This window comes from Diadema setosum, chromosome 13, assembly GCF_964275005.1.
Source record: "Diadema setosum chromosome 13, eeDiaSeto1, whole genome shotgun sequence".
Classification (NCBI taxonomy): Eukaryota; Metazoa; Echinodermata; class Echinoidea; order Diadematoida; family Diadematidae; genus Diadema; species Diadema setosum.
Window position 1 is genome coordinate 36,317,147 of NC_092697.1, and position 121,896 is coordinate 36,439,042.

At 38.8% G+C, this 121,896-nt stretch overlaps 4 protein-coding genes, 1 long non-coding RNA gene and 1 pseudogene across 5 annotated transcripts; 2 read left to right on the plus strand and 4 right to left on the minus strand.

The window, feature by feature from the left end:
• The first annotated feature begins 19,602 nt into the window (after positions 1-19,602).
• Positions 19,603-71,209, plus strand: LOC140236631 (MAM and LDL-receptor class A domain-containing protein 1-like). Its single transcript, XM_072316551.1, has 20 exons — positions 19,603-19,729; positions 31,936-32,067; positions 34,401-34,699; positions 35,972-36,071; positions 37,448-37,609; positions 38,820-39,013; positions 44,402-44,521; positions 46,222-46,306; positions 48,068-48,232; positions 49,363-49,628; positions 49,923-50,013; positions 51,137-51,391; positions 59,655-59,923; positions 61,995-62,094; positions 62,432-62,563; positions 64,893-65,152; positions 67,621-67,846; positions 68,647-68,939; positions 69,458-69,549; positions 70,900-71,209. The coding sequence occupies exons 1-20, from the start codon at positions 19,603-19,605 to the stop codon at positions 71,207-71,209; spliced, it is 3,678 nt and encodes a 1,225-aa protein (XP_072172652.1).
• On the plus strand, positions 51,884-53,143 carry LOC140237035 (uncharacterized; annotated as a pseudogene).
• Positions 71,210-76,959: 5,750 nt separating the features above from the next.
• LOC140237007 (uncharacterized) lies at positions 76,960-81,336 on the minus strand. The gene is made up of 4 exons (XM_072316954.1): positions 81,202-81,336; positions 79,382-79,574; positions 77,897-77,962; positions 76,960-77,290 (listed from the first exon to the last, which is right to left on the minus strand). Exons 1-4 carry the CDS (start codon positions 81,298-81,300, stop codon positions 77,265-77,267), a joined length of 384 nt encoding a protein of 127 aa, XP_072173055.1. The 5' UTR covers positions 81,301-81,336; the 3' UTR covers positions 76,960-77,264.
• A 3,648-nt stretch (positions 81,337-84,984) lies between these two features.
• LOC140237008 (uncharacterized) lies at positions 84,985-88,363 on the minus strand. The gene is made up of 4 exons (XR_011901817.1): positions 88,160-88,363; positions 87,456-87,601; positions 86,922-86,987; positions 84,985-85,109 (listed from the first exon to the last, which is right to left on the minus strand). It is a non-coding gene; the product is annotated as an uncharacterized lncRNA (long non-coding RNA).
• Positions 88,364-107,856: 19,493 nt separating this feature from the next.
• On the minus strand, positions 107,857-109,205 carry LOC140237269 (uncharacterized). Its single transcript, XM_072317213.1, has 3 exons — positions 109,061-109,205; positions 108,168-108,233; positions 107,857-107,882 (listed from the first exon to the last, which is right to left on the minus strand). The coding sequence occupies exons 1-3, from the start codon at positions 109,203-109,205 to the stop codon at positions 107,857-107,859; spliced, it is 237 nt and encodes a 78-aa protein (XP_072173314.1).
• A 3,910-nt stretch (positions 109,206-113,115) lies between these two features.
• On the minus strand, positions 113,116-114,933 carry LOC140237266 (uncharacterized). The gene is made up of 3 exons (XM_072317209.1): positions 114,786-114,933; positions 114,180-114,245; positions 113,116-113,190 (listed from the first exon to the last, which is right to left on the minus strand). The coding sequence occupies exons 1-3, from the start codon at positions 114,928-114,930 to the stop codon at positions 113,165-113,167; spliced, it is 237 nt and encodes a 78-aa protein (XP_072173310.1). The 5' UTR covers positions 114,931-114,933; the 3' UTR covers positions 113,116-113,164.
• Between the last annotated feature and the right edge of the window lie 6,963 nt (positions 114,934-121,896).

The window sequence follows — 121,896 nt, forward strand, 5'->3', positions numbered from 1 at the left end:
CTGAAGGGCTACACCTGGTCCCCGTGGTGGGCTCTTGACTCGTTTCCCTGGTCTAGTGGCTGGTGACAACCCCTGGAGATGTGGTTGTCGGCCCCGCAGCGGTAGCAATGTCGACAGCTCTCTCCACAGCCCTCCTGGAGACATTTTCTACACCCGCGTGGTCTTCGCTGGCCTTGTCCTTGCCCTTGTCCTTGTTGGCCCTGAGAGATCCTCCCCTGCACATCCCTCAGGCACGACTTCAACTCTGCAATCTCGGCTGTGAGCGCCTTCACAGCATCATTTTGTTGGACCTTCTCAGGGGTCTTGGCCTTTATTGGGTCACCTTCAGTCATGACCCCTGCAACACGGTTTGGTGAGCAGCTCCTCATCTGAAGTAGTATTATTCAAATGAGGCTTCAGATCCTGCCTCACGTTGTCATTGTGGAGTCCAGTCATAACTGCATGCAGGAACATATTTTTAACCAAAGCTTCATCTTACTTGAGCCCCTCCGCAGACTCATTTGAGGCTCTTAGGACTCGTCGGAGGTCAAGAGCCCGCATTACAAAGCTCTGCGCAGTCTTAGTTTTCCCCTGCGCAGTATTTGCTAGTTCATGGTAGAGTTCAGTAGCATCTTTTTCCTGATAGTGTGATTTGAGGATTGTCTTCAGGGTATCGAGGGTCAAATCCGGGTAATTCTCTAGGTATGAGCGGAGACGAAGCCCAGGGTTAATTGCTCTAAGAACGGCCTCTACAACCTCTCCTTCTGAATATCCGCGGTTTATAGTGGCGTTGATTTGGTGGTGCAAGCTAGAAAAACTTTCTGATGGGTGTCGCCAACTTGCCCTGATATCCTCAAGTCATTGCGGTAAGTCAGGGGGAAGCCAAGGTTTAAATCTCGTGGGGCCTGGGATCGTTGTGTCTGAACAGGTGGTGTTTGGGGTTCATTCTTGAAGAGGGACGCTGGTGGCTCATCAGGAGGGGGTGCAGAAGGCTCAGTAGAGGATGACGTGCTTGCCTCCTTGTTTTCTAAGTCCTTTAAAAGCCCTTGGAGGATGGCTGCTCCTTCCTCATCCTCTTCCAGCATCTCCACATGGTCCCTGATGGCGCGGACTAGCTTGGACCTGGTCTGCCCCTCCAAGCCGGAGATTTTCAGCTGTTCTGCGACTTTCAGCAGGACCAGGGTATCCTGCTGATATAATGCTCCGCTGACCTTGAAAAGTAACTCATCGAATTCTGCCATGGCGTCCTCTTTGTACCCCCAGTCAAAGACTCCTAGATTTGGTCTGTCTCGGAACCGCGTGAGTCTCCCTCTCAGGTCACCCGCACATTGGCAAACTTTCACAGTCACTGATCAAAAGTACAGCTTTGCTTACGTCGACATCAAGCTGTCATCCTCGTTGGTTTGTGTTGCTAAACCATGCATATAAATGCAAGGTCCTGGCAGGGGTGGACGGATACGTAGGTAAACTGAAAGAAAGGAAGAATGACATCCAGTCACAATGAATACGGGAATGAATGTGTGGAGCTCAAAATCACATCCATCGGGATGGAGTCAGTTTTCTTAGAATTTGAAGTGACTGGGTAACTCCACTCTGATTTTAGGGGTGGGTGAAATAAACTTTTGAGGGTAAATTTCCTTGTTTATACCTCTGACAGATGTGCATTATTGTTATCAAATTGTTTTCAAACAAAATTTGTAGGGGGGGGGGGGGGTAAACTTACTACGTTTGTCATATTCACTGTTTGGGATGCTCATTCTGGGTTGCCACAATACATTCCTGACCAAGACATGGTCTCCTGCCTCCAGAGTGTGCTCTCTGTCCCATTTGTTGTAACATCATCTCACAGTGACTGAGCTCTTCTCTGCTGCTGCTGATGCCAGTCCGTTGGCGTGATGAAGTCTTTGCTGCATACTTGCTGTAGCACTTGTTTCCTGGGCCTTGTAGTAGCCCACAACTGATGTCAATGGGAAATCAGGGTTCACGATCGAACAATAGATATTATGGGGACAGACATGCAGAACTGTGTTTGGTACAGTTATAGGCATTCTTGTGTTCTCCAACCCGGTGATGAATGACTCAAGGAGACAAGTGTTGTGAACGGATAGTCAGTGCAGAATGCAAGTGTTTATTTCAAAGTGTCGGTATGGTTTATATACAATTGTTACATCGTCAGTATGAGATGAGTGGGTAGGTGGCAGGGGAAATGGAATGACCATATGACCGGTAATGACTTTTCCAGAATATGAATAGAGAGAAAGGAGTGTCAGAAATCAGAAACAAAGACACACTGCAGAAGGGATGACCGTCCAAGATCGTCTCGTCGGACGTGGCTGACTGATCTAGTCGTGGCGGGTGGGGTGAACTGTTTCACCTGTTTGGCAGACATTCCAGTGATGGTACACAAATTAATACACTTCTCGAAAGTCAGGTCTTCAACCTGAAAAAGTTTTCCTCTTAATTGCTGATTATCGATTCCACATACGATCCTGTCCTGCAGAAGGGAATCGTGCAGATTGCCAAATTCACAGTCCTTCGCCAGAGATCTCAGGGCGGTTAAGTACGTGGCAAAATGTTCATTTTGCTGCTGGTTTCTGGTATTAAACATATACCGGCTGATGGTGAGGTTTTTTTCTTGGTTCACAGTTCTGCCGAAGTTTTGCCTTCAGTGGCCCTATCTTGTCCTCCTCAGAGGAGAACACAAATGTTTCATAGATACGTTGTGCTGCTGGGCCTGCCACGTGGAGAAATGTGGCGCACTGAATCGTCCCCTGCTTCATCAATAGCTCGGTGGCCGTTTCTTACAATTCAAACGCTCTAATCCATTCCTTGTAATTTTGAGCAAGGTTCCCTTGTAACGACAGGCGTCCAAGAGGCTTTACTCCAGCCATTAATCCATAGATCGTGACGATCGCAAAGAAAGATGTGTGGATGCGACGAGTTCTGTGAGGCTAGTGAAGTTTTTAATGCCCGCTCCTTGATAGAGGGCTCTTCTGTTTACAGCAGTTACACATGTACAAGTTAGCAACATTGTGGTTATGGTACAAATACATTACAATTACATAATGGCAAAATCATAATTTGCCAAGGCAGCCAACCAGCAGTCACTTGTGGCATTTAGCTTTGCAGTTGTCATCAAGTAGGTGAGTGGGTTGCTTTCGGTGACGACAACAAACTTAGCCCGAGACAGGTAATCACATTTTTCTGCGGTAGCTCATTTTAGGGCCAAGAATTCCCACTTGTATGCTGGGTTATTGAGTTTGCTCTTCCACAATCCCCTGCTGGCATTGACAGTAACATTTAGCTTGCCATTATCTCCTTCTTGGTAGAGAGCTGCACCAAGGCCATTCCCAAAGCGTCAGTATGGAGCAGAAAAGGTTTGTTGTAGTGTACAAACCCGGGGACTGGGGTCAGTGGGGTCTTGGTGATTTTCTCAGTCAAGGTTTTGAAGGCGTACTGCAGTCAAGGATCCACGCTCGTCCAAAGGGATTAGTTGGTTTATTCTTGCTTTTGGCACTTATCTTCTTCCTTTATCCTTCTTGTGAAGCCGGTGGTCAAAGAATTTACGAACCATTTGCAGATCAAGCATGTGTTTGGACTCTAAAAAATGAAATCATTTGGAATGAATTGAGTTAGATTATGCTCTTTCTTATTCCATTATCATAATGCAGAAATTAACCGATTAAGCTTTTCAATGAGAGTTCAAATTCATACAACATTCATGTGCCCTTGCCCTCGTTCGCATTATGTGGTGAATCATTTTCCTGTCCTGTCAGAGAGTGTCAACCGCTTCGATGATTTTTGCTCTGAGACCACCAAGATCATGAGTAGGAGTGACAAGGACTTTTCGCTGGAGGAAGCCCCAGAGAAAGAAGTCACAAGGGGTGAGGTCAGGACTCCACAAAGGCCATTCGATGGGATGATTCATGACAACAACTCTGTCTTGGAAGAGCTGATGCAATCTCTTCCTCATGATCAGTTGACGGTGGGCCGGAGCCCCATCCTGGATCCACTGTAAGCGGCGAAAGGCGCCGTGTCCATCTTGTTCATACTCTGTTTCAAGTGGAGGAACTATCTCTTCATCGATCAGGTGCAAGCAGGCTTCTTCGTGTAGATTGTCGTTGAAAAAAAAAAAGCAGGACCTATCAGAGCCCTGTTGCCGCAGAAACCACACCACACAGAAACTTTCTGTTGGCTTGCATTCCTTTCATAAATGAATGCAGGTGGATCATGACGAGGTGTGTACTGGCGGACATTGTGACTGCAGACACGGCCATCCATGAAAAAGGAGTACTCGTCGCCATGCAATCTCCATGTTTTCCAGAAGTCGTTCACCATGTTCGAACGACACACAGGGTCTTCTGGCTGGAGCTGATGCCGACACAGCATCTTGTAGCGATACCATCTCATCTCTTTCCAAACACTGTGATGGAACGAAGACTTGGATATCGCCTGCCCATTCCTCCTCCTGGAAACTTGGGGGTTGTCTTCCATGGTATGTCTTACTGCTGCCACATTTTCTTCTGATCTGACAGTCTTTCTTCGACCAGATCAACCCTTGTTGAGATTGAAGCTTGTCCCTTCATGCAGATACTTCCTAGAGTTTCTCCAAGCACCCTTTGCTTTGTGGTTAGCTGCATGGTCAGGCAAGCTCATGATCGTCTGTTTATTTTTTGACCCTATTCACAACTGAACCGTCTCTGACGTTCCCTTTACCCCTCAGATAGCCTATAGCTCTCTTCTCGGAGACCGAGATATCAGACTCTTCTACCAGCTGGCGTGCAGACCGCCGCCAACTCTCAATGTCCGCTTTTCCGTTTGGGGTTGGTGTCCTACCGGAGAAGAGGCGTAGCCTACGCCTGGTTGCCGTTGAGAAAGCCAGGACATACTTCACGTTGGCTTCGGGAACCTGATTAGTGGGGTCGGGGCGTGGAGTCGATTCTTTAGTGGTTTGGGTATCTATATACTCCTTGAGGTCGTCAAGGGTCTTCCCTTGCGACTCCAAAAATTCTTGAATGAGCATAGTTATCGAAGTATCTTAATCTTGTAACGGGAATGAAAGGGATGGCTTGAATGTGAGTTTATATCAATCTATCGATAATGGTCAGCCTGAACAAAACAACATCAAATACTAACGCATAACCTCCAACAAGGTAGATGAATCATTAGATTAAAAAACGAGAAGTGAAATGGAAAGTGAAATGAAATCTGGGGACGTCAGTAGGACAGTTCATGATCGGTGAGATGAAAGCATGAGAAAGGTATTTCTCATTGAGAAAAGGGCATGTCTCTTCTCTCCTACAGCTAAATTTGCTCTCACTCTTTGAGGGCAAACCACCACTACGCAGGCAAGGACCAGGCCAGGTTTAAAACAACAACCTTGTTAAGTAACCAGATACTCCAAAGGAAGCCCTGCTGCATAAAGCGTTGCGCATTGGATTCTGTATAGGCTACTAGCATATACAGGGGACAATGGTATACTGCAAATATATAAAATGTATTTACATGTACAATACAACTTAAAAGGTGAAGATGTGGCCCTTACTAGCAGGGGCTAAAATATACTGTACGTATCTAGATACATTGTATGTACCATTGGGAACACAGCAGCAAACCTCAGAAATTTGGATAGTGCGACTTCGGCACACAAGTGTTTACTGTTCTCCCTAATTTCAGTTGCTTGTACTCTGGTGCTATGACCCTGTCAAAACCTACAAAATTACTGTCAAAATGGAAATAAGTGTACTGTACATTATTAGGACGGGAAGAAAAAAAATGACTTGTGATTGATTTGTGCAGGCCTGTGATCCCGTCCTTGGGGAAGATAAACACTGGTGACATTCATGATTTGATGATGTAGTGATGTCCAGTAATAAATACAACTTATATAATACAACTTAAGGAAAAGAGATGCTTGACATGACAAGATGGGTCGTCATCAGGCTTTACCCAAATTTCACCACTGAGAATCAAATCTTTGATGAATGACATTACATGTATCCTGTAGCAGTGGAGCAGTGTGGCAATGAATGAATGAGAGAAAGAAAATAAAGGCCACAGCGCCATCTGGTGAGATCTTTTAGCAAGCATCAGACTGATTGTCCATGTTGCCTTCACTTCGAATGTCATAAGGTTATTACCCAAGGGGTGTCTTTGACCTTAAGGGTAATTGTGTCAAAGTAGATTTTCCGGGGAGAAGTCTCTGCAAGTGTGTGCTGCCCCTCTTTCTGTAACAGGTCAGATTGATGAAGAGGCAAAAGGACTATACTCCTGTTGGAAAGAAAAGAAAGAAAGAAAGAAAGAACGAAAGAAAGAAAGAAGGAAAACAAAATGACAAATGGAGAAAAGTAAACTCTGATTTTACTCTTGAGTAAAAACGAAGAGTTTGAATGTAACAACAGTTATGTTATTTCTAAGTTTTTTCAAGTAAGGTCATAAAATGAAGAGGACAATGAAAAATGTCTAAAGATGCCACATCCGTTATATAACGAATTATTCTTGAAGATTTTTTTTTTTAGTAATCACAAATACATGTATCTTAATTATTCTCTTCGTTTTTTGTTTGTTTTTTAGCAGATCTCCAGTTGATAAGAATGGATAAAAGTGATACCTGATGTGCAATTAAACTTCTTGTACAAAGTTATCCAGCCAGAGTTGTCCTTATGTCATTGGTACAAACCTCTCTAATGGAATGGAGCTTGTTCAAGTACATAATTAGAATGAATAATTGTACACAGTAGTATAATGGACTGAACTCATCTTTACCTGTGTCAGTTGTGATTATGTATGATGTTGCTTTATTTTCTGAACCCTCCTTCTCCTTGATATGCCCTTTTCCTGCCTGAAATGTCTTTATGACTTGCTCCTTTATTACGCTTTACAAAAATATACAACAGTGGCAAAATTAGTACATGTACACCATGAACGAACAACGTTTTTGTTTAATTTTAGTTCAGTTTAATTGGGTTCAGTCATAGTGTTATCTCTCCTGCATAACTAATGTCATGTGAATTCAACTGAGCTTTAAATCAAACAATATCCAAATACATGTATGCTAACTGACTTTAGGAGTGAAAAGACATAAAATTATGAAGTACATTGTGATACACCACAGTATTGGCTTATGCCCTAAGGATGGTGGAGGGGGAGGGGGGGGGGGATGGGGGCTGCAGCAACGCACTCCTGGTTTTGGGCTGTTTCCGTCTTTTATGAGACTCTTCACGTTAGAAATATCTTAAATATCAGAATCATTCTAATGAATAAAACTGCATTGCAAGAATTTAAATAATCATACAATAATGATTATGTTTGAAAACGACATGTTCTGTATTGTTACTATTATTACTATAGTGTATAACCGTGAACATCGTAGTCATTTTCATCATCATCAAAATCATCATCGCCACCACCACCACCCCAGTCATCATTGTCTTTATCATTTACTCTTTTTTTTTTTTTTAATGAAAGGTCCTCCATGTACGTTTCTGCGCAACATTGTGTGCAAGCCATGTATCATGGTGTTTCAGTTTGTCCGGAATTATTAAAGATATTGTACAAACTGAAAATGTAGAGTAATCTGACGTATGGAATGATCGCAGTGGCATCTATGCAGTTCGGTACGGTTCGGTATTTCGCCTCTTTACAAATTGCTGGTCTAAATTTCGAAGAGAAACGGCCTGTAGGACCCCGTTTACAGTGCGAGGCTCGGCCGCGGCCGAGCCGCGGCCGAGCCCAGCCCCGCTTCAGTGTAAACGCGCAAAAGGCCAAATGCGAGGCCAAAATTGGCCTCGCATTTGGCCTCGCTCTGGAGGTGGTCTCGGCCGCGGCCGAGCCGCGGCCGAGCCTGGCCTCTTCGTGGTGTAGACGCAAACTGGGCCAAATGCGCGGCCAATTGCGCGGCCAATTTTAGTCTGGCTTCCAAACCCTCTGCCTGTATCTTTCGCTATTCAGGATATTAACCCCCTCAACGTCGAAAACTAGTATAGTTTAAGGTGGTTTTGTCCTGCAAAGGATTTTTTTTCCTTCGGCAAAGGCCTTTGCCCGAACGGCGACTTCGTCGCCACGGAATTCATTTGGCAAAGGGTCTGAAAACCAGACAATACCAAATTGCGTTTGTTTACAAGCAGAGCGCCACTACGACAAAATGTTGAAAGGTTTGAATCAAAAGCGCGGCCGAGCCCAGCAGTGTAAACGGACAAAATTGCGAGGCTCGGCCGCGCAATTGAGGTCGGGTTCGGCCGCGGCCAAGCCGCGGCCGAGCCCGGCCCCGCACTGTAAACGGGGTCTAAGACCCCGTTTACAGTGCGGGGCCGGGCTCGGCCGCGGCTCGGCCGCGGCCGAGTCCGGCCTCAATTGCGCGGCCGAGCCTCGCAATTTTGTCCGTTTACACTGCTGGGCTCGGCCGCGCTTTTGATTCAAACCTTTCAATATTTTGTCGTAGTGGCGCTCTGCTTGTAAACAAACGCAATTTGGTATTGTCTGGTTTTCAGACCCTTTGCCAAATGAATTCCGTGGCGACGAAGTCGCCGTTCGGGCAAAGGCCTTTGCCGAGAAGGAAAAAATCCTTTGCAGGACAAAACCACCTTAAACTATACTAGTTTTCGACGTTAATATCCTGAATAGCGAAAGATACAGGCAGAGGGTTTGGAAGCCAGGCTAAAATTGGCCGCGCAATTGGCCGCGCATTTGGCCCAGTTTGCGTTTACACCAAGAAGAGGCAGGGCTCGGCCGCGGCTCGGCCGCGGCCGAGACCACCTCCAGAGCGAGGCCAAATGCGAGGCCAATTTTGGCCTCGCATTTGGCCTTTTGCGCGTTTACACTGAAGCGGGGCTGGGCTCGGCCGCGGCTCGGCCGCGGCCGAGCCTCACACTGTAAACGGGGTCTAGGTTTGGATGGCCAAGGTAATTGGGGCACCCTCATATACAATGTACATGTTCCTACAGCACAACGACCATCTACCTGATACGACACGTTGTTTTTCTATTACGAGTTCTGGGTCGTCAAACTTTTATTTTTTTTTTCTCGTTTTTACATAGATTCTCTTTGTGTTCTTGATAGGCGAAATACTCGAGTGTCAAAGTAAAGAGTTTCCCGTTGCCGTAGTCATTTTCAGGTTTGATTTACAAAGGGCAGTTTTAGGGTGGAAACGCCCATCTTCCTCCGTGGAAAAACTACACTTCGCGTTCAAGTTTACTCTGATGAGAGAAGTAAATGATAATAAAAAAAACCCCAGAAATAACGGTGGTTTGACCTTTGAACTAGGCAAAATCAATGAACCCAACGAGTTTAAGTTGAATATATCGAGATCGATCAGTGAATGTTTGAGGAATATCAGACAAGTTATTCAAAGTTATGAATTTTTGAAGTTTCGGTGCTGTCATTGCTGGATAAGGAGACTACTACAGTTCATGACGTCATTTTGGACAATAACAAAATAAATTGTAGGAGAATTCCACACAAGTTCATTTTCATGAAAAGAATAATATTCTTTTTTACATAATTTTAAGTTAAGGGCAATGTTGTTCTACCTACTTCCTGAAAGAAGTAAACCAAGCGCTCTTTCATTATCCTCGAAAAGAGAAACCATGTTAAATTTTCTTTGTATTTTTAATCATAATATTTGTTAATATTGACTATAACGAAGTCATAAAGTTTCGCTGACGGCGTCGGAACTTTTAGAATTCATTCATAACTTTTTAATCAATTTATCGAATTTAATCCTTAAACTCTCACAGATGCATTCTACAGATATTATTATTTTCACTAAATCCACATTTATATTCAGCCCTGGTTTCCATAAAGGAGACTTCATCAACACAATAATAGGGAGTCACTTTGGCAGTCATCATCGCCAGCGAAATAATCAATTTATGATGCTAATTTGATATATTGTTTTCTTGGATGTAGTGATGTACTGTATGTTATGCTCGATCACTACCTCTTCATTCAGCATCTAAGTGACGTTAATGTATCAGTCTATTGGTATTTATATTTACTTCTTTACTATCTATATATCTTCCATATCTATCTATCTATCTATCTATCTATCTATCTATCTGTCTATCTATCTATCTATCTATCTATCTCCTATCTACTTATCTTTCTATTTATTTATCTACCTGTATCCATGTATCTTTGTTTGTTAAACTCTGTCTGTCTACTCATCTATAATCAATCAATCGATCAATCAATCTATCTAAGTGACGTTAATGTATCAGTCTATTGGTATTTATATTTACTTCTTTACTATCTATGTATCCTCCATATCTATCTATCTATCTATCTATCGATCTTCATTTCTATCTGTGATTCCTGTAGTGTCTGGGCATGGACTAATGCCACTGTGAGAATTGTCCTTTCGTGAACTAAGCAGACTCAGCATCACAATTTGGGTCATGGTTTGAAATCAAGACGAGAAACTAAAAACGTTTATCAGTTCCACCCATCGCTATAGAATATCCCACAAAACAGAAATCAAACCGTCTCAACAAGAACACATTGACCCCTTAATCTACATTTACGAAAGAGTTTGCTATAACTGGTGAAAGATACATCTGCAAAAAAAAAAAGAAAAAAAAAAGACGCTATACACATTCCGTCATACTCGGGTAAGCATGGAGGATATAAGGTCAACGGGCAATGTTCATTATTCCGAAGGTTCGTTTGTCCGAAAATGAAATAAGGTTGGATATTCCGAAGGTTCATTATTCCAGAACACATAAATTCTGTATAGCTAGAAATTGAATAAAACAAACAAAACCCTCCAGAAAGGTTCGTTATTCCATGTATTTGTGGCGTTATTCGGAAGGTTCGTAATTCCAAAAATGTAATAAGGTCAGTTATTCCGAAGGTTCGTTAAACCGGAAATGAAATAAGGTTCATTAATCCGAAAATGAAAAGAACGAAGTACGAATTGTATCTCGTCGGTTCAACGAACTTTCGGAATAACCGAACCTTATTTCATTTTCGGAATAAAAAATTATTATTAACCTTTGGAATAATGAACCTTGTTTCATTTTCAGATTAACGAGCCTTCGGAATAACGAACCGTTTCAACGACAGCAGTCTCGACGTGAGCGTTCGTGGCTTGATCTCCGACAGTAAACCTCCAAGTTTTAGTTAAAGTTGACCATCGTTGAATAGGAAATAATCTAGAAAAAAAGTGAAAGTTTCAGTTATTTCTTACCAGAAAAATAGAAGAAGAAATAGAAATATGAAATTTACCATGCTCTCCTGGAACAAGGCTTTTTATCACCACAAATATAAGATGAGGTGATGATTATGATGGTCACGTAATTCAGTTTGTCATTTCCTCAACCATTACTGTGCCTGCGCGTACACACAGACACAAAATCTTCTCTGAAACCAATTCCTGTTTTGATGTGAATTCTAGATTAAGAAAATACTTTTTTTTCACTTTAGCTGTTCGATGGTTACAACAGTTTAGCTGTGATGTCTTTGAAAAGGGCTGTGAATACTGAATTATGGACAAAAAGATTTATATATTTCTGTCATGTAAAAACTAATGGAAGAGTGGTGAGGGGATGCCCTCATGAACTTTTATGATATTTGGACATAATTGTTAGGCTTAATGTTGTATGATTTTAGTCTTTCGCCAAAAAAAAAAGAAAGAAAGAAAGAAAGAAAGATAATCCCATAACTTGCTCACAGTTGACAGATTTCGTGAAATTGTCACTGTTCTGGTCGTTAATTTTGATGTAATTATTTCTTACCAAAGTCAGCTTGGTAGGAGCGGAATTTCTTTGCTTCATATCACATGAGGGTTTGGGTGAAACGCCTCCTCAATGGGTACTCCAGAAATCGTGTTCTCGTCACTTCTCAATTCCACAGGGAAATTTTACGGGTCAAGTCATGTATAATAGGACCTGCATATCTAGCCTTTTTCAAAGACCCTCATGGTGTTATTATAACTGAGAGTCGTGAGAGAAGAGAGCTGTAGACTCTCGCTGGGGTTTGTCTGCAGCTAGTGGCTGACTCCTCTGACGACCTTCTGTTCACTTCTCTCTGGAAGTACTACAGCAAGGGGGTCTTTATTCAAGACTAAAACGTGTCATGAAAACACTACTGTATTTTTTGAATTGAAACCGCATTGAGTGGATCTGGATATACGATGCCATGCTAAGATCATCTCGCAGGCCTACACGAAGAAAATTAACAGAGTATTCTGGTGAATCACTTAAAAAAAGGGTTTTGATAACCCTACACACACGCAATTAATGTCTCAACGCCCCCTAGGAATACTCGTACCCTGATTCATGCTGGTGTTTTAAAATGATTTTCTGTGATTTTGCACTTGGTGAATAATGTTAGGAAATGCATTTGGACGAGGGAAGAATGTTCACAACAAGGCAACGAATTTGTTCACCATTAAGAAGCTACGCTACGCATAGTAATCGATTATACCCATACAGTTCAAGTAAGGAGGCACTTTATAGTACTTGTATAGTTCTTCCTTGGTTCAAGCAGGGAGGTGGGAAGTCCCACCTCCCTGGTTCAAGATAGTGAAAATAAAACAAGTCCGTAACTGGGGGGGGGGGGGGGGAGTTTCATGGGGTTTTCATGGGTTTATGGGGTTCCCGCGGGAACCCACCCCCCTCGACTGGTAGCAGCCCCCCCCCCCCCCAAAAAAAAAAAAAAACAAAAAAAACTTAAAAACAAAACAAAACAAAACAAAAAAAAAACAAAAAACAAACCAGTGGCGGATTCTTTTTTTTTTTTTTTGGGGGGGGGGGGGCAGGGTGTGCGCCTTTTAAGAAACCATCTTTGTTAGCCGATTGTAGTGGCACCGGAAAATGTTACAAAGTTGAAGATGTCATGCTCTCACAATTTCTTATTCATTTCACATACAGAAATGACAAAAATTTCATATTTCAGCTGTATGAATATAAGACTTGTCTTAACACCCCCCAAAACAAACACACAAACAAACAAACACAAATATTAACTATAGAAATGTCTTGGTGTGGGAACATACTTTTACATAATATTAAATTAGCTAAAAGTAACTTTTTTTTCGAATTTCATATAATTATATAACATACATAAAAAGATTGTGAGGGTATGACATCATCAACTCGCTCATTTTAATATTTATAAGGACTGGTCAAGAAATGTGAACTGTGAAAAAATCAAATATAATGTGACATTTCAAAATGTCATATCTTCCTTATTTCTCGTTCGATTTTTGTCATCTTTGTATAATTCTGTAGGGAAGATCTTTCTCTTTCTTTTGAAGTTTGTCTTTTTTTTTGGGCTGGATTTCTTTAAAAATTTAGTAACACAATCATTGGTAAAATGTTGATAAAAATCTTATAAAAACTAGGGAATTGTGAAATTATGAAGTTTGGCTTATTTTTGCAAAACAGTTTTTGAACACTTGGAAGTGAGTGAACTCATCATATATTTTTATGCAAATTATTGAATTGATGTTCACCTTCTCACGACTTGCCATTATAGTTTGTACACACCTCACAATTTTTTCAGTGATCGTACACAAAAACCGAAAGAAGATTCAAATTTTCCTGCTTATAAGGTATAAAGCGTGTATGTCACTCTTGGATGTACAACTTCACAGTAATGACCAGTCAGATCTTATTAGGATTTTAGACCGAGGCATTATTGCATTTGAACATAAAATACACATTTCAAGATTTTATGTACAAACTATGATGGCAAGTTGGGAAACGATGACATCAATTCACTCATTTGCCTACTCATACTGATTTTTCATGAATATTTTGTGTGTGTGTGTGTGTAAATAAGCGAAACGTCACAATTTCATAACTTCCCCAGTTTCTATCGACTTTGATGAAATTTTCATCTCTGTATAATAGGTACGTAGCTACTTCGTCGCCGCTGAAGGCGCATATTGTGGAATTAGATCATAGGACCATAGTTGTACCAGGGAGGTGGGGCGTTCCACCTCCCTGGTTGTACAGCGGAAGGGCCTTAGAAAAAGGTAAGTGGTTCGAAATAGGGATGAAGAAATGCGTTTAGGAGAAACTTACGTTAAAGGGAGACACAGCCACACCAGTAATACAAATAAACATTACATTTATTTACAAGCCTTATTCATGTCCATGTACAGCAAACAGTTCAGAGCACCTTATAACTGAAGTATATGCATTAAAACCAGGTGTGAGCTTGCAGGCAGATGTTAGTTTTTGCACAGAACAAGACTTGGGGGGGGGGGGGGGGGGCGCCACAGTCACAGGGGCCTGGTCTGGCACTGGTTCATTTTCTTGGGCCTGAATGGGCTCAGAAGCCTCCTGAGGGGGGGGGGGGGGGGGCGAGATTGGGCTATCGCCTGTACATTTACAAGCAGTTCCTCAAACTTTGCAGATAATTCATCGAATCTATATTCGTGAAACGCGGTCTTCCATCACGGAGCAAATTTTCGGTGCCTCCGAACTGTGAGTTGCACAGAACAAGAGTGCCGATCCAAGGCGAAACCGCCTTGGCTCGAGAGCGCATGCGCAAGCAGAAGCTCCATCAAGTGGCTGTGTCTCGCAGACTACAGAGAGACACTACAGTCAAACCTGTCTATAGCGGCCACCCAAGGGAGACAAAAAAAAATGGCCGTTATAGACAGATGGCTGTCATAGACAAGTTCTTTAACATGCTTTTCCTCTCAGAGGGAATTGTGTTAAGTTGCGGTATGCGGCAAGTGGCCGCTATAGACAGGTTTGGTTGTACTTGCTACCAGGAGGATGGGAGAAATACCACTCTCCGTGTCCCTGCCGTAACAGTCGATGAGCAACCTACAAGGTCACTACTGGTTATGCCGTCAGGTAGGATGCAAGGAAGTACCCAGACTGTTTGAACTGCCTCCCGGGAAGATAACGGTGGCCATACTGCCTGCATTCGTGGAAAACAGCAACATTTCGCATCCACCTCTGGGCCAAACGGATTAGTTCCGATAGAGCCCCACGGACTGAGAATTATTTTGCTCTCCGGTTACAGATTCTCTCAGCAGGAGGGCGCCAGTCTCCGATCAGACCTGATCGCGACCTGATCAGAGTGTGACGTATCGACTCGAACATACTCCTCTGGTCCGCCTGATTGTTCATGGCCTTGAGCTTGGGGTCATATCAAGCGCTCTGGGTCCAAAACAAAAGATGGAGAGGAACGAAAGGGATGGAAAAGCAGAGAGATGGGGGGGGGGGGGGATTGGAGAAGGAGGGGGAGGAGTCGCAGGGAGGAAGAGAGGGTGAGAGAGAGGGAGAAAAGTAGTTTTCAGGTCAACAGGGTGTGTGTGTGTGTGTGTGTGTGTTGGCGTCTGGGTGCTTGATCAGGGGCGTGTCACATTGAGGAGGGGAGACTCTCCCACCCCGATTTACGTACTTGTGCTCATGTGTGTGGATGGTGTGGATATGCGAATGATTAATCTGGCTTCCAGACCTTCTGCTTGTATTGTTTTGCTGTACGGGATATTGACGCCCTCAGCGTCGAAAATTGGAGTAGGTTTAGGTGGATTTCGCCTTTGCCAAAGGCAAAGGCGGCGACTTCGTCGCCGCGGAGTTCAGTTGGCAAAGGGTCTGGAAACCAGACTATTAAAGGGTGTGTACAGTTCTGGTCGAGGTGAAGATTTAGCTTTTAACGTTTTGTGAGGTATTCAGAAACCACTCTATGAGATGTCAAAGAGCATGCAGTTCTAAGGGGTATCAAAAGTTTATTCGATGAAAATCGGTTTTGAAATGGCTGAGATATCCAAAAACAAGGTGAAACAAAGAGATGCTAATAAAGTTGGGGCATGTCGCCTTTTATTATTAGCACTTTTTTGGATATCTCAGCCATTTGAAAACCAATTTTCATCAAATAAACGTTGAATCCTTCTTAAAATTACATGCTCTTTCATATTTCATAAGAGGCTTTTCATTATCTCACTTAGGAATGTTCAAAACATGAATCCCTACCTCAACCAGTACTGTACAGTCCCTTTAAACGAATGATGTGTGTACGGATGATGCTTGTGTAGTATATGTGCACGATTTTCATAGACACAGTAGGGGGATTTACACTTGCTTAGAAAAAATCACGAAATTGTGGTGCAAGTTCCTACACCCAAACGCCCTCGAAACATTGCCTGGCAGGTGGGAATATCTCATGCTCCTGCGTATGGTAGTCTAAATTGTGGACTATTATTACCATGGAGCTAAAGTAGCAATACAGTAGTAAAATGTAGTAGTACAGTTCCGTATCAGGGCAATTACCCCCCAAGGGCAATTACCCCCTCGGCTAAATACTGGTTAGTGGTGAGGTTAGAGTAAAGATTAGGGTTAGGTTTAGGGTTAGGAGTTTGGGTTAGGGTTAGGATTAGGTTCAGGATTAGGATTAGGGCTCGGGGAAGGGTCCGGGGTAATTGCAATTGCCCTAGACCCGTACATTTCCGTCTCAACAAAGCGCCACACACAACCATGGCGCGATTCCAATAATCTGTTTTTATTCTTCACATTATTATGGACAACAGATAATCCCAATCGCACCATCGCATCGCGGTGTGCAGTGCGTCGACGAGAAGCGCGAATGTGTTGGGCACTTTCCTTACAAGACAAGTATTTGTGTCTCGCCTCCCTGTTTTTTTTTTTTTTTTTTCTAGAACAGCTCCAGATGACTCGTGTTTGCCATTGGAGCTGAAATGACTGTGCAATGTGTAGCATAAATAACTAATAAGATGTCGAACTTAATGAAAAATGTAACTGTTTGTAAGTACATAACTAATAAAAAAAAAAGATCGTCAGAAATGAGAAAAATGTATACCATACCTGACAGCCACATAATTTTTATTATGTTATGACGCGTCTGCACTCCAGAATCGAGAAATTCGATGATACATCATACACTGTGAACAACAAGAATCCACCAGCCTGGACCATGGTTTAGAGGCAGATCCCCCCAAACACAAAAACAAACAAACAAACAAACAAACAAACAAACAAACGAAAAAACAAACAAAACGTGAATTCACCTCAAATCTGTTAAGAAAATAATATTTACAGTATTTCGTTCAAGAGTGAACAGTTTCTATACTTTTGTTTAAAGAGGAAATCCTTCCCATCTAAACTCCAAAAATAAAGAGAAAAAATGACAAAAATCGGATAAGAAATTAGGAAGATATGACATTTTGAAATTTCACATTTCTTCAGAAAACATTTCTTGACCAGTCCTCATGATCGACTATTCAAATAAGTGAGTTGATGATGTCATGCCCTCACAATTTTTCATGTACGTTATACACTCTATATGAAATTCGGCAAAATTGTTATTTTTAGATAATATAGGTAGGAGCATTTTCCCATAACAAACTATATCACAGTTAGGATTTGTTCTTTTTTTATTATCGGTGATTTTAAAGGTCCTATTTACCTTTGGGAGCAGTGATTTAAAAAATGTTAAATGTATCACATTTAATGCATATGTGTAGGTCAGAACATTGTATCACAAAACATCCTACCATATAAAATTTTCGCAATGAAGCCTAAAATATAAGGAGATACCACTATTTTCCTCAATAAACCATAACTGCAGACGGTTGAGTCTGGAAACATTTTTATTATAACTAACGTTATTGTTCACATTTTGTGTATTTAACAATACTTAACATCGATTATACTGGTTCAAATGTTCACATTGGTTGTTTCTATCCCAAACTCACATTTCAGAACTATTTTGAAGCACTAATGCTGGATTTTTGTTTCAGCTGTAAATGGTCAATTATATTTTGAATTTATACAGCTGAAATATGAGATTTTTTGTCATTCTGTATTTGAAAATAATGAATAAGAAATTGTGAAAGCATATACCGGACATTATCAACTTGCTGATCTGAATATCAAGAACTATTTTCCGAAAAATTTTGAAATGTCAGAATGTTATAACTATCTTATTTCCTATAGCATTTTGATCGTGCACTGTTCCGCAGGGAATCTTTTCTCTTTCTCATGAAACTGATAAACTTTTGGAGTGGATTTCTAGACCCTGCTCGATTTCTCCAGCTGTTTCAACTGTACCAAATTAGTACTGCTTCAACTATTCTTTCCTTGACAGAGGGCTAATAGAGGAAAAAAAAAAAAAAACTGCACAGAGGCCTAGTACCAGGGTGAAATTATGACCTCGCCACTGTCTGTTGTACGAAATATCCCCTCCCGGTACTGAGGCAGTCTCTGCAACAAGACTTGCTACCCTGCTAAAACCATGGAGCTTTTTATCTCCATGGTTTCACCAGGAATCACGATTGAGGTGGAAGTTTCTCTCTTCTACCTCCCTCATATCGCCATGATGTAGCATCATGAAACGTGTACATATATTGTGTAGCCGCCTTGTACAACTCATTCGACAGAGAGAGCAAATTTCTGATTGAACAACCAATGGGAATTCCAAATGAACCAACTGCGAAGGGGGATGGGGGTCGAATTGATTAGTAAATGTTGAGAAAAGCATATTCCCGAACAGAAATAATTTCTGGGCTTGATATATATATATATATATATATATATATATATTCATTTTATTTTTTTAAATCTACGCCTATATTTTTCCTTCATTGATGTTGGTCCGTCAATTTGTATCTGTTCCAGCACACACATTTTGTCGCAACCCATATTCATTTCAGTTCAATTCAATTAAAATTCTCTTTCATTTTTTTTTTCAATAGAACACGAATTGACAAGTTATGCAAATGAAATGACAATACATTGAAGTTGAAAATTGATAATATCATTCTTTTCAATACAATGTGCAATGCTTGTCATAAAAATTAAGTAACGGACAAGCTTAGAAACGAATATGTACATTCTAATGTCATCATATCTCGATATCTAGATTGATAGGGGAATGGAAAAGGAGTTGAAAACTTGATTGTAGTGGCAGCAGTAATTTTGATACGATTTGATCCGTTTACAACCATCCAGATTTTCCCGGAACTGGGCGTACACAACCACTTTCGTACTTCCTTGCACCAGGACCCCAAACGTGACGATTCCGTTTTTTGGCGAATCGAGCGAGGGGAGGGGCAGTAGGGGAGGGTACTGTAACTGTCTCATCCAGACCCAAATCGTAGACTTTGATCGATACGATTTCCCATCGTTCGCGTTCTTGCAAGGAGTTGGAAGAGAATACGTACTCCCGTAGTCATGGAGACAGATTAATCCCCCAAACGAAGAAACTGACATAGTTTATCTGCTGACTTCTTAACATTTTTTTTGTCACTATAGTGAATTTGTTCAAAGCCATCAAATAAAAACTTTAAGAAACATTGGTCTACGCAGTAGACTATCAAACGCACGTTAGACTATCAAAGCCAACGTAAATAAAGCTTGGCCGCCTGTCAAACCGATCCCATACGGAAACTGGCGACGAAAACCGAAGGGTACTAACCTGAAGGATTATAAACCCACTCGTGGTATTTCAAGTCTGCATGTTCAGCTTGTATAGCGGTAGAAAATACTGATGCCGAAACAACAATGGAGCTCTTTCCGTCTTTGAAGTCGAAAAGTTTTACTTGTTTAACGCTGATCGCGTTTAACTTCCTTACAACAGCAATAGGTAAGTTGTCAAGTATTGTTTGCTTCTTTCTTTCTTTCTTTCTTCCACCTCCCTGCCACCATGCAGCATCTGCAGATCCCTCCCCTCAGCCCCTCTCGCCACTCGTCCTCCAGTCATTCAGCTCCAGCCCTCTACAATGCTCTAGATGAAGACCTCATCCAGATCCAGCTAACGTGCTACAGAAACTGCCCGTGATATTCATCCTGCTCTTGTTAGAATGTCATGGAGCTTGGAGAGAAGTATAGCTGCGTAGGAAGTACAACTCCGGCGCAGCGCCTAACTCCTACTTGGGTAGTAGCACCCGTTTCTGCCCCCATTTCCATCAAACTCAAAGTAATTTTATGCAAGGCTCTCACTCTTTCTCGTCAGTCAAAAAGGTTCCGTAAGCACGTCGATGAATCTTACGACGTTGAGGTCAAGATTCTTCTTGCTGTTGTCGTTCTTGTTGTTATTGTTGTCGTTGGCTTACAATTCACTATAGATGAGCATTGGTTTCTATATCAAACAATGAATTTTCCTATTTCCCTAAGTATTGGACTGCGGATCTCTCATCTGAAAATGATGTCGCATCAGGGCAGGGTGATCGTGAAAGAGATGAATCTGAATTCAAGATAAATTTTATATTCATTATAAATATTCACATCAATTAGCATGGACTTCCGATTGATCAAGTCCACGCATGTACGTGACTATCATACCAGCATTATGGTGCATGATGTAAACATTGTATTATAATATAAAACAATTGAAACACTATTGCTATGTTTGTTGTATTCTTTTTTATATGATCCATGAGCAGGTGAAGCAAAATAATGAAAATTGTTCGAATTAAAGAGGCTTCAACGATAGATTTTCGACATACTTGACGACCTGGAAGACATTTGTCAAGATCCGATTGCTCCATTTTAGACCTCCTTTCTTACCCTCTTCCATTGGGCGTAATATCTGTGCAGTTTATAGCCGTGGTCGGTGGTGATTGTTGAACTCGTGTGTCAAAGAAATTTGTCCATGTTGCAGTGTAGTACATAATGTTTTAATGCATACGGCAGTATTAGCTCTAGCCCTACCAGACTTCTGTCTACAGCAACAGGGACGTGTGTAGTTTAGACAGAAAAATTAGTCTGTCCGGAGGAATCTTTTTAATTATGTTTTTCTTTATCGGCTCTGCGAGGAGGGGTTCCGTGATGACAGATGCAGTCTCCGCGGAACATAATCCCCGACGACCAGACACAGACCGATCTACCATAATTTGCTCGTAAGGATACACTGTACCCTGCGGTATCGGTATATATTCAGTATGACCAGGGAGGTGGGAAGACCAGGGAGGTGGGAAGACCAGGGAGGTGGAAGTTCTCTCTTCCACCTCTCTGGTATGACCGTAGTCCAGATACTGGACTCCCCACACTAACACACGCATACACAATCATGCATGCACCCACACAATGCGCCCAACCGCTGATTGCGACACTCCACCAATTGGTACTCCCGAAAAAAAAATCGTGTATTCAGGAGGGGTGATCTTGTGTAATACAGTGTACATACAGACACCATCAACGTACGTCAGTACGTCACTGCATGTCAGTGCAGGGAGATGATGCTACGAATACAGTCCAGGAAGTGGATTAGTATGACCAGGGAGTATAATATCAGGCACTCCTTGGCTTGGTATGAGACCATGGGGCTAGCTAGCTCCATTATCAGACTAATCCGTCAGAACAGTGAAATCTCCAACCTGTCTGTCTCTGGGGAGAAAACTGTCCAGGAGCCCTATGGTCGAAAACATGCAGACTAAGCGATCTTTGCTCGGCGATCGTAATCACTATCTGTACGTCAACCAAAGAGCTACCATTGCATCAACTTTGGCTGGTTGCTCGATACTCGAGAAAATAAAAAATCTCGAGTTTGGTGACTGAGACTAGATAACGATGATAAGAGACGAGGAAAAATGTACAGTATGTACTCATAACATGAAGCGCACTCGTTGTAGTCATAATTATGGTGCCGTGGTTCAAGGCTAGATGTAGATGCTTATACCTTCCCAATAGCAGATTTCTGGATCCACCCCCATGGCGACCACCTGTACTGTCACTTATTCCTGTATGTTCCTGTTCGTAAACACGTCTCTCTCCTTCCCGGTATTCACATGCGTTTCTTTTCTCATTTTTCCTTTTCCACCGTAGTATTGGGGCTTATTCCATCCTACCTTCTTTCATGTAGGCCTATAGTATTGACCAAGATAATGCACTGTTACTCGCGTGAAATGAAAGCGAAAGTTTAGCACCATGTAGATGTCCCCGTAGACTTGAGAGTAAAGTCATAAAATATTAGAAAAACTGCAATAGTTTCATGAGAACCCGGTATAACTATCTGAAAAAAGTCCAGGAATGCAAAGCTTTATTGGTGTACAGGAAAAATTTATACTAGTAGTTATAATCAAGTGGACAGATGCAAATCAGATGACTTAGCAACGTCTCTGCCCGACAAGTCTACCCTAATTGGCTTTCAATAAAAGCTCCAGTTTGTGTATTTCGTATACCTCCTCAAAAGCTGACATTTTTATTCTTCCATTTTTTTCTTCGCGTTGTGGTTACGTCTGCTCCCGGATGTAAATTCGAAATTAGATTGCAAAGACAGGCATTACATAATTGAAGTAGCATCCTGATGCTCATTTTGTCCGATTTTCACTGTATTCTAGGTCTGTTGTGTCTTACTCATCGCTTTTATTCGTAACAAAAAAAAAAAACAACAACAACAAAAAACACACATTTATCGAACTCAACGTGAACTGAAGGTAAACATTCTGAACGGGAGGTCATGATTTGCAGATCTTCCACTCTTGCAAGATCTTTTTCAATTTCGTCGGATGTTCTTATTAAATAAATCAAAAATTTTCTCTCAAAATGAGTGGTTGAGTCACATCGCCTGATCATGGAGCAGTTTGCTCCATGGTCTGATCAGGGAGGTGGAAGATTCCACCTCCCTGGTCTGATCATGGAGCTACTCTCTGTTAGTAACTCCATGGTCTGATGCAGCTACATGTACAACTATGTATGCCGAGGACATTATCAATACCAGTGCCGTATATCAAGAGAGTCTGGCCAACTCGGTTTTCGGCTTAGGTGTTTTGAAGCCTGTGATTGGTCAAAAGCTGGTCCCGTGACCTACAGGCGCCATGTCGTTACCAAAGTCAATCACGCGGGCGCGAGCAGAGCTCATACGCAGTGCCCATTGTTCATTACGCGCAGCTACGCGCTAATATTGCTTGGCTTGGGGACTTCCCCTGAATATCAGTCATGGTGCAGTGGGGATATGTCATTGCCGTAAGGTTGTCATCTTTATTTAAGTATAGAAGGTACAACACGAAAGATATTTTGATATCTTATTGCCATAAACTGACGATTAGTCATGCCTTCCTGCGCAGCATGGCGTTGCGCGAACCGACCTGGCTCTTAGTGTAATGATGCACCGCTTTCCGACAGATCCAAAACAAAGGAAAAAGCGGGAAATCAGAGTGCGACGGCTTTGTTTTCTTTGGATTCCTCGCGGTGTCTTTCAGACTATCCAAGTTTTGATTCACATTTGTATGTCTCCGCCATAACATACGAAAGTGTCGCCTGAGGCATTTGTTTTGGTCGTCCGTCCGTCCTTCCGTCTGTCCTTCATATCGCAATCAATATTGTGGACACCGTTTGAGGTAATGAAACTTGACATGTATGCTTGTGTGAGTGGACAAAGTTTTGTTTTTAGCTCATAGGGCTTATAGGACCGTGATTTTCTCGTGATTTTATTTTATTTATTTGTTGTTGTTGTTGTTTTTTTTTTTTGGGGGGGGGGTATGGGAGGGGGGTAAGGGTCAAGGATCAATGTCAGGTAAAATGTAATATTAAAATTCTACTCTCTATTGTTGAAATACTATTACCCATGCAGTTCCTAAATACCTTGGAAATTACCCAATTCACAAACTTAAAACCAAATATGGTACACATATTATTATATTGCATGCCATTATTACTACACAATGACGCGTGATAGGGAAAGATTTTGGCCATGATGGTCAAAGGTAGGTGAAAATACTAAAATGACAGAATTTTCTATATACTTTTAAAATAACCGTTGAAAGTATTGCCATGAAAATAGTAGTAAGTAAAAAGTAGTGAGAAGAAGTAAGCAAAAGTAAAAATGCTCAAATTCCTTAATACTTGCTCTCTTAAACAATAAAAGACATCCATTCATACCTAGTTCAAGGAAAGTAAACATTCGACGCATTAAATTTTGTGACAAATTTGCCATTTTTTCTGCCAATTATGTGAAACTGTCGTGTAACATTGTCAAGACGTACTCTACACCTGCTAAGAGAACAATGTAATATGGCGGAGGAATGCCGATCGCCATTAGGACATCTTTATTTGTGTGTTTTTTTTTTATTATTATTTGGTACAGATGTCACTGAGGATATCCCTCATATTATGTTATCCAGGTAAAGTACTTGTGCTTTCGTTCAACATGTCTTTTTTAGATATTATTTTTAAACAATTTTAGATCATTTTACATATACCTTAATATCGGTGACATCACTTTTTCATGTTGTACATTGTACATGTATTCCTTTTGAATTACATACTAATCGGCCTTCATGTCAGTTTCATACATATATGGGACTATGGTAATTGATGACTACAATGTATTTACGTGAAACAGTAATAACTGTGGAATTCGTCTATCCTCTGCACAGCTAGAATTGTAAATTTATATTATAATACATCATGTTGTTATGCAATATTCTTGTTCCCTGGACAACTTGCTAAATACAATATACATAGCATACAGTCTAGTGAAAGTTTGCGATACGACTTACTGTGAATTCTTCTTTTATTTTCACAGCAATAATTCATCATTTTTTATATTCAGGAATTATGTCCTTTAGACAGCTTCCCTATTATTTATACGGTATACCTGTGTGCTTGTGTCTATTTGAATGTGTAAAAATGATTGATTGTTGGCTTTGTTCAACATGGATGGAATGAAAGCATGTCCCTCCCTCAACCTACCCCCTTTCTCCCCCCCCCCCCCCTCTCTCTCTCTCTCTCTCTCTCTCTCTTTCTCTCCCTCTCTGGGCAAGAGAAAGAAAAGTCAAGCAACACCGTGCCTTTGGGACGCCTGCGCGTACACACTTAACCCTCCAAGCGCACACGCTAAAACCATAAGCGCAATGACCCTCAATTTATGACCTTCAAAATCATGAGAAATGCCTATTCCTCTCCATAAAGACCTGTATTAAAGTACGTAATATTTATCGTGATAATTATGGACATTAAAAAATTCGTATTCTAGCCTGTGAAACGCACATTAAAAGGACTGAGAGTCTTCTTTTTCGGGGAATTTGTTCTGTACCTAATGAAAACTTTCAAAATCATTTCAATTCTTATGTATTTTCTTGTTTTTGGAATTTCTTATGTATTTCTTTGTTTTTATTTTCTGCAGCATAACCATGTTTTTTTTTTTTAATTGGAAATTGTCACAGCCCACTTTTCTACCATAACTAGAATAGAATACCAATCAAAGTGATAGATAGTAAAAATGGTCAAGTTTTTATGAGTTTCACCACAAAAAGCACTGTTTTCCATAGGAAATGCACACAAAATCACAAAATATTACCATCCCCACTTTTGATTGAAATTGAGGGTCATTGTCAGAACAGAGTAATTAATTGTAACATATCTCGCAAACACGTATAGATTAATTCCAGTATATAACATTTACATCATAAAAAGCTTCTGTGTTTGTGGAAGAATAACAAGTATATCATGCCATAAAACACCTGTTGTGTGTAATTTGTAGTTAACAAATTTACAGCTATTTTTAGAAGCACTTCAAGGTCAAAGATATAACATTCATGATCAAATTGACACTAAATCTGGAAGATGAGCAGAAATAGTTTAGCACCCTATTATGGTAGAATGTCAGCTTTCATAATTCATGAAATATTGCTCTGTGAAAAGTCTTTCAAAACACGTTTACATGCAGTGCAATGAGGAAAATGGAGCGATTTATTGTTTTTTATCAAATTTTGGATTAAATTTCAAGGTCATTATTATGTATTAAAAGTGTTTTGTGGTATATATTACTAAAATATGTATAACAGACTATCCCTACTGCAAATATCACAGGGCTAGTGCTTTTCATTTTGAAAGCGTGGACATTTGAAATGTCCTCTAAACCCAATATGTGATATTACGTGGGAATTTGGCCGTTTACGACCATTTTCGGTGGGGTAAATTTGCCATTGAACATTTCGGGAGCAAAATTTCTTTGGTAACCCAAGATAATATAGGTAAATGTCTATCAATATACAAAAATTGATGCTATTCCTAGGTGGGACGAAGGGTGATCCGTGACCTTGAATTTGGCACATTTTTCATTTTTGTCAACTTTGAGGGCGCTCTCCGTAAAAACGGTGATCATGAATGCGCCGATTTTTTTTTTTCAAAATTACTGAGCAAGTCAAAGCCTTCAACAGCATAATATTTTAGAACCTAAGGTGATGAAATGTGGAAGATATTAGCTTCTAAATATGCATTAAAATTTTCAAAATTAACATTTAACACCATTTTCGGTGACCTCGTGCACGTTAACGAAAAGTCAATTTCGCGTCACAGTCAGTTTTTCTTGCAAAGACTATAAAGTTCTCTCAATTTCCAGATAATGAACACTTTTGCATAAATATCCAAGCTAAAACAGTCAATCAAAAATGCCTAATTTTCTTTTAACTAATTTTTTGGAATGCGCACCGGTTGCTATGTGAGGCTGTATCTTAGCAACCAATTGACCTTGGGGCAAAATATTTTGGGATTTTCCGTCAGACACTTTGGGGAACATTTGGTGCGATTTTTAAGAAAATCGGAGGGGGTCGGGTGACAAGCACTGGATGATTTGACATGGATTGACCCTCATGCATGCATGAAAAAGTCTCCCAAACTTTCATTCTGATTGGAAGTTAGTATATCATTCTAGACACACACAGCTTACCATAATTTGAAGTTGATCTTAGAATTTAAGATCGACTTAAATTCTTTGTGAAACACCCCCAGGTATAGCCAAGGACTGGATACAGCTGTACTAGGGAAGTTCACCTCTGACATTTTTTTTTTTTACTTGTGACATTTTACCTCTGACATTGTTACCCCTGACATTTTTACCTCTGACATTTACCTCTGACATTTCAACCTCTGTGACGTTTCTACCTCTGACATTTTTACCTCTGACTTTTTACCTCTGACATTTTGGCTCTGACATTTTTACTTGGCACCTAATTTTCACCGAGCTGTAGTCGATGGTATGAATGAACTCTTCTCCAGGCCAAACACGTTGCAGAGTGGGAGAGAGATACCTGATTTGGAAGTGGGATTTCTTTTACGTGATGGCTACATCAGGGGAAGGACAGTATGTCTTTACATGCAGACCGCATGGCGAACGTTTAGAATACTGATTCACATTTTATTCCATGTGTACGAAGTGCTCGGTGTTTTCTTGGAGACCTCTCGGTCGGCTTCAATGAAAAACTGTGTTTTTTCGTCTCTAAACTTTTGCAAGTTGTATCGATGATGAACGACGGAGAAATAGTATAGTGTTAGCAAGTACATTGTTTCGTTGAAACAAACATTCTTTTATTTTGTAGGGATAGTTTTTAGTCACCAATCCATTTTAGAGCCTTGACAATACAGCCTTCAGAGGAAGGCTATGAGTAAAACTTCAAAAACAGATGATGAAAGTTGTGATACCAATGGGCTTAAAGGGGATGGGTAGTAACTGATCAGTGGGAATCAGTGGGAGTGCTGGGGGATGATTGTTCCAATCCTTGTGGGATTCATTTCAGAGTACATTATATATCTATTGTTGCGTGAAAAGCCCGTTAACGATCGCCCCGTCACTGTACGGGCATGCTAACCAGTAACCTGGAAACATTTAACTGCACATTACTTGAATATGAGACCATTCTGAAACAAATAATTTTCACACAACAATAGATAAATAATGTACTCTTAAATGAATCCCACAAGGATTGGAACAATCACCCCCAGCATTCCCACTGATTCCCACTGATCAGTTACCAGCCATCCCCTTTAAGTTTGTGAGAGGAGTTGAATGTGACGATTAGTATAGTCGGATTGAATATCCGACTTCTTGTATTTTGAATCATCATGTACGAATGAGAGAAGGATGAAGAGTAAAAAAGAGAGTGAATTGGCACACACAGGAATACAGGATGACAAACCGATGATTCATGCTCAACGGAAATATTATTGGTGGTTCGACATGTAATGGGTGAACACTGAAAGTTGTATTTTAATTTTTATAACAATTATGACATTCATACAAGGCAGAGAAGTCGGACACATCTTGGCAAAAATGCGCTATTTCCGACGAGAGTGCCTCTTGCACGCCCACTGAATTATAATAGTGACCTGACCGTCCGAGAAACAGCTTTTAATCACATCAGAGGTCAGTCATAACGAGTACCCCTCACCCATAAAGGGGCGGGGCATCAGGGGTCATGTGACAAGATGAACTGTCAGCTGAACTAGCAACAATGAGGTCACAGCGGTACAGTGTGATAGTCGTTTTTGCCAGTGGGAGGCGTGTCCCGATGCCTGAGCGAGATGATAACTACATATTTCTTTCATAAAGATACTCCCTGTAGGCTTTGATGTGCCAAATCAACGGACGCTCAACCAATCGTCATGTTTATGTCCATTTCATTGGTGGAATAGAGGGGCAACTACCTCCTGCAGGGATGTCAGAACGAAAAAGACGCCGTGAAGATCACTGTGCACGTTCACGAAGAAACTGGACGTGAACTGTTACAGTTAGGGCTGCTGCGTCACGCAGTCATGCTTGTCAACCCGGAACTATAGCCAGCACAGAACTCATACAGGGGTTAAATACCGAGAAGTAGTGGTAACGCCCCCTTTCTCTGTGGTTATGGTTTGTGGTTCGATACCAAATTAAAGTGTCTGCACTGTTGAATGTTGTGGTCATTAATGTGTACTGTAAATACCAGTTTTAGCTGCAGGACGTCTATTTGTCCATTTCAGTTGGAGTTTGCGATATCTAAAAGTTATTATTACTGCACAAAATGTATGAAAAATGTCATTACAAAGTAGAGTGTCCGTATCCCAATTTCTTTTGAGATTCGTAAAATTGTTCAGGGTGAGACATAAATTGGCTATACCAATGACCAGACCAGAGTCACGATGTGCTCTGCGGCGACGTTATGAAAGTCGTGACTTGACATTCGCTTGCTTGTAACAGACGACAAAATGACCGTTCGTTAACAAAATTATCATTTCGTGGACGAAATGTTCATTTACTTACAAAACGTTGTCATTTCGTTACAAAATGATCATTTCATCGACGAAATGACTGATTTCGTGACGAAATATTCCATGCGACACTTGGCGCTCCACGGTTTTTGTCCATGGTTTCATTTGTACCACCTTCGTGAATTCGGGCCATTTTGGCTACAATGACCAGACCAGAGTCACGATGTGCACTGCAGCGACGTTATGAAAGTCGTGACTTGACATTCCCTTGCTTGTAACAGACTCGTTCCAGGTTGATATGACATCAAAGTTCTATTTTGTTGCATATCGCCCCTGACTGTTGTACGTTCTGCATCTGGGCATATGCCATGGTCCCATTCAAATGAGAGGGGGAGTGGCCCAATTTCTATTTGTGAAATTCTTTCATGCTGTAGTAGATGGGCATCATTACACACGTTACATTAAGTTTCAAGTTTCAAGTTTATTTCATATTTCCACTTTCTCAGTGATGGGATTACAAAATGATCGACAATAAAACAAAAGTACAAAATATATACAACCATATCTTATGTTTGAAAAAAAAAAAACACAAACAAACATTACACACAAATATAAATGGTCATTATCATCTGAGGTATTATCACAAATCAATGTCAGAAATATGATGGGGCCTACATAAAAGCAATGATGCTTGTAAAAACTGTAGGTTCCCGAATTTATAGGCGTGAAATTATACGGAGAACGGACATGTTTATCTCGACCAACTTAAATTGTACCAGTGCAAAATCAGTATCAAGAACGAACTATCGAACCACATGAATACTTTAGTATCGCTTAAACGAGACTGTACATATTTCGCCGCGTTTACAAAAAAAAAAAAGTGCTATAACGGTATCGTTAAATAACTTGGAACTGCGGACAAAGACAAAAGACTGGGGGTATTTAAAAAAAAAATGTTGCTAAGAGCCGGGTAGTGTGTATCCACTAAGTAATAGCCGTTTTAGTTTGCGTTTGAAGGTGAATAAAGGTAAGGAAGAAGTAATATCTTGAGGGAGGTCATTCCAGTATCTGGGTCTAGTAAACATAATTGTTTTCTTTGCAAAAATAGTGTGAGTACGGGGAAGGTGATAAGCGTCACTCTGACGAGTGGGGTAGCAATGAATAGAGCGATTTCTTTTGAACATGTGGATAAAAACAGATGGTAATTCATTAGTTGTTAGTTTATACATGAAAATTCCAAGATTATGATAAAATAGGTCTGGAATTTTCAGAATTCTGTTTTGATGAAAAAAACAGTTGGTATGAGCAACATATCCGGCGTGGTTTATAATTCTTATTGCACGCCTTTGAATACGAAGAAGGGAATCTAATAGTAAATTAATTGCATTTCCCCACGCCAAAATTCCATAATTAAAGTGTGGAGATATTAAAGAAGAATATATACTCTGCAAAATATAAACAGGGAACAAATGTTTAAGCTTATTTAAAATTCCAATATTTCTGGACAAAATTTTACTTACAAAATTAATATGAGTTTTCCAGGATAATTCTCGGTCAATCCAAAGCCCTAAAAACTTTGCGTTATTGACCTGCGTTAAACATATATCATTTATTTTGATCTCATGTGAAACAACATTCAAAGAATTACTGAATACCATATAATAAGTTTTTTTTTTTCTATATTCAGGGATAATTTGTTTGCATAAATCCAGGATTGCACAGACCTAAGCTCAGTATTCATCATATCAATTAATGTATTAGGGTCTCGATGAGAACAAAACAAACTTGTGTCATCAGCAGAACAAATAAATGATAAAATTGGCGATGATTTTTGAAGGTCGTTTATGTATAAGATAAATAAAAGTGGGCCCAAGAGGGAGCCCTGTGGGACTCCGCATGAAATAAGTTTTAACTGCGAATCATAGCCGTTAATGTTAACAAATTGCTTTCTATCGTAGAGCTAGAAGCTCCATGATTACATCATGATTTTTTTTTTTTTTTATCAAAGTGCTCCGTTATTCCAAAGCGACCCGTCATTCCAAAGTGGCCACCATGTGTCACGGTGGAAAGGGCGGGGCAAAGTTCAGATTGAAAGCAGAGGGGCTGCATGTAGTTTTTGTTGGCTGCTGTGAATCAAAGCAATCGTATGTGTTGTACTTTTGTCAAAGGTACCGATCCATTCCTGATTTGATCGTTGCTAGTATATTTATAATATATATATATATATATATATATATATATATATATATATATATATTATATATAATATATAACATATAATTTTTTTTTTCTGTATTGAATTCGCATTTAGCCGTTAGGTCGAACACATTATTTTATGTTTCTTACACTATTGTGTTATGCCACATTTCTCCAGCAATGTGGCAAGCATTATTGCACCTATCAAGTCGTAATGAATTGTCACGTTTGACCATGAGAAAAAAAAAAGAAGATGAAACACACACACACACACACACACACACTCACACACATACACACAACCAGGACAATACCAGCGCAGCTTTCATCAAGTATTCCCGTTCATTATTTCATCGCACATGTAAAAACACTCTGTTTTTAAACTGCAATTTGAAAATTTGAAATATTTGTTTTTATCTTCATTGTATTATTAAACAAGATTACTTGAATTAATGAAGTTCAATGTGAACAATAAGAATACAAACAAACAAAAAGAACAAAATTGAGAGAGCACCATTAAATTCATTGATTATTATGTCTCTCAGGTCTATAGGCAATGCGTCCTGCACATTGCAAATGGCTAGGAGGGCCTATTCCACTTCAAAAGGCAAGTAGCCAATTGGCAGCGTGATTACAGTCCATATACAGTATAGTCCTATTTCACGTGAAAAAACCCCCCAAAACAAACAAACAAACAAACAAACAAACAAACAAACAAACAAACAAACAAGCAAACAGACTGCAGTTTAGTTTCATGTCTGTCGTGAATGTTGTCCGATCAGTCTTGTCCCACTTATTTGCCGTGCGGTGCGATCTGCTCTAAAGCACGTATAAACTGACAGTATTTTTTTTTCTCTTTCTCATCTTGCTGTCGAAGCCGTGTTCGAGTGCGACTTCGATTCCGGCACATGCGGCTTTACTCAAGACACGACGGACGATTTGAACTTCGTGCGTCACAGCGGCTCCACCCCCACGACAGGGACAGGACCGTCGAGTGACCACACCTCCGGTGAGTTTACCCTAGTATTATTATTATTTATATTCCACATACTAAGAATCTTGCTATAGGATTGGTCAAGAGCTGATCACGTGATAAAGCGTTGTTTTGCCAATCACATCACCTGAGAAGAAAAGTTCGTTACACTCTACGATGATAGTCATTTTGTTTCGCTGATCCCTTAGTCCACACAGTCCTAACGCATGATATAACTTACAATTTTGAGTACGCGCGAAATAAAAGTGCGTTGCACTGTGGTCTATCATTTGACCTAGGTCAAGTGATAGACCACAGTGCATCAATAACAGCCCGTTTACGATCGCCCCGTCACTGTACAGGCATGCTAACCTGGAAACATTAAACTGCACATTATTTGAATATGAGACCATTCTGAAGCAATTAATAACTTTCACACAACAATAGATATATAATGTACTCTTAAATGAATCCCACAAGGATTGGAACAATCATCCCCTAGCATTCCCACTGATCCCCACTGATCAGGTACTAGCCATGTGAAATATCCCAAATACAATATTATCAATTCTTTCGTCTGAAGAGAGGTTTTCCCAGAGTACTGGAAACCTATGGATTGCTGTTTGTTGTAACCTTAGTTCGAGATGGAGACGGAAACTAGAAGTCTAACACCTGCGACAAATCCGTCATGGAGATGCGTGTTAAACTCGTTGAAATAAACCTGAAAGACTCACTGGCTATTCAGGCTCACCTCCTGGTAATAATGGTGTGCCAGTTTCTTCAGAGAACCATATTGCACTGTATTTCACTTTGTCTTTGGCCATTATTCAAATACAGCACGTTTTTCATGAAGCCACGCATAATGTGTATGTCCAATGGATGTCTAACCTCAAAATGAGGTGGGTTTTTGCAGAGGAATTCACCCGTACTAGCCACAGCGGACTAATCCGTATTATTTTCCATTCCTTAACTTGTTGCAGTGAATTTCCCCTGATTTTTTGTAGTATCTTTTGATAAAATGAGACGTACGTGCACCGAACCCGGAGGAGCTCCGCCAAAGTGGCGGTGAGTTGGCTCAGTCGGTAGCGCGTCTGCCTCACGATCACGCGGCCCGGGTTCGAACCCGAGTCTTGACTGAGCAATGTTGTGTGTAATCATACCGTCCCCTCTAGCAAGAGGCAAAACACTCTGTCCCTCGGATAGGACATAAAATGGAGGTCCCGTGTATGAGAGAGAAACAACTCATGCGCGTAAAAGATCCTGCTTCATTCATTCATCGCAAAGAGCAGGGTGTTAACCCGGTGAAGTGGTCCCACCTCACATCCAACTGGACCCCATGGAAGACCAGCTTAACGTAGCTGAATATGGGCAATCCAGCCATCTTCTCAGATGGAAAAAATGAACAAACAAACAAACAAACAAACAAACCATGAATATGCACATCACTTTCTAATTGAGATCTGGGCCCTGTTTTATGAAGAGTTAAAATTGATTATATAGTTGATTTCAACTGTAAGTCTATGGCAGCCTGTGTGGTAAGGAAATTCATAATCAATTATATCTTTTGATAAAACGGGGCCTAGGCCCTCTTTCATAAAGCTGTTCGTAAAGTTACGCATGACTTTACGAACGACTGCAATAATGAAGTACCAATATTAAGTGCCCATTTTTTCCTTATGTTTTAACAAAGTATGACTGTAGGTCAATATTTCGTCTACATTGGGCAAAAATATACTTACAAATAAAAACGTGTGTTAACATGGGAGAATAAATATTATCAACTGCAAATTTCAACTCAAGCTATTGAAATTAACACCGATTAGGAAACCCACTGAGCTTGCCATATCTAAGTCGTTCGTAAAGTCGTGCGTAACTTTACGAACAGCTTTATGAAACCCAGGAAACCCTTATGTTGAGAATATGAAAGCAAAACAACAGAGCCATGGAAATTTTCAGCGAAATCCGACAAGCCGCTGAAAGGAAGGGCCTAATATAATGCTGGTGCTATGTGAATAGATTCGTGCGACAATACTTAACTCCGTTATTGAATGTTCTGCTAACCCCGAGCATATCGACACGGTATGCATACCTTTGTACGATAGGTCAATCACAACAACCAGAAGTATAACTGTGTCATTGCGCAGATTAGCGACAACTAGTGGTACGAGCTGGTATTGGAATTGATGACGAAAATGATGATGGAACAGCATTTATACAGGACCATTTATTTGAGAAACATTCAAAGACGCTTCTCGAAATTCATTCAGCGTGACAGGTGAATTGAATACGTCGTTATGACATCCTTGAAGCTTATGTATCACAATGAACTTCCTTTCTGACTGAGGGTTTATTTTCATGCTTTCGAACAGGTAGCGGTCACTATATGTACATGGAGGCCAGCGACGCCGAGTTTGGTGAAAAAGCTCGACTTACTTCGCCCGTCTTCAACGCCACCGATGTCGATGGCGAAGACGAAGAGGTCGTCTCTGCCAGGGTGACGTTCTGGGTATACATGAATGGCGAGGAAATGGGCACCCTAAGGCTGCTGAAGAAAGACGTCTCGCAGGCAAATCCTGAGCAGCTGCAACAAGTACTAGTCATCAATGGTATCCAAGGAAACCGATGGGTTCGGAAGCAAGCCTACGTGAACTCTACGCGGAATTTCCACGTGAGTGTTTGTCTTGTTGGATTTCGCCAGTAATATCTAATACATGTATAATTATACAATCAAGCCTGTCTCCCGGACCTGTCTGTAGCGGCCACTCAAGGGAGAAGTGGCTCGTTATACCGGGTGTCCCCCAAAAAGCGGAACGGTGGATTTTCTGTACCTTGTGTTCTAGAAGTGATATATTTTTTGACATCGTTAGAAAGAGCATCTTCCGCAGAAGATAATGATACACACACACACGCATACACACACACACACACATACACACACACACCCATACACACACACACACACACACACACACACACACACACACACACACTGTTTTTTCCTGGCCCGCGCCCAATTTGAAAGCTGTATCTATTGTTGACATGGATCACCGAGCTTACACAATATTCACCGTATGGGTCGCGTGTCGCGCTCAAATTATTATCCAATAAGTCGCAAAAATCCGGCGAAATTTGAAAATTACTGCATTTACAGAAATTGCTGTAGAATAATAAAGTACTGAACCAAATTTTATGGTTTTGGTATCATTGTCTTCTGCGGAAGATGATCTTTCTAATGAAGTCAAAAAATATATCACTTTTAGAACGCAAGGTACTAAAAATCCACCGTTCCGCATTTTTCTTTTTTTTTTGGACACCCGGTATAGACAGGTGGCAGTAGACAGGTTCTTGAACATGCTTTTTCTCTCGGAGGGAATTGTTTTTAGGGGCCGTACACGGCAGGTGGCCGCAATAGACAGGTTTGACTGTGCAATGTGAAGACAATGCAACCAGCATTCTTCGAAATGCCCAGGTGACTTCGTGGTAGTTTTCTTAATCGTCTCCTTTTGCAATGTTGCAGTTTACTGCCATTTTGGTGTAATTTATATAAACTTCCCTGATAAACCATCAATGTTAGAGACGGGACGGATCTTGATTCCAAAAATGTTTGATATTTATTCAAAACTGAGGGTTCGCATACGTTGCAAAGCTTAATGTGGATGACCTGTCAGACAATGGAACATAATCAAAAGACGTTTACATTTGAGGTTCGCAATTGATAAAGATATGTGTATTATATCGTGTTGTGTAGAAATTATATTAACATATTGTATGTGTGCATAAAATGTTGTAACTGATAAGAATAGTAGGACCAATGACCTAAGCAATGGGATGTTTGATTGTCCCTTTTAAAAGCGCGTACACTATATATGAGCAGTTCATCGGTTTGATATTAATTCCATGCGTACTTTTTTTTTTCTCATTACCATTTTGCGATCATCAGATCGTTTTCGAAGCTATTCGTGGGGCAGCAACGACAAGTGATATCGCCATCGATGATGTAACCGTTGAGGATGATGTTGTCATCGAAGTAACAGTAACAGGTGAACAGAAAAATAATAATATACATATATGGACTTCGTGTATTTTGACCTTTTTTTTTAAAGGAATAGGTAGGTGTCCACATCTTATCAACCAAACGCGATCATAAGCCCTTCAATGATTGCCTTACTTCTGAAAAAAGCTTAGATTACCGTTTCTTGCCTAGCCTTTTGCAAATGCAGCTCGCTATTATTTCAGCACACGCACAAAGACAGCAATGGACTCGCACACACAGCGCGCGATTGAGTGTGTAATTTCATGTATATGAAATTCGGATTTTTTTTGTGTGTATATTTTTAGCTAATATATGTAAAAGCATGTTCCCTCAACAGGAAATATGTATCAGAGTTGACTATTTTGTTCTTTTTTATTTTGGGTGGTTTTAAGACAAGTTTTCTATCTATACAGCTGAAATATGAGACTTATTCACTTCACTTCTGTATATGAAATGAATAAGAAATTGTGAAAGCGTGTCATCGTCAGCTGGCTGATTTGAATATTCATAAGGACTGGTCGAGAAATATTTTCCGGAAAAAAAAATGTGAAAGTTCAAAATATATCTTCCTTGTCTTTTATCCGATATTTGTTATTGTTGTATCGGTCTGTAGGGATTAGTTTTCTTTTCCTTCTGAAGTTTATTTTGTTAGGTGGATTTCCTCTTGAAGCTCAAACGAGAGTCACGGCCTGGAATCATTCATCCTCTGCGTGCCAACAATAGGGAGCTTTAGATTTTAGACGCGCGGACGTTCAAAGGGAAAAAAACATGGTCTGAGCGTGCGCAGTAGCGCACGTCAAGTTACTGCGCACGCTCAGACCATGTTTTTTTCCCTTTGAACGTCCGCGCGTCTAAAATCTAAAGCTCCCTATTACTTGCCTGTTCATAAGTTTGTGTGCAGAATTTGTGCACATTTGACTCATTGGCATCAAAAGGATTCACTCATTGAGTCATGGAATAGGCCTAACTCTGCATTCCCGTTTTGTGTATAAAGGCTACCTGAAAAGGGGGGGGGGGGGGCTTCTTTATTGGCAAGCAGGTAGTGAAAAAAATGTCTTTCACATGGAACTGGTTAAATCAGAGAAACATACAGACATTGCCAATTTGAAGGTGAATTATAAGATTTATTCTTTTAGAATACAGTGTATGATGGCAGATCACTTCAGAATTAAACAATTTTAGAGACTTTTCCAAATTCTACAAGGGAAATAAACAGTGGCATGTGACCAAAATTCTGCTACCATAAAGGTTGTTTCATTTCAAATACGAACTACGAATAGTAACATAACTTTAAAAGACAGCACTAGATGTAGTGTCTGGGACTATAGGTGTCGAACCTCGTACGAAAGGTTATTAATGTTGTTTGGGTTCAAACCCTTTTAGCTCCACCGCCTTCTGAAGAGTTAAACTGCACCTTCGAAGACGCTGGCCTCTGCGGCTTCCAACAGATGAACGACGATAATTTCAACCTGGTAAAACAAGTTGCCGAGGAGAACGAAAACCCGCACAGCAGTCAGAAAGATCACACTTTAGGCACTGCAGCAGGTAGGGTCCTACATAATCTGAAGACATTATGGAAGTTATATATTTTTTGTATAATGTATGATATCCTTTATTTTCCTTTCTTGGTTCTTGGTAATTTAAATTGTAAAGTTTGAACGAAGCTCAGACGAGAAGATTACTTACTTGTTTCCTTTATTGCTCTGACTAACTATGATCTCGCGGTTCCCAAGTCTCTGCATTGGTGTTAGAACTTTTCTATACTTTCTTGTAGTGCAAATATTTTATGTATTGATTCTCTTTGAAGTATTCAGCCTTTATGATCTGCCACGTTATCAGTCACTTAATCAGTCACGACAAGTTCTGGGCAGTTTCTTTAGAAATGCCAATGGTATTTATTAAAAAACAACCTAGTATTATATCAAACCCTCGTTCCTGTATGATGATGATGATGATGATAATGATAATAATAATAATAATAATAATAATAATAATAATAATATGATAACAATAATGATGATGATGATGATAATAATAATAATGATAATAATAATAATATAATAATGATAATAGTGATAATAATAATAATAATAATAATAATAATAATAATGATAAGATCTAATTTACCCAGGGTAGCCTCTTCAGTGTTGCCACTGTTCTACCAGAGGGCCCTGCCGTTATTATTACCCTAGCGCTGCCAGGTACCCATTTATACACCTGGGTCGAGTTGGACATTGTGGGTAAAAACATTTTGTCCAAGGACATAAGCACTGGGCTGGATTCGAACTCGGGCCCTCCGATCAGGAGTCGGTAGTCTTATCCACTAGAAATTCTATGCCACAGTGCCCCCAATATCATGATTAAAAAGGCCTAGTGACGAACGCCCCCTATGTTCCTCTGAAGACTGAGTACTTTTTCTTGTTACCGTGGCGACAAATTCGATTCACTTGGTAAAGACTACAACGCCCGTCTACAAAACCCGATATTTATTTATTTGATGTTTTAGCAATTTCTGAACCATTTTTCTTAAAACAAACGTCACCTGTGTGTGAAATTAATCATTTCACATCAGTATGTTGTAATCATATTCCAGCTAACAAAGTGGTTACATATCCGAAGGGGTACCTTAGCCACAACTTTAAATAGACCAATTTCAAGAGTTCATTTTTTCATTTAATCCGTGTGTGTGTGTGTGTGTCTACTCCTTCTCCTATATGATGGATATAGCTCTTGATTTCTGACTTTTACCCTGCAGGAAAGTACGTGTCAGTTGATAGATATCGCCCATATTCTTGGTGGTCCGGCTATGCACGATCCTCTAATTCTCATCAACCCGGCGGAAAAGCGAGGGTTATCTCGCCGATGCTATCCGGCGTGGAGGAGGGTGAGGAACCCGCTTGTCTACTCTTCTGGTACCACATGCATGGCGACGATGTAGGGGAGCTTTCGGTAAGAAACACTCGCGGTTTAAGGTGTTCGAGGCCCGTTTAAGTACATCAATCACCCGCTATAGAGAATAGCACTTGTTTGATAAACTTATCGTGCTTTGAATTCATTTTGTTGCCTCCACCAAGGAAGGAGGAAATAATGTTTTCTTCAGCGTTGTTTTGTTTGTCTGTTTGCAAAATAACTTAAAGGCCCGATTTCACAAGGATGGCACAAATTTTAAACCATGGTTTATGCAAATTTCTTCTGCGTAAATACGATTGACAGATTGCGTACGTCAGCAGACACCCAGTAACAAACGTGCATTGAACCAGGTTTAAACCACTTTCGTGAATTCGGCGCAAATAAATTGTCAACGGATTTGAATGAAAATGCAGTAAGATCTGATAATGACACAATCAGATGATTACATTTTGGTTGTGATCCGGTTTTTTTTTTATAGTTTTGATGATTAAAAAAAAAAAATCTTTATGAACATAGAGTCAATGAATGTGGAAGTTCAGGCTGATCGTATCGTGAGGTTTGCATACGCGCACTAAGTGCGTGTTCTGCACGGACGCGCGGGGCGCAGTCCCGAAGTGAATAATTCTTTTGGAGGCACCGAGGCCTATATTTTCCACCAGAAACTCGAAATTAGGCAACTTGTTATATGTTTTATATTTTAGATCACACACACACACAAAAAAAAAAAGCAAAAGAAAGGGGAATGGGGAAATGAGAAGCCAGAAGTCGTGTTCTGGGTGCGATGTTGTGAAGGGGAACCCTCGTAAGCAGCGCAAGATATCGAGCTGCTTTGTGATGTTTCTGTTTTGATGAAAAATGTTATATTTCACAGAGTGACTTTACGAAGCAGTGCGCAATATCAGAATTGTTTTGACTTACTTACTGACTTAATTGCATAGGACAGTGTGTCCCTTTGCTCTCCAACGAGTGATCCTTCTCCAGTTTGGTCTTCCCTGGGCTTGATGTTCAGCCTCTTTCAGGGGAATGCTCAAGTCTCTTTCAGTTTGGTCTCTCCAGCGGGCAGGAGGGCGTCCTGGTGGTCTTTTTCTGAGAAAGTTATTCTTGAAGGCTTGGAATGCGATCCTATGTGAGGGCATACGAATTACATGCCCAAACCACTTCATCTCCTTTTGGTTACTTCATCACAGATGGTGTTGGTGAGACAAAGCTTCTGTCTAATTTCCTCATTTCTTATCTTGTCAATGAGCCTCACACCAAGGATTACTCGTAGGCATCTCATTTCAAAGGTGTCTAATCGACGCTGGTCGGCTTGGCGTAGTGTCCAAGACTCAGCACCATAGATGGCAATAGGGAGGATGAGTGCTTTGTAAATTCTTATCTGGGGATAATCTGGCTCGTCCATATGGTACTTTTCAGTTTGCCAAATGCCCAGGCCGTTAATCTGGTACGACGATTCACATCATTTGTCACTGTAGGAATGTTGCTACCCAAGAAAACAAAATCATCAACTTTGTCGATATTTACTCCATTCTAGGATATGTGACGTTTGTCTTGAGACATGACTTTGCATTTGCTTGGGTGATTTTCATACCCCATCTGCTGCAGGCCTTTTCCAGTTCGTTTGTTGAAACTCGTAGTTTCTCAAAGACAAGGTCCATCAGTGTGGTGTCATCTGCATATTGGATGTTGTTAATGCACATGTCGCCCATCCGGATTCCACTGTCTAACTTTTGGACGTCTTTCATAACAAATTCAAGAAACAAGTTGAAGAGGCTGGGGAAAGGAGACACCCTTGCCTAACTCCTGTCACAACTTGAAACCATTCTGTGATCTTTCCGTTGACAATGACAGAGCATTCTATTTGATTATACATGCTCTCAATCAAGTCTACCATTACCTTGTCTACACCAATGGAGCGCAGACATTTCCACAGGGCTTCTCTCCAGATTGTGTCAAATGCAGCCTTAAAATCTACGAAATTCCAGTGAAGTGCAACATTCCTTTCTTTGGCCTTTTCAATGATTTGCCGCACAACAAATACTGTTACAGTATTACAGTTACAGTTACAGTTGTGCCACGTGACTGCTGAAAGCCACATTGTTCTTCAGTCAAGTAGCTATCAAATTAGTGTCCTGAATTCTGCTGAGGTTCATTCTGCAGAATACTTTCCCTGGAATGGAAAGCAGGGTGATGGCTCTGTAATTGCTTGGTTTGAGTCTGTCTCCCTTCTTGAAAACTGGAGTAATGAGGCCTTTGCTCCAGTGTCTAGGAGTTTTTCCTTCTGCCCTTGCAACATTGATGATTTTGAGTAGCAGCTGCCTCATTGGAGCTCCTCCTGCTTTCAGGGTTTCCGCCGCTATTTTGTCCCATCCACATACTTTATTAATCTTGAGGGATTTAATTGCACCTTCCACTTCTGCTAATGTGAATGGTTCACAATGGTCCTCCTTGCTTGGGGGGTCTGGAATGGATTGGAACAGATTCTCGTCCCTTGGAAACTGTGTGTTCAGATGAGTGCAGAAGTATTCCTCCCAACACTTTATTACCTCTTCTGGGGACGTCTTAAGTATGCCGTCGTTGTTCTTAACTGCCGGAAGTGTTTTATCTCTGTCACCAGCAAGCTTCTTCACCCTTTTGAAGAAATCGTGGCTGCCATTTCTGGCATAGGCAGCCTCCATGTCTTCCACGTCTCTGTCAAGTAATTTCTTTTTCCAGCTTTTCACCCTGTGTTTTACATTTTTGTTTAGCTTGTGATATTTTGCATTATATCTGGATGTAGGGTTGGTTAACCCTAACTAGGCCGGGGGGGGGGGGGGGGCCTCCGAGGCCCCCCTCGACGTTTCGCGCGATGTATCGCTATCGCGAGAAGCTATCGCCGCGACGTTTCATGACTTTTTTTTTTCGAGTCTCCCGCATCTTTTGACATCAAATTTGCGATGCCCGGGTGCGCGGTTCCGAAGTTGCGCATAAATATGCACGTGCATGTCAGACCAAAAATTGCTCAAAAACGTGAATTTGTGTACAATTTCAATGCAAACTGTGTTTACAGACAAATTTCATAAAAGCACGATTATTTTGGGGTTTTATTGATTAAAATCAATTAATAACGCATTTTCTTGTTCGGAACAATATCACGGACAAATTTCATCGAAAAAACAATGAAAAACATAAAGTCGAAAAAACAAAGAAATACATAAGAAATTCAAAAAACAATAGAATACTTAGGAAATTTTTTTCTGATTGCGCAATTTTTTTCTCTTACATTTGCTAAGGACACTAAAAAGAATATTTACACAAAAAATGTGCCTGTTTTGAGCTTTATTTAGTGATTTATACCAAATTGTCTGATTTCATGCATCATTATGCATAAATTAGCATAATTTAGTGTAAATGATAATTTTTTTAAAAATTAACTTCATGGTACTTTAGATTACATCATAGGCAATACATGTGCCAATTTTCGTCGCGATCGCGCGGTCGACGGCCGAGATCCGGAGGGAGGGGGGGGGGGGGGGCCTGGGAGGCCCCCCCCCCCCCGGCTCTATCATCTACCTGAATAGCCCGGCCTAGTTAGGGTAACATAAGGAGACGAGCTTTCCTTCTCACAGGCTGTGCGGACATCCTCAGGTAGGCCTTTCACTTTTTTTGCTCTTTTACGGCCAACAACGTCTTCAGTAATCTTGTTGGTAGTGTTTTTGAATGTAGTCCACAGGCTGTCCACATCTGTATCAAGCATTTGGAGGAGTGGCTCAAAGGCCCCATCTATTCTGGCACAGAATTCTTCTGCAATAACCGGATTGCCAAATCTGTTGACGTCATAATTTCTTGGCAGAGACTTGGGTCGTCGTGCTCTACTTGGGAACAGTTTGACATAGGCGACTACTAGGTTGTGATCAGAACTTATGTCACCTGAGCAGGACGATCTGCAGTTATGAAATTTCCTCAAATTCTCCACTTGGGTGATGATGAAGTCAATTTGGCTTTTGTACCTTCTGTCTGGAGATGTCCACGTGGCTCGTCTGCATTCTTTATGCTGAAAGTATGTGTTGCAGACAGCCAGCGTGTGTAGTGAGCAAAATTCCAGAAGCTTCTCCCCTCTGTCATTGGCTTTCCCTAGACCAAAGTTGTCTAAGGTTGGGACCCGATCACTGTTATCTGAGCCAACTTTGACATTGAAGTCCCCCATAACTATCAGTGGTTTCTTCTTAGCAACTTTCTGGATATGTAGCTGAAGTGATTCATAAAAGGCATCACTATCTGCTTCACTGTATGTTGATGTTGGGGCATACACTTGGGGCATACACTTGAATGAATGATATTCAGGAATTGCTTTATGACATCACAATTGATTTGTAAGAATAATTGTGACCGTGCATCACAAAACGAACAAAAAGTCCCACCCCTTGATTTTACGTGAGGACTTAAAAAAGGTGAAATGGGTCAACCAAGTCAATCTTGATTTTTCCATATTTTCTGAAAGAGCTATCCTTCTTCTACATCATTCTCAAGTTTGGGATCATAACATGAATGGGAAAGTGTGTTTTCAGTAGTTTTTCTACAACCCATTTTTGGGGGAGAATAAAATGATCAGGTATGTCTTAGAGTCCCCTTTCATTTCTCGCAGTCCTTTACACTCTCTTCACTTTCAAGTTTAATAACTTTATAAAAAAAGATATCTCTACTGCTTTGAAAGTTGGCATTAATCATTGACAGAATATGTTAATAGAACATGCTCAATTTCAGCTTAATCTGATAATCCCTTCATTGTTGTTGCTCTGGTGGTTTACTTCCTGTGTTTTGTCCCTTTCATTGCACAGCTAGCACAGCTTGGTAAAGATTAAGCGTTTGAATAGACCCTGTACTTCAGAGCCTCTTTTCTCAGTTTACACTTTTCCAGAGTGTGTGCTTTCTTTCTAATATTTAGACAGGTTAGGGGAGTTCATTTGAATTGAGTTATACTTCATTTTAAAGCTTAGAGTCTGCTCTTTATGAATCTGCCCCTAATTAAAAATCAATGTCTGGCGACTTTTTGTTAGTTTTGTGTTGCAGGGTCACAATTGGTACATTTCACAGACTGACGGTACGAAGCAGTGCGCAATATCAAAATTGCATTGTGACGTCACAATTGTTTTGGTAGAAATTGTTATATTTCACAGAATGACTGCACAACGCAGTGCGCGATGTCAAAATTGCTTTGTGATGTGAAGCCCTTTCAGCCAATCACTAAAGGGTAATCTTTTTATTCCAGATATAATGTATATAGTAGCTAGAAGCTGATGACGTAAACAAAAGGTTTCTGCATACTTTTTACGATGGGTGAAAATGAGCTGTTTTCTGACATTTCGCTGATGAAACAATCGCATTGGTTTGGTGTATATAGAAGCACACCGATGATGATGAGCTGCGATGCCTTTTTTTCCCCCGTAGGTTTATATCAAGAACGAAACGTCGGAAGGGCTTGGCAATCCTGTCTGGTACCTCTCCGGTGAGCGTGGTCAGGTGTGGCGACCGGCTGAGATCAGAATCAACGAGCCGCAACACTTCCAGGTGAAGTACTTGGCAAGAACGACTCCATTACTCATGACATCATGACGTCGCCTGTCAAAATCATATTTTAGAGCTAACGCTGTTTCTCATTGTAGGATACAAGAAGGATCTCAATGAAACCACATCTGATAGAACGACAATCTTAAACACGCAGGCATAGCAGTATTCATAGAGTATTTTAGTAAGAAACAAAATCTCTCAAAAGTTATAGACCACCATGCAGCAAAATGTGTATGGACAGTGGAATAGGCAGCTTCAGCATGGTTTTAGACTTGACCCTGTCTTACAATGAAATTGTGTGCAAATCCAGTGCAAATAGTGGTATTTTTTTTTTTTTTGGTTAAATTGATATTAATTAGAAATTATAAATTATTCCACCTTTTAATCATTTAAGTCAATTTATTTTATTGTAGATAAGTCTAAAAAAGTGTCTGTACCAGATTTTGGCTAAAAAAAAAAAAAAAAAAAACCTCCTCCAAAATAATAAGCACAAAAGGTAAAAAAAAAAGAAAAAAAGAAACCAAGATATAGGACTCCTACCCCTTGTATTTGGCACTATAATTCTGGAACATGAGAAGGCCTCGTCACGAGGCTTCTTGACTTTCTTTTTAAAGTCTCGGGTAATTTTGAGACAAAATTTGCAACGTCCGCACTAAAAAGCCACGCCTATTTTTGTAATTGCTTGTCACCCCAATACGGGCATAATTGTGCTCATTTTCTATGGAAACCAGTGCTCTCTCATAAAACTAATAAAAGCCTGATTATTTTTACTGTTAGTTACTTTGATTAAATAATTGTATGTTGATTATGATAGAAAAGTGGTCAGTGACAATTTCAGATTAAAAAAGAAATAAAGAAAAATAGAAGTACATAGAAGTACATAAAGTATGAAAACAATATGATTCATATAAGAATTAGAATTATGCTGGGTACAGAGTCTCAGTATTTATAGTGGATGCAATAATAAATAAGAATGTTTTCAAAACTAATTACATAAAAAAATCACAATTCACGAGAATTATGGCATAGGAAAGCATGCATAAATTCTACACAGGTGAAGCTGTTAAAGGGATTGTAGAGTATTGGTTGAGGAGTGGATTTAACTGTTAACTTTTTGCGAGATGCTTAGAGCATGTTAAAGAGCATATACTTATTCAAAGAGGAATTCAAAGTTTAGTTCATGAAAATCGGTTTTGAAATGGCTGACATATCCAAAGACATTTATTAGGATCGCTTTGCTTTGGATATCAGCCATTTCAAAAACCAATTTTCATCAATTTTGTCTGCTCACGGACTGTTCAAAAACTGTTTCGTAAAAATTAGCCGTGGCTGGCGCCACGTTTTTAAAGGTTTATCATTTTTGGTGCTACTCCCAGGTTTCATCAGCTAACAAACCCCCCCCCCAAAAAAAAAAAAAAACCAAACAAACAAACAAAAAAAAAAGAAAAGAAAAGAAAAAGGGCCCCCAAGCGCCCCCCCCCCCCCCCCCCCATTGCGTCGGCCCATTTTGATCAGAAAAAAAAAAAATCTCTGTTGTACTTGTGAGATTTTAATCTTTCGTTTCAGACACTTTTTTTTTTCTTTCTTTCTTTTAATGTGTGTGTGTCCCATATTTCCATATTTTGTCTCGGTTTTTTTGTATAAACATAACGAGGAATATCTGATTATTTCCTTTCTTTTTATTTTTTATTTCTTTATAGATCGTCTTCGAGTTTACAGCAGGTCAGTTTGAAAATATGGCAATCGACGACATAAGTGTGACTCGAACCACATGCCCAGGAGAACGTAAGTCCGTTAATTATCGCTCTACTCTTTTGTCTCTGTCCATCTCTTAGTCTGGCTTTTAAGCCAGCTTACAGTACTGATTTGCTTCCAAAAATATTAACGCTCTCTAGGGAAGAAAGAAGTAGCAGGTTGAGGTGGGTAGTCGTGCAGACGCTTCCGCAAAATGCAGCAACTCCGTTGCGTCTTTGCGGAAGGCGCATTTTGTGAAAGGGCTAAAGTTTAAAAAGATGTGGAAACCGGGCTATCCATCTCGCTATGTCTCTTTCTTAGCAGAATGATAATGCCTTAATTGGTCGTAGCCAGTTCTCTTATGGCTATGTAGCAGTATGTGTAGTAGTTTTTTGGGATCATTCGTTGACCACCAAATATTTCTGTTAGTATTGCTTGCCAAACCACAATTTTCCATCATGCTTTTGTCTTTAAATGTGATAATGTCATCAATTTTGTGATATCGAAATACGACACATTATTTGAGTGATGGGCATAGTATTGATATAAAGAAAAACGTCAGTATACGCACTATGCTTCATGCATTATTTAAATAATATTGGATTCACTTGAGTGGTATATCAGATATATTGCATTCATCAACATGAATATTGCACGAATCGAAGACGAGTGCAATATTCATGTTGATGAATGCAATATATCTGATATACCACGAAAGAAATCCAGTATTATTAATATTATACATACAAACCACTTTCCAAGACAACGCCACATTCAATTTCCAAGAATAAAAAAGGAAAAAGGGTTTCACTCACCATTATATTGTTTACAAAATCTAACCTTTCAACTTGTATACGGACGTGCATCTACGCACAGTACAGTACAGTACAGTACAGTACAGAGCATCCATATCAGCGAGCGACTGCCGCAGACAGCACAGACGATTTACGCGTACTCCTATGGCATTTCTCAACCTCATCGCGCATTTCTAAACCTCATCGCGCAATCATGCCACTGCACTTTGCTTTCTTTGCAAGCGATACTGCGCATGCGTTTAAAGAAACATTTGAGTGCGATGTCTCAAGTACAATATTGGAAACAATAATATTAAATGGGTTAGTCAAATACCGGTTAGTGATTGGCTAAACACAGTCATGTGATGGAGGTACATTCGTTATGTTCGCCCATGGGGAACATTCTTGTAATGTTCTCCCATGGGAAAACATTTTCACGTAACAAATGACAGAAGGCCTAGGACCGCGCGTGCACAGTGAATTTGGCTCTGCTGCGCGAGCGAGCGATCGAGTGCGTTGTGCTGGTGGTTGACGTTGACGTATTTGACGTATTTGACTAGCCCATATAATATAACAGATGATGACTTTTGTTGTCGGGAACATGTACCAAACGTTCCACCCTCAGGGTTTGAAATGCTATTTCGGGAGGCTATAAGTCCCTCAACTTCGTCTCGGGACTTATAACCTCCCTCAATAGCATTTCAAACCCATCGGGTGGAACATTCGGTATGTTCCCTCCCCCGCCAGTCATCATCTATATATTATATTGTACTCTTTTTCTCCATTGATACGGGTAATGTAAAATGCATAGGGCAGGTATTATGCTAACAATTTGCGGGAATATTGATACATGGTTTTATTGTATCGAAAAAGTGGCTTGCATGTATAATTGTCATTAATGTGCATTATTCTGGGACACTTGTCCCAGAATAATGCACATTAATAGTGATGCAAACTTTCAACTTTGATACAAAGTGGTACAAAAGACAATTTGATTTTATCATTTTTGTTCGATCAGATCCTGTGGCCCTAGAGCCGACTGTTCGTTGTGACTTCAGCGAGGCTGAGCTGTGCTACTACACTCATGATCCCACGAGCGAATCGTCTTGGCAATGGACGAACCGTGCCACTGATAGCTCTTTCACAGGACCAGCACAAGACCACACGCGTGGGGATGAGCTAGGTGAGTTGTATTACCATGGCAATATTACAGTAGGCAGTCATTTTCTGTATATTTCTCGTTATATTCCGAAAATGTTTTCAACCTATATCAACAATTTAGAGAGTCCTGTGTACTCTAATGATTTCTTCTTCCATGGACTGGTCGTGGTGGCCCCAAGAAACCCTCAGATACGCTTTGGACGCCATGATATTTAAAGGAAGTTTCCGTTTTTTGTTTTTTTTTTCATGATAAACACAAATTAAATGGCAAGAATATCTCCACACTCATAAGAGGTGTATCAGACTGTCCTAACTGACGCCAAACAAAACTATCCTCCAATCATGTCCGATACCACTTTTCCTTATGATACATCTTGTTTGAACTAATTCAAAAATAGAACATGTTCACGTACATTATCTTTTCAACAACAACAACAACAACAACAACAACAACAACAACAACAACAGCAACAACAACAACAACAACAACAACAACAACACAAACACAACAACAAAAATAGCTTTCTCCGAAGATCTGGACATCTGGAATTCTCTTTCTCAAGAAGTACGACGGTGCCAATCAAAGCATACTTTTAAAAGACTAGTAAAGAATACCCTTCTTTGCAAATATGTTTAAACAATACTAACTGCATGGTTCTTGCCTGCTGTCTTACCCCAGGTTCACAGGTTTATTTTGCCATACGTACACTACGTACATAATAGCAGCGAGTCTTTCTATGTTAGTTGTTACCAGAATTGTCAATCTTGTATACTTTTAACTACCATGATGTAGAGTATCCCTCTCCTCATCTTTTCCTCTCACTTTTCTTTCCTATTCTCTCTTTCTTTCATCTTCCGATCTATGAACAAATTGAACGCGCATAATACATTTTTTTTTTTAATGATGTTTATGTACATAATATGTGTACGTTATCCATACTGGGCGTCCCAGTCAAGCTTTTCATAGCTTATGACGATCCAGACAAAATGTGTAATATGTTTCATGTACAAACTATGTGCATATTTGTGAATAATGTATGTATATGCATTTTGTGAATAAATCAAATCAAAATCAAATCAAAATCAAGATAGTTCTGTTCAAAGCTAATGCACTGCTAATAGTGCTATATATTCTGCACTCTTCACCTATAGGTTTCTACGTGCATCTAGACAGTAACGGCCACAGGGCGGGGAGCAAGGCGCGCCTAATCTCGCCCATCATTGAAGAACAGTTACGGCCCTCCTGCCTCGTCTTTTGGTATCACATGTACGGCAGCCATATTGGTCAACTGAATGTCTACGCAAAGGTGAACGGCAGCGCCCTCCCTCGTCGACCCGTTTGGCAGCTGGCTGGTAACCAGGGAAAACGGTGGCATAGAGCCTCCGTGGAGCTGTCGACTGTGAGGCGCAAATTTTTCGTGAGTGAATCTACTTGTAAGAAGAGTAAGAATGTACCCTTTGAATACTACAAGCCCATAAGAAGAGTAAGAATGTACCCTTTGAATACTACAAGCCCATTCCACTTGGGGATAAGCTATTTCCTACTCAGTCATTCATCGAACTGTTTCGAACTGTTTCCAAAATGATCTTTTCTTGGGATTAACATGTCGAAATGGTGTACAAATGCTTCTTGTGCTGCATGCTGCATGAGCATTTTGTAGTTTTATTCTTAAAGCTAAAGATTGAGCATTCATTTTCCAATGCTGTGTCAGGTGGTGTTTGAGGGCGTCCTAGGTCCAGACTACCGGAGTGATATTGCGCTCGACGACGTGGAATTCTACCCAAACTCGCAGTGTGCAAAGTGTAAGTATTCCAGGATTTTCTTTTCATTTATGGCAACATACAAAATTTATTCATTTGCAGAATTTCCCCAAATCATACAACCTGAAGCCCCAAAAGAGGAAAACTAAAACAAAAATATAAGCCACAAGAGGCCACTTTCCTGTGAATATACATAAGACTTTTTACACCAACGCTTTCAACAGGGAATAAACCATTCTAATATAAGATGATAGGGAAGGGTGGAAACAAATTATCTCAAAGGTCCTATTCTGGCAGTAACTTTCGTAGCGGAAGTTTGCAGGAGAGAAATATTGTATACACGTAGTTTGAAATACAGTATTTTCTTTGTGCAAAGCAGACAAAATGGTCAGTTATCAAGGCATTGAACTTATATGAAAATGAAAATGTTCAATTTCTTCTTTCGTTTGAAGCAGCTATAGGCAGTGTCACAAATCCTTTGAACTTAGCTCACGGTGTGGGTATTATAACTATTTGAGTTTTTGAGGTGTAGGTTGTTGTGTGCAGGGAAAAGAGTGGGGCACGCGTGGATGATGTGATGACCAGCCAAGGCACCACACGGGCAGGCTGTGGAATCGTGTAGTTCTTTGTATCGGGGTTGTAGTTTCGTTCATTCGAGGTTATTACGTTGGAGTTCTCGGCTTTGAAATATTAGTCAATATTATCTATTGATGACATTAATAGTGATGGTTATAGTGGTGACACCATGGTGATGATTTTGATATTGATGATGATGATGATAATGATGATAAGAATAAGAAAAGTGCAGAGGATTATTCATGATTTTATTGCCGATGAGACAAACAGTCACGGAAATTATGGTAGTGATAATAACATTAGTGTTAAATGAAAGAAAGATATTATTCAGAGGGGTGAAGGTTCAGATGCGAGTTTCTTCACTTTGTCTCCCTCTACAAATTGTCGAGGGAGACAAAGTGAAGAAACTCGCATTTGAACATTAGTATTCGTGCGTATTTTTTACCCTGGTCGATGGCAACTGACCAATGAAAATCACCCTCTCATTTTTTTTTCTTCAGGTTTTTGTTTGTTTGTTTGTTTGTTTTTTCTCGTTTTGAGGGAACCGAATTGTGTGTGAGTTGTTTTGTGTCATTGTGCTTGCTCCTAGTCTCAACGGAATCGCCGCCAGTCACTACTCTGCCTCCTTCTGTGGAAACCTTCCGATGCGACTTTGAGACGGACGACTGTGGTTTCACGCAGGCAACGGATGATATCATGGATTGGTCACGTGGGACTGTCAGCCAATTCCTTCGAGAACTGAATGGTGATTACAGGTTCGATAATAGATACAAACTGTCATGGGGTGGTCATAGGCGCCGGCTTACGGGACCGACGATCGATAAAACGACAAACAGCGAGGATGGTAAGTTGATGTGACGCTTATGCGACTTCCGGATAGTAGCTTTTATTCGCTGGTTCATTATACACCATCTACCTATGTAGGAAAAAGCATAGAACATTAATTCCTTGTGCTTCGGGTTACATATTTCTTTTCCTTTTTTTTTTTCGTAGATGATGTATGTTGATTTGACGCTGATTTAGAACGTAGGAACTTCGTATTTTACTTCTGGAGTCTCCGAAAGAGACTACATTGAGAGACCCGCTTTGCGCACGCGCAGTCATATCGCTTTTCTACGCACGAGTATTCGAACGTAGTTCCCCTATCGCAGTCGAAATTTCTGATTTTTATCGCGTTTTCGCGGTACTAACGGTTCTAGAAACCAGCAGTTAGTGGAATTTAGATCTCCGCAATCTTCCTATATCGTACAACGATTATTCGGTGCTTAGCAAGGCGGCAAGCACAGCCTCTTCTAGCGGCCTCATTCCACGAAAGTCACGTGGTGGCTACATCGTGATGGAGGCACAACAGCTCCAACAGCTGCATCATCCGGCTAAGCCCGGCGTAGCGGAAAGCATCAACGTTGTTTGCGAAGAACGTTCCTCTCCGACAGACAAAAAAGTCAAGCCGAAAAAGAAACTAGTAAAGTCGGATACGGTTTCTGGTACTAACATGGCGGGTAAAGTGCCGCAATCGAAGCAGGGCCCAAAGACGGCCGAAAAATCCTCGGATGTCGAGGACAGACTATCGAGACTGGAAAGTCTTCTGAGTAAAGTGGTCGACGCGCTGCCCAGTGTAAATTCCACGCCGAAACCGGCATCGCGCCATTTTGTGGCGTACGATGAGGCGCACAGCGCCGGACAGTGTGAAATTCCTATGGAAACTGATTTTCAACAGTGCGGGGAGCCGCACGTGCGTGACACGGGCGAAGCCAACAGGGAAGAAGGCGAATTTGCGTCAGACGCGGCAGACGTGCAAGAAATTCCCGTTCTCGCAGCAAAATTTGCCAAGCCGGGTGATACGGGGCTACCGGTGGACGAGGACTTAGCCAGCTCTACTATATACTTACCTCATCAGCCACCCGCTAGAAGAAAAAGTGTTGGAAGAGACGGCATCTAAGTATCCAGCCCCGAGCAATTGTGTTTACCTCGCTACACCGAAGGTGAACGGCCCGATCTGGGATAACCTACCGCAACACACACGCAGTAGAGATGCTAAGTTACAGCGTGTGCAGAAGTCGCTGACGAAGGGCCTGAGCGCGCTAATACAGTCCTGACTGACACACAGCAGGACGCATTGGCGTTGCTGTGCAATGCCAATTTTGAACTCAATTCGTTGAGGAAAGAGCTTATCAAGCCGGACATGGCAGCCACTTACTCTCATCTTTGCAAACCTTCCACTCCCGTCACTAAATTCCTATTCGGGGATGAATTGGGAAAGAGAATGAAAGATCTCAAAGAGGAGCAGAAAGCTGCATCAGGGGTGATGAGAAACCCAATTTCGCGGCCACAGTCTAGTACGTACCACCCGTACAGGGGAGCAGCTTTCTCCAAGCGCCAATACAGAAGCGCTGGCTGGACTGCAAGTTCAGCTGCTTCAACACACAGACCAACAGCCGGCGGTAGTAGGAGGCCTTTTTTAGGTCAGCGCCCACAGTGGGGTCACAGCAAGCAGCCACCACCCCGCACAGCGAGCCGCCCCCACAACAGGCTCCTCAGCACAGGCCTCCAATGCAGCGCAAGAAATAACTACCAGCATACCCAAAGAGGTAGGTAGTTTCGATTCACATCATTATCATACCTGCAGTCCCCAATGTATTTGTACATGGGGATTGTGTGCAATGTATTTCAGGGAAAGCTCCAGTGGCAGTCGGAGGTCGAGTGAGGCTTTTTTACAGGCGATGGTGCCAAATCACAGCTGATCCATTTATTTTGGCAGCAATCAGGGGTTACAAAATTGAGTTTGAAGAAGCATGTGTGCCCCCTAGGAGGGATAAGCCCTTCATTCAATACAAACCAAACCAGCACAATTCAGCTTGTACTGACAGAGAGATCGCAAGCTTACTGACTAAGAATGTTATCGAAGAATGTGGTCATGAAGAAGGAGAATTTCTCTCCAACATTTTCACACGACCCAAGAAAAATGGGGGTGTCCGACTAATACTTGATTTGTCAGATTTGAACAAGTGTGTGAGCGTACAACACTTCAAAATGGATAACATTCATACAGCTGCCCTTTTAATCTCCCCAGGAGATTTCCTAGCCTCAGGCGACCTCCGAGATGCTTACTACTCCATCCCAATTGACACTGAATACAGAAAATTCTTGAAATTTCCATGGAAAGGGAAATTTTACAGATTCAAAGTCCTACCAAATGGGCTCAGCACAGCGCCCAGACTTTTCACCAAGCTCATGAAACCTGTTTTTGCTACACTGAGAGAAATGCGGCACATAGTATTAGGCTACCTTGATGATACTCTCATTATCGGAGAGTCAATAGAACAAGCAGAGGAGGCTGTACGTGCAACCAGTTAATCTCCTGTCTGAACTAGGTTTCGTAGTCCACGAGGAGAATTCTATGCTAGAACCCCAAGAAGAGCTCACATTCCTAGGGTTTAAGCTGCACACGGGTGATATGACTATCTCCCTGCCAGAAGAGAAAATGCAGGACATTATCACAGTCTGTTCAGACTTGCTTGACAATACTAGACCCACAATCAGGCAGGTGTCACATGTTATCGGGAAGATAATAGCTACTTTCCCTGGAGTCCAACATGGCCCTCTTTTCTACAGATGCCTAGAACGTGACAAAATTGCCGCCCTTAAGGCTAACAAAGGCCATTTTGACAGACCTATGAAGCTGTCATTAGAAGGGAAAGAAGAGCTCAAATGGTGGATTAATCATGTCATTGAGGAGTGTGCACCTATTAAGCGTAAGAGACCTACACTTGAGCTGCGTACAGACGCTAGTGGGCTTGGTTGGGGAGCCACAAATCTGTCCATGGAAACAGGAGGCAGATGGAACGATCTTGAAATGAAAAGAGCTAGAAAGAATGATATCAATTACCTGGAAACATTGGCAGCCGGGTTTGGACTGAAGTCCTTTTGCTCTTCTTTACATGATGTTCATGTCCTCCTCAGGTCAGACAACACAACAGCAGTTGCTTATTTGAATAACATGGGAGGTATTAAGTCCAAGGACTGTGACAGTGCAGCTAGAGACATCTGGAGGTGGTGCATGGAACGTAATATTTGGGTTACTGCAGCACACCTTCCAGGGAGTGAGAATACTGAGGCAGACAGCAGGTCTAGAAAGTTCAGTGACCGAAATGAATGGATGCTTAACAAGCAAGCCTTTAATAAACTAGTTTCAGTTTTTGGGCTTCCAGACATTGATCTCTTTGCGTCCAGACTAAACAAGCAACTTGAGAGATATGTCACTTGGTTGCCAGATTCAAATGCAGAAGCCGTCGATGCATTTACGTTGGATTGGGGAGAATTCAAATTCTATGCCTTTCCCCCATTCTGTCTCATCCCAAGATGTCTTCAAAAAATTAGGACAGATAGAGCTGAAGGCATAATGGTAGTGCCAAATTGGCCCACACAGGCATGGTTTCCTAAGCTGAAAAGGGTGTTAAAGGGTGAAGCAGTGCTAATTACAAGGAGTAGGAACCTATTAACGCAACCTGTAACGCATGAACCACATCCCTTATATGATGGAATTGATCTTCTCTGTTGCACGTTATGCGGCAGCCCTTCGAAAGGACAGGACTAAAGAAGGAAGTTGTGGACATTTTGGCCGCTTCTTGGAGAGCCTCTACCCAGAAGCAATATTGTGTGTACATTTTAAGGAAGTGTAAAGAAGTGGCAAGAGCAAGAAGAAAAGCCATCTTCACTCTAGTGTTCAGTTTGTTTTAGAATTTTTTAGTGAGCTTTTTTATGTAGGAGGTTTTGGATACAATGCACTCAACACAGCAAGAAGTGCGCTCGCATCATTCCTAGTTCTTGAGGATGGTGCCTCTACAGTTGGGAACAACATTTTGATATCAAGATTTATGAAGGGAGTTTTCCATCTCCGAACCCCAAGACCTCGCTATGTAGATACTTTGGATGTAAATATTGTGTTTTGCTATCTCAGAAAGCTGTCACCAGCAAATGCACTGAGCCTATGAGATCTCACCAAAAAGCTATGCATGCTCATGGCTCTCATCTCAACACAGAGAGCACAGTCATTGCAGCTCCTGAATTTGGACAACATGATACTCAAGGGGTCATCAGTAACATTTCATTTCAGCGAGATACTGAAACAAAATAGGCCGGGAAACGCTGGCTTCACACTGAGCATGAGAGCCTACCCCCCCAGACCGTCGATTGTGCGTTGTCAACTACATCAAAGCCTACATGCGGAGGACTGAGGAAATTCGAGGTCAAGAGCGCCGGCTCTTTATTAGTTTTCGCAGACCCCATGCGAAAGTAACGTCACAAACCATCTCCCGGTGGATCAAAGATGTTATGGCAGCGGCAGGAATCGACACTTAAAATATAAGGCTCACTCAACAAGAGCAGCTGCGACGTCAGCTGCACACAGAGCAGACTTGCCAGTTTCGTTCATCCTTGAGAAGGCAGGCTGGACGAATGAAAAAACTTTCAGAAAGTTCTACAGCAAACCCTTGCTCGATGATGGGAGCAAGTGTCTCACAACTGCTCTACTAAAGAAATGACCAGACAAGGTAAACAATTTACCCTTTTTGGTAAATGACAATTCATAGAGTCATTTCTGTTATCTTTCTTACAAATATGGCTGCTGGGCTTCAAAATCTCAATGTAGTCTCTTTCGGAGACTCCAGAAGTAAAATAGAAAGATTAAATGAGAACTTACCTGTTTTTGAAATTTGATCTTTATTTTACGAGGGAGTTGTAGGAAGAGAATACATTCCCTCCTCTCCCTCCCAAAGTTTTCAAACTTGAGGCTAAGTTCTCCATAATCTTTCAAATATCCAGCAGCCACATTTGATGCTTCGAAAAATGACTGCGCGTGCGCAAAGCGGGTCTCTCAACGTATTCTCTTCCTACAACTCCCTCGTAAAATAAAGATCAAATTTCAAACAGGTAAGTTCTCATTTAATCTTTCTATTTTTCAATATCTAGATACAGCTCTGTATCTATGAGGTTGCTTTTCGCTATCTGACATTTAGTCAACGTCTAGTCTAGGGAATCATAGCATTCTATATGTATATGTATATGTATATGTATATCTATATCTGTATTTATATCTATATCTGAATCTATCTCTCTCGCTCTCTCTCTCTCTATATATATATATATATATAATAATATATATAATATATATATTTAGAACTAAATCAATATGATCCACCTTATGAATTTGTAGAAAACAGCTAAGCATTTCTCTCCTCCCTTCCTTTTTTTTCTGCTATTTTTACCCCGAAATGGAGAAACATTTAAGTTAAAAAAAAGTTTAGTCAAGAATAAAAAAAAAAAGAAAAGCGCGCGTTGACGCTCTGAAAAGTTCTGAATTTGTTTTTTCTTTCATTCTTTTTTTTTTAAATAATAAGTCGACATTCTAAAAGTTAAAGTCAACATGTTTTTCATATCCCATACATTCACTGTACTGACTAACGGGAGGTTTATCCTATTTTGATGCAAAGGAGAGTTTAGATGAAATTATTATTATTATTTTTTTTTTTTGGGGGGGGGGGGAGGGGGAATGTTAAGAGAAACTTTGACTAGGAATGTCACTTACCAGCCGTGACTGCAGCTGGGAACGCTCGTGGTATAAGAGATGAAAGATCCATGTCAAAGGTCACTGAGATTTTGCTTATAAAAAAAAGATTATTCCAGCTATATTACAGCTGCACTGAAAATAAATCCAGTGGGAATAAGATACACGGTATTCTTTTGTACAGAAGAATATAAGGTCGATCATGAACGTGAAGGGTCAAGATTTGTAAACTGTAACATTATTTCAATCAGAGCAAACTTGCGATGGAATGTTGATTTCGCGTGTGAAGGCGGGAGTATAAATCCCCGCCTTCTAAGCTAGAGTTACCGCGACAGGTACCATCATTAGTGGATGGGATCTCAATTTGTTCAAATGGGCACCATGCCCCACCTGGGGGCTCCCAGAGGAGGCCCAATCCACCCCCACCCCCGAAAAAAAAATGAGGAGTCTTTAAAAATCTTCGTATATAGATTCATTTAACCCTAATCAGGCTGGGGGGGGGGGGGGGGCGGAATCCGCCCCCCCCCTCGACGTTTCGCGCAATATCTTCGCAACGCGATACGCTCCCGCCGCAATGTTTCATGACTTTTTTCTTTCAAGTATCGCGCAACTTTTGAGACCCAAATTGTTGCGCCCGCGCATACCGTTTTGACGCGACGCCCGTTCGAAAAAAATTTGTCAACCCCAAAATTGCTCCAAAACGTGATTTTGTGTACAAATCCAATGCAAATTGTGTTTTTTCAATTAATTCACATAAAAATCTTCACTTAGAATGGCCGAAATTAATTTATTTTAGCATAATAATGCTTCGAAAAATGTCTGTGACAAATTTTGGCCAAAAAACAAACAAAAACAAAAGGTCAAAAAACAAAGAAATACATAAGAAATTCAAAAAAACAATAAAATACATAAGAAATTAATTTCAATACAGATTTTTTTTATCCTATGTCTCAGAAGAATGATACAAGAAACATTTTAAAAAAGAAATTAGCTTAATTGGAGCATTAATAAGTGATTTAGAGCCCAAAACTGATTTTATGCATAAATTACAATAATTAATTAATATAAAATATAAGAAAAATTTTTCGGAGAAAGCAACCATACATTTTGATAGAATACGTTGCGGGCGTCGCGTGTGCCGATTTTCGGCGCAATCGCGCGTTCCATAGGCGAGATCTGAAGGGGGGGGGCGGAATCCGCCCCCCCCCCCCCCAGATATAGCATAGCCAAAAAAGCCCAGCCTGATTAGGGTTAAGACATTACTTCAAAATTAATGCGTTGATTAAACCTTCCATCATTTACCATAATTTATACTCTATTATTCAAGTACAACCGTTATTCTATTATAACTTCTTGGTTTTGTAACATAATTCACCATTTTCATAATCATTAATACAAAATGAATTGAGTTAACCACCAAAGGTGAGTTTTCCACATTAAAATGCAGGATGAAGACTCTGCCAATACAAACTTGGTGTCGGCTAAGGCCAATAGAAGAGAAGGAGTTGTTGCACGTCTTGAAACAGACTAACATAAGGCGAAAATGATATGACGGCTGCGTAACTAAAACTTAAGACTTGACACGAACTCAATAGCAACTTAACGGGCTGAAAGCAAAGAACGTAATGATTAGACGTGTAGAGTGGACGGCAATTTTATACCTTGCCCAACGTAGCACTTTGGGCGTGGCACAGAAAAGCTTCCGCCGATGCTACAGGGTAACCCTTTGAGTTCCTAAACATACGCGAAACATTATACAAAATTACAATAACGAAAGGGCAATAGCAAATTTTCGCAAGCACAACGCGGTCGGTAGTTGAGCGTGCCGTGTGCAAAATCTGCTTCTGCGCATGATCAAATCCGAGAAACGTCCGGTCCTCGGGAAAGCGAGTATGGTATTCGGCCAAAATAGCGTTCGGTCGCGATGCTGGGCAGGATTGAGCCAGCCAGCCAGCCAGCCAGCCAGCCGGCAATCAGCGATCTTGTCCATACGCCTCCGTCCTGTACAAGAAAGCGAAACTGCTTAGATATGGGGACGGGAGTCTGAGTACGGGGACTGTCACAGTTGATTGCTTTCGCGTATTCTCGGTCTTCCCGTCGTGTAGCGAAAACTCCCTAATATTAGCGATACGCGTACGTCAGCATCTGATTTGCATGCATTAACTATGGTAACATGCACCATGAAAAGGATAGTTTAAAAAGATTAAATTCCAGGTGATCGCCACATAAACATGCGGTTACCTGTGCTAGCTTTCACCTGCGAAGGCAAAAGGAAACAAATTTGGACACTATTTACTGGAGAAGGATCGAACAAAACTGGAAAATGAAATAAATGGCAATTTCCAAGCTTACTTATGACAGTAAATATTATTGACCAAAGGTAGTTTCTGTCTAGGTTATAATTTTTCCTTTTCTTCTTCTTTTTTTAGTGATGATTTTCCAAACTTGAATTATTAAATAATGGTGTTTAACAGTCCTGGCTGTATAGTCAAACCTTTGATACTGCATTAACTGATTGCGATTCTGTTTTTACCTTTTATTCCAGGATATATTTTAGCAGCGAGCAACCGGCGGTATAATCCATACCATCGTCAGTACGACAGCACTAGAGTAATATCTCCTCTCATAGCACCTTCCTCTCAACCTCGCTGTTTACAATTCTTCGCTTACAAGGAAAGGAATGGTTTTGTCAACGTGTACCTGCGAGAATACGGCGAGACGAGAACTATCGACCCAGCATTAGCCTACTATTGGACGCTAAAGAGGTGGCGAGGAGCACGGGTGGATATCCCGGCCTCTGAAAGACCCTTCAATGTAAATATTACGAAGACTGCACAGCTCTTCCGCCTCACCCTTCCCTCTCCCTCCCCCACAAGGAGTTCATCCCATGAGACTAACACCCACGAGTCATACAGCCACGAGTTCAACATTCACGAGAGATCCATAAGTCATACAGCCCTAGAGGCATACAGCCAATGCACCACGACTTCGACAATAGACAAATGAAGGCAATAATTTCGACACTAAGCAAAACGGCCCACGATTTCGACATTAAAACACGGGGCTTAACATGTCGGTCTCTTGGGCCTTATTTGCTTAATCGACCTGATAGACCGTATGACTCTGGGGCTGTGTCTCTCTTTGGCTGTATGATTCATGGGTGTCGAAGACTTGACGTGCATCCCCACAAAACCTAATGACAACACGATGTATAGCTTTGATAATTTTTGAAGTAAGGGGATGACCTTTTCTATTCATGTGCGTGTGTAAATGCCTACACAGGAAGAAAACAAAAATTAAACATTCGAGGTATTTTATACAGTAAAAGTTTGGGACATGTCATAGTTGGTGATATTGATTCGCACGTTTCGAGTTTGTATTTAGAGAATTACTATAGAATAAAAGTCTTTTCGAAAAAAGCAAGAATTTGAATTCTTGTAGAGATGGAAAGAAAATGATTGGCTAGGTAGTTGCAATAACTTTTTATTTATTTATCTATTTACTTTTATTGTTTTGTCAGGGTAACCCATTCACTAGTATTAAAGAAGTGGTCTTCCATGGAGCCCTGAAAGATGTTGATGAACATAATTATGCACATTAAAAAAAAAAGCAAAACATAGAGATATATACTGTACATTGCTTTGTGACATAAACAATACAGTGCATATTGATTATGCCACAACAAGAGTTTACCAGAATGCCGAAACATCAATTAAATCACTAGTCTGCAGGAATGATTAGATATCACAGGAAAAAATTTGGTTGTGTTACAACTTTGTAACAAAAAAGTAACAACTTTGTTTTAACAATCTTTTGAATGAATAAAATGTAAGAAGCTGATCTGATTAGATAATTTAGCTTGTTTCGTTCAAGTAAAGAAGATACGATTGGGCTACATTTGTGACAATCACAGCACACGTATGCTTCCACTGTCTATTTGCCTTGTGTGATGTTCATGCAGGGGCGGAACCAGGATTTCCGTAAAGGGGAGGCGTCTTTACATAATTAAAGGGAGGGGGCGCAAGAGGCCCCCCATTTTTTTTCTTTGTTTTAATTTAAAAAAAATGAAGAGGGAGCGCGCGCCCGGTGCACCTAGCTCAAAGTGTGTAGTTTCCTAGCTCAAAGTTGTATAAAATTGAAATCTGTTCGACCAAACAACAGAACAGTAATCAAATCGTGGTAACACTTGACTGTTATAGAGAAACTTTAAGGATTGTTGGGGCAAAAAAAAACCAAAAAAAAAACTTTCACTCTCTTTATCATGCAAACACTTTTCTGGGTATGTTTACTTACAGTTTCGATTTGTTCAGACCATTTCAGTTCTAACTATTGCTAAATATAATGGATATGAGGTGCTTGTCAAATAGGACCTACACGTATTACCTCTGCTGCTAGGGTATTGATGCGAGCACGAATCGGCCTTCTACCAAATTTTGAGAATTCTATCCCTTCCAAGAGCAGATATTCCGCCTCGTGTGCGAATTGGAACTCTGTAACCGAGCTCTTCTCTAGAGCTCGATAAATATATTTGAGATCTGCGAGAGAGAATGGGGAAAGTATATGCTGGAACAATCCCCCAAAACCACTTCGTTTAGGAAGTACCAGACATCATTTATTTTTGTTCTTCATGTTAAAAAAAAAATAGCAATCAGAGCTTTCTGGGCCACCAAGTAACTCTAGTGTGTGGCCTAGCATCCACTATACAACTACTAGTATTTCGTTTTTAAAGTATTTTGCAAACTTTCTTTCTTTGTGTGTGTGTCTGTGTGTGTGTGTGTGTGTGTGTGTGTGTGTGTGTGTGTGTGTGTGTGTGTGTGTGTTTGGGTGTGTGTGTGTGTTTGTGAACTTAAACATGAACTTTTCCTGTTCCTCTTTCTTTGAATAGATTATCTTCGAAGCGGTGATTCCCTGGCCATATTACAGCCGAATGATAACTGCAATTGATGATGTTCGTGTATATTATGGAACTTGCAGGAGACGACCGGGTAAGAATGTCCCCTTCGCTAAATGAGAAGATCTAAAACCAGGGACGGATATGGGGACGAGGGGGGTTATCTCTCCCCTCGTGTTCCTTTTTCTTTGGGGGGGGGGGGGGGGGAGGGGAGGGGAGGGGGTTAAAGGTATCTAACGCTATTCTAATTGGGCTATTTGATACCAAGTTTTTACTGGGGGGGGGGTGTCAATTTGACACCCCCTTCCCCTTGAAATGAAATGAAATGAAATGAAATGAAATGAAATGAAATGAAATGAAATGAAATGAAGTGAATTGAAATGAAATAGTCATCGTCATCTTCGTCATTCATCAATGTGATTTATCCAAAGAGCAAGACGGGTCTTGTGACTTTGAAGATGGGATGTGTGGCTACCGAAAGGGTCAATGGATCTGGCACAGCGGAGAAACACCCTCCAAGGGAACTGGGCCTCACGCCGATCACACCTTTGGGAACGCAACAGGTAAGATTTCTCAATATTGTAAGAACATAAAATATTAAAAAAAGACACTTAGGCCCTATGTGTAAGACTGTACATAATACGTTTGCAGTTAGTACTCTTAACAGTGTGAAAAGAGCAGTTTTTCAAAAGAAAAATTAGACAAGGAAATTGATGATTATATTCTTGTATTTTAACCCTAAAAGGGTCGGGCTTTTTTGGCTCCCCTGAGATCTCGGCCATCGGTGGTGCGATCGCGCTGAAATTTTGCATGCGTGAGATCCACGTCATAATCTACAAGATTGTGTCATAAGATTTTTTGAAACAATCAATATCTAATTTTAATAAATTAATTATGCAAATTAAGCTCAAGGTCATATTTTAGCCTAATTAAAAGCATTGAGAGTCTAATTTTTGATCTGTAAATTTGTTTTAGCATACTGTATTCAACAATTGTACATCACAAAAACTTCCAAAACTCATTTCAATTCTTATGCATTTTATTGTTTTCAGAATTTCGTATGTATTTCATTGTTTTTCAACTTTGATTTTTTTCTTTGTTTTTTCATTGGAAATTGTCACTGACCACTCTACCATAATAAGCATAAAATTCATCAATGAAAGAAAAATAATCAGGTTTTTATGACTTTCATGACAGAGCACTGTTTTCCATAGGAAATGTACACAAAATCACAAAATTGTGCCCGTTTTGGGGCGACATTCCATTACAAAAATGGGTGTGGCTTCGCAAAAGTATGCGTGGACATTGCAAATTTGGTCTCAAAAGTTGCGCGAGACTTGAACGAAGAAAGTCAAAAAAGCCTCGCGACGAGGCCTTCTCGCGTTACAGAATTATAGCGCGAAACGTGTGGGGGGGGGGGGGGCGGATTCCGCCCCCGGCCCTTTTAGGGTTAAGAAATGCCGAATGCAAAACCTGTTTTTTTCGAAATGAAAAACGCATTTCATGTATCACAATGCGAGACAATTGCAAGTATTTTAGTCGAATCATGTACGGCGTAAGTACTGTACTACCAGAGGCAGAATGTAAACCCAATTAATTATGTTAATAATTGGAGAGCCATGACCTCTTCTTTCATATTGCACCAGGACTATGTAAACATCATTGATTGTTTGTTTGTTGTTTTGTGATAGCTTCTTCATGTTTTGATATATCTTTATGCTGTTTTTATGATCGTACTGCTCAGTCGGATAAGGACGTCTGGATGGTTTCCATGATAACTATAATCCCTCTTGTCCTCTAGAGGAATGTGAAAAGCTCCCTTGTATGGAACGATAATGCCCCTTCAGTGCATAAACCGTTCCATGGTATTTGCTCCTGCAGCAATATTGCTCCTGTGAAATATCTGCGCGCTATTGGATATAGCTCAACATAAATTCTACCAACAAACATAACTCTAACCCTAATCCTAATCCTCACATCAATCTAAACCTAAAACCCTATCAACTCTATATGATCGTTACCCTATTAGTCCGCGGAGAAAATAAGACCGGAGCAACTGTTGCAGGAGTAAATTTCTTGTCAGCACATATCGCAAGATCTCTCTGATTTCGATGAGAAACTTTTGGCAGCCCTGCCGCAGGCTTTGGCGTGTACCGTGCTTAAATTGATCAATGAAGCCTACCTATAATCATTTTTTTTCACTTTAAAGGGGCATTCCAGACGATTTTCATAATTTCACATCATGTAGTACATAAATCAACAGCTCCATGTGTAGATTTGTGGAATTTATTGTGGTCCTTGAGCAGAGAAAAATCCTTTGAAAAACCTTAAACAAATTACACTGAACAATGATGATGACATAGGAGCCTCACATATTTCAGAAATGTAGCAGTGTAATTCCCATTACAATACTGCCAGTTTGCAAGTTCACCCGTGGATAATGTATGCATGCCTTCTTCTTTTGTTCTGCTTCCTTGAGCCCCAACTTGTGCATTCCTTTAGTGAGGCTGTCATGTCATCATCCTTGTTCATAGTGATTTGTTATAAATTTTGAAAACATTCTTTTTTCTCATCCCAATCACTATAAATTCTGAAACTCTGTACCCGGTATAACCAATTTATAGTTGTTCAAATGTAAAAGTCTGAAAATCATCTGGAGGTCTCCTTTAATAGACGTCAACGCCCGGAGACCGTTAGATTGGACAATAGAGACATCTCTTTGTTTCTGGTACTTGAATGTATTCAAATGTTATGACCTCTCTATATAAGTAATAAAGTAATATATTATTTTACATAGCTGAATATGTCATTTCAACACATTATGTTTATCGTAAGGCTGTTAGGTTTGCTCTCTCAAACATTATCGTATGACATTTCACTGCTCCCATACAGGTCATTACATGTATTACGAGGCATCACAGCCCAGCTATCCCTTCGAGGAAAACGCAATGTCATCCCCTTGGGTACACTTCACGGGCAAGCAGTGCCTCCGGTTCTACTATCATGCATCGGGCAACGACACGAGGCGATTCCAGGTCATCCTGCGAGAGCCCGCCCAGTTCGCTGCCACAACACTCTTCACTGCGGAAGGGAAGCAAAAGGACTCGTGGATTCCGGTCAATGTCGACCTTGATGTCAGCGGTGATTATGTGGTGAGCTTATGAGTGACGTTTCGTTCTAAAAGTTCGTTCATCCGTAAATGAAATAAAGTTGGCTATTGCAAAGCACACGAATCCCTTATTACATTATACCTACATGTTCGTAAATCCGAAAGTGACCTAGGGTTCGAAAGTCCGAACATATGCGGCTTTGTTTTAAAGGTCGGTTATGATCCCAAGGTTTGTTAATTCGGAGTAATCAGGATCGTTTCTGATTAACGAGCCTTCGGAATAACGAACCTTATTTCATTTTCGGAATAACGAACCATCGGAACAATGAACCTTTTCTTCTTTTTTTTTTTTCATTTTCGGAATTACGAACCTTCGGAATAACGAGTCTTGTCAGTAATACGCCGTCGGGATTAAAGAACAGTAGACCTACCGAGCAGGATACCTGTGTAGCAGGATACCTGCAGATGAACGTTGCTGTCTAATATTGGTCGATTCCGGACACCATAGGAGGCTTACAATGTTGAATTATATGGTTTTTCTCCCCCCCCCCCCCCCAAAAAAAAAAAAAAAATGTTTGGTGATAAGTATCGATTTAATGCATCTTCATGAAACGGGGTAAGGTAAAATAACTTCTTTCTTTGCCGCAAATTATAGGCACTGAGCATTATAATAGCCAAGGGGACAGTACCTTGGTCATTCTTCTTCTTTTTTCATTGATATCAATTCTTCGGTAATTACCCAGTGTGCCGCGAAGTGAAAGTTAAACATAGAGACTGTAACGCGTAGACATCACCACCCGAGTATATCAGCCAGTTTTTCTGTGTTTGAACACTAACAGTCTTCACCAGGATTTCTCCCTTTATACTCTTTACAAGAGTAGTGAAGTGGGTTCTTTTACGTGCATGTATAGGGTATGACTTTCCCACACAAGGGTCTGACGGCTCCAAGTATCTTCTCAAAGACTTGGCAGTGAGGACGAAGTGCCCTGCCAAATGAACTGAGGACTCGAACCTCTGGCTTGCATGGACGCCCACGGTCTTATCCACGTGGTCTTACGCGCTCAGCCACGACAGCTGCTTCACAATATACTGTACTCCAAACAAACAACCCCATGCTACTATTGTTTGAAGGGCATTCCAGACGATTTATATAATTTCGACGGAAGAATTTCTTGAATTTGAATAATTTTATATTATCTTATATTACATGAATAGATAGAGCTATGTATACATTTTTTTTTCGAACCTATTCTGGTCCTGGAGCAGACAAACCAAATACAAGTACATTGTACTCTGAAAACCCCTACTTTCAATTCAATTCAATTCGATAGTTTATTTATTTCCATCAAAAGAAGAGAGAAAGTTGACATGATCCAAAGTGATACATTTTTTTTTTCGTTTCTCTTACACTTGTCTGATAAATGATTTTTTAAATACAGTATAAAGTATATACACGAATGATGTCGTAAAAAAGAAACAATGCACTTTGCCATGGCAACAAAAATAGTAAATAATCACAATGATGGAAAACGGTGTTCCACTAAAAAAGCCAAGCTTGTAAGACGTGGAACACTGGAACAAAACAAGAACAGCACCAATTTGTTATACCAATAAAACATATTCATTTTAAATTCTTCTATATACTATTGTACATTTTACTCATTGATATATGATGCTGATACTATATGAACAATACTTACTAGGATTTTAGAATGCAAACGTATAAACTATGTAACATATCACATTTGTGGCACAGACACTATGGGGCCAGGTATGGGGCCAGGTACTTACATTACACTGAACGAGGATGATGACATAGACAGCTCACATAAAAATTCCAGTAATGTAGTAATGTCATAGGACATTGTAGTATACCACTTGGTTAACAAGTTCACATGTATACTGCCCTACTTTGGCAAAAGGAAGCAAGTGACAAAAGTGACATTTCTCGTAAAAGAGCAAAATGTGTCTGTCATTTACACTGACGTCAATGGACTATCATGATGTCTTATCTAACATAGCGCTTAGTAGGATGAGTATTTCTTGACCACTTTTCTACCATAATTAGCATAAAATTAATCAATGAAAGTGATTTATTGTAAAAATAATCAGCTTGTTATGACTTTCATGACAAAGCATTGTTTTCCACAGGAAATGTACACAAAATCACAAAATTGTGCCCGTTTTGGGGTGACATGCCGTTACAAAAGTGGGCGTGGCTTCGAAAAAGTATGCGCGGACGTTGCAAATTTGGTCTCAAAGGTTGCGCGAGACTTGAACAAAGAAAGTCAAGAAGCCTCGCGACAAGGCCTTTTTGCGTTCCAGAATTATAGCCCGAAACGTCGAGGGGGGCGGATTCTTCCCCCCCCCGGCCCTGTTAGGGTTAAAGATGTTCAAATTCAAAAGTCCGAAAATCTTCCAGAGGTTTCCTCTATTCTAAACATGAAGCGTATTTTCCCCGCAATTCATTCCATGCAATTCCATACATCCTTTTATTCCTTTTATTTTCAGCTACAATTTAAGGCGTTTGGCGCGAGAGGATACAAGGCTGATGTAGCCGTGGATGACATCATCATCCTACCCCATCCATGCATCGATCTTCCCTCGGAAATGTCCTGCGACTTCGAGCTGGGCCCAGTCAAGTGTGGGTCGGAGAATTCCCGCCAAAACATTGTCGACTGGAAGTGGTATGACGCGGTCTTTAGACGCAACTATCCTCTCGCCAGCAGATCAACAGGTATACATTTATAGCTGTACATATTTACAAGACGTCTCATTGCAAAGCCAATATATGTCTCCGTGCTCTTCGCTCTGCGTGGAATTTACTACGAGCTCAGTGCGGTACCAGGATGGTCCACAACTTGAAATTTGAGCATGTTGCAAGCGTAGAATCTGAAAATATTGCAGAAATTGCGCACATCATGAGCAAGTAGTACGCAATATTTCGCAGCTTATCTCTCGTTGTGCTGCTTGCATTCAATGTTCTCTTTCATGTTTTGCACACAAATATCCTAAGAACCAAGTAGTTTGATGTTTCCAATGTTTTGCACAGGTTTTCACATGTTTGAATACATTTTATTTTGATTCTGTTGTAAATTCTTGAGGATATTGCACAACATGTTGCTGGCTTTTGAGGATGTTGCACAAGAATTTGAGCATGTTGCTGTTAACCCGTCGTGGACCACAATGGGCACAATGTATTTTTTATTCTAGGGTTTTTTTGTTTGTTTTGTTTTGTTTGGTTTGTTTGTTTGCATGAAAACCAAAACAAAACCTCTCATGTCATAATTATTCTTTTGTAATTGAGCTACCCTAGTCTTTTATTTCAGATGTGTTTGACTGCGACGTTTTAAATTCTCCTAGAATCGTCACGTCACTATCTCTTCTTGTACAGAGTAATTCATTTGGTATAATAGACACTTGTCAGTTTAACAGCATCTTACGACATGCAGAGGGATTGTTGACTTTACCCTTCGTGGTATTGCAAGAAGAAAAAAAAATATTTATATATATTTTTACTTCCTCCTGTCTTGGCAGATACAAACTCCTTCATGTATTTGACGTCAGCACCATCATCGACCAACACCAAGCAGCAGTCGAAATTTCTTTCCCGCCACTTGAACGTGTCTCCAACCAAGGGCGACCTCTGCGTCAGCTTTGAGTACTTTATCCAAGGCAACAGTGCGCAGACGATCGTTGTGTCAGCGTTGGAAAAAGGCGGAAATGAGCGATTCGTCGGCTCGCTGAGCGACAAGAACATGACGGAGTGGAAGATGACCACGTGGTCGCTTCTCTCGTCTAAAATGCTTCGACCATTTGTCGTTTATCAGGTACGACTTCGAGCAAGTATCACCTTTTCAACATCTCTTAAATGTTGTGTATCGCCGTATGTTTAATCATTATGTTTGTCGTTGGTGAACATCATTATGAATAATTTTTCAAACAGTTTTCAATCTCCGTGTACTCGCCACTCGATGAATACACCATGATATGAGTTTGTAAACCACTTTGGTGTTGTAATAAGATGATCTATGATAGTTGGCGTTTTCTAACTTTTATGATCATGATAATGGTAAAAATGATGATATTGATAGAAATACAGATACTACTACCATTACTTTCTCTACCACGACTTCTAACCGGGACTTCTACTGCTAAAAATAATAATTTCATAGAGTAGGTCAGAGAGTATTAAACTACGTTGTCTCTGTGCGATTGCACATCTTTATGAAATGTCACCAATACAACAAACATGATGTGACATAAACCACCAGTCCAGATAGGTCTCACGGGTATCTCAAATTCTGATGCGATTCTTTCATGGTGCTATGTTTGTATCTTCTGACAGATTAGTATTGCTGTGCCACCACCGGCCGATGGTGCAGTGGTTGCTATTGACAACCTGATCGTTTCGTCGGAAGCCTGCAGATCCTTGGGTGGGTTACAATGAGTGTACAATTAAAACTTGCTGTCAATTTTGATTGTCATCTGTTTTAGGGGAGTGAAGGGGTCATCCCACGAGACCGACATCCACGAGTCATACAGCCCACGAGTTCGACATTGAAAAGAGATCCACGAGTCGTAGGCCTACAGCTCACGAGTCAAACAGCCAATGAGTTTGACACTAGGCAAATAAAGCGGTTAAGCCCATGAGTTCGACACTTGGTAAAAACAGCCTACAAGTTCCTTAATGTGTCGGTCTCGTGGGCCTTGTTAGCTTAGTGTCGAACTCATGGGCTGTATGACTCGTGAGCTGTATAACTCATGGGCTGTATGACTCGTGAGCTGTATAACTCATGGGCTGTATGACTTGTGAGCTCTATGGCTCGTGAGCTGTATGACTTGTGGGTATCGGTCTCGTGACGTGCACCCGGAGTGAAGACACCTGCTCATGACATTTACTTTTGCTATTCGTGAAAAAAGAAAAAAGATAAAAAGAAACGTAATTCACACATTAGTGTAGATGCTCAGCAGATAGATGGTTTGGATCTTGAGGAAGCGATTCAAAGTTCTTAGATACAGCCATAAACAAAATGCACAATATTCATCAACATGATTACTCCTGATTTGATTGATTTTTGATTTTGGTTTTATTTCTGAATTTCTTTTTCATACATAAATGAAATACAAAAGTCAATTGAACAAACTAATTGAGCACAGTACAATTTGAATCTTGCAGTTAAAGCAAATAAATGATATTTATTCATATATTCAACTTTTTCCCCTGACACAATACAAAATGAAAATAAACAAACTACAGTATTTTGTGCATACATTTATGCAAACATAAGTTACAGTTTATCTATTGCTCAAAGACAAATTAGGCAATTTTTGATGTTCAGAAACTCAGGAGACCATCATCAAGAGCAAACTCCTGATGAGGACAATGGCCTCAGAAATGATTGCCTTAACAATACAACATTGTAAGAATATAATATACAAGTCACCACTCACTGAGTGGCGATAAAGAGAGAGGGAGGGAAGAATGAGGGGAAAAAGTGCAGCTGTGCATTGTTCTCTTATTGTTGGAAGGGTATGCCGGTATGACGTAATTGATACAAGATTTAATGTAATACATGTATAAAGAAAAATAATACAGGATATTGATATTGGTATGATTTTTTTTTTTCATTAAAGAACTATTTAACTAAAATCATTCTTGTGTTAGATGGTGGGTTTGAGAAATTCACTGATACTCAGGGGTCACCATATGGGAATACACTTCGACAATAACCTGTAAGACTGAATGCCACAAGCTGCTTGCACTTCTACTCCAACAGAGTCCACCAGGCAGACGCCTGCACCGGTGTCGCGCCGAAGTCGTGGTTCAGGGGGCATGGCGGCGGGAGTGACACTCTTTGTCATCATCGTCGTCGTCGCACTCTGTGTCGTGTGCTTCCTCTATCGCGCACGACTCCTGTCGATGGCCCGGCGATGCACGCAGAGGGTGACGGAGCTGAACTACAAACGGCACGATGTCGCCTTCGTGAACGAGGAGAAGAAAGAGGCTGTCGAAATCCCTACGATTTCGTCCCTGGATCCCGAGTCAAGTAACGCCATAGCGACCGGCGTACCGGACGATCTACAGAAAAATATATGACTTGCGCCACCAACGGAGGCTGGGGAAGAACCGCCGTAATACAGCCATCGTGTTCTGTGTACATGAACGCATTAAATGGTGACAGTGAGCCCTGGAAAGGGGATATGTGCATCATGCTAGAAGTGAAATAGAAACCACTTCTTGCCTTCTGAACGAGTGTTCTTGGCATTGTTTCAGACTATCTGTCTGCATTTCTTCCTTTCCTGTTTTATCTGTATGTCTGTATTTCTCTTTGTCTGCCTCTCTCTCTCTCTATCTCTCTCTCTGTGTTTTTAAGATATGTGTACATGTATTTCAGCGATTTGTGTTTGTTTTGTTTCGTTTTTCCGCCGGTATATCCTTGGCAGTTTGCGTCTCCATGTGATAAAAATATCACATCTGTCTTAGATTTTTTGTTTGCTTGTTTTGATGTTTATCTGTGTTATCTTCCCTGTTGGGTTTGCTTGTCTGACTGTATGTCTCTATGTGTAATGTGTCTGTCTGTCCATATTTCTGTTCATGTCAATATGATGTTTATGTTGTCTGTCTGTCTGGAAATGTGTCTTTCTGTCGTCTTGTGTAATTTCTCTGTCTGTTTTCTCTCTTTTGTAAGGCTGCTATATGTTTCAATACTCTGTTGTTGCTATGTTTGTTTATATTACCACTCCACATTGCTTTCATGACTTATTCTCTTTTAGTGTAACACATTGTACCTGTTATTTTTGAGAGGCTCTCATGTATTTTGTATATTTGTATCTATGTTTTTTTTTCCCTTCTGGTGTGTACAGAAGTTATTCTTAGTAGAGTTTATGAAAAGAAAATGGCCATTAACTTTTGTTTTCTATTCATCATTATGTTGATAAATTGTGAAATCAAAGAATTGTGCATATCAAACAACAAAACAATTCATGTATTGTGTGAGCAGAATTAGGTATTGGACAGGGCTTTGGATTTTGAACTGTAAGGGCCAGGGTTCAAATCCCAGTCAGTGCAGTCATCCTTTGAGACTATGCTTAACAAAACAGTGGCCTTCTTTAACCCTATTCTAACTGGGCTATTTGAGACCAAGTTTTTACTGGGGGGGGGGGGGGGTCAATTTGACCCCCCCCCCTTCAGATCTCGGCCACCGCTCGCGCGATCGCCGCGAAATTTTGCCTGAAGATAGAGCTGGATGTCAACTACAAGATTACATGGTCATACAATAGAAAAATATTGCCTTTCTATTTTCAATAAATTAATTATGCAAATTTGTGCATGAAATCATAGTTTCACCTAAAACTCCATTAAAAAGACTGAGGTATTGCTAACATTTTGTGTCGAAATTCCTCAAGACATGTCAAACAATTTTCATGTAAAAAAATGGCACAATCAAAATCAATTTCTTTTGTTTTTTATTGTTTTGTTGATTTCTTATGTATTTTATTGTTTTTTCGACCTTTTGATTTCTATTGTTTTTTTTTTTGCAAAAATTTGTTGTAGGCACCTTTTCAGGCTTATCTACACTAGAATTGATTAATTTAAATGGTTAAAAGTTGAAATAATCTAATTTATATCAATTTAACAAAAAATCACAATTTGCATTCAATTTGCACACGATATCATGAATTTGAGCTGTTTTCGGGTTGACATGCATATGCATAACATTACGTAACTTCAGAACGGTGTACTCGGACGTCGCAAATTTGGTCTCAACATATGCGGAAGACTTCAATGAAAAAAGTCGTGAAACGACGCGGCAAAATCTTTGCGCGTTGCGGTTAGAATAGGGTTAAATATGTACATGAATTATGCACGGGGTGGTGCTGGGCTTACAGGAAGAGTAGCGCTAAGACTTGAATATTAAAAACGACCATCGTGGATGAATAAGACAATTGTTGTTGGTATTGTTTTTCATTTATTATAATTATAATAATAATAATAATAATAATAATAATAATTATTATTATTATTATTATTATTATTATTATTACAGTGATTATTGTTATAGTTCTTTTTTATTACTAGAAATAGTAGTTGTATTGATAGGTTTAGTAGGTAGTTGCTCTTTTTTACAAACATCATGTTATCACCGAGAAGGTATATACACTGTACGATGTACTGGTGCTTGATGTATGTACTCGTTTAAGTGTCCGAATATCATGTAACTGAACTCCGAATGAATGCCTAAAAGTGAGTCCGTATATGTTTGTCTTTGTGAAGTATCATTAATATCTTCATCATTCCACATCTTTTTAGATGCAATGTACAGTAATATGTATGTGAAATAAAATGATATAATTTCAATCCGTTTCGCATCATTAATACGGAAGCAGGGCGATGTGCAGCGCTGCTCTTGAAGTCTACGGATTGACATGTTAACAATACAAACAAACATGGAGATGTCTTGACATTGTCTAAATTTGTGCCTTTCATGACATTTATGTTCATGGATGTGCTGTATCTACAGCAACCCTCGAGCTTTCTGTGCTCCCACGAGTGTGCTCTGTTCAATTGACGAGACTTTAAATTCCAGTTTCAAAGGAATGATAAGTAGCGTTTAGCAGTCAGTGGTGGAAAAGTAATGTTTCGAATATTATGTAATCATATCAAATAGCCCCGAGTTGTTATATCTTCGTGTGGTAAGGTGGTTAATGCCATAGACCAAAGTTGCGTGGGCTCTTCTTATAAGTGCCGGGTTTACTGTGCTTAATATGCTACATTTTGATTGCTCAAACTGGAGGGGCAAAAATAAAGAAAGGTGTTGGATTCCCATTTATGGACGCCAGAAGGTAGCCCCTGTCAGTACTGAAAGTGATTGAAGTTTTATGTGGCACTACTTAACATTTTTCAACAACGGGCTATCCTTCAGTAGTTTCCAATTATGATAGCTGTTGGATCCAAGGAAGTTTTGCTTTGTATAGTTAACACCGATGTGCTTACATGCTGAACAAGAAATGCGAACTTCCCGTAGTTGTAGTTCTGAATGTGGTTTGGGAAAATATGCTTCCAATTTCTGTAGAGCCATTACATGTATCTAATGACTTCGAATGAATGTGAACTGTTCCAAAGGCGGGCCATCTGTTAATTCTGCATGCTCTCTTGGTTTGAGGTGTTCGGGGATGTGATTAACAGTTTTGAGTCGCTTGAAGTAGGTCTACATTAAATTTGGGTTCGCTTTTGCCAATGGGTTTCACATAGCTGTACATGATATTGTCCATCTAATAATTTTATACATAATGTAATTATCCACTGAAATTGCCATTCAACTAACTCTGTGTTGGATAGTTAATTGCTCATGGTTTTCATAATTTAATCTTACAAACAACATTCAAATCGCCATCTGATTATGGTATAATGTCAACGAAAAAACGCGCTGGAAATGAACAGGTCCTGAATGTTGGTGTCTTCTCTCTGCATGATAGTTTGCACAATAATAATGTATTCGAATGCAAGGATGACCGTTCTATTCCTGTTGTTCAAAACAGAAAGTGAAGATTGACTTAAGCAGTTGAGCAGCATTTAATACTGTTCAAAGTCGCTGGAGGTATAACGCCCTTGTAGACCTGAAGTGGTGTTTTGGTATAGATGTTCATCCGTAAAGAAAATTTCTTCGAGAGATTGCACTAATATAGATAAGGATAACAAAGCGAATTATTGAAGAGCATAGAGCGAAGTGAAAAACAATAATTCTTAGATCGCATCGATGTATGAAAGAGTTTCAGTAAAAGACGAGTGTATTGGCGATGCATATTTTGCTGAGGGTGTGTATGATTTTAACCTTACTATACATGTCGAAGATGTGTTCCAGCGTGATGAGATGAAAAAGTTTTTTTTTGTTTTTGTTTTGTTAAGTTGATGTTGAATGACGGCTCATTTTACATAGTGTTTTATGCGGTACGTGTACAATGTATTCTAATCAGTTCGGAATATTTTAGACCCAAACTCCGTGTTTCTACACACGAAGTTCTGACACTGAAGATGTTAAAGCTCACATTCATGCGAATCGATAACAGTTTGCAACCTTAGAGGAGGAAACTTTTCATAAACAGGAGCGGAGTTTCGCGGTGTGATGGGAAAGACCCCCCCCCCCCAAAAAAAAAAAAAAAAAAAAAAAAGGAGAGAGAAGCCGCAACAGTAATAATTACAGCAACAACGGCAGCAGCAGCAACAGCAATAACAACAGCAACAACAACAACAGTAAAATACGTATCAAAGAATAGATACGCGCGTAATATATTTGACTCCAAAATGATATGATACTAGAATGTACCGGAACGTCCCTTACTTCTGTGTAGAGAAGTCGCGCCTTTTATACAATGTAATGTATGTACAAACCAACGAGATACAGTATGTGATGAATTATGTGATGTCATACAGTACATAACGTCTCCGCCATGTTATTAAATCGTTGTAAAAGTATGCAGAATGGAGAATACATATATCATACTGAAGAACGTATGAGTTTTAGCGTTTATTTGTTCGTTTGTCTCCCAGTGCTATTGATTTATGGTTATTATTGATGATACTGTAACATCGTAGTTTGTATGAAATTGTTCTTCTGTCGACGTTATTGTTGTAAAACATCTTATTCATACACAAGCGTACGTATTCATCTGTTGTTTGTATGGAATTGTTCTATCGACGTTATTGTTGTAAACCTCTTATACACAAGTGTACGTATTCACCTGTTTGTTAAAATTACAAAACGTATCGTAAAGCTTGTCGTGTTTGTTTTGTTCTTTCTTCCTACCTGTGACGTCAACCACTTCTCTCCATCCCATCCTCTTTCTTTCTGTTTATCTTTCTTTCGATTCATCCTCCTATCAACCCTTTGTGCGCTTCGAGTGCCGATTGGCACACACACACACACACACACACTTTTTTTTTCAATTATATATTTTTTTTTTTACTGGAATTCCGTTTAATGTCACCATCGTTTTCACAATGGAACGAATGCAAACACTCAACTAAATCAACGTAATCAAACTGAAAAACTTCTGCTTAATCATACAAGATATACAAATGAAGTAACAGCATGACATGCATGCAAGCCTGCTTAATGGTACAAAATGGACAAATGAAAGTATAGCATGTCACGAGAGCCTCAGTAAACTAAAATCTCATAAAGCATTCTTGAATTAATCAAACGAAATCCTTTTTTATTACCACGAAATCATAACCCATGTCCCAAAATCCACCCTACCTACCAATCCCCACCCCCTCACTCTACCTATACCTAAAACTCATCCCTGTCCACACCTATTACACGCATACACACATACATACATACACACAAACATACACACACGCACATATATATATATATATATATATATATATATATATATATATACACAAAAAAAAATCCTTAACGTTAATCACGTTGTTCAAATTCCTTGGCGTCGGGGTTAATCTAATTCCGTCTTGCTCTGCCTCTATACACTTGTACTCTCAATCTCATTCTCTCAGAAAACATACACTTAGTATGAATATAGTAGAGAATATGGCGCACAACTCAAAGAGTCACTCCGAATAGATTCAAACAATGATAGCCGCCTGCTATATTATGCTAGACAGTCAAGAATACTTTATTGTATTCTGCAGGTGCGGGTTTTCACAATGAAGGAACATTCCACGATAATAGTGGTGCTTAAGTCGCAAAATACACACGTGGAGTTTGTCGTTGTTTTAACAACAAAGCCTTAGACTGTGTTACCATTGCTGGTTCCGAAACGACGGAAGTAAACCCTCCTGTTTTATTAATTAACGGTCAAAACTTACATCTTAATCAAAATCTTACACCAAGCTAGAGTCTGTTTGGAAAGACCGAAGTTAATCCTGCGATATTCTTGGATACTTTCCAAAGGAACAGTTTCTTGAAATTTTGCTATGAGAGTGAATTTGTCTTAGGTGAAATGGGGGAGACGCGTGTCTGATAAATTCATTCTTCACCTTTTTTTCTTTTTTTTTTTAAATCTGTAAAAGATACATCGTATTTCAGTTAGATAAACGTAGAAAGTCGTAGTCCATCGAATATATCGTGAAATTTCCAAAAGTCCGTGATATATCGATATATGAAACCAAGCAGTGTAGGTGTTTATACTCCGGTATCTGGATTCGCTCCTGTAAACAAAGAAAAAAAAAGGGCAAATGCAACATACACATCATAATGATAAAAGATAAGAAAATAATTGTGTTTCTGTGCGAAGATGCACCGTTAACATATGAACCCAAACGCACACACATTCGAAACCCATTTACAGCGACTGACAATTGTAGATTCTGTGAGGTAAGCGATCGGGATTCCAAAGGAAGGTAATGTAGCTGAAACATCGCATACATACGATGTACTATTATATATATACATATATATATATATATATATATATATATATATATATATATACATACATACATCTATACATATATATATGTATATATATTTATATATATATATATATATATATATATATATATATATATATATGTATAGATGTATGATATAGATATATATTCATAATATTTATATGATTTTGTCCGTATGCAGCAAATCTGTGTCTTATACAAGTACAAGTATGTAATTTTAGGCATAATTATGTCAGAATATAATAAATACGTAAATAAGATATAGAATACGATAAAAACAAATATACACAGGACATACACACATGGTATGTATATTCATACCACGCTATATACATACACTTCTCTAGACTCTGCTCCACTTACCCAAACACGTGTAGACTCTGCCAGACCTTCTGCCGCACAGACACTGCTGGTTATATCTTGTGCACGCTGGAAATAAGCAGAACAAATAGTACATTGTAGTGTATTGAAATATTACATGTATTTTTGATCATTGAAACTGGCTGTCAACTATATACTGCATGAGTTGTTCATGGCATGGGCTGGTAGTTTCTTTCCTTCCTTATTTATTTATGTATTTATTTATTTATTTATTTATTTATTTACTTATCTATTTATTTATTTCAAGTTATTTAGTTATTTATCCACCTAACTTTTCATTTATTCATTCATTTATTTTGTGATCACGACTATATGAGAGGAGAAATGGATCATGCAATGGTTTTAAAGATGTTGATGTGGTATGTGTCAGGTGTGTGTTGGGAAAGGGGGGGGGGGCGGTATACTGAGCAACGATACGCTGTAAACGAGCAATGACATGTACGTTTGAATAAGACGGATTCCAGCCACAAAAACAAAAACAAAAACAGCTGATGACAGCGTGTTCAATATTGCAGAAATCAAACAACTACCATGTATTTTCTGAACTTGGGAGGGAAATGAAGTCCGTATAGGGCCTACACTGATGATGGTCCAAGGGAGAACAGCACTCCATGCCCCCCCCCCCCCTTTCCGGTCAGATGTAAAACCTGGCGCGATGATGGTGATGATAATCATTTTACCAGTAGGCAGAGAGGGAGACAGACAGGAAAGGGGGGGGGGGGGGCAAACAGCAGTGTTTCTATACCCATAGTGAGATAGCTTTCATGGACAATAAAGAGGATCATAACTGGTACGGGCAAACTGCACAAGAAACTACAGTGTACGTACTGACAAATCTGCAAGGGTCCTCAACAATTATGGTCGCTTACTCCTTCATCAAAGTAAGGATTTATCACATTATTTTTAAAAGCACGTGTCCTTATAATTCGGCAACGCACTATACAGGTTTTGAGCCCCTAATGCACTGCTTGCTCTTTGTTGTGCGTTTAAAGCATGCAAACCTACGAAACCAGCATTATTTCCGACAAGAAACCTTCTCATATACGTTTACAGCACGGAACAACAACTATACATGAATGTGTGTCTATTGGATGACATGTACATCGAAGCGCAATTGATAGACACGGATCGACGAAATGAAATAGTGAAAAATTTAGGAATTGATGAGTATAATGAAGGCGGACGTTTATAACATAATATATATAATATAATATAATATAATATAATATAATACAATATAATATAATATAACATAATATATATAATATAATATAATATAATATAATATAATATAATACAATATAATATAATATAACATAATATATATAATATAATATAATATAATATAATATAATATAATATAATATAATACAATATAATATAATATAATATAATATAATACAATATAATATAATATAATATAATATAATATGATATAATGTAATATGATATAATATAATATCTTACTTTTGTACTTCTTCATGTTCCTTCCTCTTTTCTCGGCCAGCAGGAAATCCATCATCTCTGGATCTCTCTTGATCATCTCCAGCTCGAAATCTTCGTCGCCCTCGTCGGCGTCCAACTCCAAGGCGCGGGCAACAGCCACGAAGGCGATGACGCCAAGAAGAAACAGGATCGTTTTCGAAGCCATTCCGGAGTTCTGGCGTCAAGACCACACACAGTCATATCAATGCATAAACTTCCACTTACTTTTGTGCAACGAAACAAAATTACTATAGTCCTACCCTTTACCATATGAATAATTATTATGAATTTTTATTATTGATGGATTGAACGAGAGCCGTGAACATAATTTATCAATCTTCAGAGCATTTTGCTGATGAGGTAGTTTTGATAGAGAACCTAAACGATACAGCAGTACTATTTGATAACTGTCAAAATTTCAGGTGAGCGATGTAGCAGTAATAAATATCAAATATAAAGCCTATAATCTCGCACTGAAAACAATGAGATTAAATATTTGTTTATATAATTTAAACAGAAAGCCCGAACAAAAGCAAAAGGAAAATGTAGTTATTTATACATTTTTTTTTTGTTATACAACAGAAGACATACAGCCACGCACGTGTTGATTTCATGCCACGTGCCTGATTACGTTTGCAATTGCGATGCACAATTTGAGTGCCTGTCATGTTTTAAAGCGATGTGTGCTGTAACTGAAATGTGTAAATACGATAACATAAATTCACAGAAAACATCATTAAAATGTTGTAGCTGTAGGTCGCGTGCTTGACAATGAAACGCATTATTCTTTAACATCTTTTGTCACCACAACTTTCCGAGGCTTGCGCAATTTCTCACAGATTACACGATTCTGGGTATATTTTGTTTACAAAATTCATCTTCAACAAATAACTGGGGTCATCCCACGAAACCGACACTCACGAGTCATACGTTCGACACCGAAAAACAGGTCAATGAGTCGTACAGCCCATGAGCCATACAACCCATGAGTTCGACACTAAAGGTAAAACAGCCCACGAGTTCGACACGACAACTCGGGGCTTAATGTGTCGGTCTCTTGGGCCTTGTTTGCTCAGCGTCGAACTCATGGGCTGTGTAGGACTCATGGGCTGTATGACTAATGGGTGTCGGGCTCGCACCAAAATAACTTACTTGACGTTATTTCAGTGCATAACCAAATGGAGATGGATGTATCAAACAATTGCTGAAATATAATCCTCAAGGTTAAACGGAAATCCCTAAATTCACTTATAAAGACCATTCGAATTATTTCAATTATTATTAGAGCATGGATTTGAAACACTCGATACACGCATCAATTTCAATTCTACTACGACCACCGTGTCGTTGAGTCGTTAGCAGCACTATACCAGATTTGGAATTTAGTTCAGATACATAATTGACAATGATACACACTATTCTCTGATCTCATTAAAGTGAAAAGGTATTAAATGAGCTCATATAGTGCAACATACATCACCTAAGTGATTCCGACTTCGGAAGTAAATGGCGATAGCGATAAGGCAAAATGAACTCAGTGAAATGCATTAATTTATAACCTCAGTCCTCAAGTGAAAAAAATACATCTACATCGACCACAACGATACGAAAAAAAAATGGAATTGCGAGTACTCAAAGAGAATTGGACGGTTTCCTGGAAGAGAAGAACCCAATCTCATACCAGCATTTTTTTTAAATCATTAGAAACTCAAAATCCGGTATTTCGATATTACAACAAAGAATCAATGCAACCAATAAACAAATGGACTAGTGAATTATAAAAGTAAGAGTAGACTCCTTACCTTAAGACGGAGGTTTTGATGGAGAGAAAGCAAATGAACTAGTTCGCTATCCAAGTGGTAGACGCCAACACTTAGTGTTCCATGATGAGATATCCCCATTTATAGGAAACACGAAAGCGCCTCTCCTCTTCACCCGTTCCGTACGGGAACCTGGTGGCATGCGCAGTAAGTCTAAGGGCATTTCAAAATTCAGTATGCAACGGAACGGATTTCAATGTCAACGAAACTTCTCCATTTTTTCATTAAAGTTGTCAGTCAAAGAAATTATATTCCTGTCACTTCGCTATCTCAACCATGACTAGTTTATTCTTTCGGATGGTGTCCAACTTTCTTTGGGGAATTCGCCCGTTTCTCGCTCCCCAATTTCAGCTAGATTTTTCTCCAGAGAGTTTTGTCTCGCCATGCATGGCTAGGTGGGTTATGAGAAATCAATCTTGTATCGGGTCAGGGAGATTAGTCACATATTTAGAGGACTGATGTGACGTTTCTGTCGTACCATCTTTGTCTGCCTGTAAGGCCGAGGGATTGACCGGAGATACACCATGACAAACTTGTAGTATATCTCGGGGATACGCCAGGTGATTTAAGTATTCCAATCTCACTTGGGATTCGATCAACAGGAGCGATGATGATTTCTGTGTCTTGACCTCTGCGACATTTTCTTCCAGTTACTGCAAGGAGTGAATAGAATGATGGGATTAGGATGAAAAATATTTCTGGAACTACAGGTGCTTGTGGTGCGTATCGAGGGCAAACGAGTGGACATGCATGAGATAAAAGGGGTGGAGCGAAAAGTTCATTGTCCCTGAACGAACACTAGAGAGAAAGTGATGCGAGGAAAAAGTCTTGAAGCGTGCCCAAAGTTTATATGAGATGCACTGCACCGTAGACCAAAATGGTGACGAGTTCCAGACGAAAGCGACTACGATGGTGCTAATGAAGACTCATCAGAGAGAATTTGTCTCAATCATCCAAACCAGAAAGAAAGAAATCGTGTAAGAAATGGGCATTGTGACATGTGCTGTGACACTATCCAACAATACTTTGTTCTTCTTGGAAATACGTTTTCTTCTGAGAAAAAAAAAAGAAGGTGAAACTGCAGTCAAAGCCAGTTACCCTATAAATCTCTCAATCATCACGTTATGGATGTATTTTCTTCTTTGATATACTTTACACCATCGGAATATTTTATCGCTGTAGAACGTATCTGAATGTCTCCATTGCTTTTTTTCTTCCTGTGTGTTCGTGGTACCGCGCAATTTTATGGAGTGTCTGTTCATCTTTCGTAACATTATAATCACAATGATGCTTCCTATTTTTCCAGTGGCATATTAACCATCACTATATCGAGTATTGTTATCGTAAGGTTTCCATTAAATAACATGTTTGCCTGACAATGCACAAGGTAAATGTGCTATCAATCGATGACGTGCATGCATACTATTATAAGAAGCTATTGACCACCAATCTGTCAGTGCAGTGTGTGTATGTGTATACATTTATATTTACATTAATATATCTGTAATAACAGAATGGCAAAGAATGGATTATCAAATTCAAATTTGAATATTGAATCTTGACTTAAGTGATAGTTTCGGATGTTGTTGCTTCTCTGAAATACGTGAACGAACGTCATAAAAACCGGTTGCCTTATCTTTATAGGACAAGCTGCAGAACCCGTCAAACCAAGGAGGTACTAAAGCTAGTACCTCCTTGGTCAAACTATCAAACCTCTCAAAACCACGTAACAGGACCATCCTCTGATTCAGATATTGTAAATGTATATACGTAGTAAAAAAAAAAACAAGAAAAAAACTGTTAGGTATTAAACTCCAGAAACTCTGGACAACACTGACAAGAAAGACAGATATTCTTATCTAATTGATTATCTAACAAGTGAAAAGGACAAGAGAGAGGGAGAGAGAGAGATAAGGGGGGGGGGGGTTAGGAATTTCTAACCCAATCCACAAGACATCAAAAAATAACCTCTGCAGATTCGGGCTTTTTTTTTTTTTTTTTTTTTTGCATAAACTACATCTACGGCCTATATAATAATGTATATATGTATATATATATATATATATTATATATATACATATATATATATATATATATATATACATATATATATATATATATATTTACATACATACATAAACATATATCTATCTATATATGTATATATATATATATATATATATATATATATATATACATATGTATATATACATATATCTATATGTCTGTATGTATGTTATTTGTAAGCAAATATACGAAAATATGCCAAACAACAACTTGTGCTGTTAAGGTGGTTATCGTTCAAGATTACAATAAAAGCGCCATGATCGGCAGATGAATAGCGTCTTCAGATATTCAGGTATTGGTGTGAAGGGTAAGTCATAGATTAAACCTATTAAAACTTCCTCGATCATGTCGATGCAGATTATTATAAGTCCTGTATGGTAGATACGTGTTCTTTTTTCATTTTTGCATGTTTGTTTTGCTTTGTTTTGTTTTGGTTTTTTTTTTTTAAAGCGGGGGGGGGGGGGTTGACGAATCCGTACATCTGAAGAAAAGCATTATAATTTAATTGTTGTTGCAATAATGACAGTGGATAACAAATAATGACAGACTACCACGAGAGAATGCTGTGGATCAGGTTTTATTTGCTGACTGTTTAACCAAGAGTTTGTTTGTTTTGTGTGTGTATGTGTGTGTGTGTGTGTTTCTGTCTGTCTGTCTGCCTGTTAAACCTGCTTGCTGTACTTTTGTTGGTGTCTTGTTGGTATGGATTGGTACATCCATTTTCTGTTTTGTTGTGCGTATGCGTGTTTCGCGGGGGGGGGGGGGAGGTGTTGGGGATGGGGGGGGGGGCACAGCCCAAGTAGTCACATGCGAACAAATCTACCTGCGCTCACAGGCTTAGCAGATGAAATGGAATATAGGTTTATGTTTGTCATAAACTCCAATATCACGTGCTTACTAACGCCCACTATAGGCGTGATCATGCAATTCTCTCTTTTTTTAACAGTGTCACTCAATTCCCCCTTTTGCACTCCGGTCTCATCCCCTTCATGTTATTATTAGCAATGTATGCATTTTACTTTCCGTCTCTCTCCCTCTCTCCCTTATATCTCTTTCTCATTCTCTCATTCTCTGTTCATTTTATCTCGTGTATTAAAATCGAAATGCCTATAAAGTCCGCATATTACTTTTCTCTATTGTTTAGCTGTACCCTCTATTTCCAGCAGCCTGTGTAATCACACATTAATAAAACGTTAATTACTTCTACATGGCTTTGTTACGGTACCTTATCATATAACAGTTCACGTGCTGATTGTAAATATCTGAAATGTTTTGTATTCAGCCAATTATGTAGTGTTTATGACTGCGAATATTTATCTTCTTTTTTTTTTTAAGAAATAGAAAAAATGAAATGAAATGAAATGAAGATTGGGTTGACCAGACGACACAAACCCGTCAATATAAAGAATCACCATACACAATCTCTTAGTATTATCTTTGAATTGAGAGAACCATATTGCCATCGTTTCGCTCCCTCAGTTTCTTCGCCACACAGCACATTCGCACAAATTCCAATGAAAAGAGTAATCACAGACTTGTTTAGGGCGGGAACTTAGGGATTTATTTTTCAAGAGAGGGGTTATGAATATAATGCAGGTGAGTGATTCAGCCGCAAATGACACGATGAGTTAAAGGGGCCTTGATACGTTGTTCATAGTCGGTGGTGTGTTTCATACAAAAATAGAGATTTTATGGAGTCTGCTTGATTTGGTCTGTAGAGGGGATTCTTGGTCTGTTGTTGAGGTGTTCAGGGTCGACGTCGATTCCGACGAATGCGCGAAGGAGGAGGAGCGCGATCACAGCGGACCTTTAAACATTACCTCCTGGCGACAGAAAAGGAAACAAAAGACAAAAAATGATGACATTATTGTCTACGAGTCGCCAAGCAATGATTGTTATGAAATAATACATAAAAATAGGCCTACAATTCACCTGCAGCTATCTCGCAAATTAGAATCGATGAAACTGATTGTTTTTTGTTCCTCATAGGATTCAATTATGGCTCCTTATGGTTATGCTTAAGAATTACAGAACTCGCCGTAATGAAATTGTGACTATGACACCTATAGTTGAGTATTTTTTTTTTCATCTGGGCCTTTCAAAAAGTAAAAGAATTCATCACAGCGACAACCACAGGTATTGTTTGTTTGTTTTTGTTCTTTTTTAAAACATACATTCATATAAAAACATAGATAGACAGCACGTACGAATCACAAGTTACTACTGTAGTTGTCACTTTGAAAAAATATTCGTCAGACCTGTTCTTCGTATATCATGAGATCAATACGTTTTGGCGTGTTGTCTTCAGCGGATAAGTACGGGTTGTGCCCAAATATTTGAGTAAATTGAAAATTAGTTTAATTTGTGTGTGTAAAACGAATTAAGAGCTGCTGAACGGCTAGAACACACAAAATTTCCAATTTGTCACAATCTCTTAACTTATAACTTTTTCTGTGTGTTTCTGATTTATGTCCAAAAAAAAAGTCACCGATTCGCTTCACTGATTTTCTTTTGTCATACAAAGCAACGTAATATCAAAATGGAACTTCCCCTTAACTTAGAAAAAAAAATGAAATTACACAATCCATGACATTTCATGGAGATGAGACCTCCAGAATAACTTCCGAAGTGAAATTAACAGCAACCACATGTCATGTGAAGATGTTATTGCTTCACCACTTTCTTCTTAAAAATCAAAGACGAAGACAGTGTGGAATTGTATTTTTAGACACTATTTTTTTTCCCACGAGGAGAATATGCCAAGAAATTGTTGCTATCATGGAAAGTAAAAACATGTGAATCAGTGAATTGTGGTTTTGCCTGTACTGCCTTTCCAAACTCTATGGATTTAGGCCATCACCGGTGGAAGCTAATAAAATAGTTCACGTTTGACGAATTCAGGTCCTTTTTGTGACACACTTTTATTACCGTTAAAGAAATATATAGTACCTCTACTCATATTTTGTGTATTAGAATGACCTATATAAATTGTTAATGTTATATAGATCTCCAAAGTTTGTCACTAAAAGCCGAAAAAAGAGTGTAACCTTCCTACAAGTTTATGACTTCAACACTGAATGTAGGTAGAAAATGAAAGTTGATGTAGGGCCTATATTCTCTTGATGAAGTGTGATGAAAGTAATCGAACAATGCTTTCAGATCATGCGTTTCAGTTTTACAAATCACTTTGATATGATGGCCTCTATGGGGGAAAAAAAAAACTTAGGAAATGACCCAAAGTAAGATTTCACAAATCATAACTTTTCGGTTCAAATTCATCTACAGATGCAGATGGAAGCTAACCTTCAGTATAGTATCCTTTGTATTGAATCCACAATAACTTATCCTTGAAATCATTGTCGAAGATGAGCATTTCATATCGGAACATTCTTCATCATAGCGCACAAAGTCAGAGCAGGGCCTACATACATACATACAGTGGAGACTCCATAAAATGATGCCGGATATGATGAGATATGTGATATAACAAGTTATATGGTAGGTAACATTCCTTTTATATACTTTTTGTCTTTACCCCTTATGTAGCGAGATATCTGATATAACGAGTAAATATCAGTGGTCCCAAACAGCTCGTTATAACGAGATTCCACGGTAGAGTGCTTTAAGTTACTCACCATTACAGAAGACGACCTTCCTTGTCCTCTTGTTGCACCAGCAGTTGTTTCCATCCTGCTTGCAGACTGTAGAGATAAGGTCAGAGGTCAGAGAAACAAGGTTATATTTCATCATGACCTTTAATCCCAGCTCTACTGTGACGTCATAAAAGAGAGTCATCAGGGACAATAAGTATGAATTATTAGAAAATTAAGTAAATTAAAGAAAATTTAAAAAATATTCTTCGTAATTGGATGGGCCTATGCGTCTAAGTATGGCTCAACTTAGAACCTTGATGGCTCTGTTAATGCGTAAGTGTGGGAAACAAGTCTACCATGTGACCCACTTATTAGTAAGAAAATAGAAGGAGGCCTACATGAATATACGATTATATTTGCGTGAATATGTTATATCAAAATGTATGCAATGTTTTGTCCTGGCAATTCAATTTAATGATAATATAACAATGAAAATCAAAGCAATCATAATATGTCGTTAAGATTAGCTTGAAGAGTTATGATTAAAGAGCGGAATATATCATCGACAAGACTTACATCTGTATTTGTTCATCATCGATCCTCTCTTCTCGAACTCGAAGAGATCAGTCTCGTCGTCTTCGAAGTCGAAGTCGGCGACGACGGCAACGATGAGGACGGCGGCGAGAACGAGGAACAGAGCCTTGCCCATGGTTGATTTGGTTCTGTAGGAATTTCGAGAAAAGATAAAGTAAGGCCTATTAAAAGCAGAGCTTCTACAACGTGTAATTTGCATCGTTCAGATGAACACATTAATACACAACAGAGCTGTCCTGCTCCAACTGACAAAATCAAATAGGCAGATCCCTACCATAAAAGCATTGCACTTTTTCGTCACTCAAAGGAAATTAATGAATTTCTCCCAATGTATGTCTTATCAAAAGAAGACGAAAGTTTGGAAAGCACAACTGTATAAAGCCCTTTGTAGAATCTTCAGATCTTCAGAGACATTAAAGATAAGAAATTTTGTTGCACAGACACATTGCGCTACGTCCAGTTATACATGACACATGCTGAATGTAGAAGATAAAGAAATTAAAGGTAAAACATTAATAAGGAGAGAAAAAAAATACAAATAAGTCTTATCGTGAAGATTAAGAACATAGATTGACCGTTGAGACACAAATTAAAAGAAAAAAAAAACACGTAAGTTTTGCAGCCGTCAAAACTAGTGATTATCCCTATTTAAGAAAGATTGAAGAATTGAATGTCCTCAGTCTTACCTTGCACGAGGAGTGGATGTTTCTGAATCGATGAAAACAGGAGATAATGTTTCTACCAGCGCTTCTAACCTGTATTTATACACATCGCGAGCTAGCACGAAGCAACAAAGCGATTCGGCGATTAACCATCACCATGTCACCGTCTCCCAGAATAGACAGCGAGATGTACAAAGTCTTGAAGGAGGATGCTTATCTGACAGTAAGTGGGTTAAATGGATCGCGAACAAGTTGGTGGCAGCTGTCCCGCAGGGTCAAAGCTGTTGGAGTTACCCCCAGGTACAGCAGCATTCAAGTATGGTTCACGTCTCATGACATTTTTGGCCACTGTGAACAAGTGACGTAATTAAACTGTTGTGGCATGCTCTGCCTTTATCGTCAGCATTTTACGCCGTTTTGCGCCACTCAAACGCGTCACAGACTAGTGCTCCCAATAACCTTAAAAGAGTTTCACACTTTCGCGCTACTTGTTGGTAAGATTTATTGGACAACATCTTCACCTACATCATCATTGACCTAATCTTCTTCTTCTTTTTATCCTCTTCCATCAGTTTCCTCTTCTTTTTTCCTCCTCTTCTCCTTCTGTTTCTTCTTTGACATCCCGCATCTCAAGCTCATATCGCTGACAGTGATAATATTAATTGGTGTCATTTTCAAATCGGAAATCAAATGAAAGAGATGGTTGGTCAGTTTCACAAAGTACTATTTTCACTTTTTTGAAATAAAGATTTGTGTATGATGGAGGATGAGAGTTTCCAGCGATCACGAATATCAAATTGGCATTTGGGATGAAATACTACAATTCTTCATAAAAAGGTTATGCACTGTTAGCATGGTCATTTGCATTTGAGATCAGGTTTCAAGCTGAACGTCGGTGTAAAGGTTTCAAGTTGATCTGTGATCTCACTTTCTCTTGTTTTGCAATGGGCTAATAAATTTTTGACAGTTTGCTTTTGACATACGCTTAAAATCGTTCTTTTTTTTTTTCTAAAAAACATTTTAGAAAACTGGTCTATTTTGTTGTCGCAAAACGGTCTTAAATTGATTTGCATGGACTGTTATACTGAATAAATTTTTAGATGTGAACGTAGGTGTAAAGGTGTAAAGGTTTCAAGCTGATCAATGATCTCACTTTCTCTTGTTTTGCAATGGGCTCACAAATTTTTGACAGTATGCTTGTGACATACGCTTAAAATCTATGGATATTTCTTTCTCCAATGACCTATCACCAACCTACTTTATACTTTTACACGTACTTGAGATCTAGTTTGCATTAGTTGTCGCAATGTCGGGCAAACTCGAGCAAATTTTGTTATTGTCAGAAACAACCTTTTGTTAAAAAGGTATGCATAAAATGTAAAAAGAAAAAAAGAAAAGAAAACTGGTCTATTTCGTTGTAGCAAAAAGCATCTTAAAAATGATTTGCATCGAATGTTAAACCGAATTGATTTTTAGATGTGAACGTCGGTGTAAAGGAATCCTGTTTCTACAACAGCGATTGCTTGAAAATAACTTTTCTTGTAGACAGAAAAGACACGCGTGGCCACAGCCAGAGCGAGATCCCTTGAGCAAGATTCGCGTCACTAAGCACGCCTGGTGTGCTGCTAGAATCGCCAACCAATGGGACGATCAGATCGCCTAGGACCGAATTAACAATATTGCAGATTTCGACAGAACATGTGATTCAGACCATATACTGTTGAGAAACTTCTACAAGGAAAAAAAAAAAGAATAACAGTTTCAGAGATTTCATTTGCACTTCTCTGTTTAATAATGAGTAAGAAGTTATTAAGGGGATGATGTGCTACACGTACATAAAGTAGTATCAACATTTAACGTCATTATAATGTCATGTTTGTGCAGTGCAATATTCTAGCTGGAAGGTGTAAAAGCGCCACTAAATGTTGTATACTAATTGATTTAAAGATTTTTTAAGAAGAAACCTTTATCCCATTGCACTCATGACCATTCACTATTTCTATTACTGTTGCTTTACTATAACTAGAATGCTTTACGTAGTGCGCATTTTGTTTAAAGAGATAATTACTGCATTAGCATTTACCATGTTTACAATTACATTAAAATTATAGACCTGTTTGATTTCGGTGCTGTTTTTTAAATGTCTATTTCAGCCATACTGGTGGGGGGGGGGGGGGGCTTCAATATGCCTGTGATAATAGTTACTTTATGCATTGACATAGTGCACGTGACTCATTGCATAATCGATTGATACCTTTTTTTCCCTTCTTTTGGAAGCCCTCAGTCAGAAATGGCATGATTTATATGCAGGGTTTTACAACCAAATAGGTCTATAAAAGCCATATCTGTTAGCAACCACGTACTCAACCCGTTCATCTTCAACCACGTTGAATAACAATAGGATGACATGTAGTATAAATCCAGGGCGCACTAAGTTTTTGATGAACATTATGCTGCAATATAACGAATACTAGTAGCTAATGGATACAAAGAACGTGAAGCATGTTGCGAAGTTCAAATACTTTAGTATTAGCAACGGATGCGAAAGTATCTTCAAATTTTTGATTTTTTTGGGGGGCATTTGTTGGCTCGATACGCTCTTGTGTGACGCAGCCGTTAAAGAGACAAAACTCAAATGTCGGTTTGAGATATGATGCTTTCATACAATGCATCTTCCTGATGGAAAAATGAATGTGTCGTAACAACTTAAATAATGAAGACAAAATGAGTTGCTTGCATGGTTTTGTCTGTTTGTAATTGATGCTGAAGTGCTGAATACCAATCAAATCTAACTACAACGCGGATATGAAAATTATATCATGTAGATGATTACACGTATATCTGTAAATGCATAAAATGCACTTGCACTTTCCTTCTTTTTGTTTAGGAGGTATGATCCCTGAAAAGATGGCTTTGTTTTGAATAATCCGAGTACAGTGTGGAGCCTTTCGATATTTCAAACTAAGATCATTAACATGATTAAACGAAATGCTGAGCCATTAAGCTTATTCACGAAAGAGCAGTGTCAAAGAATTGTTATATGTGATGTCTCAGTCAGGTACAAACATTTCTCAAAAAGAAAAAAAAAGATAGAAGTTGGATTGCTTTCGGTGTACAGCATTACAACTCTCGTCATTCCTTTACATGCATCGTCTTCAAACCGTTTTTCTTCAAAGCTGTTATCGTTCAATGTTCGCATTCATTTTGATCAAAACTTAATTGTGACCCGTCTATCGATCAAGCGAGTCTGGCCTACATAGAAGGTCAAAGCGAAAATAATTTCCCGCTCTGCTGACGCCACAGTTTCTGACCCGCCGAGCACACATCTGCTAATCACGTGGCTATCGCACTGAATTATGGTCAAATTGATATTTCGAATGAGATGGCTGATGATGACACCTTGTAATTTTTAATTACTGTCATCTCTCCGAGCACTGAAAATGTTTCTCGCGGTCATCATAACATCACGACCAGGATTACAAGTCAAACTCCCCTTCAATGTTCCCCAGAATGTCATGGAAAAGGAGCATAATTAAATTAAAGGTCATGTCTACCTTTGGGAGCAGTGATTAAAAAAAAAAAGAAATTCAAGATATCACTTTTGATGAATATGTGTAGGTCAGTTGTGTCACAAAACATCCTACCACCATATTTTTTTCAATAAAGCCTAAAATACATGGAAATATCATTATTTTTCTCATTAAACCATAACTGTAAACGGTTTAGTCTGGAAACATTTTTATTTTAACTATCGTTCACATTTTGTATATTTAATAATACTTACATTGATTATTTATTTATTTATTTATTTTTACATTGGCTGTTTATAATCCCTAACTCACATTTGACAACTATTTTAAAGCACTAGTGCTGGGTTTTTGTTTCATCTGCAAATCGTAAATTATGCCCTTAAAATCAATGACTTTCACTTCAGATCTTTAGGAAGAAAAACGTTAGACATGGTTGATAATCTATGGGTTTATATGATTCTTGTCATTATTTTATGGATTGAAGTAAGTAATGGGACAAATTGCAGATGTACAAAACAGCAAAATGATTTAAAACGCAATGCCACACCATGGTAAAGCAGATTTACAATGCAAAGAGCAAAATCAGAAAAAGCAGACTTGTACGACGGTCCTCAAAATCGGGTTAAGAAGTTATGGAGTTGTAAGTTATTCGTGTTTTTATCAAATTCAGGCATTTGTCGCAACCATTAGATATGATCTTTACATTGTACCTAAATACACCTTAGTAATCATGTCATCAAGTCATTAATGTGCCTCTGGTTTGTGCGAAAAAAAATATTACGAATATCGTGAATATTATGTTTTAGAAAATTCCGCCCTTTCCCCCGCTTACTTCACCATTGCGAACCCCAAAACATCACAATACATTGAAACTAACAAAATGAAGGTTTGCAGTCCTTGTGTCTGCACGTAGCAGTAGTCATTCTTTCCTTAACAAGCTTTCTGATGTCACTGAAATGGTATGATGGTTCGAAGTGACGATAATATAATTTATCTGAATTTCCCTCTTCATAGGTTGCTTGTAAAGGTGCACTTAAGTTGCTTCTTCCTATTTCTTTTTTAAACACCTTATGACAACGTAATGCATTTCATTCATGCATCAAGTTCAATCTGATCGATTTAAGTGAAAATTCATTCACTTTATTTTTGCAATAAAATATAAAAAAAAAAAAAAACGCTCAAAAACCTCTTTTCAACTCAACTCAGGAAACAATGAACTGCAAAACCTAAACGTTAAAAAAACATAAATTAATTTCAACGGGCTGTGCTAACTTGTAAAACGAGCAGTTGTTCTTTAACAGAGAACACGTTTTAAGTTCTCCAATAATATCTGAATATCTGAATATTGGCGATTTAAAGCTAATATGCACTTCACCTGTATGTGCTGCTTATTTCAAATATACGTTGCAAAATAACAATTCTTCTGAATGTTTTTTTTTTTTAATTGCATTTACCATTTTGCTATTGCACCTAGATCTGGATTCTCTTACTCTCTCTCTCTTCATAGTTTTTCTCTCCTTGTCCTAAAAAGATGAGTTTGCTGAATCACCGTTTCTTTTACTTCTGTATACTTCTCCAGTCTTTTGCATTTTTTTTTTTACATGCAAATTGCTCAAAATATATCTTTCTTGGCTAGCCCTCCAGTCAAGGTTATTTGGTAATTGTGATCAATCTCAAAATATTTGTCTGTCTGTTTGTTTATTTGTTTGTTTGTTTCAAATAATTCATTGGTGCTGTAAAGAGCAGGAGGTTCATGTCACGAGGAAACAAAATATTACGCAAGAAAAATATGAAAATAGTTCCAAAAGATAAAATAGATATTCTTTCCTGTTAAGCGAAACGAATGACTCAGAATGAAATATGAAATTGAGTTTGCGAGACCAACTTGAAAGGAAGACATGGAATGTTTTGAGGTCTTACACGCACACGCTAAGCAATGACTAGAGACATTCATCACTCGTCACAGTCTACTTCGGTCATGGTTGCTGCACCAGACATCTGTCTGAATATCTTTAGTCGGAGAGGTAACAAGAAAACAGACAGAAATATGAAGTTAGAAAAAAAGGATGGAGAAAGGGAGAGAGGGAGAGATAAAGAGAGAGAGAGAGAGAGAGAGAGAGAGGGAGTGATAGATAGACAGAGAGGGACAGAGAGAAAGAAAGACGAAGTGGGATATAAGGAGAGAGCAATCTTATTTTCTCTTACGTTGTCATTGCTAAGAACCCTATCAAACATTCATAACTATGTTTGTTAATAAAAATGAAATGACAATGAAAATGGGATCGTTAATATGAATATTTGTAGCGTTATTCTGAAGTTTCATTTGGCCGAATGTTCGTCAGTCTTAGAATGGGGGAAAAAACGTTAGTTATATCGAAAGTTCGTTTATCCGAAAATGAAATAAGATTCGTTATTTCAAATGTTCGTTAATCCGAAAATGAAATAAGATTCGTTATTTCAAATGTTCGTTAATCCGAAAATGAAAAAGAATAGTGCTTACGAACGCACCTTCGGAAATTCGAAACTTACTTCTTTTTGGGGGTAAGGGAAGCTCTGGGAAAAGGAACTTTTTTTTTTTCATTTTTTCATCTTAAGAATAAGAACATTTATTTCAGTTTTGGATTTATGAAAATACTTTCATTTTGGGAATTACGAACCTTTGGAATAACGAAGTGTAACCAGGGGCCCGTTTCATAAAACTTGTCATCAGTGACAAGTTGTCATAAATGTAACAAGCTATCAAAAATCCTTTCATCTGATTGGCTGAGAGCAAATTTGTCATAGAAATGTGGCAGTTGTCACTGATAACAAGTAATATACGATAACACGCACACACAAACAGACACACACTCAATTACACACATACACACAATTCCTCTCGTGCCAGCAATTCGAACAAACTATCTATGATTTGTGAAAATTGAAATTGAATTGAAATTGAACTACAGATTGAGTGGAGAGGCCATATTTAATATCAGTCACTTTTGATAACATAACGGATCAGACGAATATCATTATATTTTGTTTGATTCTACAATTGTACTTTTGTGTGTATATGCGCGCGCGCTCGTGTGTTTGTATGTGTGTGTGTGCGTGTTAACGACCCTATGTCCGTAAAAACGGACATTTTGAAGGAGTGTACTGTTGGAAATTGAAAATATAATGCAAAAATTGATATTTATCTCAATCTAGTGTGTATAAGTACAGCTGAAGTATGTTGCATGCCTACATCCAAGCCTATGCTTTGACGAGATTCCCTCCGAACAATAATTCACGATCACAACTAGCTAACAAACACATTATATATATATATATATATATATATATATATATATATATATATGAATATATATATATATATTGTAGTTGCTGCGCGTATTGGCAGTACTAGAAATAGCAATAATAATGTCACAACAGAGGAATGCATTAAATGCCAATCATTCTGTTAATATCACTGTGAAAATTCATTCGCATTGTCATCCCTGACGAAGGGGGAGGACCCCCGAAAATTCGGATTTTTATTTTAAATCAAGATTGGCATTTAATGCATTCCTCTGTTGTGACATTATTGCTATATATATATGTATATATATATATATATATACCATAAACTCAGTATAACATTACACGATCACTAAAGGCAATGTGCACATCTCATGTCTCTGTACAATTGTCTTTCTCTCCTGTTCGCTTTGAGACAAATGTACCCTCTTTCCCCCAATATTCAATCACTTCACAAAAGTAATTACAGAACAATAAAAGCGAATGGAGTTAATGTAGCTAAAATCTCTTTATTTCATATCCAGATAGATAAGACGCAAGTATGGATAAGACGCACATACATAGGCAGACCGTTTAATTCATTCAATCTAAAAATCTGCCTAATCCACGTGGAGGCTCATTTGGACGCGTCGTGACAGAGTCGGGGCAAGTGGAAGACTGAGGATCCGGTTCAGGTGATGGAGACAGTTTAAATGTTGTCTCCATTGGCGGCTCCTGTACATAAAGAAGAAAAGATGAACGTGTACAAGCGTCAAACTATGACAATGAAAGATTATTCTGTATTAACATATACCAATTTTACGGTAAGAGATTAAACTTCACCTCTGAAGCACAGGGTATAGCATGCTGATTTAGGAAAAGTGAACCTTATAACTGCGGCTCCCGAGTTTTATTTGCCTCCTTACATCATAAAGAGAGAGAGAGAAAAAAAATCCGAAACACAATTCCTGATAAGCTTTAAACCACAGATGTCTGTAGAATTTCCCTTTACCTTGATATTGCAGTTGCACGTTAATCAACTATAAAAATAATTCAGTGAATTGATAAAGTAGATATAAATGTTTGGTTTTCTTTTAGAACAAACATTACAGAATCCTTATACAGTTGTAGCGATCTCTTCTATTTGACTTTAGCTCACAAGAGAGACTAAAATATTTTGATGTCCTTTGAAAGAAAACTTGTAAAATCTGTGCACATTTACAATATTCATAAAAGGTTTAAGCTCATTCATTGTCAATAATGCCATGGTTACATATTGATTATAATTATGTACTGTACTGCACTGAAATGAATTGGTATGTTTTCGATTTGTCACGGCCATCAACAAGACTATCCTCAGTGATAGACCAAAGAAATGTTTGTTAAAGAGCATTAATGTTACATAAACCTTCCAAAACTTTATAAATGAAAAATATAGTTTGAACCATGAAAATATAATGCTCGCGGTAAACTGATCAATTGATCGACGTATTTCAATTCTATTCCACATTGTGACTCAAGAATTTCAAACGGTTGTGCCTGGACACTTGACAGCCCTCACTCTGATGATAAGCTAGCGGATATAACATGCATTTTGTGTGCTCAGTTTTCAAAGATTATCAAGGATTTTATGCTATAAACAAATGGCAGACGGAAGAAATAATTGTACGCTATCACTGATTGGAGCTACAAAAGTATAGAAGTCTAAATCGAGCATGCCATACGTCTCTGCTCCATGAAGATCGGAATACGACAATTCATAAACAACGAGAGAAATGACTAGAGATTGTAATTTGTCATCACTGACAAATTAAGGTGATCCGATTTTTTTTAATCAATGATTCGAGTCCTAATAGTGCAAAGTCTCAGCTACAACATATTAAAATCTGAGAGAAATTCACCGAAGCATAAGTAAGATAGTACTCGATAAAGAGAGTCATGTCAATTTTCACATCTAAAAAATTCCCTCCCATAGAGATAATACGTCATAGCGAAGATAGAAAAAGAAGTACATATGACATTTGACCCCACTTTGCACAGACAAGATGGCATCTGAGCAAAAAGTGGTTATTTTATGAAATGATCCCTGTAACATGGTCTTTACGTGTGCAAAATATGGGAAAGATAAAACAAGTATTCACCAAGATACAGGATGAAACATCTATGACCTTTGACCCTAATTTACATACCCAAGATGGCGTCTGATCAAGTAGTTGTTATTTTATGAAATAATGTTCGTGACAGGAACTAAACTTGTGCAAAATATGGTGGTGATAGGGTATGTTTTTCTTGAGTTATTGCACATAAAGTTGTAAAAAGAAAGAAAAATTACAATACATCGAAGATAAGCTTTGATTCCAACCAAGTTTTTTCACGTGATCCAGACAATGTATGAAATAACGAATGGCACATTCGCGATAGCCCTACGTCTCAGCTACAACATATTAAAATCTTAGAGAAATTCATCGAAGCATAAGTGAGCTAGTGCACGATAAAGATAGCCATGTCAATTTTCATTTCCATAAAAATTGCACTCCCATAGAGATTACACGTAAACTGGTCAAATTTGACAAGGTTACCTTCAATCCTTTTTTTCGAGGTGATGTCGTCATCTAATCAAAATTGTGTAATTATATTTCTGAAAGAGCATTTCATAAGCTACAATATATTAAAATTTAGGTGAAAATTAGCAAAGGATAAGTGAGATACGCTCGAGCAAACTTGAAATTTGATGACGTCATTTTGAAAATCTACTTTTTTTACTTTATTAAGAAATTTGATATCTTTTAATCATTTTGCCAGCATAGCCAGCCCATGAAATGACATGTACAACTCATCAGCTTTCAGAATATGTCAAGAAAATGGGGGGTCCATCCTGATGAGTAAAATCCGATTTAAAATTGACGGTTTTTTGGCATAGTTGCACTGTGTATCCCCATTGACGCACGCGCGGAATTTTGAATTTGACGGGCCCGTATGACGTCATATTGAATCGGATCGACTTGAAACTTGGTAGAAATATTCCTTGACATTTCGGACATCCGATCCGTGTGAAAAAATTGAAAATTTCTATTTCATATTAGCTGTGCGTGCGAATATGTGCGCACGCGTACGCGTCCGTCCAATTTTTTCAATTTTTCAAAAAAATGCTCCAAATGGTCTGAAACGTGTGCAAAACAATTTTGAGCTCGATTTGAGCATACAAATATTTCAACGCGCGCGTACGCGCGCATTTTGAGATAAAAATGAATTTTGAGAATATGAGTAGAATTCGCTTGACTTGAAATATATGTGACGTAAATTTCATTGAAATATTCGATTCCATTAATGAGATATGCATGAAAATGTGTTTTCATATAATGACGTCATAGTGACGTCACGGTCGACTGATCACTATGATTTTACTTGCGCTGTCGTCTTTGCGACATGATACATATATGGTATAAGTTTGACATTGAATGGCAATGCACTTTCTGAGCTAACCTCTGCACAACTTTTGAGGAGAAATAAAGAAAGAAACAAAGAAAGAAGAAAGATTCAGTACAGATACAGAAGGTGATCCGAGAGGATACTCGGATCACCTAAAAAAATAATTACCGTTACAGAAGACGACCTTTCCACTCTTCCTGCTACACCAGCAGTTCTGGTCCCATTGCTGGCAGACTGGAAATTAGAGACGAGATTGTTTCAGGTATACATGGATCAACATGAGTCCTATCAAACAGAAGTACAGTGTTATCTATGTTCGTTTAGATGGTAGAAAATCCTTCAAATTAAACAGAATAGAGGATAAATGTAATCTTAGGACCACCGAAGAATTATTGCATTCCGTCGTTTTCTCAGCACTATGTGAATGGTCCAGTCTTAAAAACTTGTGTTTCCGTGGAAATTTCCCCACTCCTTCAGCAACACATGATTGGTATTTACATTTCAAGTAACTTAAGAGTGAAAAAAAAAAACCCCATCTAATTTAGCATGATACCCTCTGACAAAATTCCCACATTCCGTTTTTTGCATCTTATGTTCATTTCGTTTCACAGTCAGAGCCAGGACTTTTAATCTGACAGTAGTGAGGTGACAGTGTTTCAAGAAGGTTTTTGATTAAAATAAGCAGGGATCTTCTCTGAAATAAATCACTTTAACTATGGCAAAAAGCCCAAAGCGATAAGGGAATACACATTCCCTATTGCAGTGTTGGCAACAAATACAATATTTTACTCACACTTGTATTTCCTCATGTTCCTTCCCATTCCCCTCTTCTCGGCCATGAAATAGTCGATGAGCTCGGCCTGCTCGTCCATCTCGACCTCGGCGAGGGCGGCGACGAAGAGAAGAGCGGCAAGAACGAAGAACAGAGCCTTGGCCATTTTGGTTTTATCTGCTTCTTACAGATGGTGCTTAAAGAACAAGATGCGCAAAGAGTAGATGCAGGTCATGATAAAAAAGAATGGCCAAAATGTAAGCAAGTAGAAAATCAATGCAATTGATTTGTAATTAGACGTGATAATCGACAATTTGAATGCACATTAATTTCTACAGACAATCATGACTGTTGGGACGGAGATTTCAATCTACAAGTTTTTAGGTTTGCTTTCTTTGCAGTCGCTCGTAAAGTTTTGAAGAAAAATAGGAAAGGAGCACTTAGACCGTTGCGTTTTAAATAGCATCATGTAATTTCCCTGCCTACAAGACATTGATAATCCTGTGTCCCTCCACCTCAACGAGGCTTGAATATGAAAAGAAAACATAAAATTAAAATCTTTGTATGGAATCCACATGTACGATGACTGATATCAATTACTGAAAGCTCACAAAGTTCATGGGAAATAGAATCTGCGGATCTTTTGCCCATTATAACAACTCCTTTTCAATGATATTTATTACTTTGAAAACGAATATAAGTTGTTCCTATGAATTTTGACCTGCACTAGAGAGAGGATCTTTCTTGAAATACTTGTACAGAAACCAAACGAATATGTAAATAAAATCATTATGTTCATGCAGTTGAAGAGAGTTCATGACTATGCGGTTTACTTGTCATTTCCACAAACTCCACTGCATTCCATAACTAAATTTTCACCAGCTCTTGAATATCGTTTACCTTTATGTTTACTGTCAGGTTTTGTGTACTATATGTACCGTAGCTCATGTATCTATCGAATAACGTCTGTTGAGAGGATAGCTGCTTTTTTTTTTTTTTTTTTTTGCGAGAAAGAAAAATCTGATTGGAAAGAATTGGTACTTACCGGTTGGAGGCTTAAGGTGTTGTGTGGTGTCTTCTGAGAATCTCGATGAACGATATCTGCCTGCTCCCTCTTCCGTATTTATAGGAAATTTTTACACATTACCAGGCAGGTTCTGATGTTATCAGACATTGGCCTCCGAAAACTAATTAAGTCTTTCACTATCTCAAGTAAAAGCACTTTATTTGAAGTCGACTGTATTCAGTAATCATGGCCCTGTTAGGGTTAAGCCGAAATGCTGTCATACACAATCTAATGCCTTACAATTTGAAGAAAAGGAAAGGGAACTTGGTAGCATATGGCGGTGTTTCTCATCTCATGCTGTCATGGTGTGGTTGAGGAAGCTAACAGTACTGGATCATGCCGCTTTTCTCACTAGGACCACCTGTTATTATTCAATCATTAAGCCTCATTAGCTTATGGTGGTTTTATTTTCGCGACTTCTCGGTCTACACATCTTTAAAGTGCACTTCTATCAATTCCTTTCATTACAATGATGTCATCGCATTAATCAAGAGATGATTTTGCCACGATTCTTATGTAGTTACAAAGTGATTCCAGCCTTGACCCGGAAACCTGTACTAAGTTGCTATATAACAGATGGTTTATGAACGGACGGTCATATTAATCAAAAGAGATTCTTTCCTCAACAAAATATGTTACCTTTTGAACGCAAAAGGTCCTGGTGGCGTTTGATAATATTTTGATGGGCAACTCGGAGACCTATTTCCCTGCTGTTTTGTTAGCACTAAAATCAAATCAAATGATAAGAATAGAAAATAATGATATTCAAAACTCCATCAGGATTTCTCAAAGTGTAATTCTTCCTAGTCACTTTGTTCAAATTAACATCTGTGTTTTCTGAGAAATTGATATAGATTTATCGCTCAATTCGCCCATTCTTCCTTAACGTGGAATATGGAATGAATAAAAAAAAAATGGGTGACCTTTTAGAAACTTCAAGAAAGAACACATGAACACAAGGTGTGAGAAAGAGCAACATACAATGTCACACATAAACTAAAACAGATGACTTGTATTAAGTGAAAGTCAGCATGAGCCATCATCGGTAGCTTCCATGATGAACCCTCGACGGGATGGCTTCGTAGGAAATATCATCATGGGTGACCGAGTTTCATCATGTTGTGAAGTGTTACGATTTCCTTAAATTTATTCCCCCTTTTTTATTTAAATGCAGCGCTATCATCTAAATGGAGCTGTGGTAATGTTATAGCTCTCTACAATTAGGCCTTAAATTCAAAGGAGATATTATCACCAATTAATACAAGATTTTTTTATTTTTTTATTTTTTATTTTTTTTGCTCTTGAATGTTAAATCAACCCATCGTGAATAGAGGAACAAATGGAACACGTGAGCTGTAAAATATGGAATACATTGAGATTTGTGTAAAAGTGATCATTTTCTTTTATCAAATACAAGCACAGAAATATATCGTTTATCCTGTTGTGGTTGTTGTTGATTTGAAGAAAAGAAGAAAATAAAAAATTGGACCCTATCAAAAAATAAATCTATTTATTTATTCATTTATTATCAAATATACAATATAATATCTCCACGAGGGAGCTCATATTGGATGTCTCCGCAAGGGAAGGAGCTTATACAAATTGTTGTTGTTGTTGTTGTTGTTCATTTTCCATCTGTGAAGATGGCTGGATAGCCCATATTCAGCTACACTAAGCTGGTCTTCCATGGGGTCCAGTTGGTTGTGGGGTGGGACCACTTCACCGGGTTAGACACCCTGCTCTTTGCGATGAATGAATGAAGCGGGATCTTTTACGTGCATGAGCTGTGTCTCTCTCATACACGGGACCTCCATTTTATGTCCTATCCGAGGGACAGAGTGTTTTGCCTCTTGCTAGAGGGGACGGTATGTTTACACACAACATTATACAGTAACAAAAATGATATTGCAGGGTAAAAAGTGAAGCAACAGATAAAATCTCATGATCTCGTATATGTCCTTCATGTACATATAGATACACAAAAAATTTACGTCGATGTAGGGCAAGTTGTCAATCAGTTGCAATGAAAAGATCTCGACGGAAGAATTTCATGAATTTGAATAACACAAAATATATTTAACATTAATATGCAATCATGCGTATATTATTCATATATGCCTAAAAATTCCCAAAAGTACGATTTATTTCTTTGAAGGAGAGATGTGAAAGATTCAAGATTACTTGTTTCTTTCAGATACATAGGTCACTGCACAAAATTGGGATGTTAAATATGAAACCCCAAGCTGGTGTTAAATTTCTGATGCTCATTTGCCATGTTTGCGGTGTTAAATTAACAATCATTAGTGTTACTTCAAAATATAAAACTAATTTTTAGATAGAAAATAAATTATTTTTTTTCTTGTTGATTTTGAACTTCAATATGACGAACAAGGACTTTCCGATAAAGTTTTTTTATACCATATGCATTAACACCAATAATAACGAAGACCAAGTAGTGTCATTGTTGAATTAACACCAGCGCAGTGTCAAAATGTCACAAGCTATACAGTGTCAAATCAACAGCACAGTGCCAAGTGAACATTTTTCAACACCATCAAAATATACTTTGTACACCTGTCGGTGTGGTCCTCTATGGACACTTGATCAGTGCTAGATTTAACACCCATTGTGTTGAATCTAACACCGCTCTTTTTACATTGTAACGTGTTCCAAACATTAACCCCTCTAAAAGGTAAACTTCTAACCATTAGATTTGTCCGAGCTTTAGGTAAAAGAAGATCTCGACCGGACCCTCTGATATTATAGGGCACATTAATGATATTAAATCTATCTAAAAGAAATTTAGGAGAGCAAGAACTAGATATCTTTTACGTCATAGCCGCTATTCTCTTCCCAAATCTCATATCAATATTATCCAGCTGAAGACAGTATAATGTACAATTGAAAACGAGATGAGCAAGGCTCAGAACTGCTTTCAAGCCTCGATTTTGCAGCTTCCTAAAAGAATTACACCTGCATTGCAATATACTGAGTCACAGTAATTGATATGACATTGTATCATAACTTTATAAAAGATACACTGCAAAAAGTCAGGTGTTAAATATGAAACACCGAGCTGGTGTTAAATTTCCGGTGCTCATTCATGGTGTTAGATTAACACCTCCGGGTGTCATTTCAAAATTTGACATTGTTTTTTGAATAGTTTCTTAGTTACTGCACTTCTTGTTAATTTTGAACTTCAACAACACGATAAAGAATTTTCCGATAAAATACTTGATTTTTGAAAAAAAAAATGTAAATACATTTACACCACAGTAACACCAGTTGGTGTGGTCCCCTATTGAAGCTGGACGGGTGTTATGCCATTGAAATTAACTCCACCAACACCATGACCAATATCAAATCAACACCATGCGGTGTCATTATTGAATTAACTCTTGCGCAGTGTAAAAAATATCACCCGTCACAGTGTCAAATTAACACCACGAAGTGCTAGGCGAACACTTTTTAACACCGTCACAATACATTTTCTACACCTGTGGGTGTGGTCCTCTATTGAAGTTTGATCGACGTTAGATTTAACACCCATGGTGTTAAATCTAACACCGATGTTTTTACAGTGTAAGTGATTGTTGTTGCGAATTAAGATTAGAGATTCTCTTTAACAGAAATTAGAAATATTGAAATATTGGAAAACATTTTCTGCACACTGCCGTTATATGTAATCTGCAATCCAGATTCTCGCATAAAGACATACCAGCATATTTACAAGAGGACACTCTGGGTATGTTTTCATCATTCAAAATAACAGTCATGTTAGAAAATAACATTACGCTTAGGTCTCATAACTATAAATTCACATTCGTTTGGATTAAGTTTCGGTTCATTGAAAACAAGCCTCTCTGATATCAAATTTAGATCTTCAGTAAGGGTCGTTCCCAGTGACCAAACACTTTGGCACTATCGTGCTCATAACTGCGCTCGTGAGATTCGAACCACTTTGATATTTACTTTTCTTCCTTTTTGGGTTGAAGAAATATCAAAAATTTTACCAAAAAGTGTACACCAAAACGCTGAATTTCGGGTCTGAGAACACAAAATCTCCCTGTGGGATCAGGAGGGATACTTTGGCCTCTCGTTAACCCTTACCGCGAGTGATTCTTTCACTTTTCTTGGAGAGCTCGATCTTCGTGTACCTCTTGGCATTGTTAAATTATATCCTCTTTCAAAATCCAACCTGACTTTTTTTTTTCAAGCACAATAAGGCCATGTTAACCCGCATTACATTCATCTATGGATTTTGTCGATGTCTCGGACAAAGTAACTGGTGGTAGATATTTCAAGAAAAGACGCTGCAATGAAATGCATACTGACCTAAACCAGAGTGAATGAGATTATGACCCTTATAAAATGGGCTTTAGAATCTCTGCAATCTGATTGGTCAGCTGATCCACACTGAACAATGCGTCCGGTAAAATCCGAACGCATGACTCAAGTCTTGTATAGTGTTGTAGGTGTACCGGATGCATGATGAGGAAAACGGTTGTATTTCATGAATTTACGGGCCCTTTTTATAACACAAATGATGCACAGGCCTATTTCGTGGATCAGTGAGAATTGGATACTCTCTTTGGAACAGTCTAAAACCCACTCGCTACGCTCGTGGGTTTAAACAGTTCCAAAGTTAAACTTGCGCATCCAATTCTCACCGATCCACTCTGTCCTGTGCATCATTTGTATAATAGCCCATACGAATGACTTTAATCAGCTGAGAGATTGGTCAGTTTCTTTTGTACCATACGAAAGATTCTTTTTTTTTTTCTTTCGGGCCGTCTCGTCCTACGTGTATACTGGCCAGAAGGGAAAATTTTGTAGACAAATTGCCGTTCACTGTGATTAAAACATGATATGAAGATACAAACTTTACTTACAGACAAGGGGTGAAGGAAGAATATCGTTTCTGAGTATTTGTTGAAAATCTCTTTACATCACTACACGCATCTATAGTGAATTTGTCCCTAAACAGCCGTTCACGTCGCAACTCCCTTTTGTGTAATATCCTATACCAACCAGGCAGGCAAGAATGCCTCCAATTTGTCGGCAAGAAATTTCATGTTTGATCTTGCATCAAATTATTCGACCTCCAAACCTGCATTAGAGAAGAATTTGATATATCTCAAAGTATATTTATCTTCATCTTTTTTTTTTTTAGTTTAGTTTTTTATGTTGTGGTCAATTTATTGTAACCATTCTCCTCATCTTAATCTTTATTGGGACCTCCGCTCAACAATGAATGACACTGGGTTTTTTTCTTTTCTTTTGTTTTCGATAAGTATACACGATGTATGTTTTGCTCGTTATCTTTTGTCGTATCTTCAAGCCATATGCTTATTTGACGACAGTCTTCTGCATTCATACTCCCAATACATGCGCCATAATTCAATCAGATCATTTTATTCACTTTATCCCGAGTGGTTTCCAATTGACGTCTTTTCTCATTCTTTTCTTCTATCTGTACACGTATATCTCAATTATGTTTCAATTCAATTTTTTTTTCAATTCAATAGTTTATTTATTTCCATCATCCAAAAAAAAAAAATGAAAGAAAGAAAAGATAAAAGGAAACATGATCCAAAGTGGTACAATTTTTCAGTTTGTCTTACATTCGTCTGATAAAGGCATTTTTTTTTTTCAAATACAATATGAAGTATATGCACGGATGGTGTCATAAAAAAGAAACAATGCACTTTGCCATGGCAACAAAAAAGTAAATAATCATAACGATGGAAAACAGTGTTCCACTAAGAAAGCCAAGCTTGTAAGACGTGGAACACTGGAACAAAACAACAACAACACCAATTTGTCCACCAATAAAACATATTCACAGAGACTCCAACCCAAAGCACCTTCTGATCTGGAGATTCTTCCGCCTGAAACCCCTACCAAACGGGAGACATCAAGTTGATGTGTACAAAGCGTAAAGTTCCTAGGGTTCTAGATGCTCTCTGGTGCTATCTAAGGCTTTTTTTTCAACATACGATAGCAATAAGTAAGAAATCCTTTCCAACGGGAGACACAGAGCCAGGGCGGGAGAAATTAAATCTCAAGCGGGAGAACGGGAGATTTTGCAAAAATGGGTTTTCGGCGGGAGATCTCCCGTCGAAAACGGGAGAGTTGGAGTCTCTGTATTCATTTTAAATTCTTCCATATACTATTGTACATTAACTCATTGATGATGATGATACTATGAACAATACTTATTATGATTTTAGAATACAAAAATAATTATAAACTATATAACATATCACATTTATGGTTCAGACACTATAGATTATATGTTCGGATGTACGCACTGTATGTTTTATTGTCTTAAAAAAAGAAGAAATTACTGTATTTCATATGTAATATATATTCAATGCAGGAAATTCTTAATAAATTCATTCGAATTGAAACAAGCTTGCTTCTAGGTAGGTTCCATCAGATTTCTTTGGCATTGTTCTCAGATTCCAACTTTCATCGATTGACCACTATGTTCTATAATTACGTTTGCAATATATCATGCTTCCTGGGTAGATATCATGTATTATTTTATCTTGTTATATTTTCCATCGAGAAACATGAGAATAAATTGAAGTTGAAATTGAAATGATATGTTTGATTTTAGGACATTTGTTTTAGACATTTTCACGAATGAAATCAAGCGTTAATGCGCTGATTTTTCGTTACTGCTGACTGTTTAATAGCTGGATGTTGAGTGTTACTTGAGTGTAGATGGATGATTGTATCTGAATGATCGTGTTTCGTGTGTTGAAATACTGTCATTATTAACCTTTGTCTATTTTTGTGTCTGAAATTGTAATATTCCTGACGCACAAAGTGTTTAAGCATTCTTGTGACTCGCTGTGATGTATGTCATTCATTCGTTGGTATGCCCGATAACAAAAATGAAACTTATATACAAGGGCCATTCAAGCGAGTAATTGACTTGAAGTGTAATAAGACCGTAGAATTCTCTGCACAGAAGCACATGCACACACATAGGCAAATGTACAGTGTCATTGTATAGTGAATAGTTTCATTTCAACTTAATTGACACTGAAAATGATAAAGATATATATCTAAAATTGAGTGTGTCTTTTTGTGGAGATGACAAGCTCCCCTATGCTGAGTAATTTGAAATTGAAGGTCTTTAAATCATGTTTATTTTATTCTGTTCTTTTTGTATTACGTCTTTGAATATCTATAGCATTAAAACACCACGTATGGTATCAGTAGCATCTGCGGTAAATGATGGGCCAATTATGAGGAAGGGTTCAGACACCAATCAAAACTTCAGACAAAAATCAAAACGTACACACACACACATCAATCCTCTACGGTAGTATCGGTTTCTTCCCTATCTCTATCTGTCACAGCATGAGATACACGTACACTGTTTCTTTTATTCATAGTTCAATGGTCATGCGACAAAAATAACCATAGAAATAATGAAATAAACTTGACGAAAGGTATGTAGCTAAAACTTCTTTATTTCAGGTATCCATGGATAGCACACACGCACAAACAAATTCGCGCGCACACGCGCGCAAATTTACGGAGCCGCCTAATCCATTGGTAAGACCATTAGGAGCGAGCAGCGTAGTGTCATGACAGGGTTGGGGCTGTTAGATGACAGAGGATCCGGTATGAGGAGCAAAGCAGTTTAGAGGTTGTCTCCATTGGCAGCACCTAAAATGTAAATACACAAAGATATAAAGAAATAACGTTGTGACCATTGGTAAGGTTATCCTGTACGAATTTAATCAATTTGCTGTAAATTATGCCACATCGTACCTTGATTCGCAGGAATTATGCTGTTATTGCCATCATTTTATTCGTCAAAGGGCAATGAAATTTGTATGGACAACATAAAGATATACAGGGAGAGGTCCGTGATTATTCCATAAAGGATTATCATGACAGTATAATTCAAGAATTCATCATAGGAAAAAAAAAGAACCCGCATGAACTGACCATTACAGAAGACGACTTGTCCGCTCCTCCTACTGCACCAACAGTCCTGGTTCCATTGCTGGCAGACTGGAAATAAATGAAAGACGAGAATGTTTCAAGGTTTAAAACAGAGACCAACAACTGTACAAACTGATGATACACTGTACCTCCTCCTCCCCCTCCTGCTCTTCCTTCCCTGCTCCTCCTCCCATGCTCTTCCTTCTTCTCATCATCATCATCATAATCATCACCACCATCATCGTGATCGTCACTATTGGCTCCAAGAAGTGTCAATGCCAGAGCGTGGTGATCATCTTCCATAACAGTGACCTAATTATAATGGGCTCTATGTTAATTTTAGATTGCCTTTTTAGAATGTATTTATCGATTTATTACCTAGCGGAGTGATTTACAGCCTCTTGAATTACGATGCCTACCAGCTTTAGCGCAGGATTTCTGATTTTCAGGGCATCTCTTCTTGAGATATAACTGAAGCATTTCACTTATTTTCCAAAAGATCCTGAGAACACCCATAGTGGACTTTCCGTCAAAATGTGACATTCTAAGGATTCGTCAGTATGGGTAAATCAGGTTTCTACAATGCATCTGGTTAAAACAATGAGAAGTTGTTGGATTTAATACATTATAATTATGTCAAAGACATGTCATATTTGGAAAACGTAATGAAACATCTCTTTCATCTCACCGGAATGTGAAGAAGTTCATAAAAATGTAGCGTATTTCAGCTCACAAAGTGCGTTTCTATGATATTTTGACGACTTGGTCAGTGATGGACAAGATCCAGACCATTTTCATATCCAGAGAAGATAATTATTCCAATGACACCCCGATAATTTCGATTAACTGTTAAGGCTAGGAATGTCAATAGGACGGTATGGTAACATTCTGCTTACACTTGTATTTCCTCATGTTCCTTCCCATTCCCCTCTTCTCGGCCATGAAGTAGTCGATGAGCTCGGCCTGCTCGTCCATCTCGACCTCGGCGAGGGCGGCGACGAAGAGGAGAGCGGCGAGAACGAAGAACAGAGCCTTGGCCATTTCGGTTTTATCTGCTTCTCTGTGGGTGAAACATACAAAACGAAGATTACGCGTGGAATCGCATGCTCGTCCAGGTTGCATTAATTATTATTTAAAACATGAGCAGCTAGAATATTAACACTTATTCACCCCTATCTTTCCTGTAACAGTACACAATGATTGATCAAAATGGGCATTTCTATCGGTGAGAAGTATCATATGTTGACCACTAATCTTATCGTATTTTTTTTTTCAAATCGCGATTAGTTAATTTCCCCTTTGCATGAAAAAAAATCGTCTGTCTCTGTAAAGTGAGTTAGGGTTTGAACTCAAAACGCTGAATGTGATTAGTCTTTTGCATGCTGATATGAAATTGAAACAGACGATGGGTGATCTTAGATACTGAACAATCATAATCAGGCCCTCTTTATAGAGGCAAGGACATAGAAATTAAATAGCTGCCTACAGCTTCGTTGGCCCTACCATCTCGTATATTTTCAAAGACACTTTTCAACACTTTCCCCCTTAAGAGATGGCTGCGATACTGCCAACGCCCTTATCAATACTAACTGAACTCTTTCTTTTGGAAAGGGTCTTGTTGGCATTTCTGTACGTACGAATTATGTGACAAAAGTAAGATAGAAAAATAATCAGTACTTACCGGTTGGAGGTTGAGGGAGTTTGTGTGAAGTCTTCTGGGAACTCGATGTACGATATCTTCCCGATCCTCTACCATATTTATAGGAATTCTTTTACCCTCTCTCACTACAAAGCAATGTTATCGCCAATGGAGCATGAACTCCTAGGATATACCTTAATAAAATCTCTCACCATCATTTGTATACTGTGTGGTATCACATGTTTGTGCTATTTAAAGTTTCATGTTACTGAGGTTTATTGAAGTGCGGTTACCGCCACATAATGCTTCACGATTTGAAGGAGAGAAAAGCGAGAAATTGGTCGCATATGGCGTTTCTCTTGCGTCATGCTGTTTCTATATGGTTGAGGAAGCTAACAGTGCAGGATCATGATGCCGATTTCCAGACCAAAAGTTCACATGTTATCATCAATTAAGAACACTAACTTGCGTTCATTTTTTGTTTTTGCTTTTTAGCCATGTGTTCATTTTACCTTGATGTGCACTTTCCTTCATTGAGATGTTGTCATTCTCAGTTCACCTTGGTCATGTTGATACAGAGATGAGTTTGCTACGATCCATGAATTTTCTAAGATATTACACCCTTGCCTGGAAAGATGTCAGCTTTTACAAAGTGCGGCTTGATTGATAGATGGCCGGTAACACCAGAGGAATCAAATTTTCTTATAAGTCCATGACATATTCAAAATGTGAGTACACAATCTTGTGCGCAGTTCTACAAATTATCACCTCCAACATCCAGTTTATTTCAAGCTTCTAAAATCAATAAGGCATTGCGGACTTGGCACAGTATCAGATGACCCCAATAAATCTATTCCTCCTTCTCTTTGGAAAGCTATGTTCTATATAAGTCATTTTTAATTTGGAAATGCTAGTTTAAATTGCTTATGCTAATTTGATTATCTACCCAGTCACCATTATTAACGTAAGAAGCGTCTATTAAAAACATCGGACGCTTGGAAATGAATATATCTTACCGATGCATACCACGTATTCCTTCTTGAGTATGTATGTCGCCCTGCAACGGACCTACCTACTCTCGACAAGCATGTTCTTGCAGGTTTAACTTGAAAACGGCACGATGAGAACAATAAAATGATATGAAATAACTGCGTCTTCATAATTATTATTACAATGATTGAATACCTGAATATAAAAACGACCGAAGTCCAAATGTGACTGTCGTCTTTGGACACCCTTTGCAAAGTCATGCAAAGATATGTAATCAGTCAAATGAACACTCTGAATTCCTTAGATTGAAATAAATTGTAGTCAGGGACCAATCCAAAAGTTGGATTGAAGTTTTCAATCTAATAGAGTTAGAATTCAATCTTATTCGATTTAAACTTTCAATCCAATTTTGGATTGGTCCCTGACTACAATCTATCAGATTGACTTTCAATCCACTGAATTTAGAGCGAATGCTTTACATTTAAATTTGCATAAATAACAGTCACTAACCGAAAAACTAAAAGCATTAGGAAATAATTTGATTTCTATTTTGTTTTTCTAAACGTACTGTAATGGACTTAGGTCGTTTTTATATTCAGGTATTCAATTGTCACCTTACAGAGATGTTGCGCAGGCTGACTTGGTAATGCACTGGAAGAACAATGTGTCATTTCTATGTAAAAGAATTTTGCACTAGACATTGTTGGGTATCTATTTTCCGTGTTGATATTATCCAGTTTGGTGATAGCTTGTTGAATTGTTGTATTGCACACCTCTACATGGTACCACGCATTCTGTTTGCAGTCTAGTTCTGGGGATGAAATGTATTTTACCTGATAAGACGTTGAAAATGGTACAATCTCACTTCTTTTTATGAAAATAAACCAGAAACAATAAAACGCTTGTTTTCTGATCGCCGGAGGGGGTCAGTATTCTGAGTCATTGCTTTGTAAGGAATACAGGAATCTACTTTGGAATTGTTTTCATGATACCAAGTGTTATGGTGTTATGCATTCAAGAAATGATTTTGTTTTATCATTGAATTTCATGATGTTACCAGGTAAACAATAATTACTCTTACCTTGTACATATTGTAAGTGCCAAAATTTACTTCCCCAAAGGCAATATTTTGCGCTGTATGTAAGCTTTATAGATTGATTGAAGAGCAAATAGCTAAAAGCAAAAACAAAATTTATTTGCACAAGGGAAAGTGCAAAAGATAGAAAACATTATCTGTGTGAAAAATTGACTGAAGCTTTTGGGAGAGTATCATTATGGAAGGGTGCAAGAATAGGGCCTGCCCCTCTTCCCCTTTCCGTTTTCCCTACTCCCCGAGTCTGTGTTTTTCTTCCTCATCACCCCTGTCTCCTACTCCCTTTTAATGCTCTCTCTCTCTCTCTCTCTCTCATTAACATGGCGTTTTATATCCGCATCTATAATACTGATGGATCGACTGTTTCGCTTTACTATCCCAACGATTGCAGCGCTAAGCACACCACACCTCCCCCTCCCCCACCCCCCCCCCCCCCGCTTTATGGGGAGACCTTCAGCCCGAGCTGCGTGCATACTCGGGAAAAGCAGCGGCATGAACGGAGAGAGTTTCAATGAACTAGTTTGTAGTAATACCTTTTTCTTTTCTTTTTTTAAAATGGAATTTGTAGTATGTGTTTTGTGCGCCTTTCTTTTGTTCTGTTTCCGATGATTTTTAGTTTCTGTACTAAAGACTTTTTTTGTCTCGTTTTCCTTCCCCCGATACCTTGTGGTATAGGATTCTAGACTATATCAATGTTAACACACATTTTAATGATCTGATCCACTTTTTGGACTGAACAATCTTATTGTATTGTCCAGAAATGAATCAAACGTTTTTTCATTTCTACTGTCATTGATTGTTGTAAAGAATATTGATTTTGTGATGTCGAAATCAGCCATGGGACTTGTAAAAAAGATATTTTTTTTTTTGTAAATAAAAAAAAAACCTAGAAAAAAATTGGTACAATCAGCTTTATCGATAAAAACAGGCCACTATTCACTCGAAACAGCCCCCTCTTTACGCGCACAAAATGCTGACACCTCAATCAATGAAGATGGCATTGTTTCTCTTCTCGATCTCAAGTCATTTCAGTCACACTTTCCCAAAGTCTACAACCAACATTTTGTCCAACACAAGCAATCATTGAAGCAGTGACAATCGATTTGACTAAATAACTGAAATCTCTTTATTTAAAGCATCCATGGATAACAAATAAATGGCATCAACACTGTCCGTGTTGCTGTCCAGTCTACCGGCAGATGGAGTAACCGTTAATGGTGAGTCAGAGTCGGGGCGGTTGGTTTAGGAGAGAAGTTCTGGTACGGTGAGCGGGGTTGTTTAGATGTTGTCTCCACTGGCGGCTCCTGTACGTACGTACGAGATACAAAGAGATATACAACAGTGAAGCCTAAAAAAACAGAAGTTGCTCTTTGATAACATCACAAATTCCACGGTTCTCTTCAAGGTACTACATATGCAATGCATGCATAGGCTTGTTCCCTATATATAGAGGTGGAGAATGATAATGAATAAAAACATTACACTTGATGCCATAACAATTTCATCAAGGACCATTGTTTTGATGTGGGAAGCAGTCCCCCCCCCCCCCCCCCACCCGAAAAAAGTAGAAGAAAAAAATATTGAGGGTGACCCGCGGAGCTCCTTTATAGGCGCTGCATTCCACAATGTGGCTCCAGAATGTGACTCCACAAAATGAAAAACTACGTTCAACAGTCTTCGTTTTGACAAGTGGCATCTAGAGCACAGATGTATTCATGGCAGGGAGTAGTTCAGTATTTGAACATCGGAAAGAGTGTAATTTAATCTTATGATATAGAATATTGATCGAAAGAATCATGTGAACATTTCAAATGTGATTTTTCTGTCAGTGGGCAAACTAATGCAAAATTGCCTTGCCTGCTTGCCCAATTGCTTAAAGCACAATATTGTTTTGAAAGTGCTGAGGTCTTGATTTTTATTAACCGTATTCACATTTACAAAGGAAATTTATCAACAAAAAGCCCGATTCTTTGCTTCCCATGTTCTAAAATTTTGCAACGTGAAAAACAATATAACTGAGAGATTCAAACACTGCAGCAGATTGCTGACATACTCGGTAGATCAATATCTATGTGATGTCGATGAAAAACTTTGCCTTGGAACAAAACGCCTAAACTACATTCCCAGCACTTTTTTGTTCTTTTCTTTTTTTACGCCATGCTAAAACACATAAAGGCTGTCCAGCTTTAAAAGCTTGGAAATGCTTTATCTATAGGGGAATGGATATCAGATATGATTTATATTAATCCGTGTTGAACCCATTAAGAAGACAACTTAAAGTAAAATAACTGACCGTTACAGAAGACGACCTTTCCGCTCTTCCTACTGCACCAGCAGTTCTGGTCCCACTGCTGGCAGTCTAGAAAATAGAAACAACATGGGCAATAAAACCTAAATATGATACACCATAATATTCAATTGAAAAAACATAAGATAGGGTATAAAATCAACGAATGTGATTTTAACACTAACAGGAGTGCGTTTTTCTTGGTATTTTGCTAGGTTGTCCAACACTATTGCATATATTTATATTTATATTTATATTTATATTTATATATGAGTGTGTGTGTATGTGTGTGTGTGTGAGTGTGTTTATGTATGCGTTAGCGGATTGGTAGGGTGGCAAACACGTGAAAACATCATTTCAGTTGATACTAATAAACACGCGTTATTGCGTTCCTCACGTTCTTCAACAACAGCTACTTAAATATCTCAATGATTGGTCGTTTTCCTATAAAGTGAGCCGAATTTTTCTGGAAAGAAACTAAGTTTAACCTACGCAGAGGGAGTCATTAATCAAGATAATATTCATTATGGCTTGCTATCGTATTGTTTCAAACGCAATGAGTGCAATACACTTTGGTGGAATCGTACTACGGCACATCAACTCTATACTTACACTTGTATTTCCTCATGTTCCTTCCCATTCCCCTCTTCTCGGCCATGAAGTAGTCGAGGAGTTCAGCCTGCTCGTCCATCTCGACCTCGGCGAGGGCAGCGACGAAGAGAAGAGCGGCGAGAACGAAGAACAGAGCCTTGGCCATTTTTGGTTTTTAGGTTTTCTGTGAGTGGAACATAGCAAACGAAGATATACTCAAATTACAGGTGGTATTGTAGGCCAGGGATACATGGTCAAGCTGTTAGCGGGTACAATTTAACTCCATGTATATTCTCCTCCATACATAAGATAAAGACTTTGATCTTTTACATGCGCCATAACGGGAACAATCTCTGTTGCTACTCCCTCGGATACTGCAACTGCACGGATATCCAATGTAATGTACGTTTCTGTTGTCTGTGTGTCATTGTATTTATTTATGGATCGCCTAAGTCTAAAAAAGGAGGCAGTCGAGTTGATTGTTGAGAGGTTGTGCGTAGCAGTACTATTATCCTGTTAAATGTGTTTTATGTCTGTACACTGCATGACGACGGCCAGTCTGCATGTGTACTTCCAGATTGATTTTGCGTCGCAATAAAAATGATTGATTTAGATTATGTGTTTATAATATCTTTAATGTTGACTTGTTGTTGCCTCAAGATGATCACCGTGAGACATTTACACTCTGCTCTGTTGTCTCGAACATTGTAGCCTTCTTTCTTTTTCTAGTAAAAGAAAACATATGTTCCCTCTTTCTTCAATTGTTCTTGTGACACTTGGATACGGCAGCAAAGTATCTATTGCAAACAGCGTTAATGCCCATGTCCTTTTGAGAGGAGTTTACTTGGCGTTTGTGTGGCCAACAATCACTGTAATTAGATTTAATATTCTATTAGGTATTTGTGTGGACATTTGGTATTAGATTCAATATTCTATAACAGTCAGCTCCTTGGTGCTCAACCGTTTGCCTTCAGCTGAAAATCTTTATTTTCAGAAAATAAACAGCGGCAGAGGTGTGCTGTCAATAGTTAGAAAGAGGATTAATAAGAAAAGGTCGACACTTACCGGTTGGAGACTGAGGGTGCTTGTTGGATGATCTATCTTCTGGGAGCTCGATGTACAATATCTGCAATGTCATCTGCTGTATTTATAAGAAAATCTTCCTCACATCATCATGCAGTGTTTGAAGCTATTAGAGCATGGATCTTCTGAAGATACTTTTAAGTCTGTCGTTATCATTGGTAACTGCTCTGTCTAAGACGTCACTAATATTTTAACGAAGTGGTCCTGTGATAGCGGTTAATCAGAGTGTGCTCACCTCATCTATTTGTTAGCAATTTGATGGTAAAGACGGAAAAACGGGTCATGTATGGGGCGTCCTACCAGGTCAAGCTGTCATTGTATGGTTGACGAAACTAACATATTGAGGAAGCTGCCGATTATCACTAGGCCCACCTGTTATTGTTTAATCGTCAAGTCGCTTTTCATTCTTGTTAACACTTTGAGGTTCGCTATTGTTTAAAATGCAATATTTTTCATGACCATTATTTTGCTTTATTAAATGCTTTATATGTGTGTGTGTTTTTTTATGGCTGGCTTGAATCTTGAAAAGTCGCCCAGTAGTGTGATCTGATGTGTCAGATGATACAATATCTCGTTAAATATCTTTAGCAAAGGCAGGATCGCTGCATGTTGGTATGAATACCGGATTCCGGTTCAAAAGTGTAGGGCTTTTCATATTCCTTATATTCAAGTAAACTGTCGGTTGCCATACCAATTAAATGATCATCAGTGACACTAAGTACACGATTAGTAATCATCATTTATCAGTAACTTTTCAGAGAATTGATGCAGTTGACAACTTTTGCTTACTCGAAATGATGACTGTGTAATAATCGTCATCTCCTAGAGTTTGTCAAGTTGTTCGTCTGTCCCTCTCCCAATATACATATTGTCGGGGTAGGAAATAAAATAATGGACGAGAAATTTATAAGAAGTATACTCCTGACGCCATGAAGATGCTTGTCATCTGGTGCATTAAAATCCTTGGTGGATGTTTTTTGAAGCCTAAGATATGACACTGATACTGACACTGATATCTCCATTATTCCATACTGCAAAGGATATCATGTACATATCCCCCTAAGTTTAAAAAAGGGACAATGATTGTATAATATCACATGCCAATATTCTCTCCGTACAGAAGTTAAAATCTTTGGGAAGATAATTATAACACACGCTCTTTAACTGTGGAAATAAAGTTTGATAGTGAAATGAAGGGAGGTCGGCTGGTGGTCAGAATGGTTCACCGACGACGGCATCTTTGATCAAAGAAAACAGCTTGAGGTGGTCAGGTGGTCATAGGTGACCGATTTTCGGTAGCTCATTTGGTCAACAGTTACGCAAAGGCGGGTATGCTTTGCTGATCAAATTTTCTCCACAGTCATACTGTCTTATTAGTGTGAAGTGGAGGTATGAGAAAATTTGACGAAAATATACCTTCAAGAGCAGTTTACTGCTCACCATACACGTGATAAAGATTGACATATCTTGCTGAGTTTGTGTAATGCAAGCAAATTTGTAAAGAAGATTCTAAGATGTGTCCGGTTTGTCCTTAATGAGAAACAAGAAATGTCATCGGAAATTAAGTTTCAAGTTGTTTTTTGTTTGTAATATATCCAAATCTCGACGTTTATACGAAGCTTACTTCATCGTGATTCTATTTGACGCTATCGTCAGCTATGTTTGTATGGATTTTTTAAGTGATGTCATTATCCAACGCAATATAAAAGGAGGCTGAAAAAAGATAAATAAATAATAAGCAAATACCTGAGTGGTAAGAATTTGATTTGTTATCACTGGAGCGGCAAAATTTGTATTAATACATTCGATGCGACTTTTTATGCATGAGCTATTTTATTAGATTGAATCAACCGCTACACAAGCACAATGGATTATTTTAGCAACATTGCCATTAGATTAGAAATGTTTGTTAAAGAAATGCTCCCCATATGTTGCATGGACATATTCAAGAAAGCTAGCACTGCTACAAAAGGAAAATAGTCACAACTAACGGATTTGAAATGATTCTCCGTGGAAAAATTATAGCATTAAATGCATTTCAATCTCGTAAACAATTACTAGATAATGGATTTCAATTCGAAGTTTTTACCAGTTGTCTATATCCTTATCAAAAACATTATTCTCGTTTCTGTTCTATGTACTGATTGTAATACTGTACAAAACAAAGTGTCGTAAAGGGACGGCATCGTTACCTTCTTTGATTCCTGAGCTTTTATTTGGGAGAAGTGAGGGGGGTGGGTGAACACTTCAATTTTTCGTAACTTATCAGTTGTACATTTATGTTCTGTTTGTTTAACCCTATTCATCTCTTTAAAGCCAAAGTCAAAACAAAGTGTTACCTTTGTAAATACGAAATGATAACCTTCAAAGTGAAATGAAACGAAGCTTCCCATTTTTACAAAACACAAATGATCAAGCCTAAAGAGCTTTGCTTATGTTTAGTATGTTGTAGTCATACGAAGTATGATTACCCAGCATATACTAAGTGCAGGTATTCTCATAACTAGACCTCCGGATGATTTTCAGATTTTTACATTTGAACAATAAGAATGCATTCAAAATTTATAACAAATTCCAATGAACAAGGATGATGACATGGGCAGCCTCACCATAAGAATGCATGAGAGGGGCTCAAGGAAGCAGAACAAAAGTTGAAGGCATGCAAAGAGTCTACACTGGTGAGCTTGTCAATCAAGCGGTATTGTGATGGAATCACACTGCTACATTTCTGAAATATGTGAGGCTTCTATATCATCAACACTGTTCAGTGTAATTTGTTTTAATTTTTTTTCAGAGTATTGGTTTCTCTGCGCAAAGACCGCAATAAATTCCACAAATCTATACAATGAGCTGGCGATTTATGTACCACGTGATGTGGAATTATGAACATTGTCTAGAATGTCCCTTTAAAAACCACGCTCAATCTTTTCATACAAATAGGATTACAGTCTAGGCCCCCCGAAACTCTCCTCTTTCATCATGCATAAATCATAAGCCAACCCTTTCTGGAAGGCTTCTTTCTAGTTTGTTGTAGCCAGGTAGGCTTACCTACTTTATCCATTATTCTGATTCTAGTAGAAATGTAAAGAGGAGTAGTCTGTCTTTAATTTCCTATTCTTTATTTTCATGAAACATTTTAAAAATGGGTGAAACTTACGGCAATAAAGGTGACATGAATTTTTTAACCTTCGCTACGACTGCGTTTTGATTTTGAGCCTTAATAGTTCTGGCATGAAAGTAAAGCCGAATATCATGCTTTTTGATACTTGCCATATCTTAATGGGGTCAAGAACACACTTTTGCTAAAATAAATGCAAAATGTTGTGAAAAATAAGGAAAGCTGTGATTGGACGCCAAGCTTCGCAATTTGGTTATGAGGACCCTTGATTGGTCAATGTAGAGCTAATCATAAAAAGTCGGCTGGCCTGGTGAAAGTAACGCACCACTTTGTGTGATCCATTCAAAACACCCAAGCTGGGCTTATTCAGCCAATCAGAACACTGAATTTCCGTTTTGTAGAAGTTACAAAAATCTCGTCCTGTTTCTTGCTTGGGAAAAGAGTGTTCCTTACCCGAGCAGAAGGTACGCCATAATTTTAATCCTTCAGCTTGTACACATAGTTTTGCATGGTAATCAAATGAAACCAGCCAATTTTTCGTATTGTTTAGTTATACCTTCCTTTTAGAATCGCACTTCTTAAAATTGGATATCTAAAAATTGTTGATTTTTATAGTATAGGCTTTTCTCCTTTTAAAAATATGGCTACAACTCGCATCAGTGTTGTTTTGGGGATTGTGTAGTCTAAAATGTAAAGCTAGGTACCCCATGCCTCATCTCATTTACACTCACTTGTCGAAGAACCACAATTTCACATAAAAGTGATCATTGATTTATTTGAATATTTCGTGAAATTATGCAGGGTGCCCGTCTGCCACAGAACATGATAGTCACACATACTATAGAGCTTGCTCCTTCTTGGCATACTTCTTATTGCGTGATTTGTCCATGGAAATTTGAAACATAAATCTGAAAGGAGGGGATTTCTTTATAGTACATCAGCATTGATATCGATGATACTCCATAAAATTATAACTCGGTATCTCTCGACCAAAGCACCTTATAATATCTTTTCCGCTATCAGTTCCGCTACATAATTCTGACGATTGACATTGTTTCTAAATTCAAGAACAATAACAGTCCTGGTTTTGATAATGTCAATGTTATGATATTAAAAAAAGTTATTCATATTTTATCTTATCCACTGAGTTCAATTATTAATTTATCTTTTACATCAGGCATTGTTCCGGATCAATGAAAATTGCTAAGGTCATTCCAATTTACAAGGGAGGGTCAAAAGAAGAAGTGAGAAATTATCGCCCTATATCTATTCTTCCTCTTTTCTCAAAGATATTAGAAAAATGTGTGTATAATCGTTTATCTGTTTTTTTGAAAAGTGCAATATAATTAGTAATGAGCAGTTTGGCGTCCGAGCTGGACATTCTACATCTTCTGCCATTGCTGAATTTATACACAAGGTCGCTGATACTTTTGATGATAAAGAAATAATGATTGGTCTTTTTTTTTAGATGTGAGTAAAGCTTTTGATTCATTAAACCATTCAATTTTATTGCAAAAGCTTAATTTGTATGGTGTAAGAGGAGTGAACCTACAATGGTTTGATAGCTATTTAAGTAGAAGAAAGCAATATGTTGTGTATGATGATATTGAATCTCATATGATGACAATAAGATGTGGTGTGCCACAAGGATCTATCCTTGGTCCTTTGCTTTTTTTTTTGTTATATATAAATGATATGTGTAATGTTTCAGATTTTTTGCAGTTAATAATGTTTGCTGATGACACCAGTATGTTCATGAAGGGTAGAGATCCAGTTGTACTTCAAAATGATTTTAATAAAGAATTTTTGAAATTTGTTGATTGGTTAGACTGTAATAAACTTGTTCTTAATGCAAAGAAAACAAATTATATGGTATTCACGAAAAGACAGATAGATATCAACGAAATTAAGATTGAAGTTAAAGATTTACATTTTGATCAAGTTTGTTCGATCAAATTCCTTGGTGTGACAATTGATAACAAACTTAATTGGAACGAACATACTGGTGTTATCTGCAATAGATTGTCAAAAAATGTAGGAATATTTTATAAATTGCGATTTCTGTCAAGAAAGGTGTTGCTTCTTCTTTATAATACTCTTGTATTACCTCATTTAAACTACTGTGCAATAGCTTGGGCAAATTCAGGTATGACCAATGCCAGGAGATTGTTTTTATTGCAGAAGAAGCTGGTCCGTATTATTCATCACTGTGATTTTCTTGCCCATACATCGCCTATATTTTTTAATCTGAAGATTTTAAAATTTAATGATATACACTATTATCAAAGTGCAATTTTTATGTATTTATGCTTTAGGAAGATGCTTCCAAAATGTTTGATTAACTATTTTCAAATAAGTGATAACAGAAGATATAATATGAGAATCAAAGATAAATTTACATTGCCTTATGCCAGAAATTATATGCCATCATATAATTCTATATTTTTTAATGGACCCAAAATTTGGAATGCTATTCCGGTCGAAATAAGACAGAGTTCATCGCTGAATGTGTTTAAAAGAAAATTAAGATTGCATGTTTTAAATCAGTATGAAGAAATGGTGTGATAAACTTTTCTCTTATAAAATATGTCAGTGTGTGTGTGTGTGTGTGTGTGTGTGCGCGTATGTATGTGTGTATCAGTTCATAAAGAAATGTATTCATTCAATATTTTGATATTTTATGAATGAAATACTATGGGGACAGGACTTTTATATAAGGCATAGCCTTTCTGTCTGTCTCCGAACACTTTCAAATGTATTGTATTTTGTACTCATGCTTATTGTAATCATTCTTTTCTGTTATAGTATGGTGTTGTCAATTTTCTGTATTCTCCTGTTTTTACTGAAAGTGTTGAATAAATCTGAATCTGAATCTGAGTTCGTGTGTTGGTTGGAGGGAGAAGATAAAACACATAGATTGCCTTAAACGTA

What these genes read in the sequence shown, in the direction of transcription:
- LOC140236631 (XM_072316551.1), top strand. Translation starts at nt 19,603, where the DNA reads ATGCAGCATCTGCAGATCCCTCCCCTCAGCCCCTCTCGCCACTCGTCC. An exon ending in AAACTCGCAGTGTGCAAAGT is followed by an intron (nt 50,014 to 51,136) that starts GTAAGTATTCCA and finishes GCTTGCTCCTAG; the next exon opens with TCTCAACGGAATCGCCGCCA. An exon ending in CACCTTTGGGAACGCAACAG is followed by an intron (nt 62,564 to 64,892) that starts GTAAGATTTCTC and finishes GCTCCCATACAG; the next exon opens with GTCATTACATGTATTACGAG.
- LOC140237007 (XM_072316954.1), bottom strand. Translation starts at nt 81,300, where the DNA reads ATGGGGATATCTCATCATGGAACACTAAGTGTTGGCGTCTACCACTTG. An exon ending in ATCAAAACCTCCGTCTTAAG is followed by an intron (nt 79,575 to 81,201) that starts GTAAGGAGTCTA and finishes TCTTGACGCCAG; the next exon opens with AACTCCGGAATGGCTTCGAA. An exon ending in GAACATGAAGAAGTACAAAA is followed by an intron (nt 77,963 to 79,381) that starts GTAAGATATTAT and finishes GCTTATTTCCAG; the next exon opens with CGTGCACAAGATATAACCAG.
- LOC140237269 (XM_072317213.1), bottom strand. Translation starts at nt 109,205, where the DNA reads ATGGCCAAGGCTCTGTTCTTCGTTCTCGCCGCTCTCCTCTTCGTCGCC. An exon ending in GAACATGAGGAAATACAAGT is followed by an intron (nt 108,234 to 109,060) that starts GTAAGCAGAATG and finishes ATTTATTTCCAG; the next exon opens with TCTGCCAGCAATGGAACCAG. An exon ending in ACAAGTCGTCTTCTGTAATG is followed by an intron (nt 107,883 to 108,167) that starts GTCAGTTCATGC and finishes TTTACATTTTAG; the next exon opens with GTGCTGCCAATGGAGACAAC.
- LOC140237266 (XM_072317209.1), bottom strand. Translation starts at nt 114,930, where the DNA reads ATGGCCAAGGCTCTGTTCTTCGTTCTCGCCGCTCTTCTCTTCGTCGCT. An exon ending in GAACATGAGGAAATACAAGT is followed by an intron (nt 114,246 to 114,785) that starts GTAAGTATAGAG and finishes TCTATTTTCTAG; the next exon opens with ACTGCCAGCAGTGGGACCAG. An exon ending in AAAGGTCGTCTTCTGTAACG is followed by an intron (nt 113,191 to 114,179) that starts GTCAGTTATTTT and finishes ACGTACGTACAG; the next exon opens with GAGCCGCCAGTGGAGACAAC.